The 128308-nt window shown below is 43.3% G+C and overlaps 4 protein-coding genes across 6 annotated transcripts; 2 read left to right on the top strand and 2 right to left on the bottom strand.

The window, feature by feature from the left end:
- Positions 1-10331: 10331 nt before the first annotated feature.
- On the bottom strand, positions 10332-24330 carry LOC116504879 (lymphocyte antigen 6 complex locus protein G6f-like). The gene is made up of 6 exons (XM_032212107.1): positions 24132-24330; positions 21426-21701; positions 19878-20207; positions 16073-16217; positions 13250-13287; positions 10332-11032 (listed from the first exon to the last, which is right to left on the bottom strand). Exons 1-6 carry the CDS (start codon positions 24247-24249, stop codon positions 10986-10988), a joined length of 954 nt encoding a protein of 317 aa, XP_032067998.1. The 5' UTR covers positions 24250-24330; the 3' UTR covers positions 10332-10985.
- Positions 24331-29002: 4672 nt separating this feature from the next.
- ABHD16A (abhydrolase domain containing 16A, phospholipase) lies at positions 29003-75217 on the top strand. Of its 3 annotated transcripts, XM_032211482.1 has the most exons (20): positions 29003-29170; positions 39682-39738; positions 41912-41978; positions 46194-46280; positions 48539-48624; positions 49425-49498; positions 50909-51013; positions 54553-54667; positions 55680-55781; positions 60307-60370; positions 62172-62221; positions 64792-64915; positions 66643-66747; positions 67878-67941; positions 69232-69288; positions 69844-69906; positions 70509-70585; positions 72544-72642; positions 73385-73431; positions 74893-75217. In XM_032211482.1, the coding sequence occupies exons 1-20, from the start codon at positions 29039-29041 to the stop codon at positions 74974-74976; spliced, it is 1659 nt and encodes a 552-aa protein (XP_032067373.1). In that variant the 5' UTR covers positions 29003-29038; the 3' UTR covers positions 74977-75217. The 3 variants fall into 3 exon arrangements, 2 of the variants coding, with proteins under 2 accessions (XP_032067373.1, XP_032067374.1); XM_032211483.1 differs by lacking the exon at positions 41912-41978 and having other exon boundaries at positions 29136-29170; XR_004254814.1 differs by lacking the exons at positions 72544-72642; positions 73385-73431; positions 74893-75217 and having other exon boundaries at positions 66643-66859; positions 70509-70537.
- A 4589-nt stretch (positions 75218-79806) lies between these two features.
- LOC116504338 lies at positions 79807-94579 on the top strand. The gene is made up of 7 exons (XM_032211299.1): positions 79807-79916; positions 80428-80739; positions 83975-84259; positions 86353-86566; positions 91620-91648; positions 92681-92745; positions 94225-94579. The coding sequence occupies exons 1-7, from the start codon at positions 79859-79861 to the stop codon at positions 94324-94326; spliced, it is 1065 nt and encodes a 354-aa protein (XP_032067190.1). The 5' UTR covers positions 79807-79858; the 3' UTR covers positions 94327-94579.
- Positions 94580-96700: 2121 nt separating this feature from the next.
- LOC116504174 lies at positions 96701-116059 on the bottom strand. The gene is made up of 7 exons (XM_032211042.1): positions 115959-116059; positions 113023-113334; positions 108510-108833; positions 106261-106381; positions 103013-103065; positions 100355-100410; positions 96701-97188 (listed from the first exon to the last, which is right to left on the bottom strand). The coding sequence occupies exons 1-7, from the start codon at positions 116032-116034 to the stop codon at positions 97060-97062; spliced, it is 1071 nt and encodes a 356-aa protein (XP_032066933.1). The 5' UTR covers positions 116035-116059; the 3' UTR covers positions 96701-97059.
- Between the last annotated feature and the right edge of the window lie 12249 nt (positions 116060-128308).

Raw genomic sequence — 128308 nt, 5'->3', positions numbered from 1 at the left:
GGCTTGGCCAACCAGTCCTTCCGACTACCGGTTCGGCAAACCAGATGCAAAATTAGCGTCCAGTTCACCCGAACCGGCTGAATCCCATTCCTGTCTGTACGCCTGCAACATCAGCTATTCAGTTGCCTGAATTCAACAGGTCCTTTCAAGCACTTTTGCCTTGCCTTCCGGTTGCACCCCAAATCTATAATACTGGGTTAGCCCTTGACTTACAACAATTCATTTAGTGACCGTTCAAAGTTACAACGGCCCTGAAAAAAGTGACTTATGACGCGTTTTTCACACTTGCAACTGTTGCAGCATCCCCCAGGGTCACATGATCCAAATTCAGACACAATGGCAACTGAGCTCATGTTTACGACACTCGCAATGTTCCTGAGTCAAGTCGTCACCTTTGGTGACCTTCTGACAAGCAAAGTCAATGGGGAAACCAGATTTACTTAACAACCTTGCTACCAACTTAACAACTACAGTGATTCACTATAACAACGGTGGTAAGAAAGGTCGTAAAATGGGCAAAACTCACTTAACAACCGTCTCGCTTAGCAACTGAAATTGTGGGCTCGATTGTGGTTGTAAGTCAAGGGCTACCCGTATTTGCTTCCTGGAATTACCTGGAATGCAGGTTGACCCATCTGCTTTTGCCTTCACCCAATTCTTTGTTTTTCCAATGTTGAAAATAATTCCTATTTCCACATCAGTTTGCCAATTTGTTTTAAAGTCAACATTTCTGTATACCTTTTGCTCTGAATATATGGATTCACATGCACACTTTCCCCAGTACAGTACAAGTTTTTTTTAAAAAAAATACATATAAAGTAACAAGGTTTTTTTTTTTATAATGTAATACATTTTTATACGTACATTCCCCATATGTGTACATCCTTAGGGTTTGTTTGCGTGGTTGTTGTTGGGTTTTTGTTTTTTTTGTTTTTTTGCTTTTTTGCTTTTTTTGAGTTGTGAAAGCAACCATTGAATTTTAGCTACCAACATACATAATCGCTCCATTCTCCATTTTGAAAGTTCAGGTTCATTCAATTTGCTTCAGAACGCAAGCTGATCACATTTCTTCTCATAATAGTTTGCTGTACTCAATAAATGATGAGCTGATTAAATCTCTGAACTGGTACAGTTTTCTTCCTGCTTTTAGTTTCTCTTAATTGATCAAACTAAGCATCGTACAAACCATGCTGAGATGGTTTTCCAGTTTTGGCAGAGAGTGCTCAGAGGCAGAACTGGGAAAACGCTTTCTGTTCTTTCCCCCCAAGCAAGAAACCGCATCAAGGAATTTCAAAACGTTGCAGGAGGGTCCTTGGATCCAGGATCGCTAAATATTTGGGCGAGTTTTTTTCTTTGCTTTCCAATTACTTGTTCAACTGTCACGAAAGCCACTTTAAGCCCCATTGTTCATTTTCCTCATTAGTGAGAATAGATCAAATTACGAAGTAAAGGACATGTTGGTCTATGAAAATTTTATTTGATGGAGTATGGGATCTTCTTTTAAAAAAGGGGCTTGGAAAACAGAAGGCAATAGAGGGTAAAATGTATAGATCAGTGGTCCCCAAGTGGTGGTCTGCGAGAAAATTTTGGTGGTCCGCAGAAAAATCTTTGTATTTTTGCATTGTTTATATTGTACTAAATCAGGGACCCTGGGCCGGATAGGGCCTGCTGAAGCAATTGCTCCCCCTTAAGGGATGGGGTCCTTCAGGCACTTAGCTTGGCTGCCTGTTTAGTAGCTTCAGCTTCAGTGAGCGGTGCGCCAGGCTCCTCAAAAGGCAGAGTTTGTAGGTGCCGATCTAGCGCCTGGGTGGCTACAAAACAAACATTCATTCTTGGCTATATTTGAGATTCCTAGCTGCAATGGACAGCAAACCTAGGGGTTGACTGGGGTACTTCTCTCCACTAACAGGCAGCCAAGCTAAGTGCCTGAAGGACCCCATCATGTCACTAATTCATATTAGTGGTCCACCGGATTTAAAATTATGAATTTAGTGGTCCCTGATGTCTGAATGGTTGGTGATCCCTGGTATAGATGAGGTAGAAGAAAGGATAGTTGGAACAATGGAAAGGGCTAAGGCAGGAGTGTCAAACTCGTGGCCCACGGGCCAGATATATCATGCGCTGATCACGTCCACCTCCGGTTTAGCGAGGGGGGGTTGTGATACGTCACGTGACGACAATGTGATGTTGCGAGTTTGACACCCCGATCTAAGAAATGGGGTTTGTGTAAATTAAATTAATTTCATTTTCTTTTTGGCCTTTACTTTCTTTTGCTTGCTACTTTTTTTTCCTTTTCTGCACTTTATGTAACGTGGCTTACCTTGAAAGGAAACAGAGCGATCGATATGCATATATTTGCTTTTTAAAAATGTGCTTTCAAACAATGAGAAAAGAAACTAAATAATGGTAGAACTTCCATAACAGAAATTAAGCAATCATTCTGGCTACTTTTTAAGTTGAAAGGGAAAACCTAAGTGCACTGTGGTTCTAAAGAAGATCTATTGGCTGGATGTTTATTCCTTCTTATCTGGAAGCAAGTTCCATTTAATTTAATGGGTCTTACTTCTAAGTACGGTAGATACGTATACATGTATTCTGTAAAAATAAACATGAGTCTTCCACACATTTGGGTTTTATTCCTTTGTTCTCATTTCCACACCAACCTTGGCCTGTTCACAGCATTCCTAAAATATGGAAGAGACTTCTCCTTTAGAGTAGATATATTTTCCAAAGCATTTGAAGGCAGGACAAGAAGCAATGGATGCAAACTAATCAACCTAGAACTAAGGAAAAATTTCCTTACAGTGAGAATAATTAAGCAGTGAAAATGGCTTGCCTCCAGAAGTTATAGGTGCTCCAACACTGAAGGTTTTTAAGAAGAGATTGGACAGTCATTTGTCTGAAGTGATACAGGGTTTCCTGCCTGAGCAGGGGGTTGGACTAGAAGACCGCCAATGTCCCTTCCCACCTCTGTTATTCTGTTGCAATCATGGGCAATTAAGGCAACTTTATGATTTGTGGAGCTCCCAGAATTCCTGAGTCAACCACACCAGATGTCTTGGGCACGTCCTATCACGTATTCAGTTCTGCTGTTGAGTGGAATTGTGGCAATCAGAAGTCCAAGGCATCTGGAAGATATCTATAGAGCAGGGGTGAAATCCTCCCGGTTTAGCCGAACCGGTAAGGACTATTGTCCCTGGTCCTGCTAATTGGTAGCTTGAGGGAGGGAGGGGAGGTCATGTGACTGGGTGGGCGTGGCCAACTTTTTTCACTTTTTAAAGCATTTTTTTCCTGCTGATTTGGGAGAATAGGCAAGAAAAAATGCTTTAAAAAGTGGGAAAAAAAGCTTCCTGCAGCACGTTGCCAGCTAAAATGGGGTATAAGAGGGTCACGTACTTCTCCCCCCCCCCCAGGAGGCCTATTTTCGGCCGGCAGAGTGCTACAGGAGGCCATGGGGGCCGAAATGGGATGCATGGAGGGAGATTGTGCATGGCCTCCCCACACCATGAGCCAGTCCTTTGATATGTCCAGAAGGGGGCGACAGAGAATGAGGTGGCTGGATGGAGTCACTGAAGCAGTAGGCGTGAGCTTAAATGGACTCCAGAGGACAGGAAGGCCTGAAGGAACATTGTCCATGGGGTCGTGATGGGTCGGACATGACTTCGCAACTAACAACAACAAGTGGATGGAATTTATCAGGGCCAGGATTTGTACAGATAGTCCATGTCTTATAACAGTTTTTCTAGGCCAGGGCTGAGCAAATTGCAGCTCTGGAGCCTCATGTGGCTCTTTCGTCCCTCTGCTGCAGTTCCCTGTCGTTCAAAATATGTGTCACAACTGCCAATGTGTGACACCCGCCAGAACGTGATTTATTGAGCTCTTTGATCCCGGAGGGCCAACCAGGGATAAATCCAAGAAAAGAAAAGTTTCAGAAGAAAACAGAACGTTTAATTCAACTACATATGCTAGTTTTGTGGCTGCTCAGGAAATAATCAGGCATGGGAAGGGTTTGGTGGCTCCTTCTGTTTTCTTTTCTGTGGGAAACAGGTCCAAATGACTCTTTGAGTGTTTAAGATTGCCAACCCCTGGTCTAGGCACCGTTCGAATTTACAACAGCAATGAAAAAAGGACATTTTTCACACTCATAACCATAGCAGTATCCCTATGGTCATGTGATCAAAATTCAGATACATGGCAACTGGCATGAATTCATGATGGTTGCAGTGTCCCGGTGTCATGTGATCAAGCGCTGCAGTCTTTTGACCTGCAACATCAATGGGAAAGCCAGGTTCGCTTCACAATCATGTTCCTAACAGCCAAGGTGATTCTCAAGAAGTGTGGCAAGACAGCTCGTGAAATGGGGCAGAAATTCATGTAACAAATATCTCGCTTAGCCACAGGAATCCTGGGCTCAATGGTGCTTGTAAAGGTGAGCTTGTAATACACAGAATCGTGAGAAGAGTGGTTTTGACTGCTTTCTCCTCTTGAATGTAAGGCCTTTTCTGCATAGTGAGGTGTAGCTGCAACATTCAACAAAACAATCGTTTTTTTAAAAAAAAAGATTGCAAACTTCACCCTAGGAAATCGCTCAAGGAGCAGCAGTGCTGAGCTTGCCAACTTTCTAAAGTAGTGTGATGCGACTGGGCATGGAAACAACACAGCCAGAACAAAGGCTTAGCTCCCCTTTATTATCCCAACTTTCCTCCCTCCCAAAGTCCCACTGTTCACTGCAAGCCCAGGAGCAAAGCTCTAAACAAACACATCCAATAGTTCCTGGCTGCTATAAGTCCAAAGAAGCAGCACAGTTCTTAAAAGCAGCCACAGTTCAGGGAAGCTGGTTGCAGAGAGTCCTTGTCACAGGAAGAGTTCCCTAGGGCTGCAGCACCACCTGGAGTATCACTGTGTCACTGCAACTCCGCATGTCACCAAGGCAAGCCAGGAAAGGCAAACAAGGCCAGTATAGCAAAGTATCCAGACATTGGTCACAGCGCGTGAGAGTGGAAAAGAGAACGCTTGTTCCCGACAAACACCCCTCCCATCAGCGTCGCTTTAAATCACATTCCCCTGGTGAGACTTATGAAAAGGGGTGGGGCATCCTCCTCCCAAGTCGTCAGGTTGCCCGGGACTGATCCCGCCTCCTCTCCATTCTCCGTTCTCAGGGATGGGGGGGGGGAGGTAACTGCTCATTGCTGGAGCTCTGCTCCACTGCCTGCCTTGTCCTCCCCCCTCGCCTGCTCCTCCTCCACCCTTCTTCCTCACTGGCGGACTGCCTGGTCCTGCTCCTTCGGTCATTCCTCCGTCGGCCCTAGCTCCATCTCATCCTCATCCTCGTACTCAGGCTCCGAGGGGGCCATGGCAACTAGCATGAAATAAGAGGCACTTCACAAAACCAAGAGAGAGTTGAAGGTGCTACTTGGCCTGAAAACTGGCTTAGTTTTACACTGTGTTTGTTTTTCCTCTTGGAACTCATGGTACGGTATGCAGTGTTCCATCCTCTCAATTTTATATTCATCAACAATTCCGTGACGTTGGTCTGTCTAAAGAGAAGCCAGGAAATAAATAAGTCCATAAATAACTGACTGTGGACCTCAACCTGAGTTTCCACCATCCTGTCCTTAAAGCGGAATCCAAATATAAGCCAGCTGTATCGTCATTATGATCCCTCCTACCAGCCTGTGACAGAACTCTGTCCTTTTGTGCCATGAAGCATATGAACACTGCAGTGTTTCCCTCTAAAATTCTTCTTCTGGGGCTGTTGGGTCTTTTGCAGTGGGAGGGATTCCAAATCTTTTCCCACCGGTTCTATGAGGGAGTGATTTGTACATGCGCGCAGCACTCAAAGACCGCCCTTGGTGTCAGGGCTGGTGAGCTGAGCTGTTGTTGAGCTCAGCTGAGGCGCGACAATCCACTGCCAGGAGGATCAGCTGAGCTGAAAACCAAGGGAATATAGGACAAGGAACGACGGGGGCGGGAGGGTGGGGCCAGGCAGAGGTGGTATTTGCCAGTTCTCTGAACTCCTCAAAATTTCCACAACCAGTATGCTAGAACCGACCCAAACTGGCTGAATGCCACCTCTGGTCTTTTGGTCCGCTTACTGGTAGTGGCCCGGAGCAGCTGAGAGCGTACTGGTAACGGTGGCTCTTTTGGCCCATCCACCCGCCCACGCTCTATACCTGTTTTTATGACAAACAGCAATGTGCGCATGCGCACACAACATGCGGTGCTTGCGCGAGCGCCAACAATCACCTGTTTGTCACGGGGACGATGGATTGTGCATACGCGCACAGCGCAGGTCAGGCATGTGTGCGAACAGAATGTGTGGTGGTTGTAGTAGTATGTTGGTCGTTTCTGAGATATTCTTGATGTTAGGCAGTGTAATTCTTTTTAGGGATTATGTTGGTTTAGTGGTCAGGGACCTTTTGATAAAGCTGAGTAGATATCCATTTTGTTGGAACATATTGTGTAGATGCTCTATTTTCTTTGCCTGCTATTCTGGATTGCTACAGTGAGTTTGGGCTCATCTAAATAAAGCCCTTATGCAGTTTTCTTATGGGAGGTTGAGTTGTTGCTTTGGTAGTGGAGACCTGGTTACTATGGGAGGTTTGTCTGTAGACTTGCATTTTTAGTTTGCCATTGTGGTCTCTGCTGATCAGGATAGCAATAGCAATAGCAGTTAGACTTATATACCACTCCATAGGGCTTTCAGCCTCTCTAAGCGGTTTACAGAGTCAGCATATCGCCCCCACAATCTGGGTCCTCATTTTACCCACCTCTGAAGGATGGAAGGCTGAGTCAACCTTGAGCCGATGAAATTTGAACCGACGACTGCAGATAGCAGTCAGTTGAAGTGGCCTGCAGTACTGCACTCTACCCACTGCGCCACCTCGGCTCAGGGTGTCCAGGAAGGGTAGCAAGTTGTTGTTCTTCTTCTCTAACACACTGATTCCTTATTGATGGGTCTATGGATGTTCTCTAATTGGTTTTTTATATATATATATTATGGTAAAGATCCATATTTTCGGATAGCAATAGCAATAGCAGTTAGACTTATATACCGCTCCATAGGGCTTTCAGCCCTCTCTAAGCGGTTTACAGAGTCAGCATATTGCCCCCAACAACAATCCGGGTCCTCATTTTATCCACCTCGGAAGGATGGAAGGTTGAGTCAACCCTGAGCCGGTGAGATTTGAACAGCCGAACTGCAGAATTGCAGTCAGCTGAAGTAGCCTGCAGTGCTGCATTTAACCACTGCGCCACCTCGGCTCTGACCATCCACGGATGTATTTGTGGAAGTGCTATGGCTTCTAGACATTGAATGATGACCTCCGTTATAAGTCCTGAAAGCGATGATCCCACAGGTGTCCTTCAATCTGTTGGTAAATTTGTCCATCAAATTGGAAGTATGTAGTTAAGCAGAGGTTTATGAGATTCGTAATTCTGAGTTTTTCTATCTTTGTTTATTCGGTTAAGTCAGGTGTGTTGTGAGCAATGCAGCCATGGATTCTTGGGCTAATTCTGGATTTATAGATGTGAACAAGTCTGTGACATCAAATGAGACCATGATTTTGTCCTCACCTCCAAGCTGTCTAACAAGGAGTCTATTATCTGTGCTAGGGAATGTGGGATTTGCTAATGCTTCCTGTTTATATACAGTGGTTTACCTTGCTAATGTTGGCGATGGCGTGATTTTCTCCTTGCTCATTTGTTTATTTGTTTATTTCTTACATATCAAATTTAGAAACTGCCCATCTCCCTCATAACGCAACTCTAGGTGACATACATGTAACATATAAAAGATGTATATAAATATTATGCTAGGAGGCAATTAAAACCAAGAGGAGAATAATTAAAATTGTAGTTAATAAGGCTCAGCTTAATAAATTAATAAAATTTGTAAGTGAAAAAGGCAGAAGGAGGGCCTTCAAGAAACATATTAAGAAGTTGTTTTTTTGTTTGTTTGTTTACCTGATATAAATCTCTGCTTATCTGAGTGTGACGTGCTGGAGATGATGTATTCTGGTCTTTTTGTTTCCCTTGATTTTTTTTTTATTATCTCTTTTAAATGGTGAGTACATGTGGTTTACCTCTAAGTATCTATTAATGGTTGATTTGATTTAATACCAAACTTCCAGGAATTTCCTAGCATTTTTTGTCTGGGATTCTCACAGTTTCTCAGTTGAAAGTATGACTGAGTCTGTCCCCATGTTGTGATTTCAGAATTGTTGTTTCATGAATGATAGCATTTTTTTTCCAATTACAGATATTCCACGCCCTCATAGAAATTAAACCACAATCTCTGAGAAACAGGAAACATTTAGCAAGGCATGTTTTCCATGTTCTTAATATGTCCCAAAGGCTTCTTACAAGATAATTATTTCATATCACGTAGAAGGGAGAGTTAGATTTAGTTAAATTTGGTTCTTGGCAGGGGTGGGATTCAGCCGGTTCAGACCAGTTGGAGCAAACTGGATGTTAATTTTACATCTGGTTCACCAAGCCGGTAGTTCAAAGATTGGCTAGCCCTTCCCACGCTGCTCTGCCACTCCCAGGAGTCTCCACATGGCCTCTTTTGGAAAGCCTCCAGAGCCTGGGGAAGGCAAAAATCCCCCCCCCCCCATGGTGCAGGAGGCTGAGTAGGCCGCGCCCATGCCCACGTCCACCCAACAGCCAGGCAAAGAACCTGTTGCTAAAAGTTTTCAGTCCCACCCCTGGTTCTTGGCCTTGTGAAAAATTCCAACACTCTTCCCAAGACAACCTGTCTGAGAGATTATTTCTTCTATTCAATTCTAATAGGGCTGTCAATGTTTAACTCACATTTGGCTTCTGTTGCTTTTAATAACTGTATGTTGATCTCCGATTGTAGATTTTTCAATATTGTGAAAATGGTTACTTTCTGATTCCATTAAGGGGCAACTGAAAATACAACTACAGTAGTTAGGGGAAGAGATAATAAGGAGAAAGAGTGGTTGTTTCCTATATTTTAATATCCTATGTTGAAAAGATGGTTGTGGCATGGCACAGAGATAATACAAACATCTGGCTGTTCAAACAGCCTCTTTATTGCTCCAAATTTCCCCAAACTCTCCCATGTTACTGGCAACTCCTAAAGCAGAGTGAAAACAAACCCCCACACAACCTCAAACAGCCTCTGGCTGCAATTAGTCCAGCCCAGTGCTGCCTGCACCAAGGCTGCACAGCAATAAATCCCAAATGTATTTGACAAAACAAGAGCCAAGCAAGGAGTTCAGGAAGCAGTAAATCCAGATAATTAGTCCAGAACGCCAACAAGGAATGCAAGGACTCTTGGCAAGTTCAAACATTGTCACACAACACTTCAGGAACTCAGTATTTGTTCCCGAAAAATGCCCCTCCCCACGGCATTTCCTTAAATCTCACTCCCCAGGTGTTCCTGGTGAAGCTGGGCAGGGCACTCTCTCGCACGTTGCCTTCTCTGCCTGCACTGATCCTGCCTTCTCTGCATTCTCCAAACCCTTGCATCAGGAGGAGGTGGTTCTTGCTCCTCGTCTGAACTCTGTCTCTTCCCCCTGCCCGCAGGCCTTGCTAATTCTGAACAGCCTTGCCTGGACTGACTGCCCTTCCCCAGTTACCTCCAAGGCCAATGGAACTGCCCTCTCACTCACTGTCAGTTCTTGTTCCAGCTCATCTTCTGCCACAGAGTCAGATTCAGACGGGAGCATGACAATGGTCATCCTAAATATGTTGTCAAAAATATGTTGTCAACTCGCAAAGCATCCTTGGCCTGCTCTCAAGTTGCCATAGGCAAGTGGAATGGGAAAACTAACTTTGCAGCTGCAGTGAATCGCACTTCAGTCAAAACAAAAGCACATTCCAGCCATCTCTCTGTCAAGGCCATCTCTGTGGTTACCCACAGTGGCTGGAGGGGAATGATCTCTACAACCCTCGAAATTGCTTTGTTGGAGGGTGTGACTAATGACACACCTTGAGGGGAAGGAGGAAATAGGGTCAGAGCCGGGACTTAAATTTAGTGAGGTCAAAGTTGGCTTCACTTGGAATGTGCCAATATGAAACTCCTAATAAATAACTGGATTTCTTTTGAAGCTTGGCTCAAGGCTCATGATTTAATTAGGGTGTCGGTCGGAACTCGTGACACATGTTTTATGACACTACAGGTAATCCTCAACTTACGAACAGTTGTGACTGGACTGCACACGCATGGCACGACCATGAATCAACAAGCAGTAGCGACTGCCGGAACCCACCTCTAAAATGGAGCTTATACAGTATCCTTCCCCCAGGAGTGGGGAGGGAATGGGGATTTTGCAGTTTCCTTCCATTGCCACGCCCACCAAACCAAGCCACGCCACGCCCACCAAGCCACGCCGACAGAACTGGCAGTAAAAAATAATTGAATCCTACCACTGCTGCAGCCCACCCTGTTCTCTATTCGCCAGCTCATGAATACGACTTAAACAGTCCTTAACTGTATTGATCTTGAAATAGTGCTTTCCTCCTCTTTTCGATATCCCAAAAAGGCAACTTCAAAATGCATAAAACCCATTGTTGCTTGGAGAAAAATCACAAGTGTTGGATGATCTTGAAACCGAGGGAGGAGACAAATAAGCCATGGAGACAGTGTATGTCATCCCTCTATTGTTTTTCAGGATGGGTGGAGGCTGTTTTAATTCAGACCAGAGGAAATCCCCCAGAATCCAAGGCTTTGTTTTTTTGATCTATCTTCTCTGGTGCTTTCCTGATGTGCTATATGCTAAATCAACCTATCTTTGCCGGCCAACCTAACTAATAGATGATGGGAACTACAATCCTGGCAGGTTGATCAGAGGATTATGAAAGGCCTGGCAGGATTAAAAAGCACACACAAAAGCCAGGAAAAGGTTAGGTCTTGGGAAATGTAACATTGCTCAAGAGTTGCTGGGTTTGGTCCAAGGTTGCTTGACTCTGTGAGAACCAAAATATTTCCCTTGTCACAGCAGCGATGGTCCTGGTTAAATATTCTCGTAGATCTGTGGTGTGTATTCAGATAGGGGGATATCTGTAATTAGCAGAGGGAGCAGAATGAGTAAGCCCATTAGTACTAGCAAGTTAAAAATTACTGTGTTGTTCCAAACTAGCCAAAACTCTGCAACCCTAAAATAGGGATTTTCTAATGGAATAAATGGTTCCATATGTTTTGCTTCTTTTACCAGTTTTTTTCACCTCCTTCTGCTCAAAGGGCAGTGTGTGTGTATATGTGTGTATAACTGAATATAGATAATAGACATATAAAGATATATGTCTTTATATATACATATAAAATAGAGATAGATGGATAGATGGATAGATAGACAGGCAGGCAGGCAGGCGTAGATGGATGGGTGGGTGGGTTTGGCAGACAGACAGACAGACAGACAGATCTAGATAGATGATAGATAGATGGGTAGGTAGGTAGATAGATGGATGGATGGATGATCTAGTTAGATCTAGATAGATGATAGATAGATGGGTAGTTAGGTAGTTAGGTAGATAGATGATAGATAGATAGATAGATAGATAGATAGATAGATAGATAGATAGATAGATAGATAGATAGATAGATAGATAGATAGATAGATAGATAGATGATATAGATAGATAGATGATAGATAGATAGATAGATGATAGATAGATAGATAGATAGATAGATAGATAGATAGATAGATAGATGATAGATAGATAGATAGATAGATAGATAGATAGATAGATAGATAGATAGATAGATAGATAGATAGATAGATGATAGATAGGTGGGTGGATAGGTAGGTAGGTAGGTAGGTAAGTGGGTGGGTGGGTGGGTGGGTGGGTGGGTGGATGGATGATCTAGTTAGAGCTAGATAGATGATAGATAGATGGGTAGTTAGGTAGTTAGGTAGTTAGGTAGTTAGGTAGATAGATAGATAGATAGATAGATAGATAGATAGATAGATAGATAGATAGATAGATAGATGATAGATGGGTGGGTGGGTAGGTAGGTAGGTAGGTAGGTAGGTAGATAGATAGATGATAGATAGATAGATAGATAGATAGATAGATGATAGATAGATAGATAGATAGATAGATAGATAGATAGATAGATAGATAGATAGATAGATAGATAAAGATATATATCTTAGGTTCTCAGCCACGAAAGCCGATGGCTTTTAGAGACCTTTAAAAAAATGTTCTTGTGTGTGTGTGATATAAAGTTTGTGCTTAATTGTGGTTGCAAGTGGAGGACAACCTGTAATGCATGAGGAAGTTTCTGGGCATATAAAGCCTCAACTTCTCAATAGAAACCCAACTCTTTGAATGTAGACCAGGGGTGTCAAACCGGATCTGACCCTCGAGGTACTTAGATCTGGCCCGCGGAGCCACCCTGGAAACAGCAAAGGACCGGCCCATGGTGCCTCTGCCTGGGGGGCTACATGCAGCCCTCCTGAGCTCCATTTTCAGCTGGGATGGCCGCCTGCAACCTTCTGCCAGCAAAAACGGAGCCCGGAGGGGGAGGCTACATCAGAGGTGAGTTCCTACCAGTTCAGCCCGATTCGGCCGAACCAGTAGTGGTTTGGCAGCCTGAGTCGCTGGAACCGGCAGCAACACATGCCTGCCACGCCCCTAAAACAGTTCTCATATGGCAGCCCCTGTTTATTTATGGTTCTGCACATGCGCAGATCAATTTTCACTGCACAAATTTATTTATTTTTTGTGCACACTGAACCGGCAGTAATGTCGGCAGCAATCCACCTTTGGGCTACCTGTGGCCCTCACAAGCTCTGTTTTTGGCTGGGATGGTCTCCTGCAACCCCTTGGCAGCGAACACACACACACACCAAGGTCCGTTTTCACTGGCAGAGGTTTGCAGGAGGCCATCCCAGACAAAAACGGAGCTCAGGAGCCTCAACACAAGTGAGTTCAAACTATCCATGCCCACTCTGGCCACACACACCCAGCCTCCCCAAAGTAAAACACAACTCTGATGCAGCCCTCAATGAAATCGAGTTTGACACCCCTGGTGTAGACTATCAAACTAATTAGGAAGAATAGTTCTAACCAGCCTTTTCAGTAATGTCCACCCACATCTTTCCTCCTAAGCAACACTGATTGAAGAAATTGTTCTCCCCAACTCTCTAGAATTCATTGATCTGGATTTTCTATCCAATCTTATGTCCTCCTTTTCAAGCTTCGTCCCCTTTTGAACAGAATCGAGACAGCCAAAAATGGAGACATGTAAGCTGAGAATATCAGCGTAACCCACCTTTCCGGGGCTTCTTCAGATGGTCTGTGTACCTCTGGCTGAAAGAAGAGATTGCAAAAATGAGCAGAATCCAAAGTAAAGGTTTGCATCAAGGACCCTCTACTGGCCAAAATGCAAAATGCAGATGATATGCTAAAATCGAAGGGTATCTTCAACCCACAAAACAGCAATAAATAAATGCTTCTATAAATAAATAGCCAGGACAGAGGGAGGGAGGGAGGGAGGATCATTATTATACCATGGTAACAGTATATTGAATGTCTATAAGCCCAACTCCCCACCAAAACAAGCTGATTTGGCTAAAGCTAAACCTCTTAAAGCTAAACCTCTAGGGACATGGTGGCTCAGTGGCTAAGATGCTGAGCTTGTCGATCAAAAAGGTTGGCAGTTCAGCTGTTCGAATCCCTAGCGCCGTGTAATGGAGTGAGCTCCCAAAAGTTGTCCCAGCTTCTGCCAACCTAGCAGTTCGAAAGCAGGTAAATATGCAAGTAGAAAAATCGGAACCTCCTTTGGTGGGAAGGTAACAGCGTTCCGTGCGCCTTCGGTGTTTAGTCATGCCGGCAACATGACCACGGAGACATCTTCAGGCAGCGCTGGCTCTTAGGCTTTGAAATGGAGATGAGCACTGCCCCCTAGAGTCAGGAACGATTAGCACATATATGCGAGGGGAATCTTTACCTTTACCTAAATCTCTTAAGATTAAAAGCCTGAAGAGTTCCACAATTTTGGGGGGTTCATCTATTTGTTCCAGAGGAAGGGAGGGAGGGAGGGAGGGAGGGAGGGAGGGAGGGAATCCACAAGTCTTTGTGGACAAGTCACAAATTGCCAAGTTTAGAGACCCTTGACCTAAATTGTATCAATATCCAATCTACGGATGTCCAGAGATTCATCCATCCAGATTTCAGGTAAGAATTTCAAGTCCCTATAATGGACTGGAGTGGAAGGGACCTTAAAGGACACAATACAATACAATACAATTCAATACAATACAATACAATACAATACCAGAATTGAAAGGGACCTTGGAGGTCTTCTAGTCCAACCCCCTGCCTAGGCAGGAAACCCTACATCATCTCAGACAAATGGTTATCTAATCTCTTCTTAAAGATTTCCAGTGTTGGGGCATTCACAACTTCTGGAGGCAAGCTCTTCCACTGATTAATTGTTCTAACTGTCAGGATCTGTCATCCAACTCCGATTTGAAGACCTACAGTGAAGGAGAACTCACCACTTCTTAGGGGAGATCAATTCATTGGGTGTCCGTTCATGAGTTTCATCACTTGAGATTTTCAAGAAGAGATTGGCCTGCCATTTGAGCTGGGGGTTGGACTAGATAACCTATAAACGGGATGGAGAATCTATGGCACGTGTGCTACAGGTGGCACATGGAGCCATTTGTCAGGGCACGCGAGGTGTTGCCCTGTCAGATGGCCAGCATGCATGCACACACTGGCCAGCTGAGTTCAGCCTTTTTTGGAGCCATTTTTTGCCCTCCCCAAGCTTTATATAGAGGCTTTATGGGAGCTTGGGGAGGGTGAAAATAGCCTCCCCCATTCCTCCCAGAGGCCCTCCGGAGGCTTCAGGAGCTTCCCTGAAGCCTCCAGAGTGCAAAAAACTAGCCCCATGGGCAAATTGGAAATTCGGGAACGGACTTCCGTTTTGCTCATAAGGTTGGTTGAAGCCCCCCCCCCCCAGTCCGAAGGCTTCAGGGACCTTCAGGAGGCTTCCTTGAAGCCTCCGGATGACTATAGTCATTTTTAGTCCTCCGGAGGCTTCAGGGAAGCCTCCTGAAGGTCCCTGAAGCCTCCGGAGGGCTTCAACTGACCTTACGAGCAAACCGGAAATGACTTCCTGTTTGCTCATAGGGTCGTAGGTCCCTGAAGCCTCCAGAGTGCCTCTGGGGGGACGGGGGAGGCTGTTTTCGTCCTCCCCGGGCTTCTATAAAGCCTCTGGAGCCTGGGGAGGGCGAAAAAAGCATGCAAAAAATGGGGGAGCGCCTCTCATGCGCGTATGCGCACTGGGGGTCACACATTACATTATGGGTGTGGCATGCCCATGCACGACCCCCCTGAGCTCCCCCCCTTATGATACGTGAGCCAAAAAAGGTTCGCCTTCGCTGCCTTATAAGATCCCTTCCAATTCTGTTAATCTGTTAATATAGTGGCAGTTTCTACCTGGAATCAAATTTCTGCAGCCTCAACCATTTTAGTCTTACGTTCTGGGGCAATAGACAATACATCAGTCCCAGTGGTGGGTTCTGGGAGGTACGGCCCGGTACGGGTGTACCGGTAGTATCTGGGAGCAGCGGCCACCATACTGGAACGGTAGCTCATTTGGCCCACCCGCCCGCCCACATTCCTTAACAATTTTTGATGCAAACAGGCCAATTGCGTACAGGCGCACAGCGTGCTACGCCTGTGCGACCTCCACCAAGTAGCTGGCTGTTGCAGGATGGTGGCATGTACAGCGCGCGTGCCCAACGAGGATGCCCAGCCCCATGCGCAGCGTACCAGCTGCGACGGGATCCAGAACCCACTACTGATCAGTGTCTTCTTTTGTGGTGGGCAACCTTCTTGATATTTAACAACTATTACAACTCCTATTGGTCACCACTTCTGTAAATTAAACATATCCAGATCATTCATTCATTCATTCTTTTGTTCATTCATTTATTCGTTCGTTGGTCTCCCGTGTCACATGACTGACACCCATTGTTCCTCATAAGGCTTGGTCTCTAGACCTTTTGCTATTTTGGAACTTTTCACTGCATTTTCCTAATGTCTAACGTCTTCCCAAGGTCCAATTCATATGTTTTCAACTTACCTACAGCTTCTCCTCCACAATACCACCAGAGTAAGTATGATTAGAAATTGCAATATAATGCAAACAGCCAGTGGAATCCACGGCACTCCGTTTATTTCGACTTTTGAGCACTGAGACGATAAACTATTTTTCACTGTCCTTGTATCTAGGGAAAGGCAGAAAGAGGGGACATCAGCAGGAAGAAAGCTCAAATAGTACACCATGCCATGGTTTATATTTTGAAGATCCCATTATCCCATCATTTCAAGTGGGGTTACATCATATTCAGCCCTGGAATCCTAGAGAGAGTCAAAACTTGATAAGGTGGAATGATTTGACACAGATTTCAGTAGCTGCTTAACTTCACTGAAAGATGTAAATCACTTAAACATGAGCCAGCGGTGTGCGGCAACAGCCCAAAAGCTAATGCAATCCTTTGTTGTATACACAGAGGCATAGAATCAAAATCAAATGAAGTATTATAAACCCTTAGTAAGGCCACACCTGGAATGCTGCATCCAGTTTTGGTCACGTTACAAAAAAAAGTTGTTGAGACTTTGGAAAATGCAGAGAAGAGCAACTGGGTGATTAAAGTGGAGACTAAAACATGTATGTATGTATGCATGAATGCATGTACTGCAGTTTATAAATCTCTGGAAGAAAGAGGAATTTAACTATCAGATAATAAAAAGTAAAATATCTCTGGTTGCAGGCAATCAATAAATGGGCTCAACATATAGTAGAAAATATATTTTTTTATTTGCAGGAATAGTGTGATGAGAAGTGTTTGGGGCCATATTGAAATACATACTACTTTGGCAGAAATGTTCTAATATTTTACTATAATATTTTGCACTTAATATATTTCATAGTCCTATATTTATTAATAAACTAGTAACCATTAATTAGTTAATTTACTGTATAAGGTACCTTTCTTCTTTTTTTCTTTGACTTTTTTCTCTTTTGATTTGCTTTTGCTTTCTTTTTTTTATTTTCTTTAAAGATTGTTTCATTTAACTTCAGGATTTTTAAACTATATTTAGGTGATCTGTCAAGATGTTTTGTATTTGAATATTAACAATCAGAATAAAACCATAGAACATAAATATAAATTGGAAAATGATGAAGAAACAAAGCACAATATATTTATGATCAGTAAAAACTGGGAAGGAACTATGTTCTGCAAACCTCCCTCTCCCCCCCCTCCAAAAAAAGACTGCTGTGTTTCTACCCAAACATGGGATTCCTTTCTTCTCACATAGGTCGCGCTGTTTGACCACAAAGAAATAATATCATACCCAGACTTTCCTTTACAATAGAAGGAATGAGTTCTAAAAAAAACAACCTGAAATGTTCCAAAATATAGGTTGTCTTTGATTCAAATCACAGTTGAGGTGCTGAAATTTCAATTGCTAAGCAAGGCAGTTATCAAGTGAATTGTTCTCCTTATACAAATCTTTTTGCCATTGTTCTTAAATGAACCACGAAGTTGTTAAGTGAATTGTGTGATTGTTAAGTGACTCCGGCTTCCCCCATTTGACTTTGCTTGTCAGAACCTCCCTAACAAGGTTGCAAATGGCAATCCCAAGACCCCAGGATGCTGCAAACATCTGTTGGAAGTTAGCACCCACCAGTGGTGGGATTCAGCCAGTTCGCACCACTTCGGGAGAACCAGTTGTTAACTTTCTGAGCAATTTCGTGAACTGGTTATTGGAAGAAATCATTAGGGCAGAGAACCGTTGTTAAATTATTTGTTAAATTATTTGAATCTCACCACTCACCACCCCTCTCCTAGAAAAATGAGATATTTTAGGAAATATTAAAGGGGCAGAATATCTCCCCTAAAAGGGAGGCAGAAACACAGCCCCCCCCCCATCTTGGTCAATTGGCCATTAAGGCCAAGACCAGTCTATTCTACATAACAAAGATCTAACACTTTCAGGCAGAGCCATAGTAGGAATCCGAAAGCCCTTTCATTACATCCTCATCCAACAAGGCTCAACCAAACTTGGGACTCAAAAGACAACCTACAAAGTTGCCCCTGCATGGCCCCATGGGAATCTGATAACCAATCAGAATACAAGCTCAAATTCAAAGACCCAGAGAGGGCATAAAACCCAGGCACTCTCAGCATCTCTTCCCTTTTTTTGCCCAGGATCTCAAGGCATGTGATCCTGTCCACCATCAATAAACTTCTTTCCAAGCAACTTCCATGAATCCAGTGTCTTTTTCCCATTTGGAACTGAACGCAGTTCAGTTCAGAACCCAGATGGACATTTCTTCCAACACATCATAAATACATGCCAGTTGCCAAGCACCCAAATTTTAATCACCTGACTGCAGGAATGCTGCAACGGACAAAAGTATGAAAATTGGTCAAAGGGTCACTTTTTTCAGTGCCATTGTAACTTTGAACAGTCATTAATCAAATAGATGTCAATCACAGTCTACCTACTGTATTTTTTGGAGTATAAAACGCACCTTTTTCCTTAAAAAAGAGGATGAAAATCTGGATGTGTTTTATACACTGAATATAGCATTTTTTTTGCCTCCCAAAACCCCACCCCTTCACCGTTAAGAACTGGATGAGAGCTAACAAACTGGTACTCAACCCGGACAAGACCGAGTGGCTGTTGTGTTTCCCTCCCAATAATTTGGCCAGTGTTCCATCGCTCAGGCTGGGGGGTCAAATTTTACAACCCCTCAGATAGGGTTCGCAACTTGGGAGTCCTCCTGGACCCACAGCTGACTCTTGACCATCATTATCGGCTGTGACCAGGGGGCATTTGCCCAGGTTCGCCTGGTGCGCCAGTTGCGACCCTACCTCAACCGGGAGGCCCTCCAACAGTCACTCGAGCCCTTGTGATCTCTAGGCTGGAATACTGCAATGTGCTCTACATGGGGCTGCCCTTGAAGAGCATCCGCGACTTCAGCTAGTCCAGAATGCGGCCGCGCGAGTGATCGTGGGCGCACCGCGGTTCGCCCACATAACACCTATCCTCCGCGAGCTGCGCTGGCTACCTGTTGATCTCCGGGTGCGCTTCAAGGTGCTACTTACCATCCATAAAGCCCTCATGGTAGTGGATCTGAGTACTTGAGAGACCGCCTCCTGCCGATTACCTCCCTTCGACCTATTAGATCGCACAGATTAGGCCTCCTCCGAGTTCCATCCGCCAGTCAGTGCCGACTGGCGACTACGCGGAGGAGAGCCTTCTCAGTAGCAGCTCGACCCTTTGGAACGATCTCCCCGTGGAGATTCGCACCTCACCACCGTCCAGACCTTCCGCACAGCCCTTAAGATCTGGCTATCCCGTCAGGCCTGGGGATAAGATTCTAATTCGCCCCACCCGAATGTTGAATGAAAGTTGTGGTTTTATTGCTTTATTTTTTCTCATTCACGTATTGTCTTATGTTTTGTCTTGCACTCCCCCTCCCATGAATTGTAAGCCGCCCTGAGTCCCCTCAGGGAAAAGGGCGGCCTATAAATCACAAATAAAATCTAAAAAATCTAAAAAAAAAATGGACATGTATAGCCTTTAGGCAGCTTTCAGAGTGCTCCTGGGGGCTGGGGAGGTAGAAATGAGAGAAAAACAGCCTGTTTTATGCTCAATTTTGCCCCCCACCCCAGCCCCCAAAAGCACTCTATAAGCCTCCTAAAGGCTATTCTGCCTCTTTTGGGGGGGGGGAAACGGGCCGTTTTTGGGGATGTCTGCAGAGTGCAAAATCTTTTTTTTTTTAATTTGCCTCTTCAAAATCTTGGCGCATCTTATACTCCGATGCGCCTTATACTCCGAAAAATATGGTGTATTCAGGAGGATAAACCTACCCTGCAAAGAAGGCATCAAAGTACTACAAGTACAGCGGTCATGATGATTATCCATCAACTTGAACGTGATTTCGGTCTTCCGAGCAAAGCGGCATTTGACATGCTTCTTCGGGGTTTTCTCCAAAGCCTCTTTTTTCATACAAATGTGGAGTTGAGAGGCCCTTTTCCCCTTAAATATGCTGGGTCTTCCCATCTGATCAACATCCAGGATTTGTTTTCCACCTTCCCACCAGGTTACCACTTCCCTGTAGAATTCCTTGGATGGGAATAAACAGCTCAAGATGTAGCACGTGCTATCAGTCTGGTAGGACTCCAACCTTTGCTGACTGCCTGGAAGAGACATGTTCAATGAGAAATCAGAACAGACAATTGCAGCCAGCACTGGATTGTTTGCTTGTTTATATTTTAACCCACTTTTATTACTGTATTTTTGGCCCCGGAGTATAAGACGCACCATGATTTTGAAGAGGTAATTTTAAAAAAAAAAAGTTTTTGCACTCTGCAGGCTTCCCAAACCCTCTGCATGTCTCGTTTTTTGCAACAACAACAACAAAAGGGCATGCAGAGCTTTGGGAGGCTTGTAGAGTGCTCCTGGGGTCTGGGGGGCAAAAGCAAGCAAAAATTGCCTTTTTGCTTGTTTTTGTCCTCCCCAGCCCCCAAGACCACTTTGCAAGCCTCCCAAACCCTCTGCACTTCCAATTTTGCAAAGGGAGTGGGGTTTCAGTAGGCCAAAAATGCTGTATTCAGTGTATAAGTTGCACCCAGATTTTCACCCTCTTTTTGGGCGGGGGGGAAGGTGTGTCTTATACTCCAAACAATATGGTATTTGTACAGATAACTCAAGGCAGTGAACCATACCTAATACTCTTTCCTCTTCCTATTTTCCTATTTTACCAAATAACTCTGTAAGTGGGTCGGGCTGAGAGAGAGTGCAATTGCCCCAAGGTCATCCAGCTGGTTTTCATGATTAAGGCAAGACTAGAACTCACAATGTAAGAATCTGGATTGCTCTCTCCACGCATCATCCTTAGTGAACCGTGCAAACCAGCATCTACATTTTCTGCATCGGATGTTGAGAGCTCATCTTTCTCTTTCTGTCCTGGCCACTTTTTACAGAGGCACAAATGAGAGTGTTTTAACCAACTGCACCCCTGTTTGGTTTGGTGGTAGCAGTGCCTCAGATAGAAAGTCCCTAGAGAGAGTGGTGAGGACAGCCGAGAATATTATAGGAGGCTCACTTCCCGTAAGGATACTGCTTATAGGTGCTATGTGCTTAGAGCATAAAGCATTGTTAGAGACCCCACACACACACTTCACGGTCCATTCCTGTTGCTCCCCTCTGGGAGGAGTTTTCGAACAAATTACTAATCTGGAGTACCTGTTTTTGGAGATCTGCCAAACCCTGAGCAGGGGGTTGGACAAAAAGAGCTCCCATGTCCCTTCCATCTCTGTTCTTCCATTATAAGCGTGACTTAACCCGTTTCAGAATAGCCACAGGCATAAAAGGTTATCGGGATTTTACTATCTTTCAAATGCTACCTCACTTACTTCTCACCACCACGAGATCATAAAAATGGTTCATGTCACACCAGTAGCGACCTGTGTCATTATCCCTCACATCGTGAAACTGAAGCGAGTTATTCTGAAGCATCTTGAGCCGGCTCCAGGCAGCTGGAAAACGATTTATTTGGTTGTTGGGGAGTTTGCGGAAGAGTAAAGCTGTTTGGCCTTGCTGGACACAATACCAGGACATTAGTGTAGGATCAGAACAAGATGGACACGGGCAGGGCAACTCTGGGGAAGAGCCTCTCTCTGCGTATACAGCTACAAGAAGAAAAGACATAATTAGGTTCCCAAACTTAAGAAGAGATTAATTAACAAAAAGGGTAGGCAAGCTATGCCCTCTTAATAGGATCATTACAAATGATGTTGAGACTCAGTGCAGAGGAGATCAACCAGGATGATTAGGGGACTGGAGGCTAAAGCATATAATGAAGAGTTTCAGGAACTGGGCCTGGCTAGTCTAGTGAAGAGAAGGACCAGGGGAGACAGGATAGCAGTGTTCCAATATTTGATGGGCTGCCACAGAGAGGAAGGGGTCAAAATATTTTCCAAAGCACCCGAAGGCCAGATGAGGAACAATGAATGGAAACTGAACAAGGAGAGATTCAACCTGAAACAAGGAGAAATTTTTTGAGAGTGAGAGCAATCAACCAGCGGAACAGCTTTGCCTTCGGAAGTTGTGGAGCTTCATCACTGGAAGCTTTCAAGAAGAGACTGGACATCTGCCAGAAATGGTATAGGATCTGCTTGGGAGGAGTGGGGGTTGGACTAGTTGACCTACAAGGTCCCTTCCAATTCTGTCAATCTGTAAGTCTTCAACCCCTCACTCAAGCAGGAAACTATACCATTTCAGATGGTTGTCTAATCTCTTCATAAAAAACCTCCAGTGTTCAAGCACCCACACTTCTGGGGGTAAATCCCGGAGTCCTTCGGGATTGGGCGGCATATAAATATTTAATAAAATAAATAAATAAATAAAATAAATAAATAGAGAGATAGATAGATAGATAGATAGATAGATAGATAGATAGATAGATAGATGATAGATAGATGATAGATAGATAGATAGATAGATAGATAGATAGATAGATAGATAGATAGATAGATAGATAGATAGATAAATTGTTTCACTGATTAATTGTTCCCACCTGTCAGGAAATCTCTCATCAGTTTCAGGTTGCTTCTCTCCTTAATTAGTTCCCATCCATTGCTTCTTGCCCTGCCTTCAGGTGCTTTGGAGAATAGATTGGTCTTTGTGGCAGCCTCTTAGATTGTGGAAAATTGCCATTGTGTCATCCACAGTCCATCTTTTCATTAGGCTAGAACATACTCAGTTCCTGCAACCCCTCTTCATGTTTAACCTGTAGTCCCCTAATCATCTCTGCACTCTTTCTAAAGTCTCAATATCTTTTTTTTACATCATGGCGACCAAAACTGGATGCAGTATTCCAAGTGTGGCCTTACCAAGGCATTATAACATGGTATTAACACTTCGTGTGATTTTGATTCTATCTCTCTGTAAATGAAGCTGCTTTTTTGGCAGCTACAGCACACTGCTGGCTCATATTTAAGTGATTGTCCATTAGGACTCTAAGATCCTTCTCACAGTTACTGGATCATAATTAGTCTAGCAAATAGCCATCTCTTGTATTGCCTACAATGAAGAATAGCTAGTGGCTCTCCAAGAAAATCTTTCCAGCCCTTCCTGGAAAAATTAATTGAACTGAAAAATCCTGTGGGTATTTTACTATTTTCCTGTCCTTTCTGGCTGTTACCTCTCCAACATTGTCCCCTCTAGATATATTTGAGAACAGTTCTCAGCATCCTGCAGATGAAAAGAATCATAGCTTTTTCCTCCCTCTGGATCTTGGTGATTGCCTAGCTCAGGTTCCTACCCATTGCAGGAATCCTTGATAAATGATCATCCAGCTTCTTTTTAAATGCCTCACCCACCCCCACCTATCAGAAATCCATCAGTACCTGAGAACCACCATTCCAGTTCTTAGATGATATTCTCAACATCTGGATCAGGATACTAAATTGGGGGGGGGTCAACCCAATCTTTCTACTCTGAGAACATGTCTCAGTCTTCTGTCCCACCACCTCAACTCAAGATTGCTTTCTCAGTTTTAGACTTTTTACAAAGTCTAATATTATTTTGCCACAAAACAGTATCAGGCTCGATTACTCTGTCATTAAAATATTGTCCCCTTCATTTTCAACAAATTATTTTATGCAGCAACCTTTTCCTAAATTCCTCTAACAGTATTCCAATATCTCAGGGGCTGCTACAGAGAAGAGGGAGTCAAGCTATTCTCCAAAGCATCTGAGGGCAGGACAAAAAGCAATGGGTGGAAACTAATCAAGGAGAGAAGCAACCTAGAACTAAGGAGAAATGTCCCGACAGAACAATTAATCAGTGGGACCACTTGCCTCCAGAAGTTGTGAATGCTCCAAACACTGGAAGTTTTTAAGAAGAGGTTGGATCACCATTGTCTGAAGTGGTGCAGGGTTTCCTGCCTAAGCAGGGGGTTGGACTAGAAGACCCCCAAGGTCCATTCCAGTTCTGTTATTCTACTCTACTCTAACTCCAAACATTCTAAATTCAGGGGAGCCCCAATTCTTACAGACCTGTAAGAATCCTACATCTCTCCCAATCTAAAAGGCAAAGAAAATTCAGATAGTTCTTACTGTTGGCATCACAAAGTTGGACAAGTAGGAAGAAGGTGGCCAGAATGGCTTTTGCAGTCCTAGAAGTTGGAACACCAGCATCCATTTCAGAGGAGAGATTCTTCCGAAGGACCATCATGCGAAAACAACATAACTGGGCTAAAATGTTTGGGTTTTTTGCTCTGATCCAGCAGAGGTTCTTCGTTCACATCCCCAGCATTATCTGTTAGGTTACATTTATTTTGTTTCTAAAACAGGGTCATGATAAAGGTTTTTTTTTTAAAAAAAAAACCCTCACAAAGAGCATAGATAGCCAACCACATCTACATCCGGCATATTCAGCGGATACCAGATGGTAGAGCTTATCAAGAGGACATAAAGTGGACCATAAAGGGTAATAGTAGGAGGGAATGAGAGACATTTAATGGTTATTTAAATGTCATTTAATAATTGCTAGTCATTAATTCCCCCAAATGATCTTTTTTTAAAAAAAAAATAGCTTTTATTATTATCATTGTTACTGTTGTTGTTATGGTTCGTCACAAAGTCAGCCAGATGTTTAGACTGGATTTGCATCTGAAACATATGATCAGGAGTTATTTTGAAGGAAATCCTGTTTGCTTTATTCTTTTTTTAACGGCCTATTTTAAGGAGCCTGAATCTGCTGTTGTAATGAAATTAGGCAAGTGGCAAGAAAGTTTGTGCTCTTTTTTTTCCCTTTAGGGAGGGAGGGGAGTCTTAAGTAAATAGATTCCTTGGGTTGAGCAAGTACAGCAAGGTCAAAGGCAAAATGGACTGCTAAATTGGCCACGCCCACCCAGTCACATGACCACCCAGCCACGTGCCCACCCAGCTGGTCTGCCCCTCCCCCAAAAGTCTGAGGGACCGTGAATCAGCCCCCTTTTCAAAAAGTTTGAAGACCCCTGACCTATTGAGTCCTTCCCAGGGAGCTGGGATAGGCAGATGACCAATGATATTGCTGCTTGATGCTGATATCGATAGTCACAAGAAGTAAGCTGTTTCAAGTAAAGCTGCCTTTTGCAATTGACAGCTGATTTATTTCATCAATGCCAATATTGTTCAACCGGTGCTCCAGTTGTTTTGGGATTGCACCAGTGGTGGGATTCAATTTTATTTTTACTACTGGTTCTGTGGGCATGGCTTGGTGTGCGTGGTGTAACATGGTGGGCGTGGCACAGGAAGGATACTGTAAAATCTCCATTCCCTCCCCACTCCAGGGGAAGGATACTGCAAAATCTCCATTTCCTCCTGATCAGCTGGGACTTGGGAGGCAGAGAAGAGATGGGGATGGGGCCAGTCAGAGATGGTATTTACCGGTTCAATATATAATAGCAGAGTTGGAAGGGACCTTGGAGGTCTTCTAGTCCAACCCCCTGCCTAGGCAGGAAATCCTGTAGCATTTCAGACAAATGGCTATCCAACGTTTTCTTAAAGACTTCCAGTGTTGAGGCATTAACAACTTCTGGAGGCAAGCTGTTCCACTGATTAAATGTTCTAACTGTGAGGAAAAGGATGGGAGACAAAAATCACAAGCCAAGCACCATAAAGTCAGACTATATCTAATGTTGCAACATACACCAAAGTATATCATACATTGCTGTATAATACAATCAAGTAACACATCACACATCAACAGTGAATTTCAAATGTATCAGAATACTATACAGATTAACAGAGTTGGAAGGGGCCTTGTTGGTCATCCAGTCCAACCCCCTGCCCACGCAGGAGACCCTGCAACATTTCTGACAAATGGCAGTCCAATCTCTTCTTGAAAGTCTCAAGTGTTGAAACTCCCCAACTTCTGAAGGCAAGCTGTTCCATTGGTTGATTGTTCTAAGTGTCAGGAAATTTCTCCTTAGTTCTAGGTTGCTTTTTTCCTTGATTAGTTTCCACCCATTGCTTCTTGTCCTACCCTCAGGTGCCTTGGAGAATAGTTTGACTCCCTCTTCTTTGTGGCAGCCCCTGAGATATTGGAACACTGCTATCATGTCTCCCCTAGTCCTTCATTCTCTTAAACTAGACATACCCAGTTCCTTCAACCATTCTTCATATGTTTTAGCCTCCAGTCCCCTAATCATCTTTGTTGCTCTTCTCTGCACTCTTTCTAGCGTCTCCACATCTTTTCTACATCGTGGTGACCAAAACTGAATGCAATATTCCAAGTGGGGCCTTACCAAGGCATTATAAAGTGGTATTAACACTTCACATGATCTTGATTCTATCCCATCTTGGTTCTCCGAACTACCCAAAATTTTCACTACTGTTTCTCCAGAACTGGTCAGAATCTGCTGAATACCACCTCTGGATTGCACCCAAGGTTGCTTTCCTGTTGTTGTTGTTTTTGCTGTTGCTGCCACAGTTGTTCTACTTTTATTTGCTGATTTTTGCATTTTGTGATTTCCCCTCCCCCCCGCCCACTCATTTCTTTCTCTTCCAATCAGCAGTTTTCAGGGAGCGGCATATACACTATCCAGTTTTTGTCTTATTGAGCATTTTAAACTCTGGGAGGTTATCTTGTTTGGATTATTATTACAATTCAACTATTATTAAAATTATTATTAATATTAATTATTATAATTTACTTTTTATTGTATTAATTATTATGAAACAGGCAGTGCTCAACGTACAACCACAACTGAGCCCAAAATTTCTGTTGTTGAGACATTTGCTGAATATTACCCCATTTTATGACCTTGCTAGTTGTTAACTGAACCACTGCAGTCGGTAACTTAGTAACCCGGTTGTTAAATGACTTCCCTTTTGACATCCCTCTCCTAAAACCTAACCAATTTCGTTGTATTTATTTTGTACAATGACAATAAAGACTATACTAAAAGAATGAAATATTCTAGGAAATATTGAAAAGGTAGAATATTTCCCCCAAAACAGAAATAAAAATATTAAAGGAAACAGAAACCAAAGACCCCAGCTCCCTGCCCCCAGCAAATATTTTGGTGCAATCTTATCTACAAGACAAAAGACCTTTCAGGTCCAGGATGATGGGATTTTCTTTCAAGGCAAACCCACTCAGCCACAATAGGAAATTGCCCTTCATTGCATCACCCAGCAAGATTCAACCAAGCCTGGGACACAGACAAAGTTAGCCAAGACCCCCGCCTCCTGGGAGTCTGACAGCCAACAGGACACATTTCTTGCACATGATCCGACAGCAATTAATGGAATACCTGTCCTTGTACAGGAACAGGAACCTCTAGGGCAGGGCCCAAGAGAAGGTATAAATATCTCCCTCTCCACTCCGTGTGGTCAACTACCCAGAATCACATGTGCTTGGTGGTTTTGCTTCACCATTAAACCATCCTTCTGTAGGAAGTTATCACCCAGCCCTCTCCTAGAAAAATGAAATATCCTAGGAAATATTGAAAAGGCAGAATATTTCTCTGGATGTGAAAAGAAAGAAACATGTTTTAAAAGACAGAATAGCTGCCTGTAGCTTCCTGCCCATCCCCACTTTGTCAATCGGCCATTAAGAAGGCCAAGCTAGTCCACTTTACATAATAAAGGCTTCTCCATTGCAGCTGCAGGGGTATGGGATTAAAAGCATGATAATATTGGCCCCAACTGACCACATGGCATCTGAGAACTCAACCAAACCTGGATTCAAAACACAGCCTAGAGAGTTGCCCCTGCATGGCCCCATGGGAGCCTGACAACCAATCAGAATACATTTCTTACACAGGGACAGGAAACAGAGAGGTGGGACTGAACAGGTTATAAAAAGCCTAGCAAGCCCCTCCCTCAGCCCTTCTCTTCTTCTCCACCAACACTGAAGCATGTGATCACCTTTTCTGTTCAGGATCAAGCCATGTGGCCCTGTCAAACAATAAACCATCTTTCCAAGCAGCCTCCATGTCTCCAGTGTCTTTTTCTCCACTTGGAACCGAACCCAGAAGGACATTTATTTCATCACTTCCAAGCAGCCTCCATGTTTCCAGTGTCTTTCTCCCCACTTGGAACTGAACCCAGATGGACATTTCTTCCTACAATAGAATCATACAGCTAGAAGGGACTTCAGAGGTCTTCTAGTCCAACCCCTCTCCCTGCACCCAAGGCAGGAGACCTTACACTATCCCAGACAAATGGTTGTTCAATCTTTTCTTGAAAACCTTCAGTAATGGAGCATCCACAACTTTGAGAGGCAAACTGTTCCATTGATTAATTTTTCTGTCAGGACTTTCTGGTTTGTTTGTTTTTAAGATGTTTTGCTTCTCGTCCAAGAAGCTTCTTCAGCTCTGGAAGAATCTCCACAGACACAGGCTTTAAAATATCTTTGATGCCATTTGATGGATGTCCAAAATTTAGGTGTCCTGCAGTATTAGTTCTACCAGATGCAGTCTGAACAAGACAGAATTGGTAGAAACAATGAGATCATCTAATCCTGACAATTTAGGCATCCATTTCCAACCCCTGTGGCAACCCGAATGACGACAACCTGTGTTGCAATGCACATTTTGTCAATTGCCTACATTATGCTTGGCAATTTCATTTGCTTTTTTCCCCAGCCCCATCATATGTGTTTAGTTTACTGTTCAAGCCAATTTAGCTTACAGTTCATCATCAAGAACCCCACATCTTTTCCATATGTAACATTGCCCAGTATGGTGCCCCTCCCACGCCCTACTTCTGTACACACTCATCTTTTTCCTTTTTCCTGTCCAAAAAAAACCACCGGATTTTTGCTTTGAAATAAAGCGCTACTGTATTCCTGCCTGATCGCCTGAAGGGGGAGCTACCTCAAGGACCAGATGTTGACATTGCGTTTTAAAAAAAAAGCCTACGGAGTTTTTGACTCCTCTTCCTTCCCGTACAGACCCCGGAAGTGTAGTTTTCCCTGGTTTCCCCACCCACTGTCTCGTGCTGCTTACCGGGCTTTTAGGTCCTTCCCCAAGATGGCGAAGCTATTGAGTTGCGTGCTGGGGCCTCGGTTGTACCGAGTCTACCGGGAACGAAGCCCCGCCAGAACTCGCCGACTCAGGGCTGAACCAGACGATGGGTCCCAATCCTCCTTGGACCCTTCTTGGGTGAGCCCCCTACTTTTGACGACCCCTTGAGATATTTGGTATCGCCCACGTCACCCTTTATAGAGGCTGTGGGCTGGAAGGTGGGCGAAACCATTATTGAACCCGGACGGGGGGGGTCGTTCCTTGACACTGAAAGGGACCTGGTGAAGACAGCGTGCAATTGAAGTATTGTGTCGCTTGCAAGCTGGTTTAAGGGGAGAACAAACACAACCCGGAGAATCCCCTTATTTGAGGGTCCAGAGAGAAAAATGCAAAGCAGAAAGCGAATAGCCCGGTTAAAAACAGCATATTTTTTGCAGGCGGTTAAGAAATCCGGTTTTGTTTTTGGTTTGTTTGCAAAACTGCCCTTTCCTGAAAGTGTGTGTGTTTTTATGCATGTATGTATGTTAGCGTGAGCGATGCACTTGCATGTTGACATATAGCAGCGCTGCAATGGCAATAGCTAACCCGGTGGTGTATCTACCTGCTGTGCATCTGAAAATGAACTCTCGTTCAGCTTTAAAGTTTTGTGTGTCATTCTCCTCCAGAGCATTCCAAACAGCTTCCGATCCTATGAGAATCAAAGTGTAAATAAAACAGCTTTTATTAAGCATTGTTTCAGGGCATACACTGACAATCACAACCAAATATTTCTGGTAACTCATATGAGTTTTCTTGGCAACCCAGTAAAGCCTGGGATTTTATCCCAAAATTTAGGAGATGAAAATCCAGAAAGGGATGCCATCAATGAGAATTTTATTACTAGGCTGGCTGCCTCCTACTTTTATTCAGGGTCTTTTAAAGAGGGGATGGTAGTAAGGACTGTGTGTCTTTCCCCCCCCCAATCCTTGGGGGAATATTTCATAGGGGGGGGGAATAGAAGTAAGTGCTATGGGTATTACTTTGAAAAAAAGGATGAGATAAAAAGTAAAGAAACAAATAGGAAATTAATAAAGAATGTGTGTAGCTCAGCGTTGAAATGAGGGGTCCTTAATAATCTCGGAGACTGGTTGTTTTCTTGCAGATGTTTCATTACCCAAACTAGGTAACATCACCAGTGCTAGCTGTCAGAGAGCACCTAGGGCCCCTCAAATGGGAAGTTGGAATACATGCCGGAAAAAAGAGCCTTTCCTTGCTTTTATATAGGAGTTGATTCTTAGGACTTTAATAGTTTTAAAATTGTGTCCCTTAGCAAAAGATCTTTCCATGATTCATTTATTGGGTAAGACAAGCTTTTCTATGGTAGCTCTGGCCCTATGGAACACTGCCCCCCCCCCCCCAATTAGGCAGACCTCCACCCTTCTACACTTTGGTAGAATTTTTTTTTGTTTTAAATAGATTTTTTTTTAATTTTCAAAACAAACACAACACATAAAATTTTCCTCCTTTACATACTGCAGAAAGTGTATCAGTGTTTACAAAAGGTTTTCATGCATGTCTTCCACAGTCTATCAAGCATAATTCATATTAACTCAAGTATTTTAACTCAAATATTTATACATGTTACCCTTATACCTCCATTTTTATTTGACTATAATTATTTAAACGTCCTTCATCATAAAATATACCAAGATTTAATACATAACCACATACTGGCATTTCATTTAATATTTCTAAAATCCTCCAATAACACTGAATTCTTATGTCCTATTCTAGCTAAACAGCCATAATATTTAATAACAAACTTTTCTAATCCTTCTTTCCAAATCGCTGTTGGCAATTTTCATCTAGTTTCCTTATATTGTACCCATACATATATATAGGTTGTCATCATTATCCCTCCTTTGTTTGACTATATCCTGTATCATAACATTTTCCCCCTAATAATCAAAACTTCACTGTATCTAACTTAATTCTTTTTTATTAACCTTTGTATATAATCCAAAAGGATTTCTAATCTTCCTTTCATGGGTACCATTCAATAGTCATATCCAATTATTACTTATCATAACACTACACATTGTATACATTATTATCATTATCAATTATTTATTTAATTATATCTATTATCACTAAATTTCACTAGGTTTAACTAGTTTTAAGTTATATTCTTCCATCTATCAACCTGTATCTTTCCAATAACAAAACAATCTTATATCTTCTGCCATAGTATTTTAACTCAGATATTTATACATGTTACCCTTATACCTCCATTTTTATTTGACTGTAATTGTTTAAACATCCTTCATCATAAAATATACCAAGATTTAATACATAACCACGTACTGGCATTTCATTTAATATTTCTAAAATCCTCCAATAACACTGAATCCTTATGTCCTATTCTAGCTAAACATCCATAATTTTTAATAACAAACTTTTCTAATCCTCCTTTCCAGATCACTGTTTGCAATTTTCATCCAGTTTCCTTATATTGTACCCATACATATATACCCTTTGGTAGAGCTTTGAAGACCTTGATTTCCCCCCAAGCCCTGGAGCAAAATTGGATAATTTGCAGATTAGAAGGCTGAACTGCTGCCAGGACTTTGTTCTTTGAAACATTTTAATCTACTTGGTTTTATAGTTGTCTGTGTGTGTTGTTTTAACTTTTAATTGGGAACCGCCCAGAGTTGGTTGGTAGAAGATGGGCAGCTGTATACATATTCTAAATAGATAAATAAAGACAGTAGTTTGGCTGGAGGTTGTATTCTGAACAAACTGAAATTGCCATCATAAACCACTTGAATTATAATCACCCAGGTTTGAAATGAGAGCGTGTCAGGGCAATAACCCTCATAAAATTATCACTTTCCAAGAAAATGTTGCAATAACCTTCTCAAAGTCACTTTTTGATCACAGTATCTGCCTAGATCAGGGGTCGGCAACCTTAAACACTCAAAGAGCCATTTGGACCCACAGAAACAAAAAACACAGGGAGCCACAAAACCCTTTTGACATCTAAAATGAAAACAGCTCTCGCTCTCGCTCTCTCTCTCTCTCTCTCTCTCTCTCTCTCTCTCTCTCTCTCTCTCTCTCTCAGCACTCTCTCTCTCAGCACTCTCTCTCTCTCAGCACTCTCTCTCTCTCCCTCCCTCCCTCTCTCTCTCCCCCCCTCTCTCTCTCCCTCTCTCTCCCTCCCTCCCTCCCTCCCTCTGTATACCTTTATGCTATGTATAAAAAATTTATAGTGTGTTGCACTTATGAAATCAATGAACCGCTATAGAGAAAACAAATTTTTATTTCTGAAACCAAAAGATGGGTCGAAAACCTCAATAAATCGCTTGCCAGGAGCTGCAGCAGAAGGATGAAAGAGCCACATGTGGCTCCAGAGGGGTTGCAGACCCCCGGCCTAGATCTTGGTAGTAAGAGCCATCACTAGCAATACCCACAAGCTGCAGACTTCGTTCTTAAATATGTAAGTGACAGCAATAAGTTAAGTGACACCTTCTAAACCTCAGAGGACTCTTTCCATGTTGATTTGGCTGCTTTAATTAGTGTTATTGTTAAACCCTCAACTCCATCAGTCTCTGCTGTGAAAACACTGTGAACAGGGATTTCTGTTTTAGTACCCAAGTGACACATGGCCTTTTGGTTCATTCAGGAGAGCACTGATTTGAACTCAAGTACATTTTTAGCTAGGGATACGAAGGGGAAAATTACCTTTGAGGGGCATTGCTGTACACCCTGGCTTATTTCCATCACAATTTGAAAGTAACTGTTCTAATTCTTTGCCATATACAAATGAGGAACTAAGGAAAGACAGGATCAGTTATCCCCATGAGAAATGGGATCAGGTTTGTGGCACATTTGAGTACATTTCCTCTGTGCTTAGTAGAGTCCATACATAGAGAACATTGGGCACTATCTAATAAAATGAAATTCAATGGTGAAAAGAGTAAGGTTCTACATTTAGGCAACAAAAATGAAATGCACAGGTACAGTATAGGTGGTACTTTGCTCAACAGTAGTAACTGTAAAAGGAATCTTGGAGTCCTAGTGGACAACTATTTAAATATGAGCCAGCAGTGTGCAGCAGTTGTCAAAAAAGCGAACACAGTTCTAGGCTGCATAAACAGAGGGATAGAATCAAGATCACGTGAAGTGCTAATACCACTTTATAATGCCTTGGTAAGGCCACACTTGGAAATGCTGCATTCAGTTTTGGTCACCACGATGTAGAAAAGATGTGGAGACTCTAGAAAGAGTGCAGAGAAGAGCAACAAAGATGATCAGGGGACTGGAGACTAAATCATATGAAGAATGGTTGCAGGAACTGGGTATGTCTAGTTTAATAGAAAGAACAACTAGGGGAGACATGATAGCAGTGTTCCAATATATCAGGGGTTGCCACAAAGAAGAGGGACTCAAGCTATTCTCCAAGGCACCTGAGGGCAGGATACAGAGCAATGGGTGGAAACTAATCAAGGAGGGAAGCAACTTAGAACTGAGGAGAAATTTCCTGACAGTTAGAACAATTAAGAGTCCTGCAGGATTGGGCAGCCTATAAATTTAATAAATAAATAAATACATACATACATAAATAAATACATAAATACATAAATAAATAAATAATCAGTGGAACAGCTTGCCTCCAGAAGTTGTGAATGCCCCAACACTGGAAGTCTTTAAGAAGATGTTGGATAGCCATTTGTCTGAAATGATATAGGGTTTCCTGCCTAGGCAGGGGGTTGGACTAGAAGACCTCCAAGGTCCCTTCCAACTCTGCTATTGTATTATATCCCAAAGGTGCTTTTTTTTTTCAAGAGGCAACGGGACTTTCTGGTTTTTCTTTGAAGATGTTTTGCTTCTCCTCCAAAAATTTCTTCAGCTCTGACTGGATGGTGGGGAACTGACCTTGGAAGGATTGAAGGCCGAGTCAACCTTGAGCCAGTCAGGATTGAACTCTAGACTGTGGGCAGAATCACCCTGCAATATGACATTCTAACCACTGTGCTACCAGGACTGTTGATGATGATAGTGATAGATTAGTTATTTGTTATAGAGAACTGGTTTAGTATAGTGGTTCAGGGTAGGAAGCAGGAGACTGAGGGTTGTATTCCTGCCTTGGGCACAAAGGCAGCTGGTGACCTTGGGCCAAATCCCTTTCTGTCAACCCAAGGAAGAAGGAATAGAAATTTTTGCCAAGAAAACTGAAGGAACTTGTCCAGGAAGTAACTCAGACTCATAAACTGATTCAAAGTCACACGTATACCCCCCTTCCCAAAACCGCCCCACGTTAGTTGTAATAATATTATAGATTAGAATCATCATTTTTGCAGGGGAACATTTTGTGTCAGGATGAGTATATTATTAACAGGACTTTAAGGAAAGGAGTAAGAGTTATAACTTTTATTCCCTTAATCTTTTTTTATTGAAAATTTTATATTTTACAAATATATACTTCCCCCCTCCCCCAAACCCAACTCCCCACCCACCCCCAGCCTCCCAGAGCAAATACAGGGTATAAACATTAACATTAACATCCATATTCTAAGATAAGCTAACAGACTTTAGCATCATCCCTCACTTGTATTCCCTTAATCTTGACACTTTCTTCCCTGTCACTGCAGGATATTGTGTAAAAAGAAAATATAAAAGTGACTGTTTGTAAGAAAAACTCTTTAAGTTACCAGGAAGGAAAAGGCGATTGAAATCAAGTATGCTGTTGGTGTTTGGTTTATTTTATTTAGTAATCAAACGTATAAAGCTTCCCATCTCCATAAAAGCTCACAAATAATTAAAAATGGTATAAAAGGCAGAAAACCAATTTTTTTTTTTAAAAAAAAACATAAAATCAGGGGGAAAAATTATGGCCAAGGTAATCAACTTCCTCCATAGCAGTCAATACAGCCAATGCACAATCTTTACCATACTTCCAGCTCCCCATACCTGTTGGCAAAACCATGTTTTTAAAGCCTTATGTCTCCTAAACCACTGCATAGGGATTGAGGTTCAGTTACCATCATCTGTCAACTGCAGCACTGAGATTTATGTTCTGTTTCTTGTGGGAGGGAGTCTCAAGATTAGGAAAGATGAATGCTGCACAGCATCTAATTAATTTGTGACAACAAAGCTGTAAAACCAGGAATCAGGAATGAAAGGGCAGCTCAGCAGATGTGATGGTGCAACACAAATTTTCTCGAGATAAAACCCTTCCATCAAAGTAAGCAACCTCTTTTTTTTTTAGATGTGGTTAGTAGGTCTATCTGAAGCATCACTTGTTATCAACCTTGGTAGCTTGAGAGCTGTATAGCTGGACCATTTTGGAGGTCATCCATTTGCCAAGTCTTGGAATCATTTTATCAAGGAAAGTATTTATTTCCAGTGTTTTTGGTTTTTATTTTCTTTTTCTTCCTGCCTTAAGTTCAGAACCCTGACCCTTCTCAGCAGCACAAAAGAGAAGAAAGCAGAAAAGTTTTGCTTGCTGTAGGTTCTATGCCTTTGTATGTTAGCCTTCGTGAGACACGGCTAAATATATACCGTATTTTTCAGAGTATAAGACGCACCCTTTTCCCCTCTAAAAGAATGTGGAAATGTTGGTGCATCTTGTACACCAAATGCAGCCATTTTTGGCCTCCCGAAGCCCCACCCTACATCCCATTTTTGTGAAAAATGGACCATTTTCACAAAAATGGAGGTGTTTTGTCTTCCCCCAGACCCCAAAAGCACTCTGCAGGCTTCAGCAGGGTTGAGGGAAGGTAAAAATGCCCCCGTTTTTGCAAAAAACAGCCCATTTTCTGCCTGTTTTTCACAAAAACAGCGTTTTTGCCTTCCCCCTGCTGAAGTCTGCAGAATGCTCTTGGGGCCTGGGGAGGACAGAAACATTTTTTTCTTATCTCTTTGAAATCTTGGTGCATCTTATACACCAGTTCATCTTATAGTCCGAAAAATGCAATGTACTCAGAAAGAAAGGCTGATTGATAAGTTAGGAAGAAAAAAATGTAGTTTAAGCACAGAGGTTCCGATGTCATTCTGTCATTTCATGATAAGATTTGCGGGGGAGGGGGAGTGTCTCAGAAACCTTGAAGAGCTGATGATCACTAGATATATGTGTGGGTTGGTAGGAAGTTATCCTTATGCGATTGTGATAAACATTTGTAAGTTGGAAACTGAGCAGTTGCAAAGCCCAGATATGTAACAAGCTTCAGGCTTAGGCTATTGGAGATATCCTCAGTGAATACAGTAAATTCTGCCCCCCCCCCCCGAAATATTCCCAAAAGCATATCCTGCAGTCAGAAGTTGAATTGTGCTTTCTCCAAAGACCTTGCAAGCCCCTGAGCTCTGATATCAATCTTATAACAATAATAAAAGACCTGTGCTTGACCTTTTTACATTGGTATTTTAATTACATTGGGGGGGGGGGGGAAGCTTGTGATGTGATTTAGAAAGTTGGATATATTTTTTTCTATGGTAGTTTCCTTCCCAGATCTTCTGGATCTTAAATGTCCCAGATTTCCAGCCTGAAATTTATGGGAATTCTGGAAGGTAATATACTCACTGCACCAAGAGGTTGGAAAAATATCATCTAAATCAGGGGTTTCAAAATCGATTTCATTGAGGGCCACATCAGGGTTGTATTTGATTTTGTGGGGGGGAGGACAAAGTTGGCGTGGCCAGGGTGAGCACCAGAGGTGGGTTCCTACCGGTTCGCACCAGTTCAATTGAACCGGTTCGTCAAATCTACCGAACCGGTTAGAAGAGGTTCCACCAGTGGACCCGGAAAGCAGGCCACACCTACAGAAGAAGTTCCAAAAATTTTTGAAACCCACCACTGGTGAGCACAGCCAGCTCGACGTCACTCAGGTCAGGGGGCCTGTGGTGGCCCGAGTGAAAACGGGCTCCCGAGCTCCATTTTCGTGTGCGACGGCCTCCTGCAACCCTCTGCCAGGGACAATGGAGCTTGGGAGTGCCATCCGTGGCCCTCATGAGCTCAGTTTTCAGCTGTGATGGCCTCCTGGAACCCACTACCAGTGAAAAATTAGCTTGGGAGGGCCGCACACAGCCCTCCCGAGCTCCATTTTTGCTGGCAGAGTCCCCTGTGGGCCTGTCCTTTGCTTTTTCCAGGGCGGCCCTGCGAGCCAGATCTAAGCACCCCGTGGGCCACATCCGGCCCCTGACCCTTGAGTTTGACACCCCTGATCTAAATTATCTTGTGCAAGCAACATATTGTTCCACAGGATGATACACACAAGATAGGTGAAAATGAGTTTTGCAGGGGAAGTCTAAAATACGTACTCGTATCTTCTTTTTTCCCATCCAGGGAACAAAGGGCAAGATGCTTGAGATTACTGCATATAATTTCAGAAGTAATCCTTTGCGAACCTTTTGATGCTTGCGCAAGGGATTCTTGCTCATCTGCCAGGATCACCTTATGCTACTGTCATTCAGGCAGACAGTAGCTTGTGTGTGGATTACACATGGCTTTAGAAAGAGTTGTAAAGTGCCAGGGGCCAGCTTTACATATTAGCAAGTGGTCTTTGATCCTAAAATGAAAGGATGTCCGAACCCCAGATTACCGTTCTATGGCTAAGACGGGAACAGGTGATTCCCCCCCAAAAAAAACTTAATAGGGAGCCCAGTTTTTATTTTTAACTTCTTTTATTGCCTCTAAGGGTTGCAGAGTCCGGTGATCTACCGGCGCCACAGAGGATAAAGTGAAAAGTTTATTTATTGCTCACTTGTGGTCTTTTTACATGTTGGAGAAGATTTTAAGATGCAAAATATTTGTTGGGGACACCTTGATCTGGGGATTCCCTAGGAGTCAGAAAAAATTGGGAGTTGGTAGTTCTGCAACATATAAACAGAAATATAAAGCAAGAGACATCAATTGCACAGAACTGGGCAGAAATTGGATCCAGGAGTGGGATTGAAAAATTTTAGCAACCGGTTCTTTGCCCAGTTGCTGGGTGGGCGTGGCCATGGTGGGTATGGCCTACTCTGCTTCCTTCATCACAGCAGGGGAGGGGGAGAGTTTTCTGACCTTCCCAGGCTCCGGAGATTTTTGTAGAGCCTCTGGGAGGGTGAAAACAGCCTCCCCTGGCCTCCGGAGGCCCTCCGGAGGCCAGAAACAGACCTGTTTCCGAACTTCCAGAACTTCTGGGAGGCCCGTTTTTCGCCCTCCCAGAGCCTCTGCAAGGGCCCTGCACTTACCTGGCATCCAAAACGGGCCTCATGGAGGTGCCTGGGAGGGGCAGAGTGGGCGGGTGGGCAGGGCCAGTGAGTCCTTGCAACTACTGGTTTGGCGAACCACATCCGCTTAGCATCTGGTTCGCGCAAATCGGTCCGAACTGGCTGAATAACACCCCGGGGTAGATCTCTGGTTGATTTGTAGGATTTCTGACTTCCAGTTGTTTTAACAGTAGCGATTTGGGGTTCTAATTTGGAAATCTAGTTCCATAGTACTACAGATCCAGGTTTGTGTTGGTGGATTGATTAACCCGGTCTGTGGCTCATAAAACTCCATAGCTATTCCTTTTTCTCCATACAGTACCATTTTTCATTAGTTTTCTGAGAGTAAACCTCAGCCCATTACATGTCTGTTCCAGGCTCAGAAGTATAAAATTAAGAACCAGCCAATTTGTGTAACTTGCTGCACACCATGAAGCAATAGTACTATTGCTTCACATTGCCTCTCTAAGCAGTTTACGGAGTCAGCCTATTGCCCCCAAACAATCCTCATTTTACCAACCTGGGAAGGATGGAAGATTGAGTCAACCTTGAGCCAAACTTCTGGCAGTCGGTGACCAGCAGAAATAGCTTGCAGTCTTATGTTCCAAGCACTGCTCCACCACGGCTCTGTAGTTAGCATTGTTAGTCCAAATCTCTTTTTTTTTTCTCAAATAGTTAAACTGCCTTAGAAAAAAGTTTTGAGAACATTGTTATTTATACAGTAGGTGCAAATCCAGTGGTTCATTAATCACCATTGTTGTGGCCCTCCAAGCAGAGCTGGCAGCAGATTCGGACAGTGAGGAGGAAGTTGAGGAGGAGCATGGGCCAGTCCTGGAGTCTGGGGAAGGCTCTGACGAGGGCTCTGTGTCAGAGGCAGAGAGGGGGCCAGGGCCATCTGACAGTTATCAGCTGCCTTCAGAGTCAGGCATCAGTGGGGCAGAAGAACAGCTGGAGCCCATTCCCAGTGTGTGAATGCAGAGTTGCCAGACGAAGGGAACAGCTAAGGAACAAGGGTCAACTTGGGAGTAAGGCCACAGCTGGACAATGAATGGCCCCTCCCAGAGGAAATAAAAGAGGAGCGAAAGGGGAGTGGGGTTTGCAAGAGACAATTAGTTCATTCCTGCATTCTTGCCAAGTATTGCAGCATCTGAAAGATATTGGCCTGGCCACTCTCCAAGTCTGATAAAGGTCGGTAATTGTGAACTATCTTGAAAGACTGCGGGAGAGGAAAGACTTTGCTGGAGAGGAATTCACTGTCAATTGAATAAAAGGGGTTTATCGGGACGAGGACTCGGCTTCCTGCTGCTGGGGAAGAAGCCTAGGTCAGAATAGCTATAAAGTTGATGACTTGATTGGTTGGTTGGCTGGCTGATTGGCAACTTGAAACCCAAGCTCAGCAAATGTCTTGTTTCTTTCAACAGGAATCATATTACCAGCCACGGACCCTTGAAAAACATGCAGACAGCATCCTTGCACTGGTGAGTGTCTCCTCCATTTCATTTTGGGAAGAAGGAGAAAGAGGAAAATAACAACTTCACAGTCTAGAGAGTGATTTGTACACATTTGTGCTTTTGCCAGTCACATTCCAGACTGATCCTCTTCAAAGAAGAACCAAGCATTTTGCTGTAAATATTTCCCTGTTTTCTCTGTTTTCTTCCTCTCCCCCCCCCGTAAAATAATACAGATAGTCCTTGACTTATGACCACAATTTAGCCCAAATTTTCCACTGATAAACAAGACCGTTTTTAAGTGAGTTTTGCCCCATTTTACAACCTTTCTTGCCACCATTGTTAAGCGAATCACTGCCGTTGTTAAGTTAGCAACACGGTTGTTAAGTGAATCTGACTTCCCTATCGATTTTGTTTGTCAGAAGGTCGCAAAAGGGGATTAGGTGACCCTGGGACCCTGCAACTGTCATAAATATGAGTCATTTGCCAAGTGTCTGAACTTCGATCACATGACCATCAGGTCATAAGTGTGCAATGGTTGTAAATGTGTAAAATGGTCCTACGTCACTTTTTCTTTAGTGCCGTTATAACTTTGTTCAGCCACTGAATGGATGGTTGTAAGTCGAGGACTACCTGCAGAGTATCCTCCAGGCTCTACACTTCTGTGTAGGTTTTACAGCTGTTAAATAAGTGTAAAATAACCTTTTTTCCAGGGTGGATTTGATTTAAATCAAGTTGATTTAAATTACCATTTAAATCATGATTTAAATCAACTTGATTTAACTCAAATTTTTAAAGAGCTACTGTCATCTCTGTCCTGCAGAGGCTTTTCCTCTGACCTGCTGTTGTCCCAATATTTCAGAATATGCAGCCTCATCCTACATAACTAAGCTCCATTTCATGCGGGGTAAACTAAATTATTAATGTATCTTAAATAGAAAACTATCTTTGGATAGATTCTTACTCCAAAAGCATTCTATTAAAATAAATTTGATAAAAGTCCAGTTTAAATTTTAAAAAATCATTATTATTTTTAAAAAATCAATTTTTATCTACCTTGCCTTTATCATGCTTGGATTAGAATGATAGCATTTTCTCTTAAATCTTGTTTAAAGGTGAAATATTAGATGCTTTATTCTCCTTAAGGAAGCCCTTGAATTGAATATCACATGAGAATGCTTTGAATGTTTGCGGTCCTTTGCGTTTTATTTATTTACTTTTATTTATTTATTTGAGAGCCAGTTTGGTCTAGGGCTGTGGTGGCGAACCTATAGCACGCATGTCCAAAGTGGCACACGAAGACATGTCTCCTGGCATGTGCGGCCTTCCCTGTTTGTCTTCTGGATTTCTGGCGCACATGTGCGCGCAATGATCAGCTGTCCTTTGCGTGTGCAGCAGTACCAAAAACCAGTGTGTGCGTGTGCTTCAGCCAGCTGATTGTCGGGTGTGCATGTGTGCCAGAATCCGGAAGTTCGGCTTTTTCAGAAGACGCCCCCTTTAAAAACCTGCCTGCGCATGCGCGCTGGCCTACTGATCATCATACGCGCTAGAACCCGGAAGTTTGGATTTTCCGGAACGTGGCGCGGCAAGCACGCACAGGCAATGTTTCTGCGTGGTTCACCATCACTGGCTCGAAACCAGGTGACAGTGAGTTCTAGTCTTTCTTTAGGCATGAAAGCCAGATGGGTGACCTCACAGGGTTTGTTGTTCTGTAAAAAAAATGAATTATTTATAAAAATAATAAAGGAAGTATAAATAAGGAAATAGGAGGGTCTCTTATTATGAAACAGATATTGCATTGAGTCCTGCCACCTTATTCTGCAGCGAGGGGAAAGGAGAGCTGAAGTCCATTTCAACCTCTCCCCTCACTTGGAATATTGCCTGGTTTAGGGAAGCTGTTGAGAGAAGCAAGAGCTCATTAGGAGGACAATGAAAGTGTGTTTACTCACAGTAACAGTCCCCCGTGGCTTTTCAGGAGTAGCTATGGGCACACCCCTTCTCTGAGCGATGTCGCTCTTGCCAGACTCGGTTCCCTGTTGGCTTCAACCACTCCGCTTTCCGTCGCCTTCTCAACTCTCTCTCTGCTGCTTTTCACCCAGCTCCTCTCTCTCGGGGCACACGGACAACCGGCCGGCTTTGCAAAGATTCTTGGAAACATTGGTTCTCTGTGTAACTCACCCCTCCCTTTGCTCTGTTCTTGCAGGCTTCTGTGCTGTGGTCCATTTCCTATTACTCCTCCCCGCTCGCTGTGTTTTACCTGTACAGAAAAGGTATGGGATACTGTTCCTGTGTGAACCGTTGGGTATTAAGAGGCTGCCTCTCTGTTCCATAGCTGTAGGACGGTTACCCTTTGCTTGCTCTGGTCCCCCCCCCTTGAGGAGAGGTCAGTGATCACCTCTGATGCCCACTGCAGGTCACCAAATCAGGGAGGTGGAGGGGGGGGTGCTCTATTGGACAGATTCTGGGACTTGGAAATGATGCCAGGAGGCACACAGCCTCATGGTCATGTATACAGGTAGTCCTCAACTTAGAATCACAGTTGAGCCCCGAATTTCTGTTGCTAAGCGAGATACTGATTAAGTGAGTTTTGCCCCATTTTACGCCCTCCCTGGCCATGGTTGTGAAGTGAATTGCTGCAGTTCGTTTAAGTTAGTAGCACAGTTGTTAAGAGCCACGCTGACGCAGTGGTTAGGGTGCAGTACTGCAATCTACTTCTGCTGACTGCCAACTGCCTGCAGTTTGGCAGTTCGATCCTCCGCAGGCTCAAGGTTGAACTCAGCCTCCCATCTTTCTGAGGTCGGTAAAATGAGGACCCAAATTGTTGGGCGTATGCTGTCTCTGTAAACACTGTGAAGCAGTTCATAAGTTTTAAGTGCTATTGCTAAGTGAATCTGGCTTCTCCATTGAGTTTGCTTGTCAAAATGTCGCAAAAGAGACATGTCCCAGGGGACACTATAGCCATCATAAATATAAGCCAGTTGTCAAGTGCCCGAATTCTGATCACGTGGCCATGGGGTGGGGGGGCGAGGGGCGCTGCAACGGGTGTTAAGTGTGGCAAACAGTAACTTTGAATGGTGACAAAACGAAAGGTTGCAAGTTGAGGATTATCTATACATGCTACTAGGTCACTCGCTCAGTTCCTGGCATTTGCAGGCTGATTCAAGAAAAAATATCTGCAGGATGGATACCTTGGGACACAGCCACCAATGCGTGAAGGCAGGAGACAATTGCGTCATCATGGCTGTCAGGGTTCCAAGTAATAAACCCAATGAAATCAAAACTCTTGTGGCCTGGAGTTTCCTCAAAGTAAGAATTTATTAGGAATGCCATATTGCCGGGATGGCGGACCTATGGCGCGTGTGCCAAAGTTGGCACGCAGAGCCCTCTCTGTGGGCATGCGCACTGTCGTCAGCTGCTCTTCTGCTTTCTGGCGCGCCGGCCGGCTGGTCTTCATGGGCGCTGGAGCATGGGAAAATGGCCTGAAAACAGCCCCCAAAATGCCCCCCAAACAGGCTGTTTTCAGGCAATTTTTCGGGCCAAAAGCAGCCCAAAAAATGTCCCAAGAAAAAGCCAAAAATGACCAAAAAACAGACATACACCCACCGGCGAGCTGATCTTCGTGCTCCAGCGTGCACGAAGACCAGCTGGCTGGCCCACACGTGCGCACCGATCAGATTTCCGGTGCTCTGGCATGCGCATGCGTGCACATGCGCACGCGTCCCAGTTTCGGCACTAAGTGTCGAAAAGGTTCGCCATCAGTGCCATATTGGCACAGCTGGTGAAAACCCGACTCTGAAGGACCCCCCCCCCAGGTTTTCCCCACCAAATCAAAACCCAGAGTCCTTGTATCCAGGTCAAACATCCATCACATGGTCCAATCAGGTCACAGTCCTCCTTCGGCTGCCTTCCAAACACCTGGTAGGGACATCCTTGGCTCCCACCGGAAAAAATGTTATTTTGGCTACAATCTCCACCCCCCCCCCTTTTCAGTTATCTCTATCTCCCCCCCTTACATTTCCACAGCAGCAACTGGTCTTGTTGTGGCATCCCTGAAGATTTCCAAAATGGTTCCAGGACTGCAATGGCCTAGGATGAGCTGTATCAAGCAGCACAGTCCAGCTTTCTGGATCAGAGGATACTTTGAACGAAGTGCTGATAACTCATAGCTGCCTTAACGTCTGTAGAGATTCAAATGAATTAGTTAGGATTGCATACCACATCTGTCTTCTTTTTTTTTTTGACAGCATTCTGCCCGTTTTAAGAAAAGGTACTTTCCCCAAAATATCACCTCAAACTGCATTAGAATCTGCAGGAGGAATCTTTTTAAAATTGCACATAAAAGTCCTTCCACTCAGGCATATCCTGCCCTTAGTCACTGTGGAAAGACCGAGTACACCTTACAAGAGAAATGCTAAGTTACTCTGAAAATGCTAAGGTTGCAATTTATTTCTTGTTTTGCCCAAACAATACATTAACTCTAATGTGAACATGATTTCAAGAATGAAAGAGTAGGCCATCTGAAATGCTCCTTGAACTTTCTCAGTAACGTGGGTGAAAAATTCTGAGCTGCTATTTGAATTAGGCAAAAATATGCCAGTTTTTATTGGGAAAAGCTGCAATGAAATGTTTTCTGGTTAATGACATACATTTCCTTTACCTTCTTGCTAGAAATAACCACCAAAAAACCACAAACAATTCAAGAGCTGTGAAATTTGTCTAATATTTTATTTACAACTCATGGGTCAGGTTTGTCCCAAAGGTGCTTTTTCACACACACACATAGACAAAGAAACCAGACACTAACTTAGCCATTTTATATTTGAAGGGCTGATGTATATGGAAGCCTTTTGTTTTTTCATAGAAAGCTTTTTTCACATGACAAGGCAGCGGAAATTCAGGGGTAAACAAAAGCCTCAGTGTGAGGATTAGGTAATGGTAAGCATGGGTGTCTAGTACCGTGTTTCTCTGAAAATAGGGCCTATCCCGAAAATAAGCCCTAGCTTGATTTTACACGTGTGCCCAAAATAAGCCCTAGTTAAGACCCCGTCCATTCTCTTGCACCTGGTTGCTCAGGGTGGGGCGAGGCACATGGGTAAAAATCAAGCAAAGAGGGGGGATAGTGGGGGGAAGAGTGTTGAACTGCTTACTTTCAGACAGTTGCAGCCAGGCCTCGCACACCCCAACACCTGCCTCGCCTTGACCGTCTAGTTCGGCTGCTTGCCGCTGCTTGTACGCATCATACCAGCCTCCGGTTCGCCATCAGAGGCCATCAGAAAAGGCCTCTCCAGTCAGTAAACGGGCTCTAGATTGACGCGCACGGTGCCCCCTGGCCTCATTTCTCTGTCAGAGGCCTTTCTGGAAGCCAGGGGGCGCCACACGCATCCCTCCGGAGCCTGTTTCTCAGCTGACGAGGCCTTTCCTGAAGGCCTCTGACAGCGAAATGGAGGCCGGGGGGGGGGGGACATGCTTGAGCAGCAGAAGTGGGCTGGCAGTGAGCTCATGCCGGGCGTGGCTGTTAGTGCCGCTGCCATGAGGTGAATCAGTGGAAGACATTCCCCGAAAATAACACCTGGTGCCTTTTTTTGGTGGCAAAAAATAAATAAATAAGACCGGGTCTTATTTTTGGGGAAACGTAATGCTGGTAGATTTTTGGAATAAAATGGGAGTTCTGAATGAACACTTTCAAGGCCAAGTAAGCATGTAGGATTGGGTGCATGCTTGCTTCTCCCTTGAAAATGTTTATTCAGAACTCCTGTGTTATTACAAAAATCTACCAGTATTACTAGACAAACACACTGCAGCGGGATATGTTTATGGCATGGAATATCTTGATCCGTGGCTTAGCCAGTATCTCGTAATAAGGGTAGTCCTCGGCTTACGACCACAATTTCCATGGCTAAGCAAGGCAACCGATAAGTCCCTGCTATTTTCTTAGCAACATTTTCAGAAGTGGTTCGTTTTTGCTGTCTTCTTCCTAGAATTGAGAGAGAGGGACTGGCCCAAAGTCACCCAGCTGGGTTAAATCATTCAGAACAACGAACTAGCAAATACCATTTTGCAGTTTTTGCAACATCAAAATCATCTTCAGCCTGGTTTCTTTATGGAACAAGATTGGGGTGTGTGTGTGTTTTTACTGGTAAGGGTTTCCCTCTTAAAGATGTGAATGCTATTTTGAAGACTATTTCAAAATGGTAGAGTTGGAACTTTTGATTAGGATGAGGAATAGCCAAGAAAACTGTATTGCATTTTATTTTTAGCTGTCTGAAAGTAGGTTTCATCCACTTCAGTTCTCCTCAATTAAAAGACGTCTACTAGCTGGAAAGTCATAGAGTTGCCATCCTAGAACATCCGGAGGGCAGATTAGGGAAGTCAGTAATCAACCCCTCTTTCTTTCTTTCTAAGTAAAAACAATGCATTTTTAGCCTTTGATGTGCCAACTGCTCACTCTCAACCCCTTCCCTTTCTTTTCCTTTCTTTCTTTCCAGGGTATTTAACCATGCCGAAAGTTGTTGCTATTTCTCACTATGCCGGGACCATGCTACTACTCTTGGCTGGGATTGCCTGTCTAAGAGGTGTGTGCTTTGATGGGTCTGGATGTTGGGTGGTAGGTCTACTGACTCGGGGAAGCCATACTTTAACTAGGTTTGGAATCTGGTCTCTGTGTTTATGAAGTTGTACCTGAGTTGAGTTGTATTCACGGTAATACAGGTGACTTACAGCCATATTTGGGAGCAGAACTAAGTGATGGGGTCATTAAGCCAGACATCCTGGAAGCAGATCCAATTTTGCAACCATTTCTACCATGGTCGTTAAGCAAAGCATGTGGGCATTAAGTGATTCTGGCTTCCCCAATTGACTTTCTTATTGGAAGTTGGCTGGGAAAGTTGTAAAACACGATCACATGACCACAAGATGCTTCAACCATCATAAATGTGGCAAGCACCCAAATTGCGACATGACCATAAGGCTGGTGTGACGATAAGCCATAACATTGAGGAGGGGCCATAAGTTACTTTATCCAAAGCCTTGCTAATCAAGTTGTCGTAAATTGAGGACTACTTGTAAGAGCCAAAATCTAAGCCCTGGAGTTGCTTCTGTTCTAAACTTCAGCAGTGAAGGAAAGTGAGATAAGAGCCATGGTGGCGCAGTGGTTAAAGTGCAGTACTGCAGGCTACTTCTGCTAACTGCTGGCTGACTGCAATTTGGCAGTTCGGATCTCACTGGCTCAAGGTTGACTCAGCCTTCCATCCTTCTGCGGTGGGTAAAATGAGGACCCGGATTGTTGAGGGTAATATGCTGACTCTGTAAAACCACTTAGAGTGGGCTGTACAGCATTGTGAAGTGGTATATAAGTCTTATTGCTATTGCTAATACAAGTGTGATCTCCAGACTGGAATACTGCAATGGGCTCTACATGGGGCTGCCCCTGAAGTGCATCCGGCGACTACAGCTAGTCCAAAATGCAGCCGCGCGAGTGATAGTGGGCGCACCTCGGTTCGCCCACGTTACACCTGTCCTCCGCGAGCTGCACTGGCTGCCTGTTGGTCTCCGGGTGCGCTTCAGGATACTAATGACCACCTTTAAAGCACTCCATGGTAGTGGATCTGGGTACTTGAGAGACCGCCTTCTGCCGATTACCTCCCTAAACCGACCAATTAGATCGCACAGACTAGGCCTCCTCCGAATTCCATCAGCTGGTCAATGCCGACTGGCGACCACACGGAGGAGAGCCTTCTCTGTTGCTGCCCCGACCCTATGGAACGAGCTCCCCATGGAGATCCGCACCCTCACCACGATCCAGACCTTCCGCGCAGCCCTCAAGATCTGGCTCTCCCAGCAGGCCTGGGAATAGGTTTCCAATCACCCGCCCGAGTGTTTGATTGCTGAATGAAAGTTGTGTTTTATCATTTTTCTTTTGTTCACTAATTGTTTGTTTTGACCTTGCACTTCCCTTCCCCTGTGGTTGTAAGCCGCCCTGAGTCCCCTCAGGGAAAAGGGCGGCATATAAATCCCAATAAACCTCAAACCTCAATAAGTGTCCGGTGCAATAAATCAGAAAGCACGGCAACCTGTTCAAATGGCGACAGGTTTAACACTAGAAGGATCTGAACCACTAAATTGGCTACACATGAGAGCCAACAGAATTTCAAGGAGGGCTTGGATCTCTTGTGGGCGCCGAAGGGACTCAAGAATGATGATGCCTTTAATGCCTTGGCGCCCTCGGGCTCAGGCTGGTCATCTCTCTTACATCAGTAGAGACAGCTGTCAGGGTTCCAAATAGCATCCAATGTAAAATCAGAATCTGAGGCAAGAGATTCTTCAAAGTTCCGATTTATTAAAAGAGCCACGTTGGCCCATCCGGGAAAACCAGAATCTGAAAGCTTCCTGGTTTCCCCACCCAGTTGAAAGTTCAAGATCCTGCCCCAACACCCACAATTCCATCACATGGTCCCAATTTTCCACTGCCACGAAGACAGATTCCTCCCATCCAGTTCCGGCCAGGTGCAGAGACAAAGATGACCTTGAGTTTCTAAGTAGAATGTTGTTATGGCTACGTATCAGCCCACTCCATATAATCCCCCCTCCCATTTTCCCACAGTGGAATGTGTGGCAGGCCTGAGGTCCAAAAAGGAAAGATGGCTTGCAGGCATGACAACAGCATTGATAGAAATAATAATAGAGGGTTGTTATGAGGACTGATAGGTTGAATCTTCGGGGAAGGATTTGAAGGGAAAGGAAATAGCACCGCATAGGTTCCCTGGGTGGGAACGCCAAGCAAAATGGACTGTTTAGGGCCCCAGTCACTAAAAAGGTTCCTGCTTCTTTTCAGGCATCGGGCGCTGGACAAATCCTCAGTACATCCAGTTCATTACCATCCTTGAAGATGCCCACCGGTATGGCACACCTGAACACAAGGTAAGGGTAGCAGGGTACTTATTATTCATGTTGCATATCAAATGATAAAATATGTGATTGGGGAATAATCATATTTGCTGTTTTTCATTTTAAATCAAGGAAACCAAACCAAAGTCCTAGTTAGAACCCAAGAAAGATGTTTATTTATGTTGGCTGTTGCACAGCCTTCAGCCTTAATATGCATTCTCTTTTAAAGAAGACTAAATTTTGGGTGGCTTGAAGAGAGGGTTGCTTGTATTTTGTCCTGCATTCATTTAGATATTTTAGAATGTTCTCTGAACTTAGAAAAGGAAACGGTCAGAGTATGAATGTTCATAGACTGGAATAGACAATAGGTGAGCCAATTAGGGCTGTTTAGAAACTGAAACAGTATTTGCTGTGTGAGCAACATGGAGACAACAAGGAGCCTGGGCATGGCTTAGATTAACTTCTGTAGTATAGCTCTGAGTCTGTGCTGAGATTTAAACTAGTCTGAACTGAAACTATTCTCTCCTCTGCCTGTGTTTTGCTTGTATTTACTACCACATTGGAAAACCTGCTTTTGATATTGTATATTTTCTTCATGTGTTATGTTATATATAAAGAGAAGTTAATGAATCCTGCTGAATCAGTTACCTGTGTGTGCTTTCTGGATGTGATTGCTGCAACAAACTCTGACAGAAACTATCTAAGCAGTCTAAACAAAGAAGGTTATTTCATGGCCATACTTCATAAAGAAGGGTACTGACTTTAGAAGTTGCATTAACCTCACACTACATATTTTTTAATCATTTTTTTCTCTTTCTGATAATGCTTCACAGAAGAAACTCGCCAGCTACAATTTTGACTTCAGAAGCTGGCCTGTGGACTTTCGGTGGGATGAGTTCACAAGTCGGTGAGTTGACAGTGGAGAATAATTCTATTCTGACCTTCATTTTGGGGGGTCTTCTCTCCTTTCAAAGTAGAGACAGAAAACTTGGCTGCCGTTCACGAAATATATTATGGGATAACAGATATGAATTGAATGGAGAAATACAGAGGAAAGCTGGCTGTTGGCAGGCATTCACAAGATAGCTTATAAGTTTGTATGAATAGCATAGTTGTGGATATACATATTAGCTAATCAGCGTGTATGATTTTTAAGTGATCTTTGCCAATTTGTAGGATTGCCTGCCGGCCTGCTTTCTCCATATCTTCTCCTTTTCCTTCTTTCCATTCCTTCTTCCCTTCCTTTTTTCTTTCCCTCTTTCTTTCCTTGTTTGCTTGCTTGCCTGCATATTTTATATCTGGCCATTTTGTGAAAACTTTAGCACCACACAACCAGTGATGGGATTCAAAAAAATTTACTGCCGGTTCTGTGGGCATGACTTTGTGGGCGGGGTGTGGCTTGGTGGGGCGTGGCAGAGGAAGGATACTGTAAAATCTCCATTCCCTCCCCACTCCAGGGAAAGGACACTGCAAAATCCCCATTCCCTCCCGATCAGCTGGGACTCAGGAGGCAGAGAATAGATGGGGGTGGGGCCAATCAGAGGTGGTATTTACCGGTTCTCCAATCTACTCAAAATTTCCACTAGAGGTTCTCCAGAACTGGTCAGAACCTGCTGAATATCCCCTCTGCAGCCAACCATATTTGAAGGTTATGTCCTCCATCTGGATGTTGTATTCCATTCCTTATTCCCCCAATATTCTCAGCCATCGCTGGACAATGCACTCGGTGATCTGGTTTTCATGTGCTTTCCCTGGTAGTCTTGAAAGAAGACACAATCTTACCCCTTGGAGATAAATTAAACATTTTGTCAGTAATATTTTATCTTTATTTTTAATATAATCCTTCCATCTTCAGTTGAACAGTGTGTTACCTGGGTACAAATGCCTTTGTTAGACAATAATTAAAATTACAACATCCTTGGTTAATTTAATATTGATTCTGCAACCTTTAACATAATAACATTCCACATATTAATTCTACCATATTAACATTGTAATATTCAACATACTAGTCATAATATTTACTTATCTCTTTTAACATATCTTCTTTATTTTGTTTCCCTATTTCTACTTCCATTTTTATTATTTAACCATTGGTAAAATAGATCCCATACCATGTAGTATTCAGTTTGCTCTTTCTCCTTAATTGCCAGTGTTCATCTGTTCATTTCCACACTAATATTCTAATATTTTCCTGATCACATTCTCCTCCGTAGGTATCTCTTCACTCTTCCAATTTTGTGCAAATACAATTCTAGCAGCAGTTAATATATGGATTAACTGTAGATAAATTAAACATTTTGGTAAACACTTGCAGGTCAGATTCAGGAAACGTCCCCTTGTTGCGGTCAGAGCCAAAGCATCGAAGTGCAATCAATGGTTTTCTCCATGCAGTCAAGAAGCTGCCCTGCCAAATTGCCAGGTATCTGTCTTATCTTTTTTCAGCTTTAACCTTTGTGAAGCAGGTGAAGCATGGCTGTGGGTGCAAGAAAATTATGCAGATATCAAAGACTAGTTGAACTGATGAAACATCTGTATGCCTACCCAGTAATCCCCAAGATGCTTTTTCCAAAAGACAGCTGGACTTTTTCCTTTGAACAAGTTTTGCTCCTCATCCAAGAAGCTTCTTCAGTTCTAACTGACTGGTGGGGAATGGAAGGATTTATGAAGAAGACTTATTGTTTTGCTGGTTTCAGTTGTGGCTCAGTATAAAGAAAGACAGAGTCCAGGTATTTACCTCGATAAGCTTTACGCAGGTCTTCAGCAGAATAAAGAGCCCCCTACCCCCGGCCTTAGCAAGGAAGACTTTAACACTCATATTTATATGTTTGCTATATTGCCCACTTCTCCAGAAACATTGGCACACTCCACCCAGAAAAGCTGGCACACTCCAGATAAGATAAGGAAGTACAGAAAGGGCCATCCACCTCCCTTCAAAGTCTTCGAAGGACATTGGGTATTTTCTCAGGGACTTTCCTGAGGAAACTTTCCATGACCTTAAAGACCTGCAGAGGCAGTGATGACATCAGCACATAGGTCTTGTGGCCTTCCAGTGGCCAGTGGAGCTGGCGGCAGATTCAGACAGTGAGGAGGTTGGGAAGGAACAAGGGCCAGTCCTGCAGTCTAGGGAATGAGGGCTCTGTGTCGGAGGCAGAGATAGGCCAGAGCCATATGCCAGTTATCAGCTGCCTTCAGAATCACATATCAGTGAGGCATGACAGCTGGAGCTTGTTCCCACTGTACATGCGCAGAGTTGCCAGACAAAGGGAACACTAAAGAACAGGGGTTGACTTGGGAGTACGACAAAAGTGGACAATAAATGGCCCCTCCCAGAGGAAATAAAGAGGAGCAAAAGGGGAGTGGGGTTTGCAGGAGGCAGTTCGCTTAATTGGTTCGTGACTCTCCGAGACTCCTTGCCAAGTTTTGCAGATAATTGGCCTGTCAGCTCTCCAAGCCAGATAAGGTCTGTGACTATAAATCCTCCCTTGAAAGACTTTGCTGGATGTGAATGAGCAGAATTCACAGTAAATTAATAAAATAGTTTTTTTGTCGGGACAAGGAATTTGCTTCATGCTCTTGGGAAGCCTAGATCAAAAAAATAGGCTGCCCCAAGGCTGTCAATAGAAATATTAGATTCCTGGTCAACCTTATAACTGAAGAAGCTTCTTGGATGAAACGTGAAAATGTTTTCAAAAGGGAGAAAAAACAAGAAAGTCCAGTTGCCTTCTGGAAAAAGCATCTTTGGGATGACTGAGAAGCTCCATAGACATTCATCTGTCCTATACTTAAAGACTTAATGTGTTTCTACTGTGACACGTTAGAGAAAGGTAAAAATTTCCCTCAAGTCAAGCTCGACTCCTGATAAGTAGACAGATAACGCCTGTGTTGTTTCCTGAGAACAATAAGGAAATAGTTGCCAATGCCTTTTTTTATTTTTCTAAATTAATTATATTTTTGTGGTTAGCAGCCTTAAATTCTAACCAGGTTTGACCTTGCATACTTAGTTGTGAGATCAGGTGAGGTATAAATATTGAGAAGTATAGAAAGAGAAGGAACTAGGAAGTAGTTCCTATTGAAGCAATCAATATAAATCATGAGATACAAACAATAAGAGCCGAGGTGGCGCAGTGGTTAGGGTGCAGTACTGCAGGCCACTTCAGCTGACTGTTATCTACAGTTCAGCGGTTCAAATCTCATCGGCTCAAGGTTGACTCAGCCTTCCATCCTTCCGAGGTGGGTAAAATGAGGACCCGGATTGTTGGGGGCAATATGCTGACTCTGTAAACCGCTTAGAGAGGGCTGAAAGCCCTATGAAGCGGTATATAAGTCTAATTGCTATTGCTATTGCTATTAAACAACAAAGTTACAGACCTAAGAAGCTAGGGAAATATTTCTGTTTAGCTAATAGGAAAGATTAGAAGGATAATAGCAGTGGTGGGTTACGACTGGTACGCCCTGGTACGGGTGCACTGGTTCCTGCTGGGAGCACTGGGTACCATTCCAGTACTGTGCTCCAGAAGGCCACCCACCCGCTCACCTTACCAGTATTGGAGCTCTTCGGGGCTTCCACGCACACTCACGGCGCGTATGGTGCCTGCACAACATTTCGCCAAGCAGCTGGAGTGTCACAGAGGTGTTGCGGATTGTCACAGGCGGTAAGTACGCATGCAGGCGCTGCGCGTGTACGCGGGCGTGCTGCACGCGTTCATGTGGTGGATACTGAGCCCCGTTGCACACTATGGTTGCAACGGGATCCAGAACCCACCACTGGATAATAGTAACAGTAATACAGCCCTACTAGGTGGTTTGACATCCCAGGGGCATAAGGCAAATGTTGTGGGAATTAGTTATTTAGCAGAGTGATGGCATGAGGGAAACAACTGTCCTTGTGTCTGATTATTTTGGCTTGCAATGCCCTTATAGTGTCGTCTTGAGGGAAGAAGTTGAAAACAGTTTATGTCCAGGATGCGAAAGTTAAATGATCGAGGTTTTCTATCTGAGGTTGTAGCGCTCCTAGAGCAGGGGGTGTCAAAACACAAGGCCCGTGGGCCACATCTGGCCCACAACGTGGTTGGATCTGGGGCCGTTCTGGAAAATGTATGGGGCTGGCCACATCACTTCGGCATTGTCTACCCAATGCGAAGAGGAAACATGCCAGCAGTTTGGGGAATGGTATCAAGCTAGCCACGCTCACCCAGTCAGCCACGCCCAGTGAGTGGTTTCAAGCTAGCCATACCCACACAGTCGGCCACGCCCACCCAGCCCCCCAAGGTGAACCACAGCCCTGATGCAGCCCTAAATTGTTGTGGCCCACCAGCGGCCAGCAGAGCTAGCAGCAGATTTGGGCAGTGAGGAGGTTGGGGAAGAACATGGGCCAGTCCTGGAGTCTGGGGAAGGCTCTGATGAGGGCTCTGTGTCGGAGGCAGGAAGGGGGCCTGGGCCGTATGCCAGTTATCAGCTGCCTTCAGCGTCAGACATCTGTGAGGCAGACGAACAGCTGGAGCCTGTTCCCAGTGTGTGCATGCACAGAGTTGCCAGACGAAGGGAACAGCTAAGGAACAAGGGATTTGGGATTAAGGCCACAGGTAGATGATGAATGGCCCCTCCCAGAGGAAATAAAAGACAAGAAAAAGGGGAGTGGAGTTTGCAGGAGACAATTAGGCCGCTTAATTAGTTCATGACTCTCTGAGATTCCTGCAGATATCGGCCTGTCAGCTCTGCAAACCAGATAAGGCCTGTGATTATAAATCCTCCCTTGAAAGACTGTGCTGGATGTGAATGAGCAGAATTCACAGTCAATTAATGAAAAGGGTTTTTGTCAGGACAAAGAGTTTGCTTCATGCTCTTAGGAAGCCTCAATGAAATTGAGTTTGACACCCCTGTCCTAGAATAAACTTTGGCAGGGAGATTGCACAGATGCTGAGACTCCTGTCCTTCATTTTGCCACCTATTTGTTGACAGCTTTATAGTGGCACACACCTTCGGACGACGTATGCTCTACCCAGGCTCTGTCTACCTGCTGCAGAAGGCTCTGATGCCCATGTTACTTCAAGGACAGGCTCGGCTGGTGGAGGAAGTGAGTAAACACCAACCAGGAATTTAAGAGCCCCAATTTCCAGGCTTCTTTCCAGGCTATTCCTCATCCCGATGCAGATTGTCCTTGACTTAACAACCATTTGTTTACTGACCGTTCGAAGTTACGCCTGCACGGAAAGAAGTGACTTGCGATCATTTTTCACACTTGCGACCGTTGCAAAGTCCCTGTGGCTACCTGATCCAAAATTCAGGTGCTTGGAAACTGAGTTGTATCTACGACGATTGCCGTGTCTGGAGGTCACGTGATCACCCTTTGCGACCTCCTGACAAACAAAGCCAATGGGGAAGCCAGATTCATTTCACAACCGTGTTACTAACTTAACAAGCTGCAGCAATTCCCTGAAACAGCCGTGGCAAAAAAAGGTCACAAAATTGGGGGGGGAGGGGGGCTCGATTAACAACTGTCTGGCAAGAGAAAGTTTGGGCTTTTCAGAGTTTGCAGCAATCACATCCAGAAAGCACGCACAGGTAACTTGATTCAGCAGGATTCATTAACTTCTCTTTATATATAACACATGAAGTAAATATTCAATGCCAAAAGCAGGTTTTCCAATGTGGTAGCAAATACAAGCAAACACAGGCAGAGGAGAGAACAGTTTCAGTTTAGAGCAGCAGACTAGTTTTTGAGCTCAGCACAAACTCAGAGCTACAGAGCTAAGACACGCCCAGGCTCCTAGCTGTTTCTTTGTTGCTCACACAGCAAATACTCTTTCAGTTTCCAAACAGCCCTCATTGGCTGACCCAGTTGCCATGTCTATTCATTGGCTGACCTTGTTACCGTGTCTTTTCCAGTCTGAACTCTACACTGGGAGGGCTGAATTGTGGTCACAAGTCAAGGACTTTCTGTACAAAAATTAGAAATTAGTTTCCCTGATTTTTTTTCTCTCCTATTTGCTCCATCCTTCTATCCTGGGAATCTGGCATTTGGGAACCTTAAAAAGAAAGGCAGATGTTACTTCAACCCCAAACAAAGGTTGTTCTTCTTTTTGCAGTACAATGGAAGACGAGCCAAGCTAGCAGCTTGCGATGGGAACGAAATCGACACCATATTTGTAGATCGAAGGGAAACTTTGGAGCGACAAGGCAGGAAACTAGTGAGTTGACACCAAGTCATAGTTTAACTCTCAAAGACTTTATTGATAAATTTTCCCTTAGTTTTTCCTCTCCTGCTCATCCTTTACAACAAGAATGTGCCAAAATTACTAAGCTGCTAAGGGAAGAGTAGACACCTATTTTCCACATCAACTGACCCCAAAATGGCCTTCAAAGCAGGAGCTACTATCCACCTGTCTTTTATCATCCTATTGGCTCTCCTGTGTGAAAATGCCTGGCTTCCCCTTAATCATAAATTGTTACTAATAGTGGTTGCTTCTCACAGAAGCTGATCAGCTCTGTAATTCTGAGGGAAAGTCTTCCCATCATAGGTTATAGGTTTATTTCATTTATATATCATATATATAAATGAATATATATTATATATTTATATATCAGATGATAGATATCATCTGATTTGCCTGAGGTGCCTTATGCCTCCATTTTGAAATTTTCCTCAGCAGCTGGGGCAACAGATAAAGCTGTCCAATTAACACTGGGAGAATCTCAGTTCAAGCTGTCCTACACTTGGAATAAACTTGGCCAAGGCTATCAATCTAGCTATCTTTCTGTCTGAATACCAGTGAGCCACACTTCACTATATTTAAGATGCCTCGTAGCATTGCTGTGGGGATTAAATGGGAGTATGTCTCTGGAAGAATGCTTATTTATTTGTTTAAAGCTTTGTATGTAGCCCCTCATCTTCCAACCAACTCTGGGAGGCTCTCAAGAAGTTAAAACAACGTATAAAATCATATGAGAACCGTAAACCTAAACCTGAGGACAAAAGAAGAAGGGGATGACAGAATGAGGTGGCTGGATGGAGTCACCGAAGCAGTAGGCCTGAGCTTAAATGGATTCCAGAGCATGGTAGAGGACAGGAAGGCCTAGAGGAACATTGTCCATGGGGTTGCAATGGGTTCGGCCACGACTTCGCAACTAACAACAACAAACCTAAACCAAATAACAAGAGTTGGAAAGGATCATGGAGGTCTTCTGGTCCAGGTGTCTCCAACCTTGACCACTTCAAGACTTGTGGACTTCAACTCCCAGAATTCGGCTGAGGCTGAGGAATTCTGGGAGTTGAAGTCCACAAGTCTTAAAGTGGCCAAGGTTGGAAACCCCTGTTCTAGTTCAACCCCATACTAAGTTGAAAGGGACTTGGAGTCCCAAAGATGGGTTTTTTTTTTCTTCAAAGAGGCAACTGGGCTTTCTGGTTTTGCTTTGAATACGTTTCACTTCTCATCCAAGAAGCTTTTTCAGTTCTAACTGGATGGTGAGGGAATGGAAGGATTTATACAGACAGCTAGCCATTTGCATTCTTTTAGCGGGTTGTTAAGGTTACCTGGAGGTTTATCTGTGTTCTCAGGGTCACCTGAGTGGTGCAAATGGGTATGGAGCCTTCTTGGAGCTGTTGAAAGGACTGCTGAGGATTGACGAAAGATGATGTTATATCCCCGCCCCCCTCTGTTGAGAGAGGGCTATATTCAATTTTGACACAGATGGACTTTTGACCCCTCTTTCAAACCAGCGGTCCTCTCTGTCCAAAATGTGGACTTTGTCTTCAACAAAACACAGTCCTTTCAACAATTCCAAGAAGGCTCCACACCTCTTTGCACCTATAGAGCTGAGGTGGCGCAGTGGTTAGAGTGCAGTACTGCAGGCTATTTCAGCTGACTGTTAGCTGCAGTTCAGCAGTTCAAATCTCATCAGGGTCAAGGTTAACTCAGCCTTTCCTCCTTCCGAAGTAGGTAAAATGAGGACCCAGATTGTTGGGAGCAATAGGCTGACTCTGTAAACAGCTTAGAAAGGACTGTAAAAGCACTGTGAAGCGGTATATAAGTCTAAGGGCTATTGCTATTGCTACGAACACAGATAAACCTCCAGGTGACCTTAACCTGCTAAAAGGATGCAAATGTCCAGCTGTCTGTAAGGAATATAAATCCTTCGATTCCCCCACCCTCCAGTTAGAAGTTGGATGAGAAGTGAAACATCTTCAAAGCAAAACCAGAAAGCCCAGTTGCTTCAGAGGTGAAGGCAGAGGTGAAGAAGGTGAGGTGAAGAAACTTCTTGGATGAGAAGTGAAACATCTTCCCAAAAAATCCCCCAGAAAGTCCAGTTGCCTCTTAGGGACAACCATGACCTGGATGACTGAGAATCTCCATAGACATCAAGGGACTTGGAGGTTTGCTAATCCAATCTAATCAACTCAGGCAAAAGGCACCCTGAACAGGCAGGAACCCCTAAACAGATTCAAACATTGAAAATAAACCTAAGGCTGGTGCCAAGGCAAACGCCTAATATGTGGTCATCTGATCGTCTCTCAGCGCTTGGGCGGGAAAGCCAGGCCTTCAAAGCTTTAGAGAAAACTAGGAGGAGCGAGGCCTGCCTAACTTCAGGGGACAGAGTGTTCTGTAGGGTTGCTCAGTTGCTCAATGTTCTTGAGAAATCAGAGTAGCATGCAATTCTAATCAAGTTGCAACTGTAGGGATTTGGACAAGTGAAGTTGACTTTCCCGACAGGATAATTTAGGCACCAAGGCCACCGCCTGTTGTTTTAGTGAAGGCGAGGCAATCTTTTTCTCAAAGCAGGAGCCTCTCATCAGCCCCAGACAGTATGGCCAATTTTGATGATATCTGGATGGCAGGGAAGAGATTTAATACAGTTGGTCTTTGACAGTTTACTTAGTGACCATTCAAAGTTCCAATGGCACTGAAAAAAAGTGATTTATTACCATTTTTTTCGCGCTTATAACCATTGCAGCAGCCCCATGATGCTCAAAATTCGCATGCTTGTCAACTGATTCATATTTATGACGGTTGCAGTATCATGTAATCACATTTTGCAACCTTCTGAAAAGCAATGGGGAAACCAGATTTCTTTAAAATTGTGTTCGCTAACAACTGCAAAGATTCACTTAACAACGGTGCCAATAAATGGGGCAAAATGTATTTAATAAGTGTCTCACTTAGCAACAGAAATTTGGGGCTCAATTGTGGCCATACGTTGAGAACTACCTGCACCAGAAAACTGCAGTGCCTCTCAAAGAAACACTCAGGTTTCCTAACTGCAGGAATCTTGAGCAGGGGGTTGGACTAGAAGACCTCCAAAGCCCCTTCCAACTCTTGTTATTCTGTTATCCTTCATGACCTCTTATTCTCTGCGTATCTCAAAGAGGACTGAAGGGGAGCTCTGTAATTCTTCATAGAGTAGAAGCCAGCAAGAGCTCCACATTTTGGGCACAACATAGGATGCACAACCTTGAGCCGTGGTGGCGCAGGGGTTAGAATGCAGTATTGCAGGCTGAGTCACTGCCCACTGCCAGGAGTTTGATTCAAGGTTGACTCAGCTTACCATTCTTCTCATGTCGGTAAAATGAGGACCCAGATAAGAGGCAATATGCTGACTCACAGCCCTGGGGTGCTTAGATCTGGCCCATGGGGCTGCCCTGGAAACTGCGAAGGACCGGCCTGTGGTGCCTCTTGCCAGTGAAAGCAGACCCTGGGAGGGCTGTAGGTGGCCCTCCCGGGCTCTGTTTTCGCTGGGAGAGGGTTGCAGGAGGCCGTTGCAACTAAAAAACAGCTCGGGAACCTGTTTTCACTGGCAGAGCACTCAGGTCACCAAAGGCACCCTCCCCGACAAGAGTGACATCAAGCTGGCCACGCCCACCCCAGCCCCCTGAAGTCAAACAAAAACCTGATGCAGCCTTCAATGAAATCGAGTTTGACACCCCTGGCTTAAAGCACTATGAAGCAGTATACAAGTCTAAGCGCTATTGTTATTTCAGCTATAGTCTCCCTTTGAATAAGAAAGACCTTCCCTTGCAGGGGGAACTAAGTTGTCAGCTCAAGATCAAGGACCGTTGAATGGTGCAAGGCCTTAAGGGACCAAATGAAAGGCACATGATGGTTTTATTTTATTTTATTTTCTTAAGAAATTCTTTGTTGCCAAAGGAAAGCACCCCTGGTTGTGTAGATCGCTCAAGCAAAAACAAACCTATTCGGAGATCGCAGCATTTGCTGCTCCATAGGGGTGCTACAGAAAAGTTGGGACCAGAGGTGATTTATTCTGCCGGTTTATTCTGACCGGTTCGGCCAAACCGGTAGCGGAAATCACAGGTGGCCATGCCCACCCGCCCTGGCTCTACGGCATCCCATTTAGGCCCTTGTTTTTTGACAAAGCGCATGCACAGAAAGTAGAGTGCATGCGTGGATGTGGTGCTTGCACTCACATTTGTGAACAGATAGGGGAAGGTAAGTGAATACCACCCCTGATTGGGGTGCGTGATGGTTGCTCTGTAAGGGTGAGATTGGTTGATCTCATTCCCAGGTCCTGCAGTGCTGTTTCTCTAAGGATGATTCCTTTCAATGTCCCAGTTTTTAGCCCTGTTTGGATCGATCCAAGACGTTCATAGGCAGGAAGTAGGTGGGAACTTCCTGTATGTTGGCTGGTTGCAAAGCATGTTTTCCGGTCGTTTGCATTGCTGGCACCATAAAAGTTCCTTTTTTTTTTTTTTTTTCTTTTCAGGTGATTTGCTGTGAAGGAAATGCAGGCTTCTATGAAGTAGGCTGTATCTCTACTCCTTTGGATGGTATGATCCATCTCCCTCTATTGCATTCTTTTCAAGGAAAAGGAGTTTTAGATTAATTCATTCACTGTTGATAACAGATTTATATGACAAGTCATATTTGAGGGGCTGTCGCAGAGAAGAGGAGGGGACCAACTTATTTTCCTAAGCACACCAGAAGGCAGGACAAGAAGCAGTGGGTGGAAACTAATCAAGGAGAGAAGCAACCTATAACTAAGGACAAATTTCCTGACAGTTAGAACAATTAACCAGTGGAACAGACTGCCTTCAGAAGTTGTGAATGCTCCAACACTGGATGTTTTTAAGAAGAGATGGGCAACCATTTGTCTGAAACAGTATAAGGTTTCGTGTCTGAAGCAGGGGGTTGGACTAGAAGACCTCCAAGGTCCCTTCCAACTCTGTTATTCTGTTGTCCTGGAATTGAATTAAACCAGGGATTCTCCTTAAAATGATTGCAAGAAAATTTGAGTTCACCTTCTAAAAGGTTTTCTGGGATACACCCAAATTGTGGGATATGTTTTCCATTCAGATCCTGTGCTAGGATGCCTGAAAGGTTTTCTCTGTTCCTTTTAAGCTGCTGGAACTCAAGATCTTCCCTCCTAGCCTAGTCTCCATTTTGGAAATTGCCATTAAAAAATCCATTTTTAAGCTGGAAAGGCTGCCTGGATGGCGCCTTAGAAACTGGGCTATGAAAATTAAGTCATTGGGAGAAATCAACCCCAGCCACAGAAGTACCATATTTTTCAGAGTATAAGGCGCACTTTTTTCCCTCAAAAAAGAGGCTGAAAATCTGGGAGTGTCTTATACACTGAATTCAGAATTTTTGCCCTCCCAAAACCCTACCCCCTTTGCAAAAATGGCCATGCATAGCCTGTTCAAAGCCTCTTCAAAACCTTGGTGTGCCTTATACTCCGAAAAAATACGGTAGTTCGGTTGGTGCAGAGTTTTAATTATAACTTGCATGATCAGCTATTTAATTGATGTTCTATAATACGTTCAGCTCATGTCTGGATTTCCCAAGCTGAAGTGATGGAGACATGTTCTACCATACCTCTCTGGGTATTACAGCAGAGTGGTGAGGTGGTGTCATAATAGCAGTGTTCTAATATCTCAGGGGCTGCCACAAAGAAGAGGGAGTCAAGCTGTTCTCCAAAGCACCTGAGGGCAGAACAAGAAGCAATGGGTGGAAGCTACACATAGTCCTTGCTTAATGAGCAGTTGCTTAGCAATCATTCAAAGTTACAACAGACCTCCCTAGAGCTACTTACAACCCGGTTGCAGAGTTCCAGTGATTGCATTTCTGTGCACTTGGCAACCAGCTCACGAGAACGGCTGTTTGCAGCATCCTGCAGTTGTGTGACTGATATTCCACCATTTACTTCCCATTTCTGGCACACACAAAAAAGCCCATTGAAGGCTTGCTTCACAACTGTGGTTTTCATTCATCAACCTTTGCAACAAAAGTTGTAAAATCAGTCACAGTCGATCCGCTTAATGACTGGCACCATTTGTGACCATCTTTCCAGACTCAGTTATGGTCATAAGTCACGGATGACCTCTATGGCTGAAAAATCATTACAGCTGCTTTAGGACCCGATAGAGTTGGTGTTGTGTAGGGATCCTGCTTTTTTTTTTTTTTTTAATCCTAGATGGCTTCTTCTTCATCTCCTGCTTGGATTAGAAGACCTCCAAGGTCCCTTCCAGCTGTATTCTGATTGATTGGTGGTTCTTTTTTGTTGTCTTTGGGATTCTAGTTATCGCTGATCTTTCGTTTCCAGTTGATTTTTCTCCTTCTGTCTTACAGCTGGATATTCTGTGCTGGGATGGAATCACCCTGGGTTTGCAGGCAGCACCGTGAGTTATTCTGAGATTTATTTCAGATTATTTTTGAGTTCTCCAGTAACGAGTCCCTTAAGAAATCTGATATAGACCTTTCCATTCAGTAATATATAGGGATGCAGTGGCTCAGTGGCTAAAACGCTGAGCTTGTCGATCAGAAAGGTCGGCAGTTCAGCAGTTCGAATCCCTAGCACTGCATAACGGAGTGAGCTCCCGTTACTTGTCCCAGCTTCTGCCAACCAGCAGTTCAAAAGCATGTAAAAATGCAAGTAGAAAAATGGGAACCACCTTTGGTGGGAAGGTAACAGCATTCCATGCGCCTTTGGTGTTTAGTCATGCCAGCCATATGACCACGGAGATGTCTTCGGACAGTACTGGCTCTTCGGCTTTGAAACGGAGATGAGCACCACCCCCTAGAGTCGGGAACGACTAGCTCATATGTGTGAGGGGAACTTTTACCTTTACCTTATTCAGTAACATACTGGCTGTATTGCAAACCAATGAGCCAATCAACCAATTAATATTTGGATCAAAAACATGAAGAAGTATTATTTGCTAGGCTGAAACAATGGACTTTTTGAAGGCTTTTAAAAGAAGGAAGAAGGTAGAGTCCTGCTATTTACATGAAGTAAATGTGAGTCACTTAATTTCCCATTGCTGTCTGTTCTGCCCTGGATATCTTTTGCTTCCTCTTTGACGAAGCTTAATAATGGTAATTGTATGTCTGTTTGGAAAACCCAATAATATTTACTTTTGAAGAGATTTACTTGAGCTTATAGAAGACAAGAAAGAAAGATTGAGAGCCCTTAAGTACACAAATGCTAACATCCAGGGAAATCAAATCAAGCATTTTTATCTGGGAAATCTAGAAGCCTACAGTATGTAACATGGAAGGGGCAGTCAACTTATTTTTCAAAGCAACAGAAGGCAAGACCAGAAGCAATGAATGGAAACTAATCAAGGAGAAATCCAATCCAATCAAAAGAGAAAAAAAAACCCCTAAGGTGGCATAGTGGTTAGAATGCAGTACTGCAGGCTACTTCTGCCGACTGCCAGCAGTTCGATTCTCACTGACTCATCCTTCCTAAGTCGGTAAAATAAGGACCCAGATTGTTGGGACAATATGCTGACTCTGTAAACAGCTTAGAGAAGGCTGTGAAGTTGTATATAAGTCTAAGTGCTATGGCTGTTGAACTATTTCCTGACAATTAGAACGATTAATCAGTGGAACAGCTTGCCTCTAGAAGTTGTGAATGCCCCAACACTGCAAGTCTTTAAGAAGATGTTGGATAGCCATCTGTCTGAAACGGTATAGGGTTTCCTGCCTAGGCAGGGGGTTGGACTAGAAGACCTCCAAGGTCCCTTTCAACTCTGCTATTGCATTGTATAATTAATCAGTGGAATGACTTGCCTCCAGAAGTTGTGGGTGCTTCAGTGCTCCAACACTGGTGTTTTTTTAAAAAAAGAGATTGGACAAACTTTGGTCTGAAATGGTATAGAGTCTCCTGCTTAAGCAGCGGTTGGACTATAAGACCTCCAAGGTCCCTTCCAACTCTGTTATTCTGTTGTATGCCCAATATTTAGTCTTTGCCCTTCTATAATGGTGGAACCAATCAGATCTATTCAGTGGTTTACATATCGCTAAAAGTAATGCTATTCCTCATTTTGGACATCCACATGCATTTTGGGAGATGTTAGTTTCTTTCCTAGAGGATGGCCATGCATGGATTTATGTCCTAGTTTTTGTAAGGGTAAAAATGGGTGGGCTGATTGAGAATAACAAGCAGGGAGTTAGCAGAGATGGCTAAATTAACTGTTTTGATCAAAGAAAAAAAATACAAATGCTCTTATTTCTACTTGTAAACTGCTTCTGGACTTTGTGCTTGCGATGTGGGGGCGGGGGTAGGGATGAAACTTTGAATTTGGGTTTTACCGATTAGATAGATTTGTTGTTATAGAAATGTCTATTTTATATTATTATGTAAAAGTAAAAAGTTGAGGTTTGATGTCAATGCTTTATTCTCCTGCATCAGAGGGAATCGGAAGTCCCCCTTTTCTTTCCCTCACTTTTCCCTTTCCTTTTCCCTTCCCTATTTTCCCTTCTTCTTACTTTTGTATTTTCTTTGTATGCTATATTATAAACCAGTGATGGTGAACCTATGACACGCCTACCAGAGGTGGCACACAGAGCCCTCTCTGGGGGCAGGCGTACCGTGACCAGCTGCTCTTCTGAAAACAGCCTGAAAACAGCCCCCAAAACAGCCATAAACGCCCAAAAAACAGGCCTGTGCAAGCCGGCCAGCTGGTCTTCGGGTTTCTGATGTTTCGGGGGTGGGGGTGGGGGGGAGGGTTTGAGCACTTGGTGCCGAAAAGATTCACCATCACTGTTATATACTAATAAAAACTGAAAAAGAAAGGCAGAGAATAACAAGCAAGGCCCCTGGGAAGAGATTTTCGCAAAAAAGAAGAAGAGAGAAGGAAGAAGGGAGGAAAACCTTAGTCTTTCCCCTCAGGCATGGCCTTTCTTCCTTGGCCTCCCTGATTTCACCAATTTTGTGTTAACTGTTTTCCCCACTTGTCTCTAGGGAGTGCCCCTACCGCAGAATGAGGCCAATGCCATGGATGTGGTGGTGCAATATGCCATCCACCGCCTGGGCTTCCTTCCTGAAGACATCATCCTCTATGCGTGGTCCATTGGGGGCTTCACAGGTATTAAATAACGAGGCCTAGAGGGAAACTAGAAAACTCCTAGCAGAAGGGAGAAGTGGGAGAGAGAGAGAGAGAGGCAATGTTTCTCAACCTTGGCGACTTGAGAGACCGCCTTCTGCCGATTACCTCCCTAAATCGACCAATTAGATCGCACAGACTGGGCCTCCTCCGAATTCCATCTGCCAGTCAATGCCGACTGGCAACCACACGGAGGAGAGCCTTTTCTGTTGCAGCTCCGACCCTGTGGAACGACCTCCCCGTTGAGATCCGTACCCTCACCACTATCCAGACCTTCCGCGCAGCCCTCAAGATCTGGCTCTCCCAGCAGGCCTGGGGATAGGTTCCCAATTTACCCGCCCGAGTGTTTGATTGCTGAATGAAAGTTGTGTTTTTTTACTATTTTTTCTTTGTTCACATACTGTTCTGTTTTTGACATTGCACCCCCCTCCCTTGTGGTTGTAAGCCGCCCTGAGTCCCCTTAGGGAAAAGGGCGGCATATAAATCCCAATAAAACTCAAAAAACTCAAACTCAAACTTTTAAGATGTGTGGACTTCAACTCCCAGAATTCCCCAGCCAGCATGCTGGGGTCATTGAGGTCATCTCGTATATGTTTACAGCTGCACTGCAGTCCTTGGCCTGAAACTCCAAGGCCGAATGTAGCTTTCAGCCTGAACTAAAGTTAAACACCTCGAATTGTAGGAGGTGCCCATCTTGAGGTATCCCTCAAGATGGGCACTGCCAAGTTCATGTATCTAGTCCAGAAAGAGGGTCCATTCAGGGGTTTGGTGCCCTACATAAAATATCCAAATGCAATGCTTTTCTGTAGTAATTATGCTCAATCCACTGATTGCCCCAAATTACCATATTTTTCAGAGTAAAAAATGCACCGGAGTATAAGATCAACAAGGTTTTGAAGAAGAAAATTAAAAAAAAACTTTTTGCACTCTGCAAACCTCCCAAAAACGGCCCGTTTTTCGTGAAAACGGGCCCATTTTTTTCCCAAAAAAGGGCATGAATAGCCCTTAGGAGGCTTGTAGAGTGCTCCTGGGGAGGGGGGGAAATGAGCAGAAAACAGCCTTTTTTTCACGAAAACGAGCCCTCTTTTTTTTTTAAGGGCATGTATAGCCTTTAGGAAGCTTATAGAGTGCTGCAGGGGGGGGGGGGGGCAAAAAACAGGCCATTTTTCACTCATTTCTGCTCTTCCCAACCCCAAGAGCTCTCAGAAAGCCTTCTAAAAGCTACGCACGGCCATTTAGGTGAGAGGGGCGGAGTTTCAGGAGGCAAAAAATGTCGTATTCAGTGTATAAGACGCACCCAGATTTTCAGCCTCTTTTTTGAGGGAAAAGGGTGCGTTTTATACTCTGAAAAATACGGTATGTATTAATGGAAACAAGATTCGCCATACTAGGCAGCCCCTTAGTGGACATAAAGAGATTAGAGTTTGGAAGGATGCAGTTTTGAAAGTACATGAGGTCAGTTCGAGACAGAACCATTGAAGTATTTGGAGGAAATGCTGACACTGGGCGATTTTAAAGGCAATTTATATAATATTCCAGATGATTATGGACTACAGTATCTGAGCATCTCTTAGCATCACATACTTAGTGGTGAGAAATTCAGAGGGAGGAGGCACAGATGTCCCACTTGTTTATGATTTTGTGACGCCCCTGCTTGAGTTTCCACCTCTCCCTAAATACAGATTTCTCTTTCTCTTTGCACCTCACAGCCACTTGGGCAGCCATGTCTTATCCCGAGGTCAGCGCCGTCGTCCTGGATGCTTCCTTTGATGACCTCGTGCCTCTCGCTCTCAAGGTCATGCCGGAAAGCTGGAGTAAGGGGACGGACAAGAAATGGACCCTTCTTTATGGTCCAATGGTTTCACCTGTTTTGAATCTGTTTCCCAGACTTCTAAATGGTTCAGTTCGTGAGACAGTTAAAACTTGGTCAGTAAGAGCTGAACCAACTTTTTTCCTTTTTACCACTAAGTTAGTTCTCGTGTCCTCTGGTGGCCTGCGTTTCTTTCCCTTGTCACCTTGGGAGTGCTTTATTATCCTGTCGCTTTGATTTCATCTTGTAGGTTGAAATTCCAGTTTTGCAACATAGCTATCAATCAGTGTATTATGTTGTAGGCATCACGGAGCTATAAAATCCCCAGTCCTGAATAGCTGCTATGTTTAGAAATGGTTTAGATTGGTATTCCTTTGTTTTGTTTTATTTTCTGTCTTCTGCTTTAACCACGATGGAGGTCAGTGGATGTGTAATCTTCACCGCTCAGTTTTGTTTCTCGTTGATGTGTGTTTCACAACTGCTGGCGGTTGGATTCTCAGAAGGATTTTCCCTTTGGTGGGGAGAGCCCCTGAGATACTCAACGTTCTTGTAATGTTTGTTTACAAATGTACAGGTTGAATAGATAAGCATTCAGCTCAGAATTATGAAATGCCAAGTTAAAGGCTGCAGACTTTTGCATGTGTCAGGGCTCCAAGTAGCAAGCAAAACACCCATAGCAAGCAAAACTCCAAGGCAGGTAGATTCCTCAAAGAAAAGCTTTATTGGATATATCATATTGGCACAGATCTGGTGAAAACCGACTCTTGTTTTCACCTAATTAAAAGTAAAAGTTTTTCACTTTCTCAAAACAATCAGTCACATGGCCCAATCATGAGTCTGTTTAGTTAGGGAGTCATTGTGATGTAGTAGTGGTGCAGGTGGTGGAATAAGAACCAAGGAGACATAAAATTCAATGTGGAGAAAAGCAAGAATATATCTGCTGAATATAACTCTGCATTGGTGACAGGAAGGGCATCTGGCCAGTAAACACTCAGCTCCATTCAGTTGCCCATACTCCATCCCACAAAGGATTATGTGGTTGTTAAAAGGAGGTGATGATGTGAAGTTGGTTTGGATTAGAGACTTACTTGCTGGGCAAAAAAATGATGTAACGTTATCCTCTTTGTTCCACAGGAAGCTTGGTCACCCGGACAGTGAGACAGCACTTAAACCTGAACAATGCGGAGCAGCTCTGCAAGTAGGTAACTGAGAGGAGGAAACACCACGGAGCAAAGCCATTGCCAAAAGAAAGTTGGATGATGCCAACTCTTTGGTGGCTAATTTTTAAAATCAAGGTGTCTTTTGGCCATTTAAGACTACCATTCCAGCCCATGACCAGTAGCCAAATAGCCCAAAAGATCTGGCCAGAAGCAGGTTTCCCCTTTTTTTGTTTTAACCCCATTATGATTGCTTATTGGTGGCAAGTGTAAGTGAAGATTAGCCAAGGAGTTGTCCATTGATTTCATTAAAGCAAAGATTGAGTTCTGAAATCTACATCTAGAAGAGAGGTGAGGAACCATGGCCCTTTTACGACTGGTGGACTTCAACTCCCAGGATTCCTGAGCCGGCTAGCTCAGGAATTCTGGGAGTTGAAGTCCACAAGTCATAAAAGGGCCATGGTTCTCCACCCCCGATCTAGAAAAGGCCAGTCAGAGAGAGACTTTCTATACTGGGTTCTAAGCAGAATTGAAGAGATCAGAACTTCTTAACCATGGAAAGTTCTTCCTGGTTCTTTTCGCCCCTTTTTGGCTTTTGGCCTTCTGGCATTCACCGTTATTCCAAGTGGCGTGAAACGCCCCGCTTGAAACCTTTTGAAGCAAAATGCAGGTGGTCCTCGACTCACAACTTGATTTAGTGACCGTTCAACTAAAACAGGCGATTCTCCAGTTTGTCTGAAGTAGACAACTATCGGTTTTCAAGCAAGCTAGTCGGAAATTAAAGCTTCTTGCTTAGAACAAGGTGATAATGCCGCTGAGATGCAACAATAAAAGGGACAGAAAAAGAGCCCACTGGGCCACGGGGATGTATCCGGCTAATCCTTTCAACCCAGAAGTGCCTTGGTAGCTGCTTCTGACATGAGAGTAGTAGTACAGGGGTGTCAAATTTGATTTCATTGAGGGCCACATCAGGGTTGTGTTTGACCTGGGAGTGGGGGGGAAGCTCGACATCAGTCGTGTTGGGGGCGCCTGTGGCAGCCCAAACACTCTGCCAGTGAAAACGGGCTCCCGAGCTCTGTTTCCCATTGAAACAGCCTCCTGCAACCTTCTGCCAGCGTAGATGGAGCTCCGCTTTCACTGGCAGAGGCACTGCAGGCCATTCTTCACTGTTTCCAGGGCAGCATCGCGGGCCAGATCTAAGCCCCTTGGGGGGCAAGATCCGGGCCCCGGGCCTTGCGTTTGACACCCCTGTAGTTGTAGAACAATGTTTGTAGCAAGTTTAGATGAAACATCCTGGTTTGTCTCCATATTAAACCAAGTCTCCTCTTCAGGTATCAGGGTCCCGTATTGCTGGTCCGCAGAACCAAAGATGAGATCATTACCACCACGTGAGTAAAGTAGCCAACCAATGGAAATTGCCCAGATGTCCACCCAGCCTTGCCAATTTGGTTGAGGCTGTAAATAAATGTAGCTTTCGTGTCATATTTGTCCTGTAGAGTAGGAAAGATCCATGTGTCGGGGTTCCAAGTAATAAATCCATATCAACCAACATCCTAAGGTCAGCAGTTTCCTCAAAGAATAGCTTTATTGGAAATGTCACATTGACACAGATCTGAAAAACGACTCTGAAGTCTTCAACGGTTTTCATCTAATGAAAAGTAAAACTTCTACTTTCTCAAAACAATCAGTCACATGACCAGCCACGTGGTGCGGTCTGGCAACCAATAGCATCACTCTACTTTCCTCCAACCAGGTGTGAGAATGTCCTTGGTTCCCAACAGAATATATTTTGTTTTGGCCACAGAATCCCCTCTTATTTCAAATCCCCCTCCCTATCCCTCAGCTCCAGTGTGGCAAAATTGAAGCTGTCAAAAATGGCTTTGGTCAGGTGAGCTTCAGGATGGACACCATGGCGTTAACTCTTCTTTTTTTTTACCTCCTAGGGTTCCTGAAGATATAATTTCTAACAGAGGGAATGACTTACTGCTGAAGTTATTACAGCACAGGTAAATAAATATTATAGCTGAGGTTAGATAGAGAGCAGAACCTTCCCAATTATAACTGATTGTGTCTGCCAGATTTTTCCTGTTTTGAGGTATAGACTACACTTTTGTGGGTTTTCCACCCCAAAACCCCCCTGTTTCCCTGAAAATAAGACCTCCCGGATAATAAGCCCAATCGGGCTTTTGAGCACATGCGCTAAAATAAGCCCTTCCCCGAAAATAAGACCTCCCTGAAAATATTGCAATACAGCAGCAGCCATGAGGTGACTACGCTCGCCGTCTCTTGCACCTCAAAAATAATAAGATGTCCCTGAAAAATAAGGCTAAGCATTTATTTCGGGGGTCAAAAGAAAAGAAAATCCTGTCTTATTTTCAGGGAAACACGGTATGTCAGGAAAACACACTGTCCTTTTTCAGCGAGAATGCCGCTTAAATTCAGTCTTGGAGGGCAGAGAATTCAGAGGTCATAAAAATAGGGGGGGGGGTTAAAATAGAACTGAACATACAGGCTAACCGCTTTGAGGAAAGGTTTATAAATAGTTTTTTTTTGTCGGGGGTGGTGGAAGCTGATGGGATTCTTTCTCAACAAATACTACCTGCCCTAGGTATCCCAAAATCATGACAGAAGAAGGCATCAGAATCGTCCGAGAATGGCTGAAAGCTTCTACACCCATGGAAGAAGGTAACACGTTCGAAACCTAAACCTAACCCCAGATAGGTGACATGATGAGGCTTGCCTTGACAGGCTCCAGAGCTGTTGTGGGTTTAGATGATTCACATTAACCACCCTGTGAAGGAATTCTTGGTCCCAACGCAAGACAGTTTCGGGTACAGGCATTGATTACTCAACAGAAAGGTTCAGAAATGTCAGGCACGTTTAAAGAAGACCTGTCCCAAAGATGGATGGTGGACTTAAATCAGGAATGTTGCTCTGATGCTACTAAAATAAAGCCTTCAATGCATGTGTGAGAACTGCAAGAGTTCTTTCCAAAATAGATCCAGATGCAGCTCAGCAGAATGTTTTAACGCTTGGTTTTATTGTATGCTGCCCAGATGGGTGGGTGAGTGTAGGTTGGATGGATGCGGAGGGAAAATAAAGGAAAATAAAAGATAGGATAGGATTGGATTGGATTGGATTGAATAATTTATTGGCCAAGTGTGATTGGACACACAAGGAATTTGTCTTTGGTGCATATGCTCTTAGTGTACATAAAAAGACAAGATACATCCATCGAGAATCATAAGGTACAACACTTAATGATAATCATAGGGTACAAATAAACAATCGGGAAACAATCAATATACATCATAAGGATACAGGCAACAAAGTTACAGTCATAAGTGGGAGGAGATGGGGGATAGGAACGATGAGAAAACTAATAGTAATAGTAATGCAGCCTTAGTGAATAGTTTGACAGTGGTGAGGGAATTATTTGTTTAGCAGAGTGATGGCGTTTGGGAAATAACTGCTCTTGTGTCTAGTTGTTCCGGTGTGCAGTGCTCTATAACATCATTTTGAGGGTAGGAGTTGAAACTATTTATGTCCAAGATGTGAGGGGTCTGTAAATATTTTCATGGCCCTCTTTTTGACTCGTGCAGTATATAGGTCCTCAATGGAAGGCAGGTTGGCAGTAATTGTTTTTTCTGCAGTTCTAATTATCCTCTGAGGTCTGTGTCTTTCTTGTTGGGTTACAGAACCAAACCAGACAGTTACAGAGATACAGATGACAGACTCAATAATTCCTCTGTAGAACAGAATCAGCAGCTCTTTGGGCAGTTTGAGCTTCCTGAGTTGGCGCAGAAAGAACATTCTTTGTTGTGCTTTTTTGATGACGTTTTTGGTGTTAGGTGTCCATTTTAAGTCTTGAGATATGATAGAACCTAGATATTTGAAGGTCCCTACTGTTGATACTGTGTTGTCTAGTACTGTAAGAGGTGGTAGTATGGGAAGGTTTCTCCTAAAGTCTACCACCATTTCTACGGTTTTGAGTGTGTTCAGCTCTAGATTGTTCCAGTCACACCATGAGGCTAGTTGTTCAACCTCCCGTCTGTATGAGGTTTCATCGTTATCTCGAATGAGACCAATCACTGTTGTATCATCTGCAAACTTCAGTAGTTTAACAGATGCAATCATTGGTATGTAGAGAGAAGAGAAGTGGAGAGAACACACAGCCCTGGGGAAAAGGAAAAATAGCAATAGCACTTAGACTTATACACCACTTTACAGCCCTCCCTAAGCAGTTTACAGAGTCAGCCTATTTCCCCCAACAATCTCGGTCCTCATTTTTACCCACCTTGGAAGGTTGGAAGGCTGAGTCAACCTGGAGCCCTTTCAGAATAGAACTCCTGGCAGTGGGCAAAGTCAAACCTGCAATATTGCATTCTAACCACTGCGTCATCAAGGCAACCTTCAGCCTGGTGAGATTCGAACTGCCAAATTGCAGGCAGTCAGCAGAAGTAACCTTCAGTACCGTATTCTAATCACTGCGGCTCTTTCAAAAGAAAAGAAAGGGGAAAAGAAGAAAGGAACAGAGGAAGAGAGATAGAAATCCCTTGCAATCAGAGCAGTGCCCTCACCTTTGCATCTCCCTGCCATTCAATCCAGAGGGCTCTACTTACACCAGCTCCTTGTCATTGCAGCCTCTATATATAGCCGCTATGAAGTAGAAGACGACTGGTGTTTGTCTGTACTGAAGTCGTACCAAGCCGAAGATGGTGATGAGTTTCCCTGGTCTGTTGGTGAGTCCAATGCAAGAAGGATGGAGAGCAGAAATCTAGGCGTGGCAGGAAACCAGTTGGTGGAATTGCCACAATTCAGTCTTGTTCTTGGTTGGGAGAAATCTTAAGAATGTGCTATCCAGGTTGAAATTTGAAGACTTGTCCTATAATGTTGGCCAAGGCTTACTGGCCTGTGGGAATTAGCTAATGATATACTGCCCTCCCACAACTACTTTTAAGGGAGTAGACCAATAATGATGACCGCATTCCGAACCAGATATACAAAAGCAAATAGTAGAAAAAATAATAACGGGAAGGGAATGAAGAAGTATAGAAACGAAGGAGGGAGGGGAGAAAAAAAAAACCATTGACTTCCGATTCCTTCTGGTGCAATAGAATAAACATCATTAACATCAAACCTCAACTTTTTACTTTTGCATAATAGTACAAACCACCCATTTCTATAACAACAAACCTATCTAATTGGGAAAACCCAAAACCAAAGTTTCATCTCCCCCCCCCCCCCGCCGGAATCTCAAGCACAAAGTCCAGAAGTGGTTTCCAAGTAGAAACAAAAGTACTTGTGGGTTTCTTTGTTTTTTCTTTGAGCAAAGCGGTCAATTCAGCCATCTCTGCTAACACCGTCAGCCTTTGCAGCCATTCATTCATCCATGGTGGGGATCAAAGTGTCCTTCCATGACTGTTGCACCTTGCCTCCCTGTTAGAATCTTCTCAACCCACCTCATTATTGTTTTCAAACCAGGTGAAGACATGACCCTAGATGGGAGACGACAACTTGCACTATTCCTGGTGAGTTCTCCTAGCCTGCACCCATATATTCTGCTCCCCACACTCCATTGTTCTAGCACATCCACCTCACTTCCATCCACCATTTCCCTGTCCAGTTCTAAGCTCTTTTATAGAAGAGGTTCCACAAATCTACAGTGCCATTTAGAACCGGTTCCAGCTCCCTCCCCCCGCCCGTCCACACATCATCAAGATGAAGAGCGAGAGGAGGAATTCTGGGAGTTGAAGTCCACAAGTCTTAAAGCTGTCAAGTTTGAACACCCCTGGGGTTTTTTCTAAAGGGTTAGGGGTGCAAGGGTCTTTAACTTGACAGCTTTAAGACTTGCGTGCTTCAAATGCCAGAGTTTCTGAGCCAACATTTTGGTTGCTAAGCAAGAGCGTTGATAAGTGAGTTTCACCACATTTTACAAGTTGGCCACACCCACCTAGTCACATGGCTGGCAAGCCACTCCCACCCAGTCACATGGCCGGCAAGCCACACCTACAGAAGAGGTTCTAAAAAAATTTGAAACCCACCACTGATGCACACGCTGGGCAACAACTTAAGCAAAGTGTTCTGAGGCACTCCCATCGAGAAACACCAGAAATGGTGTTTTTCCTGAGGAAAAGGGAATACAGGTAGTCCTGAAGTTACAAACCACAATTGAGCCCAACATTTCTGTTGCTAAGCGAGACATTTGTTAAGTAAACCTTGCCCCATTTTACGGCCTTTCGTTGCACCGTTGTTCAGTGAATCACTGCAGTTGATAAGTTAGTAACACGGCTGTTAAACGAATCCGGCTTCCCCATTGACTTTGCTCATCAAAAGGTCATAAAAGGTGATCACATGACTCTGGGACACTGCAATCGTCATAAATGTGAGTCAATGTGCCAAGCATCTGAGTTCTGATCACGTGATACCCCCAACGGTCGCAAGTGTGAAAAATGGTCCTAAGTTATTTTTTTTTCAGTGCCATTGTAACAGTCACTAAATGAACTGTTGTAAGTCGAGGACTGCCTGTATTCTCCCCCAATTCTGACAATCTGTGTCTTTGAGTCCAGTATGTTAACCCCATAGTTTGCTCAACCTCATTCTCATTTTGATGACGTTATGCCCGAGAACAGGCTGAAAACTTCCTGGGCCCATCAGACCAGTGGCAATTGGCAGACAAAGGAGCTACAGAGTGTTTTGCTGGCCAGATGCCCTTCCAGTCACCAATGCAGAGTTTTGTTCAGCAGATATATTCTCATGCCCAGAGAGAGAAATATCTGCCTCTACCTTGGATCGAACTCACAGCCTCTTGATTGTGAGGCGAGAGCTCCACCTCTAGGCCACCTCATCAATCACTCCTAATGGCTTTATTTTATGGTCCTCTTAAAATAAGGCAATTAGCTAGCCACTCTTCAGGCCTTGGAGAGCAGAGATGGCCCAAAAGCTACCAGTTGGGTTCCCCCCAAGGTAACTTTTTTTTTTCCATTCCACAGGCACGGAAGCACCTGCAAAATTTTGAAGCGACACACTGCACTCCACTTCCACCCCAAGAATTTCATCTTCCATGGAGCCTATAGCATCCTCCACCACCCTCACCGTCACTACCTCCCATTCGTCTCCTGCACTCACAGCTTCTTGTTTCCAATCTCCTTCCTGCCTCCACCTTTCTTGCCTGTGCGCATATGCGTGAATGGCCATCACTGTCCTCCCCCCTCACTGCACTGTAAATCTGCTTTTCCCCCATGTAATATGACTCCTCTGACCACCAACCCTCACATCTTGTTGTAAGGGTTCACAATAAAGATGGTATTTTTTATATTTCCTGACTCTCTGGTCTTGGGAGCTGCTGGCCGTGTCTGGGTTGGAAGCTAAGAGGGTTTGGGCTGGGTTGGAAACTGGATGGGAGAACAGCAAAAAATTGCAGGGCTGAAATTTAGTCTGGGGGGAAAAAAGAAGAGGCAGCGGGATACCACTTCCTTGATGTTTCTAAGGAGACAGCATGCAAGTATCCCATCCTCTCTAGGAATCAAATTCAGCTAGAGGACATCTTTACTGCGTCGTCTTCTATATATAAAAAAATGGCTGTGTGTATGTTCCAGCATAACTCTGGAACACCTCAAGCAACTTCAACCAAACTTGGTACACAGATGACTTACTCTCTGGAGACAAATACTATAGGGGTAAAACACCCCTAACACCCCTCGGGGTATGTCTTCTGTTAAGATACAGCCTATTGTGCCTTCAAATAGATTCTACTGTACTGCCGTAAAATGGCTCCTACTGTACAGCACTGTGGAGTTGCCATGGTAACGACTTCACAGTACTCCACAAGAGGGCTCCCTCTAGTAAGGGGGAAAATCCAACATTAGAAATTACAGCGACATTCATGGAAGGAGGTTTGGGATAGATAAATACCCGGGCAACTCCAAGTTATCAGCTAGTAGATATATATTGGAAAAACAATAACCTTTAGACTGATAGAAGCCTGTGGTGTGTGGTCCTCCTGTCACTGGATGAGCTGTTTGCCCTGAGTGAAATATTTCAGTACACAAATAGCCTTTTAACTATCCTGGAAAATGCTTAGAAATAAAAAGGGCAAGAGAGCATCTGACTAGCTGAAGGAACAGAGTTTGTGCAGGAAGCAAGGATAGAGTAAGCAGGAAGTATACCAATAAGTATTTAAGAAAGGCTAATAAATACCCTGATGAGTTTTGAGCCTAATTCTAATCCAACTAAATGAGGGGGGGGGGGGATACAAAGTCTTGATCTGTCCAACTGGGTCAAGAGGATTTTGTGGCTGTATTTTTTTCTTAATTTCTTAGTTGAGAACAGGGGTGTCAAACTTGAGGCCTGTGGGATAGATCCAGCCCACGGGGTGTTCAGAACCAGCAGATGGGGCTAGCCTGGAAATAGCAAAGGAGCAGTCCACAGTTCCTCTGTTGGTGAAGCTGACAGGGCAATCCAATAATACCATATAAACAGAGAGTAAACCTCACTCCTTACTAGCACTGGTGATGTTACCTATTTTGGTAATGAAATGTCTGTTAGAAAACAACCAAGCTCAGAGACCACCAAGGATCACACCCCCACCCCATGTCAACCCTAAACTACAAATATTCTCCTTTATTAGGACTTCACAACCATGGCACTTTAAGATGTGTGGACTTCAGCTCCCCAAATCCCTCACTGGGAAATTCTGGGGGTTGAAGTCCACAGATCTTAAACGTTACCAAGCTTTAAGGTTCCCCTCGCACATATGTGCTAGTCATTTCTGGCGCAAGGGGTCGGTACTCATCTCCATTCAAAGCCGAAGAGCCAGCGGCTTTTCTGAAGATCTCCATGATCATGTGGCCGGCATGACTTAACACCGAAGGCGCACGAAAACGCTGTTACTTTCCCACCAAAAGTGGTTCCTATTTTTCTTCTTGCATTTTTTTTTACGTGATTTGAACTGCTAGGTTGGCAGAAGCTGGGACAAGGTTTGAGGTTTATTCAATTTGTATGCCACCCTATTCCCGAGAGACGTAACGGGAGCTCACTATGTTACGCGGCGCTAGGGATTCGAACCGCAAAATTGCCGACAAGCTCAGCATCTTGCCCACCGCATCCCTTATACCAAGCTTTAGAAGCCCTAATAAAGGAGACTATTTGTAGCTCACATCTTAAAGGGACGTCTTCAAAGGGAAAAAACCAACTCCAGTTGCCTTTTGAAAAAGCACCTTTTGGACAACCATGACCTGAATGACTGAGAATCCCCATAGACAAGAAGAAACAATTGTTGATGGAATCCTCCAACAAGGTCTCACGCATTTCTGAAGGCAGGATAAATCGTTGAGTGGGTTTTGCCTCATTTTGCAACTTTTCTTGGCACAGTTATTAAGTGAATCACTGCAGTTGTTAAGTTTAGTAACATGGTTGCCAAGTGAATTTGGCTTCCCCCCAACCCCAGGACACTGCAGGCATCATAAATACACACCAGTTGTTAAGCATCCAAAGTTCGATCACGTGACCATGGGGATGCTGGAATGGTCATAAGCCATAAGAACAATCACTAAATGAAGTGTTGTAAGTCAAGGACTACCAGTGCAAAGATCAGCTAACTATTAAACATAGGGATGCAGGGGCTAAGACACTGAACTTGTCGATCAGAAATGTCAGCAGTTCGGTGGTTCAAATCCCTAGCAATGCATAACGGAGTGAGCTCCCGTTATTTGTCCCAGCTTCTGCCAACCTACCAGTTCGAAAGAATGTAAAAATGCAAGTAGAAAAATGGGAACCACCTTTGGAGGGAAGGTGACAGCGTTCCCGTACGCGTTCGGCGTTTAGTCATGCTGGCCACATGACCACATGAGACGTCTTCGGACAGCATTGGCTCTTCGGCTTTGAAACGGAGATGAGCACCGCTCCCTAGAGTTGGGAACGACTAGCAGATATGTGCGAGGGGAACCTCTACCTTATGCTTCACAATTGCTAAGGGCCTGAGTCACAAGGCTAAGAGCAGAGATGCTGTGAAAAGCTTTAGCGTAAGCGTAAATTACTTTTCTCAGCACCGTGCTAACTTCGAAGTCACTAAACGAATGGTCATAAGTCAAGGACTACCTGTATGGCAGTGTACTCTCAGGTCCCCCCGCCCTGAATAAAGTTTCACTGCTCTCATTTTTTGGGGCTTGAAATAAAGACGTATTCCTAATATGTCCCAATTGTTTGGAATTGAATTGTAATTTTTTGTAAGCCACCCAGAGTCATTGAGAGTGAGTAGGTAGCCATATAATTTTTCTAAATCTATATATATAAAAGCGAAATGCCACTCGCTACGTCATGAAATCTCCAGAACTGTAAAACCTACAAACTTGAAATTTGGCACGTATGTTCTTCTTGGCTTCTCGGTGCTTACTAAGAAAGGATTTTTCAAAATGACCATCAGATCATTAGCATTTCTTATACAGTAATTAACATGCTCTGATGCTAAAGAGTTAGATGTTCTACTCCCCCTCCCCACCTGAAAGGAACTCTGTTCCAACTGCCAGTTACCTTATATGGGTGTGGCCAGCGTGGGACTCATCCAGCCTGTGGGCTGGCCTGATTACATGGTTTCATAGTGAAGCATGGGTATCCAGCTAGTAAATAAATAGAGGTGCCTTCCTTGTGGGCTCTCCGTCCCTGGCGGTTTTTCAAGAAAAAGATATTTTAAGGCTTCCTGCCTTGGGCAGTGGGTTGGATTAGAACAGGGATGTCAAACTCAAGTCCCCTGGGCTGTATCTGGCCCACAAGGTGCTTAGATCTGGCCCACAGGGCCTCTGCCAGCAAAAACAGAGCTCACCCACTACCACCACCACCACCACCGAGCTCTGTTTTTTTCTGGCAGAGTGCTGCAGGAGACCATCATGGCCAAAAATGGGGCCCCGGGGTCATGCACGTCCCTCCCGAGCTCCATTATCGCTGGACGATGGATATCAAAACGAACTAAAAACAAATCAAAAGGAGAAATGTTTCCCCTTTCGCATTTGAGCATGCAAGAAGGGAGAGGAAAAGAGAAAGGGAAAGAGGAAAGGCAAAGAAAAAGATGGGAAGAGCGCAAGGAAAGAGGAGGAGGAAGGAAAAAGGGAAATGAAGAGGGAAGGAAAAAGAAAAGGAGGGAGGGAGGGAGGGAGGGAGGGAGGGAGGGAGGGAGGGAAGGAAGGAAGGAAGGAAGGAAGGAAGGAAGGAAGGAAGGAAGGAAGGAAGGAAGGAAGGAAGGAAAGAAGATTATAATGAAGGAGGGAGGGTCTGAGAGAAATCGTGCCTTAGCACTTGGCCACAACAGGTGCCCCCGACACATGGTCGAATTGTCCATGCCCACCCTGGCCACACCCACCCACAAGGTCAAACACAACCCTGATGTCAAACACAACCCTGATGCAGCCCTCAATGAAATGAGTTTGACACCCCTGGATTAGAAGACTTCCAAGATGCCTCCAACTTCATGGTTCCATGATTCTAAGAAGCGTTGTGGTTAAAATGAGCAAACATGAAATGAGTAGTGCTAATACCCTGAGCTGATGCCCGTTTTTTCTGTTGTTGCCCGTTTTTTCTGTTGTTGTTTTTGCTTTGTTTTGTGTTGTTTTCAGAGATAGCAGCCGTATTTTAAGGCGATAGGTAAGTTATGGGTTTCTGGCAAGGTTCCCCCCCCCCACCCTTGGTTTCCATCAGCCTTGGTGTGAGACAACCATTGCACAAAAACAACTTGGCTGTGCATGACACAGCCTGGCCTGTCCACCCACAAGACTGTGGCTGGCTGGATATGATTAAAGAATTGTGTGTTTCTCCTTTGACTCACAGAGGAAAACCAAACCGCCACCAAGATGTGATAATCTTTTCAGAGGAATAATTTTGTCCTCTTGTTCAAAAATGCTTCCCTCTTTCTTGAGTGGAATTAATGATGGTAAAAGGCGTTGCCAAACATCCAAACGAGGCGCAATTATGAAGTTTTGTCTCCTGAATGTATTGGTGAAAATAATTCTCCTGAGGAAAGGGCAAGGTAACAAAGCCACCGAGGGGGTCATCTTGGATCTGGGAGGTGAAGAAATCGAGAGAGGTGAAAGATTTGTCTTATTTTTTAGTGACCCCCTCTTTCGTTTGCGGGTCTAAATGAAAAGACAAATGTTGTGTGGGTGCACGTTTAAGATTTCTGTAGGTGAAAGTTTAGCCTGTTTGCTCAAAGGGCAAGCAAGTCGGATGCCTCAACAAAGAAAAAAGGAGCAAGAATTATAATTGTAAATTATAATTGTATAATTGTAATTGTAGAATTATAATTGTATAATTGCCTCAGCATCCTCTCCACAAGACAAATTACAATTCCCATTATCCTGAGCTAACTGGGGATGATGGGAAGTGTGTGGACCACTATATCTGGGCACCACACGGTTGATCCAAAACCACTTAAAAGAAGCATCAAAATGGTTCCACGCGGGTGGGATTTTTTAAAAGGTAGGACGGGAAGTAGCGTTCGGCCAAAGAGGTGGTTAACGTCTACTTGTTATCTCCATCAGCCATCTTGGTGAGAAAGCTCACTCATGAACCTGGGGAGGAGGCCTCCTTTCCCTGTGAAGCTGTGGGCTATCAAACGCTTTTGTTCTGGCTCCCTCTGAATCCCAAATGTGCGAACACCAGCACAGAAAGAGTGGAAATAAACTGGAATCCCAGCAGGAACGAAGTGATTCCTCATCGGTTCAACCAACGCCTGATCTACCAGCCTCCACAATTACTAATCCTTAAGAACCTCATTATGAGTGATTCAGGGATTTACATCTGTCGCTTATCCAATGGTTCGGAAACTCACACCATCCTGCAGGTAACCACAGGTATGTCTGAGTAAATGCATAAGAATCCTATCCTATCCTATCCTATCCTATCCTATCCTATCCTATCCTATCCTATTATTCTTATTCTTTATTCTATTTTTTATTTTATTCTATTCCATTTTCTATTCTATTCTAGTTTCTATTCTATTCTAGTTTCTATTCTATTTCCTATTCTATTCTATTTTCTATTTTATTCTATTCTATTTTCCATCTTATTCTATTCAATTGTATTTTCTATTCTATGCTATTCTATTTACTATTCTATTCTATTTTCTAATTTCTATTCTATTTTCTATTCTATTTTCTTTTCTATTCTCTATTATTCTCTATTCTCTAGTTTAGTGGTTCTCAACCTTCCCAATGTCGCGACTCTTTAATACAGTTCCACATGTTGTGATGACCCCCCAACCATAAAATTGGTGTCTCGGTTCCTAAGACCATCAAAATTATATGTTTTTCGATGGTCTTAGGCGACCACTGTGAAAGGGTCATTCGACCCCCAAAGGGGTCCTGACCCACAGGTTTGAGAACCGCTGCTCTAGTCTATTCTATTCTCTGTTCTGTTCTGTTCTGTTCTATTGTATTCCTTTTTTGTAAGAGTCAACATACTGTATAATTTTTCAGGCATGAACTTTTAACCATTCCATTCCTATGTACAGGTTATCCTCGACTTATGACCCACAATTCAGCCTGATATTTCTGTGGCTAAGTGAGTTGTTATGTGAGTTTTCCTCCACTTTACAGCCTTGCTTGCCCCAGTTAAACACTGGAGTTGTTCAGTTAGTAACACTGAGCATCTGTTAGGTGAATCTGGCTTCCCCATCAACTTTGCTTGACAGAAGGTCGCGCATGGGACCTTCTGCCTGTCATAAGTATGAACCAGTTGTCAGGTGGGGATGCTCCAATGGTTGTAAATGCGAAAAACTGCCATAAGTCACTTTTTTTCAGTGCTGTTGTAACTTTGAACGGTCACTAAGTAAATGGCTGTAAGTTGAAGACTACCTGTAGTAAGAAGATCAGATTGAATTGAATTGAATGATTTGAATTGGATTTTAAATTGTACAGGTGGTCCTTGACTTAGGACCACAGTTGAGCCCAAACATTTTGTTGCGAAGCGAAACATTTGTTAAGTGAGTTGTGTCCCCATTTTGCAACCTTTCTTGACACAGTTGTTAAGTGAAACACTGCAATTGTTAAGCTAGTAGAACAGTTGTTAAGTGAATCTGGCTTCCCCATTGACTTTGCTTGTCAGGTCGTAAAAGGTGACCCCATGATCCCAGGACACTGGAAAAGTCATAAATGTGAGTCAGATGCCAAGCACCTGAATTCTGATCATGTGACCACGGGGATGCTGAAATGGTCGCACGTATGAAAAAGAGTCACTTTTTTCAGTGCCGTTGTAACTTTGAATGGTCACTAAATGAACTGTTGTAAGTCAAGGACTATGTGTACTTGTTTCTTTGATGGTGCTCCATGCCAAAACATATACTATCTAAGGAGATAAAAATAGGATCAAGTCTTCCTCAGGAAGTTAATTTTTTGACACTAACTAGCAGACTTATCTCATTCCGAATATTTTTACAGTGTCAAAGAATTTACCAACTGTTTATGTTTATACATCACTACTTTCAATTATGCATAATCCTGCCAATCACCCATCAAGTATGCTTATGTTCATTGTTGTCCTTGTACATCATACATTCGAACAAAAATGCTATTCCTTCATTTTTAAACAAAGTATTCGAAATACTCATTTCATATATATGCCAATCTTGTATTACTTCCTAATTAAAACTATTTATCAATAACAAGATATCTTTATAATATACATCACTACTTTGAATTATGCATAATATCACCGATCCTCTATCAAATGTACATAGATTCATTATTATCATTATCCTTCATTTTAAAACAAAATATTCTATATCCTAGCATGCCTTAATATTCCTTCAAATCCTTCCTACTCCTCCTCCTCCTTCTCCTCGTCCTCCTCCTTTTTCTTCTGCCATATCCGTTATCAGATATTGGCAATCATGTTGGCGATGCTTTTTTTTTTATCAACAGTGCCACGAAAGAGTTTTGTGCAAACCAGTCCCTTAGATTTTGAGTCCATGTTGTTCTTTTTCTGCCTGAACCTCGTTTGCCTTCAATTTTTCCCTGGAGGATGAAGTGAAGGATGCCGCATTTTTTCTGATTGACGTATCGCATGTCCAAAATATTCTAACTGTCACTTTTTTATGGTTTGGATTATTTCCCTTGGCTTTCCCAGGTGGCTTATCACCACCTCATTTTTGATTTTGTCAACCCAGTTTATATGTAACAGCCGCCTGTAAATCCACATTTCAAATGCTTCTAGTCTTTTCAACTGGCTTTCTGTGAAGAGACCAACTTTCCATTCTGTAGAGCAGGATAGAAAAGATGTAGCATCTGACAAGCCTGGTTTTTAGTATTAGGCTTTTGTCGTGACTGCAGAAGACCTTTTTTTCATTTTGAAGAATGCTGTTCGAGCTTTATCTATTCTTGTCTTTATTTCCCCGCTGCCTGAACGTTTGAATGAAGGAGACTGCAGGCTCCTTTGTCCTCGGCTATGTGATTTTCTTTCGTTCTCTGCTGCCCGAACGAGTGAATGAGGCAGTGGGAGAATGAAAGGAGATTGCGTCCCTTCTGTCTCCCCGTTGCTCAGAAAAGCAACTCCGGGAAGGTCCTTTGGTGGCGGCAGGCGTCCTAGAACCTGCCTGCTAGCAAAGAACCTTCCCAAAGTTGCTTTTCTGAGCAACGGGGAGACAGAAGGGACAAAATACCATCCAGCCGGGACGGGTATACAGGGCTGGGGGCAGGGCAGGCTTACTTCCGGGTCCGGTCACAAAAACCGGGACTTTTTAAGAACGCCCCGGGACGCGGGACAAATTGTGCGAAATCGTGACTGTCCCGCCAAAATCGGGACGTCTGGTCACCTTATGTGGTCATGTCCCAGTTTTCATGTAAATTGGAATCAAGGTGCATGATCCTTTCGACTTTTTCTAGTGCAATTCCTTCCAAAGTTATCAGTGGTAAATTAATGGGTTGTTTGCTGACGTCCATGATCTTGGTTTTTGAGGTGTTAAGCTTCAAGCCGCATTTTTCAGATCTTCCTGTGACTCTGTTGATGAGGAACTGAAGGTCTTCATGCTTGTTGGCAAGTAGAATCCAATCTTAATCCTGCCATTTACCTTATTTCCTTCTTTTTCTATAGGCTGCTTCAACAATATCTTGGTCTCCTCCCACTGGCTCAGTAGCTCCCATTTGCAGCTCACATGCCAGCATTGCAATAACCGGAATATTGAGAGTTTTCGATGGCTTCTGAACTCCAGGCGGCTGGGCAACCCCCTTTGGGCTGAGAAGAGTGATATGGGCTCTTCGGTATTATTACACCCCATCCTGGATAAGATATGGGGACGTTGGGAGTGCCAGTCTATTTTCAATCCTGATTGGAGTTCTGAAATTTGTTTGAGTTCACCCACTGGAGAGATGGATGAAAGTAAGTTTGGGAGAAACGGTTTGCTTTTAACGGTGGTTTATGTGCGTAAAGGAGGGGTACCCAACCTTGGTAATGTCATGCCCCCCAGCAGAGTTTGAATCCGAGGGGGAAGATGAACAGCTGGCAGAGAATAGGAGTGTGGCTCCATTGGCTGTAGAGGAAACTGGGGAAGGGCAAAGTCAGACTGGGCAGAGCAGGGGAGAGGTAGAACAAGGGAGAGGGGGTTCAGATGAAGACCAAGGCTCACCCCCTCCTCATCCTAGGGCAGGCAGAAAAGAACGGAGCAACGTCGTTTGCGTGGCTTACAAGTGAGGAAACAGGCCCAATTCTAAGGTGACCAGATTTTCAGATTGGTAAAGAGGGACACCTTTGACCGGGGGGGGGTGGGGGGGGTGGGGCTTGATTAAAAATTTTATACGGAGCAACAAAAATTTTCATACAATGCAAAAAATAGTATTGTAATTTTTTTTTATTTCAACATAACTACAATTTACAAATATAAATTGTAACTGTTGCCAAACATCAAAATTTTGATCGTGTGACCATGAGGATGCTGCAATGGTCGCCAAGTGTGAAAATGGTCGCTAAGTGTGAAAAATGGTCATCAGTCACTTTTTTCAATGCCATTGTAACTTTGGTCACTAAACCGATTATACCATCTTTCTTGCCACAATTCTTAAGTGAATAACTGCAGCTGATAAGTTAGTAACATAAGTGAATCTGGTTTCCCCATTTGACTTTGTCAAAAGGTCACAAAAGGCGATTACATGACTCCAGGACACTGAAACCATCATAAATACGAATCTGTTGCCAAACATCAAAATTTTGATCGCGTGGCCATGAGGATGCTGCAATGGTCGCTAAGTGTGAAAATGGTCGCTAAGTGTGAAAAATGGTCATCAGTCACTTTTTATATATGCCATTGTAACTTTGGTCACTAAACCCATTATACCACCTTTCTTGCCACAGTTCTTAAGTGAATAGCTGCAGCTGGTATTTTGTATTTTGGATAGAATCTTTTTTTAAATAGTCTAAGACAATTTAAAACAAGAATCCACACAGAATAAATTGAAGTAAAACATTTCAAACTATTCCACACAGAATAAATTGAAGTAAAACTATTTTTAAAAATTCTATGCACAATAAATAAAATATTATTTAAAAATACATTAAGAAAAGAAAAGAAAAAAACCCGGCTCACTTACCAGCAGGCAGGCACTCCAAGTCAATCCAGAATGATGTAGATGTTAATACAAAGAACTGAGCAAATTAAAATGGTGAAATTAGTCCCAGGGAAATATTTGTCAAAGAAAACCTTGCCACCATTTTTCCCACACGAGCCGACCTCCAACCTCTGTGCCCCTCCCCTCCGGGAAATCCAGGAAGGAACAGTCGCTACTTCTCTAGCCAAAGTATTTCCTGGAGCTCTATGGTACTGGGTCATCTTTTCTTATAAAATGAGATAAAAGGGGCGGGGGGGGTTTCCATTTTCTTGCTTTAACGTTTTAATATCTTCAATGAAAGTACTCCCAGAATTCTGGGAGTTGAAGTCCTCCAGGCTTAAAGTTGCTACGGTTGGAAAGTTGCACAAAGAGAGGAAATGTTCAGCAGATATGGCTCCTTCCCATTAGTGATGGAGCTAGATGTGCCAAGTATCGAAAACATATTTGATTTCCCCTCCAGATATTGAAGAGAGACAAAATCAGGCCTTTAGATTCCTTCCGGAAGAATCATCACTGTCCATTTCTCTGTCTGGTTTTCAATACAAGTAGTCCTTGACTTACATTTGTGTAGTAAATTCAAAGTTACAACGGCACCAAAAAAAGTGACGGTTTTTCACACTTACAAACGTTGCAGCAACCACATTGTCACATGATCCAAATTTGTACCCCTTGCAAACCCTTCCATTCCAATCAGAGCTGAAGCAGCTTCTTGGATGAGAAACGAAACGTCTTCCAAAGGAAAAACAACAACAAGAAAGTCCAGCTCCCTCCTGAAAAAAGCACCTTTGGGACAACTGTGACCTGGATGATTGAGAATCTCCACAGGCAATAGATATTGTATTTTTCATTCCTTTGTCGCTGTCCCAACAGCTCCTGAATATATTGATTCTATTCAGTCCACCCGGTCAACATTATCGGATTGGTCAAGTCCCACTTTCATTCAGATGACCGAAGTTACACAGGCACGCCATGCTGTGGATAGAATTGCTACCTGGATTTGGATGCTGCTGTTAGCTGGTCTGGCTCTGATCGCAGCTGCCCTGAGTGTGACCTTGTATTTTTGGAAAAAAGATTTTTCAGACAGGTGAGTCAAGGTGCTTCTGTGAAGAACATTGATGGGAGCGAAGTGATGCGTTTTCAACCAGGTATGTCTCAATATTTTGGGGATGTGGTGGCTCAGTGGCTAAGCTTGTCGATCAGAAAGGTCGGTAGTTCGGCGTTTCGAATCCCTGGCGCCACGTAATGGAGTGAGGTCCCATTACTTGTCCCAACTTCTGCCAACCTAGCAATTCGAAAGCACGTAAAAATGCAAGTAGAAAAAATAGGAACCACCTTTGGTGGGAAGGTATTCTTCGGCATTTAGTCATGCCGGTCACATGACTACAGAGATGTCTTCGGACAGTGCTGGCTCTTCGGCTTTGAAACATAGATGAGCACTGCCCCCTAGAGTCTGGAACGACTAGCACGCATGTGTGAGGGGAACATTTACAATAATACAATAGCAGAATTGGAAGGGACCTTGGAGGTCTTCTAATCCAACCCCCTGCCTAGGCAGGGAACCCTATTCCGTTTCAGACAAATGGCTATCCAACATCTTCTTAAAGACGATGTTGGGGCATTCACAACTTCTGGAGGCAAGCTGTTCCACTGATTAATTGTTCTAACTGTCAGGAAATTTCTCCTTAGTTCTAGGTTGCTTCTCTCCATAATTAGTTTCCACCCATTGCTTCTTGTTCTATCCTCAGGTCCTTGGAAAATAGTTTGACTCCCTCTTCTTTGTGGCAACCCCTGAGATATTGGAAGACTGCTATCATGTCCCCCCTAGTCCTTCTTTCTATTAAACTAGACATACGCAGTTCCTGCAATGGTTCTTCATATGTTTTAGCCTCCAGTCCCCTAATCATCTTTGTTGCTCTTCTCTGCACTCTTTCTAGTGTCTCCACATCTTTTCTACATCGTGGTGACCAAAACTGAATGCAGTATTCCAAGTGTGACCTTACCAAGGCATTATAAAGTGGTATTAACACTTCACGTGATTAATGATTTCTTGATTACATCCCTCTGTTTATGCAGCCTAAAACTAGGTTGGCTTTTTTGGCAGCTGCTGCACACTGCTCATATTTAAATTTTACTTTTACCTTATGTCTCAAAGGTACTTATTGAAGAGGAAACTGGACTTTCTGGTTTTTCTTTTAAGACGTTTCCCTTCCCATCCAAGATGCTTCTGACTGGATGGTGGATTTTTCAAAGAAAAACCAGAAAGTCCAGTTGCCTCTTGAAAAAGCACCTTTGGGACAACCATGATCTGGATAACTGAGGATCTCCATAGACTTTCAACCAGGTATTACTCCACTCCCCACTTCATTTAGCGACTATTTGAAGTTACAATGACATTGAAAAAAAGTGACTTACAACTTGTCCTCCTCACATCAATGACTATTACAATAGCCCCGTAGTCCTGTGATCAAAGTTTGGTTGCTTAGCAACAGGCATGTTTCAATAATGATTTGCAGTGTCATGTGACCGCCATTTGCAATCTTCCCAGCCAGCTTCTGACAAGAAACGTCAACCGGAGAAGCTGGATTCGCTTTAACGACCACACGATTTGCATAACAACGGTAGTGTTTCACTTAAATCCATGGCAGGAAAGGTTGTAAAAATCAGCTGTTACTCCCTCATTCACAGCCTTGCTTAAGCAACACAGATTTGGATCCCAGTTGTTGAAAGTTGAGGACTATCTGTAATTTCATTTGTCCCCCATTTGCTGCTAAGCCAAATTGCCACTGGTCATTAAAATGAAATCATTAATCATTAAAAAGCTTGTTAAATTTAGAAACTCATAGCTCTTCTAGTAAGAGTCGACCATGGGAAGAGTTAACTCTGAAAGCTATTAGAGGGACATCCCTAAAAACATACTCCCAATATACCATCACATTATACGTTCCTTATTACTGGCTGCAATTAATGGGCATTGGAAACATATCTTGTATTTAGGAATGATTTCATTGCTTGTATTCCTACTCTTCCTTTCTTCCAGGTGTCCTCATGACAACACTCCAAGGTGAGTTGAACCAAGACATTGTGTTTGACTCATGATGAAATAACCTTCATGTCATGGGGTGGGGGGGCGGATTTTAGGCAGTGGTGGGATGCAACCAGTTTTGGTGAGTGCACGCATGCAGCATTAAAAAAACAACCTTTTTAAGCTTCAGTTTTTCCTACATTTAGGCAAGAAAAATGAAATGCACAAGTACAGTATAGGTGGTACCTTGCTCAACAGTAGTAACTGTGAAAGGGATCTTGGAGTCCTAGTGGACAACCATTTAAATATGAGCCAGCAGTGTGCAGCAGCTGCCAAAAAAGCCAACACAGTTCTAGGCTGCATAAACTGAGGGATAGAATCAAGATCACATGAAGTGTTAATACCACTTTATAATGCCTTGGTAAGGCCACACTTGGAAATACTGCATTCAGTTTTGGTCACCACGATGTAGAAAAGATGTGGGGACTCTAGAAAGAGTGCAGAGAAGAGCAACAAAGATGATCAGGGGACTAGAGACTAAAACTTATGAAGAATGGTTGCAGGAACTGGGTATGTCTAGTTTAATAGAAAGAAGGGCTAGGGGAGACATGATAGCAGTGTTCCAATATCTCAGGGGTTGCCACAAAGAGGAGGGAGTCAAACTATTCTCCAAAGCACCTGAGGGCAGAACAAGAAGCAATGGGTGGAAAGAAGGACAGAAGCAACTTAGAACTGAGGAAACATTTCCTGACTGTTGGAACAATTAATCAGTGGAACAGCTTGCCTCCAGAAGTTGTGAATGCCCCAACACTGGAAGTCTTTAAGAAGATGTTGGATAGCCATTTGTCTGAAATGGTATAGGGTTTCCTGCCTAGGCAGAGGGTTGGACTAGAAGACCTCCAAGGTCCCTTCCAACTCTGTTATTGTATTTTATTGTAAAATTTACTTTCTATGTCAGCGCCTCTGAGTAAAAAGCTGATGCCCCACAATCTGCTGTGCCGCGCAAATCAGCTGAGCTAAAAAACAGGGAAATATAGGACAGGAAAGGGCAGGGGCAGGTGGGTGGGGCCAAATGCTCACTGAAACTACAAGTTCGCCCTAACCAGTCAGAACCGGCTGAATTCCACCCCCTGATTTTAGGTCCAATCCTTTAACCATTACTTTTTTTAAAAAAAATAGTTTTCATTGAACATTTTTAAGTTTAAAAAAACCACAAATAACAAAAAAGAAAAAGGGAAAAGAAAAAAACCAAGAAAAAATACAAACACAAATACAAACAGATAAAAACACAAACAACATAACAATATAATATAATTTTACAGCTTCCCGTATCAGCATGCATATTCTGCTTTTGGAGTTTACTATTCGGTTATTGCCTTCTCGTAGATTTTAACAATTCTAATACTAATGTAATAATTATATTGTAATCTAACAGTATAATACATATAATCATATTTTACATACAGTACATACATTTTTCTTCATATTATAATCATCAATTTTTACAACTTTTATTCCTTGTTTTGGCTTCTATTCTCTAGCCCCTCATACAGTCTACTCCAAATTTTGTAATAGTCCGACTCTTCTCTTTCTTTTAGCTCCATAGTCATTCTGTCCATTTCAGCACATTTGAGTATCTAATTACCATTTCATCTGGGGGTGGTGGTTTTTTGTTTCCAATTTTGTGCAAAGGCGATCCTGGCGGTAGTTAGTATGTGTAATATTATATGTTGATGTTTCTTATCCATCTAGTAAAAATAATTCTGGTTTCAATTCTACCTTATGTTCCATGATTCCTTTAACCATTACATTATCCTTGGCCTTGCAGTTGTCTTCAAGGATTATTTATAGTGTTGCAAATCCAATCAAATGGGAATCCAGTTCCAGCTATTCCCAACATTATCCATTCAGATCTTAGGGCAGAGAGTCTGCATTTAAACTCCCTACGCCAGCATCTCTCAACATCGGCAATTTTATGATGGGTGGACTTCAACTCCCAGAATTCCTCAGCCAGCATGCTAGCATGGGAATTCTGGAAGCTGAAGTCGACATGTTTTAACGTTGTTAAGGTTGAGAAACACTCCTCTACCCTATTTTAAAACCCCTGTGACCTATTATTATGGGGAAAATGTCTCTTCTCCACAAAAATATATGAGGTCCCATCCATGGTTGGGCTGCTGGAGAGGTTCGGGACAACCTCTAGCTAAGATTCTGTGTAGTTTGGAGAACCCCCAAACCCCACTCCTGGCTGGTCCTGCCCACCCTGACCCTCCCAAGAGTCCCCATGTGGCCCGTTTTGGATGCAGGCAAGGGCAGGGCATGCGTGGAGCAGGGGTGGGTTTCAACCGGTTCGCGGCGGTCCCCGCGAACCGGTTGGTCGGTGAACCCGGAAGTAAGTAACTTCCGGGAACGGCGAAGGGCCCACCCGCCTGCCCGCGTTCCTTACCTGATTTTGACGAGTTCTGCACTTCCACGCATGCGCAGGACGCATACAGCGCCTGCGCGATCCTCCAGGAGCAGCTGGAGCATCGCACAGATGCTAGTACGCATGCGTGCGCTGCGCGCTTGCATGAGGACGCCGCCGGCCCCGTTCCAACCGAACCGGTTGGAACGGGACGAGAAACCCACCCCTGGCGTGGAGGCTTGGGGAGGTGAAAAATGGGCCTACTGGAAGTTCGGGAAGGCTGGAAATGAGGGCCTGGAGCCTGTGGAGTCCATTTTCGCCTTCCTGGAGGCTCGAGAAAAACTTCCAGAGCACGGGGAGGGCAAAAACACCCCCGCCCCGTGGTGCAGGAGGCTGAATAGACCACGCCCACCATGGCCACGCCCACCTAGCAACCGGGCAGAGAACCCCTTGCTAAACTTTTTGAAGCCCACCCCTGGTCCCCTCTATGATGCAACTGTAAGCACAGAATTGAACATGGCATTGGCCTACAACACGGCCCTAAACCCAAAGTTCAAATCTACTACTCTCAGTAGGTAGGAAATGTTATCAAGTCTGCTTATTCAGAAAGGAGTTTAATCAGGAAGAGGATGCTACTTTAGCTGGTTCTTGCCATATTGATTATCATATAGTGCCACTTCTAATTTTTTTTAAAAAAAAAATTCTTTCTAGGGCTACTGGTGAAAGAATGGAGCCTACAGGTAAGGAGTGAATGGAGAAGTCTTTCTCACGGGTTCTTTTTAAGCAATATTTCTGGACGAGCCCTCTCCTTTCAGAATATTTTTGTTATTAAATGGAAAATTTTGAATAGTTGCAAAATGACACGGAGGCTTATCTGTTGCTCCTTCCTACAGTCATAATGACTGAGTTTGAGTCAAGTTAATGTTAGGGCTCCAAATAGCACCCTCAAAAGAATCAAAACTCCCAGGTAGCCATATTCCTCAAAGCATAGATTTATTAGAGCCATTTTTTTCCTGGCTCCTGGCATCTCCAGGGATGCCAGTTAATACAGGTAGTCCTCAACTTACAGCAGTTAATAGCAATAGCAGTTAGCAGTTGTATATCACTTCATAGGGCTTTCAGCCCTCTCTAAGCGGTTTACAGAGTCAGCATATCGCCCCCACAGTCTGGGTCCTCATTTCACCCACCTCGGAAGGATGGAAGGCTGAATCAACCTTGAGCCGCTGAGATTTGAACCGCTGAACTGCAGATAACAGTCAGCTGAAGTGGCCTGCAGTACTGCACCCTAACCACTGCGCCACCTCGGCGCAGTTCACTTAGTGACCATCTGAAGTTACAACGGCACTAGAAAAAAAGACTTATGGCCGTTTTTCACACTTATGCCCATTGAAGCGTCCTCATGGTCATGTGATTGACACTCGGATGCTTGACAACTGGCTCATATTTATGATAGTCGCATGCCTTGTGATTCCTTTCTGTGACCTTCCGATGAGCAAAGTCAATGGGGAAGTCAGATTCACTTAACAACCGTGTTACTAACTTAAGAACTGCAGTGATTCACTCAACAAATGTGGCAAGAAAAGTTATAAAAGGGGGCAAAACATAGCAAACATAAATTTTGGGGTCAATTGTGGTCATAAGTCGAGGACTACCTCTGTAGAGACCTTGGATGTTTTCTAGACCAAATCTGTACTTCCATCTTTTATTCTCCTTTCACTGTGTCCATTTCTTTCTTTTTCTTATCTTGCTCATTGTGACTCCACGACCTCAAGATTTTGCTTCCGCGAGGAATCCCATTAGAAAGGAGAAAATAGGCAAGCAAGAGAGTTTCCATGAGGTAACTATCAGCTGGATATTCCTGGGAGCACAGTATGATTAGAATAAACTTGGGCAGTTCAAGGTGTTATGCTCTACATGGGGCAGCCCTTGAAGAGCATTCGGAGACTTCAGCTTGTCCAGAATGCAGCCGCGCGAGCGATTGTGGGTGCACCTCGGTTCACCCACGTAACACCTATCCTCCGCGAGCTGCACTGGCTGCCTATAGGTCTTCGGATACGCTTCAAGGCGCTAGTCGTCACTTATAAAGCCCTTCATGGTATTGGACCTGGGTACTTGAGAGACCGCCTGCTGCCAATTACCTCCAATAGACCGATCAGATCCCACAGATTAGGCCTCCTCCGAATTCCATCCGCCGGCCAATGCCGACTGGCGACTACCCGGAGGAGAGCCTTCTCTGTGGCTGCTCCGACCCTCTGGAACGAGCTCCCCATGGAGATTCGAACCCTCACCACCCTCCAGGCCTTCCGCAAAGCCCTTAAAACCTGGCTGTTCCGACAGGCCTGGGGCTAAAGAGTTTTTGCCCCCCTTCTCGATTGGTATGGTTGTTGTGTGTTTTTAAATTTTGTATTGTTATGTCTCGTCTTTTTATCTCCCTGTCTGTACCTCCTTCCCTGATTGAATTGTGAGCCGCCCTGAGTCCCCTTCGGGGAAAAGGGCGGCATATAAATGTAATCAATCAATCAATCAATGCCATATTTCCATAATTGAACTCATCACAAATTTTAACTTTTCAGTAGAGTCACTTCTTGAGTTACATCCGAGGGCTGCAATCTAATAAGTTTGTCTTTAAGTGTAAACATATTGGTATTCTAACTAGGGGTGGGAGTCAAAAATTTTAGCAACCAGTTCTCTGCCTGGTTGCTGGGTGGGCATGGTCTACTCAGTCTCCTGCACCATGGCGGGGTGGAAGGCGTTTTCACTCTCCCCAGGCTCCGGTGGCTTTCCTTGAGCCTCCAAGAGGCTGGAAACGGGCCCATTTACGGGTTCTAGAACTTCCGGGAGACCCGTTTTTCGCCCTTCCCGGGCTCTGGAGGGAGGGTGAAAACAGCGTCCCAGGGCTGTGGAGGCTCTCTGGAGGCTAGAAACAGGCCTTTTGGAACTTCCAGGAGGTCCATTTTTCGCCCTCCCAGAGGTTCCGTGTGGGCCCTGCACTTACCTGACATCCAAAATGGACCGCGTGGAGACTCCTGGGAGGGGAGGGATGTGTAGGTATCAGGCAGTCCTTGCAATTACTGGTTCGGTAAACTAGGTGTAAAATTAGCATCCTGTTCGTCCGAACCAGTCCAAACCGGCTGAATCCCACCCGATTCTAACCTATAAAAGATAATACTTGTAGCCTAGAGTTGAATGGTGGGGCACCTTGGTGGTTTCCGAGTTTGATTGGTTTCTCGCAGACATTTCATTACCCCACTAGGTAATATCCTCAGTGCTAGTATTAATATTCTAACCATTTATCTAATGCTGCTTTCCTTTCCAGAGATCTGCTTCCCTTTATTATGCTCAGCTGCAACATCTCCAAGGAAAATCTCCCCCTGTTCAGACTCCAGATAATGCCACAGTATATGCTGTGATTGTTTGATTGTTTCATCCCTTCCAAATGCACTTGAAGATGGCGTCTTTTACCTGACTGTGTTGTTACCTGTTAAGCTTCACCTGGACTCTGCTTCTAACAGCATGGTATGGAGCCCATCAGGCACAGGACCCAGCAAGTCTTCCCAGCGCCAAGTATTGAACGAGAGTTTTCCTTGACGACATGTTTCCTTTCAGAAGGGTGGGATAAGTCATAGTTGAGCCATGGTGGCGCAGTGGTTAGAGTGCAGTACTGCAGGCTACCTCTGCTGACTGCCGGCTGACTGCAATTCAGCAGTTCAAATCTCACCAGGCTCAAGGTTGACTCAGCCTTCCATCTTTCCACGGTGGGTAAAATGAGGACCCAGATGGTTGGGGGCAATAGGCTGACTCTGTAAACTGCTTAGAGAGGGCTATGAAGCACTGTGAAGCGGTACATGTGTACTATTGCTACTTTCCTACAACCACATAGATTGAAATGTACTTGGAGGTCCTGTCCTTTTTTTAAACACCTTGTAAATTTAATGTAAATTTATGGTTGCGGTAGAAAAACAGAAGTCATTTCTTAACATGATGTTATAAATGTAATAAATATTCTGCACCAGCTGTGGATTCCTGAGGTCTTTCTTTCCTTCCTGTATATGTTGTTGATATACACCAGAAACACAAAGGAAAGTTTGTATCCTAACAGCAAGGTAATTGTCCTGACCTAGGCTTCCCAAAAGCACGAAGCCGAGTCCTCAGCCCAATAAAACCCCTTTTATTTAGTTTAAAGTGAATTCCTCACCAGCAAAGTCCCGGCCAACAGTCTTTCAAGAGATTTCACAACTACAGACCTTTATCAGGCTTGGAGAACTGCCAGGCCGATATCTTCCAAACGCCACTCTGTAGCAGACAATATTTGGCAAGAAATCAGGAACAGATCTTTACTCTAATGAACTGAACTAATTGTCTCCTGCAAACTCCCATTTCACTTCTTTTTATTCCCTATGGGAGAGGCCATTCACTGTCCACCTGTGGCTTTACTCCCGAGTCGACCATTGTTCCTTAACTGTTCCCTTCTCCTGGCAGCTCTGTGCATGCACACACTGGGAACAGGCTCCAGCTGTTCGTCTGCCCCATTGATGTCTGACTCCAAAGGCAGCTGATAATTGTCAGATGGCCCTGGCCCCTTCTCTGCCTCCAACACAGAGACCTCATCAGTGTTACATCCCCGTGGCTGCTACGGCCGCGGAATGTCAGCTGGCAGCATTTGTACCATAGCTGTCAAACGGGCTCGTGTTGTTCTGTTTTGCCTGTTCTCTTTCAGAGTTTTTAACAATAAAGTTAGTTGCTTGCACCAGTTGCCTCAGTCATTATTACTCACAGAATCCACTGCAATCAGAGCCTTCCCCGGACTCCAGGACCGGCCTATGTCTCCGAGTTGGGACGTGGGGGGAGTCACTGATAGGGTATTGTTACGGCCCAATTGCCTGGAGACTGAGGTAAATCTGAGGACACTTCTTCTGCTCCTTCTTCTGACTCCCCAGATTAACCTCAGTCTTCGGCCTAACAGGAGCTATTTAGTGACTTTCCGGATACTTTTGTTTTCACTTCCTATTCTTCTTAATCTCCTACCTCTTTCTCTTGCGCCTCTTTAAGCATAAGCTGCGCTTGCTGCAACTTGCGGGCCCCGAGCCACCGGCACCTGGTGTGTGTGTGTGGGGGGGGAAACCCAGACCTCACGCCACAACAGTAATATTGCAAATGGAGATTGCAATCCTCATTGTTATCCCTAGAAGATAAGTTGACCAGAACAAAATGACTCTTGAGTGACTACTTGGGTGACAGGTCCACTAACATTTATTTAGACATAGAAGAAAAACTCTGCAAAACAAAAATATTATAAATGTGACCAAAAATATATTTTGTATTTTACATTCCTACAGGTGATCTTCCCTGCCTCCACTGTTGATCGTCTGCTTTCTCTCATTCCAATGATGTTTGCTGGTATAATGTCATTCTGCTTATAGAGATAGTCCTCAACTTACACTGCTTCATTTAGTGGCCATTCAAAGTTACAATGACACTGTTTTGACCCAGCCTTAGCAAGTAATGGTAAGCCGCTTACTCATGAGTACAAACAAACCCCTTTTCAAACAGGGTAGGAACAGTCTTTTAGTTCATGTGGATTTAAAAAAAAAATCAAACGTAATTAGTTCCAACAGACCTGGCCAAGAAATCCGAATTGCTTGCTGCATCCTAAAAGTGAACGTTTATATGTGACAACTGCTAGCTGCAGTTCAGCAGTTTGAATCCCACCAGGCTCAAGGTTGACTCAGCCTTCCATCCTTCCGAGGTGGGTAAAATGAGGACCCGGATTGTTGGGAGCAAGATGCCGACTCTGTAAACTGCTTAGAGAGGGCTGTTAAAGTGCTATGGAGCGGTATATAAGTCTAAGTGCTATTGCTATAGAGAGGGGTGGACAAATTTTGAAGGTAAGTTGTCCCAGAGGTGGAGACCATCACTGAAAAGGTTTAGCAGAGAGATCCTGAAGATGACGTTCCTTTAAATTTGGGGTCACCAGGCTTAGAAAGGGCTGTAAAAGCACCGTGAAGCGGTATATAAGTCTATGTGCTATTGCTAGTAACATCCCTGCTCTAAAGGATTGTATGGATTCTGGGAATTGAGGTCCAACCATCTTCAGGCTTCCATGGTTGAAAAACGTTGCACTGAAGGATCGTATATCAGCCCTTGGGACATATCAGCTCTTCGAACAATTGCTTGTGGGCATTTCTGCATAGATGATAGCAGGGGTCCCCTCCTTTCTCTGACTCTGGCATTGCTCTGGCTCCTTGAGTTGTAGCACTGAGTATTGGATTCCTTCTGCTCCCTAAAAAAAAAAACAGAAGGGGGGGGGAGAGAGATCAAAAGACCAAGGCCCCTGCGGTCAATATATAGCAAACTTTTTCAACCACCATCCAAGTTACTGAATTTTAACTCAGGTTAAGGACCACACCGTATAGTCAAAGCTTTCAAGAAGAGACTGGATTGCTATCAGTCAGAAATGGTGTAGGGTCTCCTGCTTGGGTGGGTGGGGGGTCGGGGTTGGACTAGATAACCTACAAGTTCCTTCCCATTCTGTTCATCTGTTAAAGAGCTATTTTGATGTTTTCTCACTGGAGAACTCAGATCTTAGGATAGCGACATGCAAATCAGGGGCTCCCCCAAAGAAGAGGGGATCAAACAGTGGTGGGTTCCTACCAGTTCAGATCAGTTCGGCCAAACTGGTAGTGGTTTGGTGGCCTGGGCCACTGGAACAAGCAGCGACCCAGGCCTGCCACGCCCCTGAACTGGTCCTCCTGTAAGCGCCACCAGCTTGTTTTTTGCTTCTGCACATGCGCAGAGCAATTTTTATTGCTCTGCGCATGCACACAAAGCGTGCGCATGCACGGCGCATCCACAAGCGAACCATCAGTAGAGACTGCTGGAACCCATCCCTGGGGTCAACCTATTCTCCAAGGCACCTGAAGGCAGGACAACAAGCAATGGATGGAAACTACGGAGAGAGAATCAACTTACAATAAGGAGAAATTTCCCTGTTGGGGAGAACAATTAACGGAATAAAACTGACTGAATCTAGATGTTCTGCTTCGGATACCACGAAAACTCCTTCCAAAGGAAAACAGATCATAAAGAGGATGTCTAGTGTCCCAGACAATCCTCTGGACCCTGCTCAAGCATCACTTATGTGCTGCATCCTGAATAGAAGGAAGTGAACTACCGATGATCTTTTCTGCTGTCCTCACCACTCTCTGCACCACTTTCCTCTCCGAAACAATAATGCTTCCAAACCAGACTGTCATGCAACAGGACAGGATGTTCTCAATCATCCCTCTATAGCAGAAGTGTTGAACTCATCACATGACATATTGTGACCTACCCCCCCTCCCTTTGCTAAACCGGACTTGGGCCCCACGGGCCACGAGTTTGACATCCCTGCTCTGTAGACAGTGGTAAGGACCTAGGAAGGAAGATGAACTTTTCTCATGGGATGCAGAAGATCCAGAAGACCACCAGGTGGCAGCAAAGGAACATCCCTAGTGTCTGTCACAGGCTCTTTTAAGTACAAGTAATCCTTGACTTATCACCACACAGGAGCCAAAAATCACAGGTGTTACATGAATCACTGCAGTTAAGTGAACCATGTGGTTGTTAAGCAAATCTGGTTCCCCCCCCCTTGACTTTGCCCATCAGCAACCACCTGGGAAGGTTAAATGTGACTTTGGGACATCGCAACTGCCGTAAATACATGCCAGGTGACAAGTACCCAAATTTTGATCACGTGATCATGGGGACACTGTGACAGTCATGTGAAAAATGGTCATAAGTTATTTTTTCCAGTGCCATTTGTAACTTTGAATGGTGACTAAACAGACGGTTGTAAGTCAAGGACTATCTTGATGAGCCGTGGCGGCGCAGTGGTTAGAATGCAGCATTGGAGCCTAATTCTGCCCACTGCTACCAGTTCGATCTTGACCACCTCAAGGTTGACTCAGCCTTCCATCCTTCTGAGGTGGGTAAAATGAGGACCCAGATTCATGGGGGACAATATGCTGACTCTGTAAACTGCTTAGAGCGGGCTGTAAAGCACTATGAAGTGGTATATAAGTCTGTGCTTTTGCTACCTATATACTGAAGACATTGGGCTCCAAAACACAAGAGAGCAAACACCAGCAACACAACAACACAGCCCCTTATGCAACACACACAGAGGCATTCACAGATTAGTACTCATTGCGTACCACTTCAGGTGGTCCTTGACTTACAACAGTTCTTTAGTGACCATTCCAAGTTACAACGGCACTGCGAAAAGTGACTTATGACCATTTCTCACACTTACAACGGTTGCATCATCCCTATGATCACATGATCAAAACTGAGAGACTTGGCGACTGACTCATATTTATGACGGTTGCAGTGTCCCAGGGTCACGTGATCACCTTTTGCAACCTCGTTACTAACTTAACAACTGCAGTGATTCACTTAACAACTATGGCAAGAAAGATTAGTAAAATGGGGTGAAACGTACATAACAAATGTTTCATTTAGCAACGGAAATTTTGGGCTCAGTTGTGGTTGTAACTCAGGGGCTACCTGTAGTAGATCTCTACTTCCAAAGTCTTGAGGGACCTTCCTTGGAAGCATTTAAATCTGGATAGGTGCAGGTCTAAAACTGCCTTCAAGGAATGAGCCTAACAGTCTGAATAGAATAGAATAATAGAGTTGGAAGGGACCTTGGAGGTCTTCTAGTCCAACCCCTTGCTTAAGCAGGAAACTGGTTATCCAACATCTTCTTAAAAACTTCCAGTGTTGGAGCATTTACAACTTCTGGAGGCAAGTTGTTCCACGGATTAATTGTTTTCACTGTCAGGAAATTTCTCCTTAGTGCTAAGTTGCTTCTCTCCTTGATTAGTTTCCCTCCATTCCTTCTTGTCCTGCCCTCAGGTGCTTTGGAGAATAGCTTGACCTCCTCTTCTTTGTAGCGGCCCCTCAAATATTGGAACACTGCCATCATGTCACCCCTAGTCCTTCTTTTCATCAAACTAGAAATACTCAATTCCAGCAACTGTTCTTTATATGTTTTAGCAGGACAGAAATGGGTGAGGTGAAACAAAAGGGGAAATCTTTTCATCTTTCTCTTCAAGTGCCAAAGTATTGTTGCCAGAGCAAAGGAAAGATTAGAATCCAAAAAGCCATTTCTTAAACTGGCTTTATTTGCAGCCACGTTATGCATGGGAGACAAATATTTGGCGAGGGCAATGCATAAACCCCCACTACTTTCTGAAGGAACTGGCCTAATATGCAAATATATGTAAATTAACTTGTAGAATGTTTTAAATTTATAATAGCTTGCACTTGAGAAACAGGTCGCTTTGTCACCATCTGGAATGGGCACCATGTTTATGCCACTCTTTCTGGTATTAGAAATGGCATATATTAATCTAGTCAATAATTAACCTAACAATCAGAAACAGTAGCAGTAGCAGAGAGCTTACCTCATTCATCTCTACGTCTTTCTCCTTCCCTTGGTTTTCTAGGGGTTTTTCCAGATCTAAGATTGAAAGATATTAGCAATTTCAACAGAACAATATATAGCAACTCACTCTGACTTGTTGCAGATCTGATCAGGGGTGGGCTTCAAAAATTTCAAAAAGGGGCTGTCTGCCTGGTTGCTGGGTGGGCGTGGCCATAGTGGGCATGGCCTAGTCGGCCTTCTGCACCACGGGGGGTGGGGAGTGTTTTCGCCTTCCCCAGGCTCCGGAGGCTTTCCTCAAGACTCTGAGAGGGTGAAAACTGCTTCCCCCAGGCTCCAGTGGCCCTCCGGAGGCTGGAAATGGGCTCATTTCTGGTCTTCCAGAACTTCTAAGAGGCCCGTTTTCCCCCTTCCCCGAGCCTCCGTGCGGACCCTGCACTTATCTCGCATCCGAAACAGGCCGCGTGGAGAATCCTGGGAGGAGCGAGGTGGGAGGGGTGGGGCATGGGGGAGGGATTTGGAGATTCTGTGAACCAGCCATAACGTTAGCTACAGGTTCTCCCGAAACAGGACGAACCTGTAGCAGCCCATCCCTGGATCTGGTCAATAACTATTTTCCCAGGCATCTATTCTGAAAAGATGGACTGGGATAACTCACTGTGTCCAATTCCAATTCACCATGGGCACCTCACTGGGGGCCAAGTTCCCATGGCCAACTCATCGCGGGAAAACTCACCACCAAATATTTTAAAAATATTTTAATTTTCATCGTTCACCTTTAATTTTCTCCCTCCTTTGGCATCTTTTCTTTAATGACTATGTTCCAACATTTCTTCGACATTAGTGTAACTCTTGGCAAGTTGTCCTAGCCCAACTTCAGTGGACTTCAGTCATCATATCATGTCACAAGGTCGTTTTGCTTAGTTTTGGCTTAGTTCAATATGGGAATCCTACCACCGTCAGGGCTAACATTCAGTTACTCTGTGTACTACCTGCTGCTTGCGTCTCGCCATAGAAACATGGGAGTTGGGGTTGGGGAGTGGGGGCTGTGGAATGGGACAGCAGGGTTACCATGGGTTACCCTAAGGAAACAAAACCATCCTGTGCGAATAGCCACCTGTTTCAAGGTCAGCAAAGGAATCAGCCACCTGTAAAGACAGGGACTATTTCCCAAAACAATTTGTAATACCTAATTACACACTTCTTGATAAATGGTGTTGGGGATGTGTAGAAGGGAACAGGGAAAACTTTGGGTGATAAACCTCAGATCTAGCTTCGCTTCTTCTGTAACCACTAGCAATTATGTCAGGGTAATGATGATTTAATAGCTGACCAGCTGCTGTAATACTGTAATGCTGTAATGCTGATACAATGGTAGGGATGAATCAGCAAGGTTATTTGACTGTTACCACTTTAAGAGTCTGTATTATAAGAGAGCCCCTGTTTGGGATGTAACTCTCTCTCCATGTGTGCTTCTGTGCTGTAATTGACTGCTGTTTGTTTGAGGTTAGACTAAAAGTACATGTATGTATATATGCTTTGTGGATAAAACCGCTATTTAAATACAAATCTCTGTGTAATGTATTTGCTCCTGGGTTGTCCCACATAGTCACAGTGTGCATACACTAACAAATTATTGCAAGAGTTGAATACGCCATAAACTAAGCAAGAATGCCTAGATCAGGGGTGTCAAACTCGATTTCATTGAGGGCTGCATCAGGGTTATATTTGATCTTGGGGTGCTGGGGCGACCCAGACCAGATCAAAGCACTCAGGGACCGAATTTGATCCGCGGGCTTTGAGTTTGACATTCCTGGCCTAGGTTAAGATCTGCAGCAAGGGCAGATTATAATCCAAAGTAATGTAAGTATACAGATAAATAAGGGTGCATATGTGTATATTATAGGCACACACATACACTTGAAGAATAAAAGGGACAGCCCAACTAAACAAGGATACACACACATCTAGTCTTGCAAATTGGATTAGAGGGTGTGTATATATAAACATCCTAAATCAGCTTGTACCAATCTCTCCAAAGCAGCGTTTCTCCACCTTGGCAACTTGAAGATATGTGAACTTCCAACCCTCACAATTCATACAGTGTTTTTTGTGCAATATTTCTTAACTTAGATGAGAATGATGGCTGGGAAATTCTGGAAGTTGAAGTCCACACATCTTCAAGTTGCAAAGATTGGGAAGCACTGTTCTAAAGGTTGTCACCAAATTGCCATTTTTAAGGTGACCTAACTTTTAAAATATCCTAAAAAGTATGAGAACAAATCAGAATTACTTAGGAAATCTTAATTAATTTTCTGTTCTATCAAATACAGTTTGATAGATACACCCACTTTAGAATGCAACCTCCAGCATACGTCTTAAAGGCCAGTTGTATCAGTTGGTCCCAAAGACGTTCTGTCTCAAATAAACAAAATCAGCAGTTTATTCATCAGGTGTGTTATAATCAGAATAGAAAAAGTGGTACAGAGTTTGAAGGCTCTTTACTTCAGCCAGTAAAATAAGAAACAGTTGTGGACCTCATAATACTGATTGTTAACAATGCACAGATTTGCACTATCCTAAGCAGTACCAGGGAAATGAAAAATGAGAAAAGCCCCTTTATTACAGTGATAGACCAGAAAAAGGGGGAGAAAAACAGAAGTTTAAATACTGTACTCACCAAATGAATTCTGAATCACTTGTGATTTTGGCTCCTTTGCACTTTTACTAGGGCTTAAAAGGAAGACAGAAAAAATATCTGATGTTTATAATATTAATACAAACAACAAAAACCTAGTATTGTGCTAAATCAGATATTTACTTTGATTGCTGGAACATGTAGGATAAGGTATGGCAAAATCAAATAATTTTAGAATCTGGGGGTGCCTTAAGGATCATCTCACCCAAACCCTGGTTTGCCCCCCAAAATAAAAGAAATCTTCCCTGTAAGGCACGGGTGTCAAACTTGCCACATCATGTTGCTGTCACATGATGTTTCACAATCTTTTCCCCCTTCGCGGAGCTGGGGTGGGCGTGGCCTGCATGTGACACATCCGGCCCATGGGCAGTCAGTTTGACACCCCTGCTATAGGGGAATCGATTGATGTGCCCTACCTATAGCTCACTTAGAGGCTTTCATCCAGGGTGGGTTCTGGCAGTCACTACTGCCGGTTTGCTTGTGGGCGCGCTGTGCACGCTTGATGCGTGCTATGCATGCATACGTAGTACAATAAAAATTGTTCTGCGCATGCGCAGAAGCAAAAGACAAGATGGTGGCACTTATGGCACCGCCCAGACAACCAGTTTGGGGGCGTGGCAGCAGGGGTGGGTTCTGGCTTGTGTTACTGCCGGTTTGTTCAGGGACGTGTTATATGTGTATTATGCATGCACGCATAGTAGTAAAAAAAAATGCTTCTGCGCATGTGCAGAAGCAAATAACAAGATGGCGGCATCTATGGCGCCTCCGATAGAACCAGTTCAGGGGCGTGGCCAGCCGAGTTACTTCCTACTCGGCCAAACCAGTCTGAACCAGTAGGAAGCTACCTCTGCATGGCAGGCCTGGGTTGCTGCCAGTTCCAGCAACCCACGCCGCGAAACCACTACCACTCAGCCGAACCGGTCCGAACCAGTCCCAACCCACCACTGCTTTCATCCCTTTTTAATGATATCACCTTTCTGAAGGCTTATTCTATTTATCTTGTGGGAAGTTATCATCCAGCCCTCTCCCAGAAAAATGAAATATCCTAGGAAATATTGAAAAGGCAGAATATTTCTCTGGATGTGAAAAGATAGAAACATGCTTTAAAAGACAGAATAGTTGCCTGTAGCTTCCTGCCCATCCACACTTTGTCAATAGGCCATTGAGAAGGCCAGGCTAGCCCACTTTACATAATAAAGACTTCCCCACTGCAGCTGTAGGGGGAAGGGATATTACTCAACTCTCCAAATGGCATATGAGAACTCATACCTGTATTCAAAACACAGCCTAGAGAGTAGCCCCCTGCATGGCACCATGGGAATCTGACAACCAATCAGAATACATTTCTTACACAAGAACAGGAAACAGAGAGGTGGGACTAAACAGGGTATAAAAAGCCTAGCAAGCCCCTCCCTCAGCCCTTCTCTTCTTCTCTACCAACATTGAAGCAGGTGATCACCTTTTCTGTCCAGGGCTCAAGCCATGTGGCCCTGTCCAACAATAAACCATCTTTCCAAGCAGCCTCCATGTCTCCAGTGTCTTTTTCCCCACCTGGAGCTGAACCCAGAAGCACATTTCTTTCAACAATCTAAAGCAGTGTTTAAATAAAAGCCACAATTTAGGTGACATAAAGCTGTGAGGACTTCCCAGAATTCTCTGGCCCTCAGCCTGGTTGCGGATTCTGGGAATTGACATTTGCACATCTTAAAGGTTGCCAAGGTTGAGAAACACTGATCTAAATGGAAAACAACTAGCTCCCTGAAATGAGCTTTATAATATTGCAGGGGGTTCCAATTTTAGGCCCAGAATGACTTGTGCTCTCCTAAAAGAGATTTGTTTGTAATCTGGAACTCCCAGTTCCTATTAGATCACAGAAAGGCTTCACTCAAGCCCTCATGGCCTCAGTATCTGACTACTGAAACTGATGCTACATGGGACTGTCCTTGAAGATCACCTGGAAAGTACAGCTGTGCAGCAGCGCACATCCTGATGCGAGTGACGCAATTCTCCCAAACAACATCTGCATTTAGGTAGCTTTATCTGTTCCAGGATGAAATTTAAGGTGCTAAAAAATAGCTTTTAAATTTGTACATGGCTTATCTGTTTACTCCCAGTAGAATCTACTAAATAGAACCTTTTGTCAATCACACTAAGTTGACCAGGCCAGGAAATCAACAGGAAAGCTAAAATTCTTTTATTGACATTGATTATAATAAGAGGATCTTACATATCTGATTGTGGTGTACCTTCTTCCCCTTCTTATGCTCCATTGAACTAAGACGGTGTCTGAGTCTTTTCTGAATATGATTGATCTGTTGTGGACTTAATGTAATTTTCACTTCTCATCACTTTGATAATGGAGCTCACATATCTCCATCAAGGTCTTCTTCCTTTGGTTCCATGATATTTTGTTGGCCATGCCACCCATGTTAGATATTTCCCCCTGCTGACAGGCTGCAAGAGGTTTCCACCAAGGTCCTCTGTTCCAGTGGGATCAGAGGTTGAATCTGATTGGCTGAGAGGTCTGACAGATCCCTTTAAAAGGGGATGCTGCCCAACCATTCCCCAGCCGGATGTTTACTTGACCTGTAATAAAGAGCTGTTGTTCACTTAGCCTTTTGTGCCTCCTTTACCCGAGCTAACAGGCCAGATTGTAAAGATTTCACCCCAGAAGAAGACAACGGTGAACTGTTTCTGTCCAGCCTCCCACCATCATGGAAACTCAAGGAAATAACATCCCTACAACTCAGAGGTGGTATTCAGCAGGTCTGGAGAACCGGTAGCGGAAATTTTGAGTAGTTTGGAGAACTGGTAAATACCCCCTCTGACTGCCCCCGCTCCCATTTATTCTCTGCCTCCCAAGTCCCAGCTGATTGGGAGAATATGGAGATTTTACAGTATCCTTCCCCTGGAGTGGGGTGGAAATAGAGATTTTACAGTATCCTTCTCCTGGAGGGGTAGAAATGGAAATTTTACAGTATCCTTACACTGGAGGGGTGGAAATGGAGATTTTATGGAGTATCCTTTCCCTGGAGTGGGGTGGGAATATTTTACAGTATCTTTCCCCTGCCACACCCACAAAGCCATGCCACAAAGCCATGCCACGCCCACAAACCCATGCCCACAGAACCGGTAGTAAAAAATGTTGAATCCCACCACTGCTACTACTACCAGGAACTGAACTGAATGCAAGGGAGACATTCTTTCTTTTTTTAAAAAAAAATCTTTACCTGGTTCTCCGTGATAGAAGCTTTTGCCAGAGAACAAATATAGTCACCACCATCCCTAGGAGAGCGATAATTCCTATCACGCAACCGACAATGAGTTGGATCATCAACTTCTTGTCTGTATCTTGGAGAGACATAAAATAGAACAGGGTTAAGGAGGTTACTCCAGGTCAGTCAAAAAAGTCAAGATGGCAGTCTCCATCATGTAGTTGAAACCCACATTGCCTATGTGTAAATTGTTTTAATTTTTTTTTAAAAAAAGTGTGGGCAATCCTCAACTTATGACCACAATTGAGCCCAAAATTTCCATTGTTCCGTGAGTTTTGCCCCACTTTACGATCTTTCTTGCCACAATGCTTAAGTGAATCACTGCAGGTGTTAAAGTGAGTCACCCAGTTGTTAAGTAAATCCGGCTCCCCTGTTAATTTTGTTTGTCAGAAGATCGCAAATGGTTGTCACATGACCCTGGAACACTGCAACCATCGTAAATATGAGCCAACTGCCAAGCACCTGAATTTTGATCTCATGATCTTGGGGATGCTGCAAAGGTCATAACTGTGAAAAATGCTCAGAAATCACATTTTTCAATGCTGTGTATTCTGTAATTTACTGCACTGAAAAAGGTTGGGAGTTAATGCCTTTTTCCCCTTTTACTCCCACTTCTTCTTCTTTCCTTTTCCTTTTCCCTTCCCCTTTCCCCTATTATCTTTATTTGTATTTGCATTTTATATCATGATATATTTCTCTTTAAGAAAATCTATAGAGCACATCAGTGGTGGGATTCAAATAATTTAACAACCAGTTCTCTGCCATAATGACCAACTGGGTAGGTGTGGCTTGGTGGTCATGTGACTGGGTGGGCATGGCCAATTCAACATCACTTATGTCGATGGGCGCTTCGTCTTAGCTGTTACAATGATAATAAGGGTTAACCGGAGAGACAGTTTCTGTAAGCAGGGCAATAAAGATTAGGCTAGAAACAACACCAGAATGTTTCCTTCCTGCCTTCCTTACAGGATTAGCTTTGTAAAGTGGAAAAAAACAAAATGAGATTTCTTCCGACAACCTGTTCTCCGAACTGCTTAGAAAGTTAACAACCAGTTCTCCCGAATAGGTGCGAACTGGCTGAATCCCACCACTGGAGCACATGGTAAAAGTTGGAGCTTTAATTGAACATCAAGACAGAATCTTGCAAGGTTGAAGTCACCAAATTCCAATTGCCACTTTTGATCCCTTGGGGTGGTGGGCCCTTCCTATGTTTCTTTCTCTGGCTGTTAAGCCAGTGGGGGCTGCTTCAGAAAGAACATAGAATCCTAGGTCTGGAAGGGAGCTAAGAGGTCTTCTAGTCCAACCCCCTGGTCCAGGCAGGAGCCTTTTACCATCCCAGTCAAACATGGTTCAGTCTATTTTTGCAACCCTGCAGTGATGGATGTCCCAAAGGTGCTTTTTCAGGAGGCAACTGGACTTTCTTGTTTTTTAGTTTTATAGATTAACAGAGTTGGAAGGGACCCTGTAGGTCATCTAGTCCAACCCCCTGCCCAAGCAGGAGACCCTACACCCGTGATGGCGAACCTATGGCACTGGTGGAAGGTGTGTCTTATACTGTGAAAAATACGGTATATTGTAGTTTCAAATAACGTGAGAGAGGGGATCAACTGTGAAAACCAATCCTGAAATCCACACAGCTTCAACACTAACTTTGTCTTGGAAAACCGCCCTTGTGTTGGTTGAGTGCCTGAAGTGTTATAGCAGGGATGTCACAGTCAAGGCCCGTGGGCTGGATCCGGCCCACAATGTGGTTAGATCCGGTCCACAGGGCCATCCCGGTCTACCCACATCGCTTCAGCCTGGTCTACTCAATGGGAAGAGGAAACATCAGGCCAGCGTGCCTTCGGCCCAGTCTACCCAATGCAAAGAGGAAAAATCCCAGCAGTTTGGGGAGTGGCATCAAGCTGGCCACGTCCACCCAGTCAACCACACCCACCCAGTCAACCACGCCCACCCAGTCAACCACACCCACCCAGTCAACCACACCCACCCAGTCAACCACACCCACCCAGTCAACCACGCCCACACAGTCAACCACGCCCACCTAGTCCCCCGAAGTCAACCACAGCCCTGATGTAGCCCTCAATGAAATTGAGTTTGACATCCCTGTATTATAGGTTGCCCCTACCTGTTTGAATGCAACTGAACCATAATCCATGCAGCTGATTGTTCTGATATGGGTAGGGCATAAATCTTATACTCACCCAATGGTGCTGGGGTAGACCAGGGCATTTCCTCAGTCTCTGAACTCTCTGAAACTCTGGAGTTCTTTTCCAAGCAATAGCCGTCAGATTGTGTAGGACATCTGGCATTGCTGCATTTCCAGAGACCATAATTTTTGGGATTGTCTTTCACGAAGTATACATTTTTTAGTTTTTTTACATGAATGTCATCATGAACTTTTTTCCCATTTAGAGTCCAGGTGATGCTAGAGCTTTTGCGACCTCGGACACAAGAATTGCAGGTCAACTTTATTTCCTGTTCACTTCCATGAGAATTCTTGGTAACCTCCATTCCACGTCGATTATCTGTCAGAAATACCGACATGTTATTCCTTCAAAATTTTGCAAATACAGAGGTAAAGATAAACGTCTATGGAGATTCCTAATCATCCAAACCAGGTCGTGGTTTGTCTCAAAGGTGCTTTTTCCAAAAAGCAACTGGACTTTCTGGGTTTTTTTTTTCTTTGAAAACATCTCGCTTCTTATCCAAGAAGCTTCTTCAGTTCTAACTGAAAAAAGTTAGAACTGAAGAAGCTTCTTGGATGGAAAGTGAAATGTTATTTTTTTAAAAATCAAGGGAGTCCAGTTGTTCTGACTTAGGCTTCCCAAGAGCATGAAGCAAATTCCTTGTCCCGACAAAAAAAAACCCTTTTATTAATTTACTGTGAATTCTGCTCATTCACATACAGTAAAGTCTTTCCAGGGAGGATTTACAGTCACAGACCTTATCTGTCATAGACAGCTGACAGCCGATATCTGCAAAACCTGACAAGGAGTCTTGGAGAGTCACGAACCAATTAAGCGAACTAACTGTCTCCTGAAAACTCCACTCCCCTCTCACTCCTCTTTTATTTCCTCTGGGAGGAGCAATTCATCTTACACCTGTGGCCTTACTCCCAAGTCAACCCCTGTTCTTTAGTTGTTCCCTTCGTCTGGCAACTCTGTGCATGCACACATTGGGAACAGGCTCCAGCTGTTCGTCTGCCTCACTGATGTCTGACTCTGCAGGCAGCCAATAACTGGCATACGGCTCTGGCCCCCTTTCTACCTCCGACACAGAGCCCTCATCAGAGCCTTCCCCAGACTTCAGGACCTGCCCATGTTCTTCTCCAACCTCTCATTGTCCAAGGTGGCGCAGTGGTTAGGGTGCAGTACTGCAGGCCACTTCAGCTGACTGTTATCTACAGTTCAGCGGTTCAAATCTCACCGGCTCAAGGTTGACTCGGCCTTCCATCCTTCCGAGGTGGGTGAAATGAGGACCCAGACTGTGGGGGTGATATGCTGACTCTGTAAACCGCTTAGAGAGGGCTGAAAGCCCTATGAAGCAGTATATAAGTCTAACTGCTATTGTTATTGCTAAAGGCCTGGAGAGTAAAGCATATGAAGAACAGTTTGCAGGGTTTAGGTTTGGCTAGTCTAGAGAAAAGAAGGACTAAGGGGGGCATGGTAGCAGTATTCCAGTATTTGAGGGGCTGCCACAAAGAAGAGAGGGTCAATTTATTTTCCAAAGCACCAGAAGGCAGGACAAGAAACAATAGATGGAAACTAATCAAGGAAAAAAGCAACCTAGAACTAAGGAGAAACTTCCTAACAGTAAGAACAGTAAAACAGTGAAACAACTTGCCTCCAGAAGTTGTGGGTGCTTCATCACTGGAGTTTTTTAAGGGACTAGACAGGGGAGCGCAGGGGGGGGGGGCGTGCGTGGGCGTGCCACACCCGTAATGGTATGCACGCATGCCGCCCCTGCTTTTGCCACTATTTTTTTGCCCTCCCCAGGCTCCTGAGACTTTCTAGGGTCCTGGGGAGGGCAAAAGCAGTCCCCACCCCAGTCTCCCCAAAGGCCCTCTGGAGGCTTCAGGAGCTTCCCTGAAGCCTCCGGAGGGCGAAAAATGTGCCTACAGGGAACCTGGAAGTTCGGAAATGGTGACTTCCGGTTTGTCCGTAGGGCCAGTTTTTGACCTCCCGAGCCTTCAGGAGGCTTTCCTGAGGGCGAAAAACGGCCCTACGGACAAACCAGAAGTTCTTTCCTAAATATCTGGTTTGCCCATAGGGCCAGTTTTTCATGCTCCAGAGGCTTCCTTGAAGCCTCTGGAGGGTGAAAGATGGCCTCAAAAGAAGGCCGAACTGGAGCTGACAGGGCAATGCCTCGCGTGCCCTAACAAATGGCTCCGTGTGTCATGGGTATAGGACAGTGTTTCTCAACCTTGGCAACTTGAAGATGTCCGGACTTCAACTCCCAGAATTCCCCAGCCAATGCTGGCTGGGGAATTCTGGGAGTTGAAGTCCGGACATCTTCAAGTTGCCAAGGTTGAGAAACACTGGTATAGGATCTCCTGCTTGAGCAGGAGGTTGGAGTAGAAGATCTTCGAGGTCCCTTCCAGCTCTATTCTATATACATATTGAACTAAAGTGCAGTTAGCTCACTATTTCTCAAACTTGGCAACTTTAAGATGGTGTGGACGTCAACTCTCAGAATTCATTAGGGGAATTGTGGGAATTGAGGTTCACACATTTTGAAGTTTATTGTATTGCCCCCAGCTATCCAGCAAATCACAATGAATTTAGGAGAATCAGACAGGCAAAAGTTCCTCATCTAATCATGAAGGAATCCGTCTGAAGAAATGAGAAATACTAGCCGACTTTATTTTTTTAATAGGTTAACAGGTAGTCCTCGAGTTACGACCACAACGGAGTCCAAATTTTTCATTGCTAAGCAAGGGAGCTTGTTTAGTGAATTTTACAACCTTTCTTGCCATAGTTGTTAAGTGAATCACTGGAGTGGTTAAGCAAATCATTTGTTCGTCAAGCAAATCCGGCTTCTCTCGTTGATTTTGCTCGCTTGGGGATGATGACACGGCTCAGGGACAGTGCAACTGTCATAAATACATGCCAGTTTCCAAGTGTCTGAATTTTGATCATGTGATCCCAGAGATGCTGCAACCTTTGTAAGTGTGAAAAATAATTGTCACATTTTTCAGTGGTGTTGTAACTTTGAACGATCACTAAACAAATAGTCGTAAGTTGAGGACTACCTGTATCATCAATGATATCTAAATAGAAGCTTCTTGATTTGGGAAATATGCTCTCTGTCAATCATATACTGGGGATGAAACCATTGTTGTCATGTCCTTGATTTCCTGTAACAAAGCCAGGTAGGAGGGGTGCTGGAGATCATCTAGACTTGGCTCAGTAAAATCTATGAAATACAATATGGCAAACAAATGGCCAGGTTGTCTTTGTTTAAGCCTCCATTGTATGGGAACCTACCTGTGCTTTTCTGTTACCAAACAATAGATTTGGAATATTTATTTGGATTTATTTGTTTGTCCCAAATTTCTTTTTTTCTGTAATTTATTTATTTAGATTTTTTTTTAACCTTGCCTTTATTATTTTGATAAATAACTCAAGGCAGTGAACATACCTAATACTTCTTCCTCCTTATTTTTTTCCCCACAACAACAACCCTGTGAGGTGAGTTGGACTGAGAGAGAGTGACTGGCCCAAAGTCACCGAACCGGCTTTCACGTCTAAGGTGGCACTAGAACCCACTGTCTTCTGGTTTCTATTCTGGTGCTTTAATCACTGGACCATTCACTGATTCTAGCTGGGTCTTCCAGAGCAGCAAAGGACAAATCTGGCCTATCCTCTAAGGCAGTGGTTCTCAACCTTCCCAATGCCGCGACCCTTTAATACAGTTTCTCATGTTGTGGTGACCCCTAACTATAAAATTGGTGTCTCGGTTCCTAAGACCATTGAAAATATGTGTTTTCCAATGGTCTTAGGCGACCCCTGTGAAAGGGTCATTCGACTCCCCGGCCCACAGATTGAGAACCACTGCTCTAAGGAAAGCCTTTCAGATATTTGGAGGCCTTTACCATCCATCAATCCATCCATCTATCCATCCTATCCATCCATCCTATCCATCCATCCGATCCATCCACCCATCCATACTATCCATCCATACTATCTATCCATACTATCCATCCATCTATCTAATCTGTCATTTTTATCTATCTGTCTGTGTGTCTGTGTGTCTGTGTGTCTGTGTGTCTGTCTGTCTGTCTGTCTGTCTGTCAGTCTGTCTGTCTATCTATCTATCTATCTATCTATCTATCTATCTATCTATCTATCTATCTATCTATCTATCTGACATATATCTGGTCTTTATTTTTGTTCAGTCAAAGTGGCACACATATGTAATGTCAGCTGGCTGGGGAATTCTGGGAGTTGAAGTCCACATATCTTAAAGTTGCCAAGTCTAAAAAGTACTGGTCTGAAATTACAAGTGTGGACCATTCAAACCCAGGGTGTGTATTAAGGCCCACACACTGACATTCCTTCAAGCCAACTAGGCCACCCAGGTGTGTGGAGGCCTTCTAGAAGACATCAGAGCCATTTTCAAATAGCCTACTGCTATTTCCACCCATCATTTGGTGCCATGAGACTATTCAACATCTACTTCCCAAAGCCCTAAAATGCCCCCGTTTTTTATTACCAGATTTCACCACGATGGAGATAAAGGATGAGTTTTTTCTTCCATCAAAACAATAGAAAGTGCCAGAGTCATTCATGTGTTGGAACGTGACATTGGGGAAGAAATTTCCATTATATTCTTCTATCTTCATCCTTTGAAATCTCTTCAGCATTTCATTAAAGTGCTTCCTGTTAGAAATCACACTGAAGATTTGTATCGGGACCATTTTTAGGTCTGCACAAATGGGGTAACGGGGAATCCAGTACCATATGAGTTGAACATTTTTCAAGTCACATCGAATTGAAATCTCATCTCCAGCAACAACTTCTGTATCTGAAATTAAGAGGATAGAAATATTAACTAATCATTCTTTACACACCACACACACACATACACAAACACACACACACACACACACACACACACACACACACGCACTACAAACCCAGTCCCGAATGCCAAAATCACAATTTTTCTGTGATTCTGGGCAGTGGTGGGATTCAAATAATTTAACAACCGGTTCTCTGTCCTAATGACCAATTGGGTAGGTGTGGCTTGGTGGTCATGTGACTGGATGGGCATGGCCAACTCAACATCACTTATGTCAATGGGGGCTTCGTCTTAGCTGTTAGAATGTAACAAGGGTTAACCGGAGGGGCAGTTTCTGTAATCAGGGCAATAAAGATTAGGCTAGAAACAACACCAGAATGTTTCCTTCCTGCCTTCCATACAGGATTAGCTTTGTAAAGTGGAAAAAACAAAATGAGATTTCTTCCGACAACCGGCTCCCCAAACTGCTTAGAAAGTTAACAACCGGTTCTCCCGGATAGGTGCGAACTGGCTGAATCCCACCACGGATTCTGGGGCATTGCATCAGGAGAGGGAGGAGATGCCAAAACAGTCAAGATGGCATATATGCATACATATATACACATATACACATATACACATATACACATATACACATATACACATATACACATATACACATATACACATATACACATATACACATATACACATATACACATATACACATATACACATATACACATATACACATATACATACATACATACATACATACCATATACATACATAAAAATATGTTTTCTTTGTGCCAGGAATCACAATTCCTAATTTAATCACAATGGACCCAATTGATTAAACGTAATTTATTTAGAACAATATAGCTTTATATTTTATCAAAATCTTTAAATTTTTTAAAATATTAAATTAATAATTTAATGAGCCATTTTGGCTCAGCATTCCATCTTTCTGAGGACAATAAAATGAGAACCCAGATTATTGGGGACAATATGCTGACACTGCTTGCTGAGAACTCCAAAGCATTGTGAAGCATTACTTATTTAGTGTATGGCAAATGTATGGATTTATAGTAGTTCAAATGTTAATGTCCACTCCACCCAGCTATTCGAGGACATGGTGGTTTTTTTTAAAAAAAAAAATCAGACATTGGGCCGGTGAAAGCTCTTGATGGACATTCGGACACAATCTGATGGATATTTTGTTGAGGAGCACCACAGCCACACTCCTGGCAGACACCATGCAGGGTGCGGATCCTGTTCAGAGTCGTCCAATGCTGGCGAGAAAGGTCAGAACCTAGCACCTTTTGTGTAGGGTCATCTACGTAACTGCCTGCATCTGGGCGTTCAGCAGCCCATTTGGCTTTCCACCGTGTGTTGATGTCAAAGTTGTCAGACAGCTGTTGAGCGAGTGCCAGAGAGGGCTTCCTGGATTGAAGACTGCCAATTGATAGATGAGGAAAACCAGCATGTGCAGGAAGAAGTGGGCTTCTCATAATCTCGTGGTACTCCTTCACTGAGGCTTCCTGCCTACATAGAGCTGGTGGTGCAATGTGCCTCAAGACGGGGACCAGCAAGTAGGAGTAGAATTTATGCAACCTCATTGCTTATGATCCTCATGGTAGGTGAAGTGGTAAATCTAAGTGCTTTGCTTTTACTATTCCCCTTTTCTAGTTCCTGCATTTCTGAAACAAGGCGAAACAAGATGTATTTGTTTGCCATATTTATATGGCTGCCCATTGTCCAAAAAGCATCTGTGGGTGCCATACAACGTTCAATTGTTTGCTGGATTTAGTGGTGCCTTAGCCACTATGAAGGGACACAATGGCTCAGTGGCTAAGATACTGAGCTTGTCAATCAGAAAGGTCGGCAGGTCAGCGGTTTGAATCCCTAGCGCCTCATAACGGCGTGAGCTCCCGTTACTTATCCCAGCTTCTGCCAACCTAGCAGTTTGAAAGCATGTAAAAATGCAAGTAAAAAACTAGGGACCACCTTTGGTGGGAAAGTAACGGTGTTCCATGTGCCTTCGGCGTTTAGTCATGCCAGTCACATGACCACAGAGACATGTTTGGACAGTGTTGGCTCTTTGGCTTTGAAATGGAGATAAGCACTGCCCCCTAGAGTTAGGAACGACGAGCACATATGTGCGAGGGGAACCTTTACTTAACCACTAAATCAAACATCATCCTTTTATTAATTTTAATTTTCTAAATTAAAATATGGTCCCCACCTGTAATGCCACCCTGCTGTACCAGCCTGTAGCTGCCTTCAACCTGGACTGGGCTAAAGGGGACTTCCTGGCTATTGAAGATCAGGTCGAACACAGGCGTCAGAGTCACTGAGGTACTTTAACAGGCTTTATTAACACTGAACACAAGCTCAGAACAAGAGCAGCACTTCGCCCTGCTTGACAGCTATTTATACAGGAGCTGTCAAGCAGGGCAAGGCAACCAATAGAAACCTTTTAAAATCCCGCTTTCAGCCCAACACATCTAAACCAATAGGCATGAGTCTTTGGTTGCCAGGCTGTCAGTCATAAGTCAAGGACTTGTGGCCGGTTGTAAGTTGAGGACTTTAGACCGGTCAAGGACTTCACATTGACTGCAAGATGATCAGACAGCTAAAGCTTACCTTGGAGAGGCTGCATAGTTGTCCCTTCCAGGGTGACAGCAGCCACGATGGCTGGAATTAAGAGAAAGAGCTTCATTGGAGGGCAAAGGCTGGAATAGAGAAACGGCACAGCTTTGGCTACTTGTGAAGAGGAACTGGGGAAGCTGGAGGGGAAAGAGAAACCACAGATGTTGTCAACAAGTTATGAGAAAGGAGAAGGGAAACAAAAGATATGATTTTTTGCAAATATCTTCAATACCGGACAAATAATCTTGATTTTGTGACCCTCTAAGAGGGTCTTGTGGGACATCCAGGGAGTCTCAGACCACACTTTAAAAAACACTTGTCTAGATTAAAACTGTCTAGGTTATCAACATTTTGGAGGGTTTTTTCTCCCAGTGGAGCATTTTGCAACTTCATTTCTCAGTATTCTCTTAGCCTTCTGCTTATGTTCAGGAGCTCACCCACTCACAAAGGTTCCTGTTCAGTTCAAACCTGCAACAATATTTTCCACCATAGACATATTCCTTGTGTGTCCAATAAAGAGTTCTATTCCATTCCATTGACCAATAAAGAATTCTATTCCATTCCATTGGCCAATACAGAATTCTATTCCATTCCATTGGCCAATAAAGAATTCTATTCCATTCCATTGGCCAATGAAGAATTCTATTCCATTCCATTGGCCAATAAAGAATTCTATTCCATTTCATTGGCCAATAAAAAATTCTATTCCATTCCATTGGTCAATAAAGAATTATATTCCATTCCATTGGCCAATAAAGAATTCTATTCCATTCCATTGGTCAATAAAGAATTCTATTCCATTCCATTGGCCAATAAAGAATTCTATTCCATTCCATTGGCCAATAAAGAATTCTATTCCATTCCATTGTAAGAACTTAGCACCCACCCCTCTCCTAGAAAAATGAAATATTTTAGGAAATATTAAAAGAACAGAATATTTCCCCTAAAAGGGAGGCAGAAACTCAGCCCCCCCCCCTTTGTCAATAGGCCATTAAGACCTGAGCCAGTCTATTCTACATAACAAAGATTTACCTCCTGCAGATAGAGCCATAATAGGAATCCTAAAGCCTTTTCATTACATCATCCAGCAAGGCTCAACCAAGTTTGGGACTCAAAACCCAGCCTACGGAGTTGCCCCTGCATGGTCCCTTGGGAGTCTGACAACCAATCAGAATACAAGCTCAAATTCAAAAGCCCAGAGAGGGCATAAAACCCAGCATCTCTTCCCTTTTTCCCCCCAGGACCTCAAGCCATGTGGTCCTGTCCCCCATTAAAAACCATCTTTCCAAACAGCCACCATTGTTTCCAGTGTCTTTCTCCCCAATTGGAACTAAACCCAGATGGACATTTCTTCCCATACTATTCATTTCTGTTCTGTTCTACCACAGATAGAACTGAGTGTCTGAGTGTTTATTTTGATAAGGCCTGCGGGCAATATGCTGGCATGTGAATATGAATAGTGGGGAACTCCATTGGTTGACAAACAGCTAGCATGTCATCAAAGCTAGTAAGACACACCGGATATCCTCATATTTTTCTTGCTTCCTTTTTGTACATCTGCCTCTCTTGCTTCCTTTTAACACTTTTAATTACTGGAAAGTGAAAATGGAGGACAGCTGCAGCTCTCCTTATTACACCTCTGAGCTTCCCAAAGACTCTTGACTGGCTATTGTGTGGTGGAGAATGCTGAATTAGCCAGGCCCCAGAGTGGGGTGGGAATGGAGATTTTGCAATATCCTTCCTCCTCTCGGAGTGGGAATGGAGATTTTGCAATATCCTTCCCCCAGGAGAGGGGAGCAGTATCCTTTCACTGTCACGCCCACCAAGCTACGCCCACAGAACCAATAGTAAACATTTTTTAATTTCACCACTGATCTGAGTACTGGGGTAAGAATTTATTGTGAATAGACATTTCATAGAGGCCCCTCCTTAGTTCTGAGGAAGGAGACCTGGTGGCACAGTGGTTAGAATGCAGCATTGCAGGCGAACTCTGCCCACAGCCTGGAGTTCAATCCTGACCAGCTCAAGGTTGACTCAGCCTTCTATCCTTCCGAGGTGGGTAAAATGAGGATTCTGATCGTTGGGGGCAATAGGCTGACTCTGTAAACCACTTAGAGAGGGTTGTAAATCATTTTGAAGTGGTATATATAAGTCTATGTGCTATTGCTATTGCTATTGCTAAAAGGAAGGGATGTGGGGAGCATACTCAGACTTGCAAGTTTCTGTGACTATAGAAACTGTGAGTTCTAATCCCACCTTAGCTATGAAAGCCAGCTGGGTAACTTTGAGCCATTCATTCTCTTTCAATCCAACTCACCTTACAAGAGTGATTGTTGTGGGGAAAACAGTAGGAAGAAGGAGTATTAGATATGTTCACCACCTTAAGTGGTTTATAAAAAGAAGAATAAAGGCCGGATATAAATATAGATACAGATACAGATACAAATACAAATATAAATAATATAAATACAAATACAAATACAAATGTAAATAATATAAATGTGAATGTGAATACGAATATACAAATAAAAATAAAAATAATAAAAATAATAAAAATAAAAATAATAGCTTTACAATCAAACTAGTAATGATCTACGGAACATGGATTTCCTAGTCTGATTTACTTTGAAGAACAACCTGCATTGCTTCCCTGCCCTTTTTGCAAGAGATTCTCAATCATCCAGGTCTTGGTTGTTCCAAAGGTGCTTTTTTCCCAGGAGGCAATTGGACTCTCTTATTTTTTTTCTTTTGAAGATGTTTCACTTCTCATCCAAGACCCTTCTTCAGCTCTGACAGGACATTGGGGAAATATACAATAGGACAGAATAACACAGTTGGAAGGGACCTTGGAGGTCTTCTAGTCCAACCCCCTGCTTAGGCAGGGAGCCCTTCCATTCCCCATAATTCCTTCCATTCCCCATTGTCCTGTCAGAGCTGAAAAAGCTTCTTGGATGAGAAGTGAAATGTCTTCAAAAGGGAAAAAAAATCCAAGAAAGTCCAGTTGCCTCCTGAAAAAGCACCTATGGGACATTTGGCAGGGCAAACACATGATGTCCTGTTAGCTACACAGTGCCCTCTTGTGGCAATTGGCTGATGTGCCTTCCCACAGCTGCCCTTCCTCTGCAATTCTAGCATACTTTATTTGACCTCAGTCTAGCTTTCCAAACAAACTTATGACTCTTCTAGACTGATGACGAGTGGCTTCCCGGTATTTCCCTCAATGTCTAGTATTTTTGTACTATTTCCTTTTTTAAAGAAAGTTTTTTATTTTTAGACAGACATGACAAACAAAACATAAAACATATAGCCACCTTCAATTACATACCATGTGTCGATTTGTTACAAGTTTTTGGTGCATCCTTTCCATAGTCATCACTTACAATTTATATGAAATCACATATTATCAAATCAAATATATTTGTATACATTATTATCATTGCACCACATTTATTTGACTATCACTATTATTCCTTCATTTTAAACGAGATATTCTAGGTATTGGATTCATTTATATTATAACAATCCATTACATCATCTTAAATCTATCCAATAATAATATATCTTTATGTTTTATTCTGTATCATTCTATTATTCTTGTACTTATAACATTCTCTAGCATCTTTCATTTCCATATTTTTTATCTAACCACTGATAAAATAAATGCCATATCTTATAAAATTGTTTATCTTCCTGTTCTCTAATTACAAATGTCAATTTACTCATTTCAGCTATTTCTTAAGAGTTTTTTAAAAATTCCATAGAGTTCCTTGACTCTTTTGAGTTGTTGCCTATTAAATCTAAATAACCTTAATCACAGTATTTCAGAAGCCCTTACTGTAATAAGAAACTTGCCTTCTCCTCCTTCTTCTTATAATTTAACTACTTTTCTATTTTTATCAAAGCTTTTCTCAATGTTGTGTTGTTGTCTAGGTTGTTATCTAGGATTTGATTGGAGGGTTAGATTTTATTACAGGCAATCCTCGACTTACAACCTTTCATTTAGTGACAGTTCAAAGTTACAATGGTACGGAGAAAAGTGACTTATTACCATTTTTTACATGACCATTGCAGCATCCCTATGGTCATGTGATCAAAATTCAGATACTCGGCAACTGGCACAAATTTATGACAGTTGCAGTGCCCCGGGGTCATGTGATCACCTTTTTTGACCTTCTGACAAGCAAAGTCAATGGAGAAGCCAGATTCATTTAACATCTGTGTCACTAATTCAACAACTGCAGTGATTCACTTAACAACAAAGATGTTGGGTCGCCATTTGTCTGAAATGGTATATTCAGACTTACAGAATTCTGTTACAATAGCTCTATAATAAAAGTAGCACATTATGAGTTTAATAAAGTAATAATGTAATATAACATAACAAACCCAACACAACACAATGCAACCCAACACAACACAACCCCACACAACACAACACAACACAACACAATACAACGTATCATCTCATCTCATCTCATATTGTTGTTGTTCGTCGCGAAGTCATGTCCGATTCATCACGACCCCATGGACAATGTTCCTCCAGGCCTTCCTATCCTCTACCATCCTCTGGAGTCCATTTAAGCTCACACCTACTGCTTCAGTGACTCTATCCAGCCACCTCATTCTCTGTCGTCCCCTTCTTCTTTTGCCCTCAGTCTTTCCCAGCATTAGGCTCTTCTCCAGTGAGTCCTTCCTTCTCGTTAGGTAGCCAAAGTATTTGAGTTTCCTCTTCAGGACCTGGCCTTCTAAAGAACAGTCAGGGTTGATCTCCTCTAGGACTAACCGGTCACCACCTTGCAGTTCAAGGGACGCGCAGGAGTCTTCTCCAGCACCATAGTTCAAAGGCCTCCATTCTTTGGTACTCAGCCTTTCTTAGGGTCCAACTTTCACAGCCATACGTTGCAACTGGGAAAACCATAGCCTTGATTATATGCACTTTTGTTGGCAGGGTGATGTCTCTGCTTTTTATTATGCTGTCTAGATTTGCCATATCTTTCCTTCCCAGGAGCAAGCGTCTTTTAATTTCTTGCCTGCAGTCCCCATCTGTGGTGATCTTGGAGCCCAGGAAAATAAAATCTGTCACTACCTCCATTTCTTCTAAGAATTAATAATAATAATAATAATAATAATAATAATAATAATAATAATAATAATAATAATAATGTAATGTAATGTAATATAATATAATAATATAATATAATAATATAATATAATATAATATAATATAATATAATATAATATAATATAATTAATATAATATAATATAATATAATATAATATAATATAATATAATATAATATAATATAATATAATATAATAATATAATATAATAATATAATATAATAATATAATATAATATAATATAATATAATATAATATAATATAATATAATATAATATAATATAATATAATATAATATAATATAATATAATATAATATAATAATATAATATAATATAATATAATATAATATAATATAATATAATATAATATAATATAATATAATATAATATAATATAATAATATAATAATAATATAATATAATATAATTAATATAATATAATATAATATAATATAATATAATATAATATAATATAATATAATATAATATAATATAATATAATATAATATAATATAATATAATATAATATAATATAATATAATATAATATAATATAATATAATATAATATAATATAATATAATATAATTAATATAATATAATATAATATAATATAATATAATATAATATAATATAATATAATATAATATAATATAATATAATATAATATAATATAATATAATTAATATAATAATATAATATAATAAATATAATATAATAATATAATATAATATAACATAATATAATATAATAATATAGGAATTCTGGGAGCTGAAGTCTGAAAGTTACCAAGGCTGAGAAACACTGATTTTCCTCTTTTTCTTGTTTAAGATAAAAGTATAGAAATAGAGGCCCTGAGCCTCGCACTGAATAATTTAGCTCATGTTCTCCAAATTGATTACTTAGTGATTGACTATTCTTGAATAATATTTAACCATTGATGCATTTAACTACCGTATGTTTCACTGAATTAACACTCTAGCATGGATTTATAAGGACACTATATAGTGCAAATTATCCACACCGGTGTAGTTTAATGATCCTTTAGTAGTGGTGAAATCTAATTATTTTGCCCACCGATTCTGTGGGTATGGCTTGGTGGGGAGGGTAATGTGACTGGGTGGGTATGGCCAACGTTTTTTTTTTTTTTCACTTTTTAAGGCATTTTTTTCTTGCCAGCTCGGGCATATAGGGACAGAAAAAATGCTTTAAAAAGTTTTTTAAAAAGCTTCCGGTGAGCACATGGCTCACAGTTTATCTGCATGATCGTCAGAAGCTTTTCCCCCCAGTTTTTAAAGCATTTTTTCCTGCCTATTCGCTTGCACAGGAAAAAAATGCTTTAAAAGAGGGGGAAGCTTCCAATGATCGCGTGGACCCCCAGACCCTATTTTCAGCCATAACGGCCTCCTGCAGCCCTCTGCCAGGGACTCAGGGCGGAGAGCGTGTGGCACACCCAAGCTCCATTTTCACTGGGAGAGGCACCGCAGGTTGTTCCTTCGCTGTTTCCAGGGTGGCCCCGTGGGCCAGTTCTAAGCACCCCAAAGGCCGGGTGCAGCCCGCGGGCCTTTGAGTTTGACACCACTGCACTAGGGGATCACATGACCTTGGGATACAGCAGCGGACACAAGTTGCCAAGAATCTGAATTTCTACCATGTGACCACAGGGATAATACAACAGTCGCAAGTGTGAAAAGCAGTCATAAGTTACTTTTTTCAGTGCTGTTGTGACTCCAGACGGTCACTAAAAGAATGGGTCATAAGTCGAGGACAATCTGTAATACATGAACGAATAAACAAACTTGCCAGCAAACACATCTGGAGTTCAAACAGCTCCAAAGCCATGTCGAAATTAGATTATCTCTAATTGCCCCTGTGTTGTTCTTTCCCAGATGCATCTTCAAACAGGCTATCTGAGTGGGAAGGTATCTGCATTTATAAACTCTACCCTATGTACTCATAATGTAATTGTCTTGCAAATTTCAGTCCAGATGTAGACCATGAAACAAAAATCTTGCGGGAAACACCTAAGGGACTCAGAAAACATTTTGGGGAAGGGGGAAATGGGCAGGTTTTGGGTGCCCCCTCAATTGACAGAATAGAGAAGCCACTTGAATGTGGGCTGGCAGGAAACTTTTTAATATTATATCATAATTTCCTTCCTGAGCACCCTTTTGGATCTCTTACACATTGTGAAGCTTTTGGGGGAAGGGGTAGGAGGGGGGACTAAATTATTTCCCTAAATAAAAAGAGACAGCAAATATGTAGCCTTTCTTTTATTTTATTTTACGCTTATTAGAATTTCTAAATAGGGACTTCCTTTAATACCTAATTTTTTTAATTTCTGAATTAAAGGCAATGTAAGAAAAAGATAGAAACTAGAAAGGCTATTGAGCAGTTGTAATCTTATTCTTTTTCCTCCCTCTTTTTTTAATCCCAAAATTCATAAATTATCAATTCAGTCTTTTCTTTTTAAACAGAAAGTCCATGTAAGATTTTCAGTACTTTTTTAAAGTCTTGTGGTTTTTTTTCCTTAGCCACCTTTCTAACCGGAAACTGTATATGATAGGAATTGCCAAATAATTGCAATGGATTTACAATTTACAATTTATTTAATTTCAAATATAATTGCTAAAACCTAAATATGCCAGTGCAGGGAATGGTGCAGCAAATGTCTAAAAGGATTCAGCAATGCTGACATGAATTGTAGTTTTACACACACATAGAGACGTATGTATATATGTATATGTATATACACACATATATGTATGCCTGTATATATACACACATACACACAGACATATAAACATATGTATGTTTATAAACACGTGTATGTACCGTGTTTTCTTGAAAATAAGACTCTGCCTTATTTTACACGCACACATGTATGTACCGTGTTTTCTTGAAAATAAGGCAGAGTCTTATTTTCTTTTGACCCCCGAAATAAGTGCTTGACATTATTTTCGGGGAGATCTTATTATTTTTCAGGTGCAGGAGGCGGCGAGCGTGGTCACCTCATGGCTGCTGCTGTGTTGCAATAGGGCTTATTTTAGTACATGGAATCAAAAGCCTGATTGGGCTTATTATCAAGGGAGGTCTTATTTTCAGGGAAGCAGGGTATATACACACTGAGATATATATGTATGCATTCACGTATGCATGCGCGCACACACTCACACACATACAACAAACAACATAGTCAGGCACATCACTACACCCTGAGGTAAATCACAGAGTACAGAAGAACACACAGAAGAAAAAGACAGGAAAAAGGGGAACTCCCCTTTTACACCTAGCAACCAATCGCAATGTAGATTGCCTCAAGCAGAGCCCGCACTCGCCAACCAATGAACGACAACCGTGTGTTCTGTTTGTTTGTTTTGTAGAATCATGGGGCTTGGAGGTCTTCTAGTTCAATCCTCGGCTAAAGGCAGGAGTCCTTATTCCAACCTGGACAAACGGCTGTCCAATCTTTTCTTGAAAATTTCCAGCGACAAGCTTCTTGTCCTGCCCTCAGATGTTTTGGAGAATACATTGATCCGCTTCTTCCCTGTGACAGCCCTTCAAATATTGGAAGACAGCTGTCATGTCACTATTATTTTCACTTCTCTTCATTAGGCTAAATATACCCAGTTCCTCCTAGCAGGCTTGACAGAGTCTCCATTCAACCGGCCTGCCTTGGACCTTCAAAGAAGGAAGATGAGAGAGATTGGCCTTAGCTCTTCAAGGAGGTTGAGAAGCCCAGGTTCGGACTGGTTCGGACCGGTTCAGCTGTACCGATAGTGGTTTGGCAGCCTGGGTCACTGGAACCAGCAGCGACCCAGGCCTGCCACACCCCCAAACTGGTTCTCCTAAGGCAGCACCATCTTGATTTTCGGTTCTGCGCATGCACAGAACAATTTTCATTGCATAAATGTACTTTTTTCCATTTTTAACCTTTTGCGCGTGCGCAGACCTATTTATGTGCAAATGTGCATGCACATAGAGTGTGTGTCTGGCATGCAAAAATTTTGCACGTACCGAACCGGCAGTGATGCCAGCAGCAACCCATCCCTGGGGAAGCCCTATCACACGTCTCTGGAGTACAAGAGGTCAAAGACAATTAGGGGGACTGGAGATCTGAAGAACGATTGTAGGAACTGGGCATGGCTAGTTTAGTGAAGAAAAAGACCAGGGGAGACATGATAGCAGTGCTCCAGGATCTGAGGGGCTGCACAGAGAAGAAGGGGTCAAAGTATTTTCCAAAGCACCTGAAGGCCAGATGAGGAATAATGGATGGAAACTGAACAAGGAGAGAAACAACTTGGAATTAAGGAGAAATTTCCTAGCAGTGAGAACAATTAACTAGTGGAACAGTTTGCCTTCAGAAGCTGTGCCTGCTTCATCACTGGAAGTTTTCAAGAAGAGACTGGACAACCACTTGTCAGAAATGATGTAGGCAGGGTGTCCTGCTTGAGTAGGGGGTTGGACTAGATGTCCTACAAGGTCCCTTCCAACTCTAGTTATTCTATACTCTGTTATCCGTTCATCATACGGACCTCCAAACCTCTTATTATCTTTGTTGCTCTTCTCTGCACTCCTTCTACAGTCCTAGTGTTTGTGTGGTTTTTGTATTGTGGCAACCAGAACCGGATGCAGTATTTTGAGTGTGGCCTCACCAGTTCAGTATAGATCGGCATTATCACCTCCTGTGATCTTCATGCTGTTCCTCTGTTGTTGCAGCCTAGCAATTATTCACTTGTTAGTTTATCGTACAAGTAATCCTCAACTTACGATCACAGCTGAGCCTAAAATTTCTGTCACTAAGTGAAAGATTTGTTAACTGAGTATTGCTGCATTTTACGACGATTCATGCCACAGTTGTTAAGTGAATCACCGCGGTCGGTAAATTTGTAAATTTGCTGTTAAGCGAATCTGGTTTTCCCCATTGTCAGAAGTTCACAAAAAGTGATCACATGACCCCAGGACATTGCAACCATCATAAATAGGAGTCGGTTGCCGAATATCTGAATTTTGATCATGTGATCATGGGGATGCTGCAATGGTCGTAAGTGTGAAAGGATGTCGTACGTCGCTTTTTTTCAGTGATGCTGTAACTTTGAACGGTCACCAAATGAAATGTTACAAGTCAAGGACTACCTGTATTCTATTTATACATTGCCCAACTCCCAAGGGAAACAGTGTGTCTAAATTCATGGATTCATAGGCAGGTATTAGAATAGAATAGAATAGAATAGAATAGAATAGAATAGAATAGAATATAATAGAATAGAATAGAATAGAATAGAATATCAGAGTTGGAAGGGACCTTGGAGGTCTTCTAGTCCAACCCCCTGCTTGGGCAGGAAACCCTACAGAACTTCAGACAAATGGTTATCCAGTCTCTTCTAAAAAAACATCCAGTGTTGGGGCATTCACAACTTCTGGAGGCAAGCTGTTCCACTGATTCATTGTTCTAACTGTCAGGAAGTTTCTCCTCAGTTCTAAGTTGCTTCTCTCCTTGATTAGTTTCCACCCATTGCTTCTTGTTCTACCCTAAGGTCCCTTGGAGAATAGTTTGACTCCCTCTTCTTAGTGGCAACCCCTGAGATATTGGAACACTGCTATCGTGTCTCCCCTAGTCCTTCTTTTCATTAAACTAGACCAGTTCCTGCAACCGTTACTCATATGTTTTAGTCTCCAGTTCCCTAATTATCTTTGTTGCTCTTCTCTGCACTCTTTCTAGAAGCTCCACATCATTTTTACATCGTGGCAACCAAAACTGGATGCAGTATTCCAAGTGTGGCCTTACCAAGGCATTATAAAGTGGTATTAACATGTCGTGTGATCTTGATTCTAGCCCTCTATTTATGCAGCCCAGAACTGTGTGTTAGAATGATGATTCATTTCTCATTTTCCTTTCAAAATTTAACTTCTGGGGCGCTACAGCTGTGACAGGAAATTACTTTAATGCTAATATGGAGACGCTTTGCATAAAATGAATTTTAAATCATTCCAAAATAGCAAAGGAAGTGTCCTGTTGTTAACTTAGACAGAAAAGGCCATTAATGCAGGTGCATGCAGGAATCAATAGGATGCTATGCAGAGTTGTGGGTGGTGTCACAATCTCGTATCTACCACACTACATCATGGTATTTTATGTCCTGGATCTCTCTATTACTCCTGAGGAATGGACAGCCTTATTTCTGCGCTCACCATAATCACCTTGGTGTGATTGTAGATAAAGGAGTGAGCTTCTGATTGTGTCCCAGAGAATTCAGCATCAGCTCACTAAGAATGATCTCCGGTGAGTTGGAGTCTTGATTTGGTCAAAAAACTATGTATCAGCCAGCCTTTTTCAATCTGCTCCTCATTAGAAATGGTGAACTTAAAATTCTCACTGGGTACAAGATACAAAGCACCCAAATTCAAAATACAAACTATAAAAGATTGGGGAACAAAAATCACAAGCCAAGCCCCATAAAGTCAGAATATATCTAATGTTGCAACATACACCAAAGTATACCATACATTGCTGTATAATACAATCGTAACAAGTTATCCACACATCAACAGTGAATTTCAAATGTATCAGAATACTATACAGATTAACAGAGTTGGAAGGGTCCTTGTAGGTCATCCAGCCCAACCCCCTGCCCACGCAGGAGACCCTGCACCGTTTCTGACAAATGGCAGTCCAATCTCTTCTTGAAAGTCTCAAGTGATGAAGTTCTCACAACTTCCGAAGGCAAAGCTGTTTCATTGGTTGATTGTTCTAAGTGTCAGGAAATTTCTCCTTAGTTCTAGGTTGCTTCTTTCCTTGATTAGTTTCCACCCATTGCTTCTTGTCCTGCCTTCAGGTGCTTTGGAGAATAGTTTGACTCCCTCTTCTTTGTGGCAGCCCCTGAGATATTGGAACACTGCTATCATGTCACCCTGAGACCTTCTTTTCCTCAAACTAGACGTATCCAGTTCCTTTGTTGCTCTTCTCTGCCCTCTTTCTAGAGTCTCCGCATCTTTTTTTATATTGTGGTGACCAAAACTGGATGCAGTCCTCTTCCTCCACCTCCTTTTTGTTACCTTTAATCTAGCCATCCATTCCAATGAGTATATTATAATGAATATAGTGATATGTTTCCTCTTGATTGTGGTCCCTGGATGAATTCCCCAGGTCAAACGTCATTTATATAATTATTCTATTGGGGGGGGACACCCCATCTTATCTTCATAGTGACCCGGTGAGGGAGGT

Source organism: Thamnophis elegans, chromosome 2 (genome assembly GCF_009769535.1).
Source record: "Thamnophis elegans isolate rThaEle1 chromosome 2, rThaEle1.pri, whole genome shotgun sequence".
NCBI classification, from domain to species: Eukaryota; Metazoa; Chordata; class Lepidosauria; order Squamata; family Colubridae; genus Thamnophis; species Thamnophis elegans.
This window is presented reverse-complemented; position numbering and strand designations above follow the sequence as displayed.

Bases quoted from the DNA above. Each gene is read 5' to 3' on its own strand.
- LOC116504879 (XM_032212107.1), bottom strand. From the start codon at position 24,249: ATGATGGTCCTTCGGAAGAATCTCTCCTCTGAAATGGATGCTGGTGTT. The intron at 21,702-24,131 runs GTAAGAACTATC...TTCTTCTTGTAG, and splicing joins CCAACTTTGTGATGCCAACA to CTGTATACGCAGAGAGAGGC. The intron at 11,033-13,249 runs GTGGGTTACGCT...TGCTAATTACAG, and splicing joins TCTGAAGAAGCCCCGGAAAG to ATATCCCCCTATCTGAATAC.
- LOC116504338 (XM_032211299.1), top strand. From the start codon at position 79,859: ATGAAGTTTTGTCTCCTGAATGTATTGGTGAAAATAATTCTCCTGAGG. The intron at 80,740-83,974 runs GTATGTCTGAGT...CTTTTTCTATAG, and splicing joins CATCCTGCAGGTAACCACAG to GCTGCTTCAACAATATCTTG. The intron at 86,567-91,619 runs GTGAGTCAAGGT...AATTCTTTCTAG, and splicing joins AAAAAAGATTTTTCAGACAG to GGCTACTGGTGAAAGAATGG.
- LOC116504174 (XM_032211042.1), bottom strand. From the start codon at position 116,034: ATGAAGCTCTTTCTCTTAATTCCAGCCATCGTGGCTGCTGTCACCCTG. The intron at 113,335-115,958 runs GTAAGCTTTAGC...TCTTAATTTCAG, and splicing joins AACTATGCAGCCTCTCCAAG to ATACAGAAGTTGTTGCTGGA. The intron at 103,066-106,260 runs GTAAAGATTTTT...CTTCCTTTTAAG, and splicing joins CTTCTATCACGGAGAACCAG to CCCTAGTAAAAGTGCAAAGG.
- ABHD16A (XM_032211482.1), top strand. From the start codon at position 29,039: ATGGCGAAGCTATTGAGTTGCGTGCTGGGGCCTCGGTTGTACCGAGTC. The intron at 55,782-60,306 runs GTGAGTTGACAC...TTTTCTTTTCAG, and splicing joins AGCGACAAGGCAGGAAACTA to GTGATTTGCTGTGAAGGAAA. The intron at 67,942-69,231 runs GTAGGTAACTGA...TCTCCTCTTCAG, and splicing joins AATGCGGAGCAGCTCTGCAA to GTATCAGGGTCCCGTATTGC.